This window comes from Salmo trutta, chromosome 20, assembly GCF_901001165.1.
Source record: "Salmo trutta chromosome 20, fSalTru1.1, whole genome shotgun sequence".
NCBI classification, from domain to species: Eukaryota; Metazoa; Chordata; class Actinopteri; order Salmoniformes; family Salmonidae; genus Salmo; species Salmo trutta.
The window spans coordinates 25130597-25252027 of NC_042976.1; the positions used below are offsets into that span (position 1 = coordinate 25130597).

The following is a 121431-nucleotide window of genomic DNA, read 5'->3' on the forward strand; positions in this document are numbered from 1 at the left end:
AGTTTCGTTGCAAACAAGACATACAGATTTGGTGTTGGAGATAAGATGAACACAGGCATATCTATGTTCATTCTTAGCCTGTAATATGTGTGGTATTAAAGTGTAAAATGACTAGAATTGCATGAAATGTTATGCATTTTTCCACCCCTACTCGTTTGTCCATGGTGGTCTGTGAACCAACAACCTTCTGGCCCACAGCGCTATCAAAATTCCTGCGTTGCCATGTAATGCTTACAGGATGAAGAATTCTGGAATTCTGAATTCTAAAACTTCATTAGGCTCTGGTCTGTCCAAGAAGTGAGGATAAATGGTAGGCATGTTCTCTATCCACTTAATTATTGTTTAATATATAGGGGAAGGTCACTTAAGAGTTCAGGGAGGATTAGGTTAAATATATTTTGCTGAAGGGAGGGCCATACGTTTTTATTTCAGGGAGGTTCGATTTTCTCCATGTAACAATTATAAATAACTTTCACTTTAAAGGAGTAGTTCACTATTTTACAACTTGATGTTAGATGGTCCCTCCCCCTGAGAAACTGTAATCCATGGTTCAGTTATCTTTAAACAGTCACTACAAACTAAAACTAACATTAGCCACCACATGCTAACAATCAATGGAAGTATTGTCAAAATCACCGAGAATCTATTCAAACAAACTCCGTATTTGGTTTGATGTTACTTAAGGTGATTTGGCGATTAAAACAAAACATGCTCATATGCCCCCATCACTTCCATTGATTGTTAGCTTGTGTTGTAGTGGCTGTTTAAAGAAAACTGAACAATGGATTATAGTTTCTCCTGGCCCATAGACTACTTTCAGGGTGAGGAACCATCTAACATCGTTTTAAAATAGTGAACTACACATTTAACACATGCAGACGGGCACTGGTACTGATGATTGTCAGTGTGCTTGTAAAACATTTTTGGGATACTACTTATACTTTTCACATTATAACCATATTAGAAATCCCAATGCATTTCAGCGGCCATATACTTTAATGGGGAAAATTCTGGTCGTCACTAGTCTGCAACTGTTGGAAGATGGAAATGCCATTTAAACTATAAAACGTGCAGACTGGTCTGGAATGGTGTGCTTGTATACAGCTTACATTTTTTTGTATAAAGCTCCATAAGTATTTGGATTCACCACTTGTGTTGAACTGTTAAGGTACAAACTCCAAACCAACTTTGACATGTACAAATTAACAACTTACATTGCTTGTCAAAAGATTTGATTATATTATTGAACTATAACTTTCAAAAATTAGCATAGAAACTCCAGACTTCAAAGGCTAAATTTGTATTCACCATTGATTGTTCTTAATGCATTTCAGCTACAAAGACCACCCCAATGTTCACATGTGCAGACTGACTCAACTTAGATGGCTTCACAGGTTTTCTACCATTCCTACTTCAAACTATAAAGCGTGTCGTATCCCCATTCATTTCAATGGCAGAATGCAAGCTTCAACATTCTAAACCTAAATCAACTGCCACAAACAATTCAGAATTTTCAAACTAAAACATTTTGAAAGCTTAAAAACATATCACCACATTTACTTCAGTAAATGTCATTTTCTGAAAATAATTTCTAATTTCAACTATTTTTATTTCAGAGATGTTGAAAGCACTTTGAGTTAAGTTTACAAGAATGATCAAAACTGATGTTGTACTTGTTTGCATATTCTGTATAACAGGACATTGAGAAAAAAACTTTATACAGAAGAGGAAAAACAACTTCATATTTTATATAATAACTTTATGTACACTTTTACATTTCAATACAGTTCAGTCAGGCATTCCAAAATAACCAGGGTAGTGGTCTAAACAGAGGAAGGGCAGTGAGTCCATCTCAAATGCCATGGTTACAACAAGTGGCTCTGTTCCTTTTTTGGTTTGTTATTGCTTCCATTCAGTGTGTTTTGAAATGGAGATAGTGGCTGTGACATAGAAAAATATAACTAGAGAGAAGATCGCTAAACTTCAGGGGCCCAAACTTCCTAAGGCCTCCAATTTTCTGGATATTGGCTGTGGGCAGTCAGGACTGAGACAAAAGGGTGGCATAGAATAACATTACAATCTAGAACAATAAAGAAATCAAAACAAAATCCAAAGTTTTCAAACTTGCCCCCTTTTTCTTCAAGTGATCCATAACCATAAAATTTCAGCTTCTCTGCCATCTTATAAAAACTTTCCAGTCATTGTTTTAAAAAAATGTCCCACTTTTTTTGGAAAACATATATACACCCTTGATGAAGACGAAGTGAATCGTTTTTTTGTCATAGGCCCTCCAATTAACAGGTTCAGCAACCTGAAGGTGGTGGGATCTAGCCTCTTGTGGTCATGGAGATGTGTGTGTGTGTGTTCTTCCACTGTGTTTTTGGTGTGTGTGACAGGCACAGTTGTTGCTGTAAGACACCTCTCAGCTTGGCCACAGACACACTGGAGTCGACACACGACACAAACAAGAAAACCAAGGCACTCTGGGAGGGGAGAGAGGGTATGGGCATGGGGAGAGAGAGAGGGAGGGGCATAGCGTTCTCAGAACAGATTGGCCCCTCCTCCTGTGTTCATCCCAACCCTCCCACTGGTAACCGTAAACAATGATTGGATGATGGGACAGAGGGGTACAGCGGGCAAGTCCATCCCTCTTTGACCCTCCACCACCCAAATCTTCATCCCCGAAGCCACTGTAAGTTCGCGCTGTGGGACTTTGAGGAAAAAGGAGGGGTTAGGGGGAGGAGCGGGTGTGAACCTGCCCAAACCACACCCTGGTCCAGTCCACACCACAAGCTCCCTTCAGTGTCTCAACCTCACCTATTTTTTTCCCCACACAGTCTAATAGTGCAGCTCATCAGCTCAGTCTGTCCGTCTTCTCAATGGTTTGGCATGGTCAGATGTGGTCAAGGTAGGTAGGTAGATCATCTGTGAGCGGGTTGGATATAGAGGGGCTAGGAGGAAGGGGAGCTAATAGTTATTTGACACAAAGTAGCCCCCCTACATTGGACACAAACTCCTCCAGACTCTTGAGGAAGGCCACCTTCTGCTTGCGGTCCATGCTGGGCGGCGTGCTGCTGGCTGTCAGCTTGTTGAAGGCATCGGCCAGTCTCTGGTAGATGACGGCGTCTCGCTGGGTGGCGAGCAGAGACTCCACCAGCTCCTGGTACTCCGCCTGGAGAGAGAATAGGAAATGACATCATCATATGAGGCCGACAGGAGGTACAACGTCCAGATCACCAGAGCCAATAAAAAGAATGAGATACATGTGTGAAGGAAGTTTAAAAACAAAGGATACTCACTTGATGCAGGCACACTAGTGTATAGAGAGCTTCTCCCGCTGCCACTGTGATCTCTGTGTTGTGTTTTTGCAGTACCAGCATGTCAAACACCAACTAGAGAGGGAGAGATTTTCCATTACAAAACATTTCCACTTTCTGAGCATAATGGAATGAAGCAGACCTTGTAGTTAGGAGGAAATCCCAGGAGGGGGTGTCTCACCTTGAGGAAGTGGCGTGTGGCGATGAAGAGGGGCGTGTCTTTCTCCTGGGTCTTGGCACACTGCTCGGCCAGAGGAGACAGAGCCTCCAGACACAGCTGGCTGACCTCTGAACTCATGGATGTCATGCCCAGCTCTAGGGAGTACATGAGACTCTTAAACAGCTCCTCTGGTAACTGGGGGATCTTCTCAGGGAAGATCTCACAGATGAACGTGATAAGCTTGTAATACTGGTTACACAGAGACGGGAACTGAAAACACAGACAAACCAGTTTAACAACAGTTTGTAGTACAGTGACAGAATGTACATCAGTGATTACTTCAAGTAAGGAAGAAGCATTGTTTAAGTATTGGGACTGGGCCCTGGGTCTTACCTTGAGTAGGTCCTGAGACATGAGAGGCAGAATGATGTTGACGCCAAACAGAACTACGTCTGCAGCCGACACCGACCGACCTGCCGCTCCCGAACCCTGCTCCTGACCCCGGAAAACCTCATCTGTTCCACCATCAACACACACACACACATACCAGAGGATTCTGTAAGTTGACTATAGCTCAGCCTTCAACACCATAGTACCCGCCAAGCTCATCATCAAGCTCAGGGCCATGGGTCTGAAATCCACCCTATGCAACTGGGTCCTGGACTTCCTGACGGGCCGCCCCCAGGTGGTGAATGTAGGAAACACCACCTGCACTTCACTGATCCTCAACACAGGGGCCCGACAAGGGTGCGTGCTCAGCCCCCTTCTGTACTCCCTGTTCAATCTTGACTGCGTGGCCACACACGCCTCCGAACTCAAATCATCAAGTTTGCAGACGACACAACAGTAGTACGCCTGATTACCAACAATGACGAGACAGCCTACAGGGAGGCAGAGTGGTGCCAGGAAAACAACCTCTCCCTCAATGTCAAAACAAAGTAGCTGATCGTGGACTTCAGGAAGAAGCAGCGTGAGCACATCCCTATAAACATCGACGGGATCGCAGTGGAGAAGGTGAAAAGCTTCAAGTTTCTCGGTGTATACGTCACTGACAATCTGAAATGGTCCACCCACACAGACAGTGTGATGAAGAAGGTGCAACAGTGCCTACGGCTTAGCCCCCAAGACCCCTAGAAACTTTTGCAGATGCACAATTGAGAGCATCCTGTTAGGCTGTATCACCGCCTGGTATTTGCAACTACGCCACCCGCAACCGCAGGGCTCTCCAGAGGGTGGTGCGGTCTGCCCAACGCATCACCGGAGGCACACTGGCTGCCCTCCGGGACACCTACAGCAACCGATGTCACAGGAAGGCCAAAAAGATCATCAAGGACAACAACCACCTGAGCCACTGCCTGTTCACCCCGCTACCATCCAGAAGGCGAGGTCAGTACAGGTGCATCAAAGCTGGGACTGAGAGACTGTAAAACAGCTTCTATCAAGGCCATCATTCTGTTAAATAGCCATCACAAGCCGGCTACCACCCGGTTGGTTACTCAGCCCTGCACCTTAGAGGCTGCTGCTCTATGTACATATAATCACTGGCCACTTTAATAATGGAACACTAGTCACTTTAATGTTTACATACTGCTTTACTCATCTCATATGTATATACTGTATTTAGTCAATGCCACTCCAACATTGCTAGTCCTAATTTATATATTTCTTAATTCCATTATTTTACTTTTAGATTTGTGTGTATTGTTAGATATTACTGCACTCCCTAGGAGCTAGGAACATAGGCATTTCGCTACACCCGTAATAACATCTGCTAAATATGTGTATGTGATCAATAAAATTTGATAAGTATTGATAACTAACTAGGAACTTAAAGTATCATACATAAATGCAGACTGATGTCATTGGGGATGGTGGAGATGTACACACACCCACCGTCCACACCTGTGTCTGAGAAGTCAATGAACTCCTTAGAGAGCAGGTTGGTGAGCAGCTCCATGATGAGCAGCAGGTCCTGGTACTGGTCCTCCTCAGCAGCCACATCAGCCCTCTTCCTGCCCAGGTTGTTCTTAGAGTAGACCTGCAGCAGCGTCAGGCACACCTCGTAAAGCTTCATAGACTTAGACTGGGGTCAGAGAGGGAGAAGGTGGCTGTTAACTCTTTCCAGTGGAAGCCCCATATCCGATTACATTGCTCTACACATAATACAAGTGTAGGGATTTGTAATTCTAAGTGTGTAGTTATTATTAAAGCGATTAAGTGTTTTTGCTATCCTCACCTCTCCAAGGTAGCAGATCTGTTTGTGGGCGACCTCCACGAACACCTCAATGATGAGGTTGATCGTCTCGGGCGTGTTGCGGTACACCTCCATCAGGCCGATGCAACTGGACAGGAAGTCCATGAGGAAGCTGAAGAGAGACGCCACGTTGTCGATCTGCGTTGCCTCGGCGATGCCACACAGAGCCTCCAGGGTGGCGACGATCTCCCGCTTCACACTCTCCTCCTGACAGATCTGAGGAAAGTTCTCCTGGTTGATCAGGTTGAGGAAGCGCTGCTGGAGGGGGTGCAGCACCTGGAGGAAGAGAAAAGGAGGAAGGGAGAGAGAGGTGATCAATCAACAACATTTGTCACAAAGTGCTTTACAGTAACCTAGCCCCAACCCCCAAAGAAGGAGAGCGGGGAAGAAGAGACAAAGATCAGCTGCAGGCTATTTTCATTCCCACCTCTTCTTGAATGGGCTACTGTACTGTACACACTAGTCACAGCAGCTGGAAGGCAAGACAGCTGCCGTCTCATTCATAGACCTCTACTAATGGCTTTGGAGTCATCTTGCATTACTATAGAATGGCCTTCAAGATCATTATGAGGATCATTATCAAACCATAGACTCTAGGGAGGTCTAATGGTTTTGGCTTCGCCGTTTGTTACTACTGAAGTCTATAGGGAGAGTGGTTAAATAGAATCACCATAGTAGGGAAAAGACATTTGAGCTCACAACTTGTTACCAACTAAAGTCTATGGTAAAGAGAGCCTATATAGAGGAAGGGAAATTACACTTGCGACTTTCAGTTATAGCTCCATTTCTCTGGGTCCTTGGAAAGGCGTGTGTGCGCAAGTTAGTTCCATTCAGGGATTCAGATTGGGGGGGGGGGTTCCATGTAGGGGTATGACGTTTAAACGAATTTGGGATCGGTAACGCTAAGAAGAAAAAAAATGATTTGCCACAGATAGTCGTTAACAGTTGTAAAAATGAAAGAGAGAGACAGGGAAGCGACAGCTGCGAAGTTCTGTATGGCAGTACTTTGAGAAGTTAAATGAGAAGGTGATGAAATGCAAACTTTGTGAGGTAGAATTGAGCTACAGTGGCAATACAGGTGCAATGCTGAAAAAGAGGCACCGTGAGAGCCAAACCATTTCTGTCAGAAGTGCGATTATGGGCGGAGTGAGAAAATCACAGCAATGACTGCAGTTGATATGCAGCCATTGTTAAATGGTAGAGGACGTCGGCTTCAATACCCTAATGCAGGGATCATCAACTAGATTCAGCCGAGGGCCAATTTTTTTCTCGAGCAGATGGTCAGGGGGCCAGAACATACAGTTGAAGTCGGAAGTTCACATGCACTTAGGTTGGAGTCATTAAAACTCGTTTTTCAACCACTCCACAAATTTCTTTTTACAAACTATACTTTTTGCAAGTCAGTTAGGACATCTACTTTGTGCATGACACAAGTAATTTTTCTAACAATTGTTTACAGAGATTATTTCACTTAATCACAATTTCAATGGGTCAGAAGTTTACATACACTAAGTTGACTGTGCCTTTAAACAGCTTGGAAAATTCCAGATAATTATGTCACGGCTTTAGAAGCTTCTGATAGGCTAATTGACATCATTTGAGTCAATTGGAGGTGTACCTGTGGATGTATTTCAAGGCCTACCTTCAAACTCAGTGCCTCTTTGCTTGATATCATGGGAAAATCAAAAGAAATCAGCCAACACCGCCGGAAACAAATTGTAGACCTCCACAAGTCTGGTTCATCCTTGGGAGCAATTTCCAAACGGCTGAAGGTACCACGTTCATCTGTACAAACAATAGTACGCAAGTATATACACCATGGGACCACGCAGCCGTCATACCGCTCAGGAAGGAGACGCGTTCTGTCTCCTAGAGATGAACGTACTTTGGTGCGAAAAGTGCAAATCAATCCCAGAACAGCAAAGGACCTTGTGAAGATGCTGGAGGAAACGGGTACAAAAGTATCTATATCCACAGTAAAACGAGTCCTATATCGACATAACCTGAAAAGGCCACTCAGCAAAGAAGAAGCCACTGCTCCAAAACCGCCATAAACAAGCCAGACTACGGTTTGCAACTGCACATGGGGACAAAGATCGTACTTTTTGGAGAAAAGTCCTCTGGTCTGATGAAACAAAAATAGAACTGTTTGGTCATAATGACCATCGTTATGTTTGGAGGAGAAAGGGGGAGGCTTGCAAGCCGAAGAACACCATCCCAATCGTGAAGCACAGGGATGGCAACATCATGTTGTGGGGGTGCTTTGCTGCAGGAGGGACTGGTGCACTTAACAAAATAGATAGCATCATGAGGTAGGATAATTATGTGGATATATTGAAGCAACATCTCAAGACCTCAGTCAGGAAGTTAAAGCTTGGTCGCAAATAAGTCTTCCAAATGGACAATGACCCCAAGCATACTTCCAAAGTTGTGGCAAAATGGCTTAAGGACAACAAAGTCAAGGTATTGGAGTGGCCATCACAAAGCCCTGACCTCAATCCTATAGAACATTTTTGGGCAGAACTGAAAAAGCGTGTGCGAGCAAGGAGGCCTACAAACCTGACTCAGTTACACCAGCTCTGTCAGGAGTAATGGGCCAAAATTCACCCAACTTATTGTGGGAAGCTTGTGGAAGGCTAGCCGAAACGTTTCGCCCAAGTTAAACAATTTAAAGGCAATGCTACCAAATACTAATTCAGTGTATGTAAACATCTGACCCACTGGGAATGTGATGAAAGAAATAAAAGCTGAAATAAATCACTCTCTACTATTATTCTGACATTTCACATTCTTAAAATAAAGTGGTGATCCTAACTGACCTAAAACAGGGAATTTTTACTAGGATTAAATGTCAGGAATTGTGAAAAACGGAGTTTAAATGTATTTGGCTAAGGTGTATGTAAACTTCCGACTTCAGCTGTAATTACAAATTGACCGCAAGAAGCCCAAACAGAGATGAATTTCAAACCTTGCTTACATTTGTATACAATCACATATCTCTTGTGTGGGAATACTTTGGAACAGATTTCCAACATTTAAAAAAAAAAATCACTTGGAGCTGATTTGCTGGTGTTTTTAGTCTACGTAAAAAATTACAAATTTGGGGGCTCAGAAAACATGGGGGGCCAAATGAGATCACCCGCGGGCCAAATTCATCCCGCGGGCCACCAGTTGGGGAACCTTGCCCTAATGGCATATCTAGAACCAGAATACAAGATGCCATGTTGAAAAACTGTTGGCCCTGATGAAGAAATATTACAATTTTTGCGCTGCAAGTACAAAGCGTGAGCTCTCAAACACGATACATGGCATTAACAACATTACTTCAACAAGCCATCACATTGATGAGATGTGGGACATGAAGTATGTACTGACAACATGGAGGCACACAACAGAACGTAAAACATCATTCATTAATACCATCGTTGCTGAGTGTGTGGGGGACAGCAGTAAGGTGAGCACTGTTTGGTAGGGTTTCCAAGAGTTACCAAGGACACAAAATCCAAATTGGCAGATTGTAAAAATTCATGAAAACAATGTATTTTTGGTCTTAATTTAAATGTAAAGTTAGGCTTAAGGTTATCAGTATGGTTAGGTTTAAAATCAATTGAAATAAGATTCATTTTAGAAAAAGGTAGGCTTTGTGGTCTTTGGGGTTCTATAGGATTCCCTACCTCGGTCCAGTATTGCTGCTTGGTGTCTGAGTCCATGTGTGCGAAGCCCCCCAGAACCAGGGCCTTCATCAGGGTCCTTTGTACTGAGCTGGACAGCAGGTCCAGGGGAGGGCTGCGGCTGGCAAACTGCTTTGCTAAGTTCCACCAGTTCTCACACTGCACCACTATGTTGGCCCTGAGAGAGGAGGGATGGAGAAAGGTTTGTTGGCATGTGATAATCATTGGCGAGATACATTTTCTCATCTACTATCACTCCACCACAAGGGGTAGTTGTTTCAAGCACCAAAGTTTGGGCTTATTTGCTAACTAGATGTTTGTTTGTGCATTGTTCAAGTTGGGATACATAAGTCAGTGTCGAACCTCTCCCTCTTCTCCACCAGACAGACCAGTAGCTCCACCGTGTCGTTAGCCAGTTCAGGTTCAGAGCTCCACACAGACAGGTTGTTGATCACTTTCTCCAGCAGGTATCCCACAATCCACTGGGCCCCCTCCGTGTCAGCCCCGAATGCAGTGCTCAGAGGTATACTGATCTGAAGGAGGGATGAAAAGAGTGAGAAAGATAGGTGTGAAATGGTTTGAGGGACAGATGAAAATCACTGCAACACTTGAACAGATCACATCATAAATAGCCATGGCAGCTGATGTCAGTGAACTGGCTGCACGGTCCAGTCCAGTGGTATACTGCACTGCTCCACACCATGCCACAACCCACAGCGAACCCGGTTTTACAAGACACACTTCCAGAGAGTACACTGGGGTTTAGGTGAAATTACACTGGTGGTGTAAACATAACACAACTCTACAAGGAGGGCTTTAGAGGGCTACTTTAAGAACACTTAAGAGAGCTCTCAGAGCTTAGCTACTGTAGACAGTGATGGAGGACAATCCCTGGCATTTCAAGTCATCTGTCAAATCCATGCCAAGTCCATTACCATGCCAGTGTTATTGTTTTATTTAAACTTTGTTTAACTAGGCAAGTCAGTAAAGAACAAACTCTTATTTACAATAATAGCCTAGGAACAATGGGTTAACTGCCTTGTTCAGGGTCAGAACCACAGATTTTTACCTTGTCAGCTTTGGGATTCGATCGAGCAACCTTCCGGTTACTGGCCCAACGCTCTAACCACTAGGCTACCTGCTGCACCATGTTATAGGGCCTTCACACTCAGAGGGTTGGAGTGAGAAGTGTTATTATGGACGACCACATTAAGACAAAATCAGACAGTGGTGTCTGGTGTATGGGGTGTGAACGTTTCAACAAAATTGTGATCCTTAACGTTAAGGAAAAAAAATCCCTTCCGTTCAAAAGTTTAGGGTCACTTAGAAATATCCTCGTTTTTGAAAGAAAAGCACATTTTTCATCCATTAAAATATCAAATTGATCAGAAACACAGTGTAGACATTGTTAATGTTGTAAATGACTATTGTAGCTGGATACGGCAGATTTTTTATGGAATATCTACATTGACGTACAGAGGCCATTTATCAACAACCACCACTCCTGTGTTCCAATGGCACATTGTGTTAGCTAATCCAAGTTTATCATTTTAAAAAGGCTAATTGATCATTAGAAAACCCTTTTGCAATAATGTTAGCACAGCTGAAAACTGTTGTTCTGATTAAAGAAGCAATAAAACTGGCCTTCTTTAGACTTGTTGAGTATCCGGAGCATCAGCATTTGTGGGTTCGATTACAGGCTCAAAATGGCCAGAAACAAAGAACTTTCTTCTGAAACTCGTCAGACTATTCTTGTTCTGAGAAATGAAGGCTAATCCATGCGAGAAATTGCCAAGAACCTGAAGATCTCGTACAACGCTGTGTACTACTCCCTTCACAGAACAGCGCAAACTGGCTCTAACCAGAATATAAAGAGTGGGAGGCCCCGGTGCACAACTGTCTAGTTTGAGAAACAGACGCTTCACAAGTCCTCAACTGGCAGCTTCATTAAATAGTACCCGCAAAACACCAGTCTCAACGTCAACAGTGAAGAGGCGACTCTGGGATGCTGGCCTTCTAGGCAGAGTTGCAAAGAAAAAGCCATATCTCAGACTGGCCAATAAAAATAAAGGATTAAGATGGGCAAAAGAACAGACGCAAGACTGGAAAAAAGTGTTATGGACAGACCAATCTAAGTTTGAGGTGTTCGGATCACAAAGAAGAACATTCGTGAGACGCAGAACAAATTAAAAGATGCAGGACTGCTTGACGCCATCTGTCAAGCATGGTGGAGGCAATGTGATGGTCTGGAGGTGATTTGATGGTGGTAAAGTGGGAGATTTGTACAGGGTAAAAGGGATCTTGAAGGAGGAAGGCTATCACTCCATTTTGCAACGCCATGCCATACCCTGTGGACGGCGCTTAATTGGAGCCAATTTCCTCCTACAACAGGACAATGACCCAAAGCACAGCTCCAAACTATGCAATAACTATTTAAGGAAGAAGCAGTCAGCTGGTATTCTGTCTATAATGGAGTGGCCAGTACAGTCACCGGATCTCAACCCTATTGAGCTGTTGTGGGAGCAGCTTGACCGTATGGTACGTAGGAAGTGCCCATCTAACAAACTTGTGGGAGGTGCTTCAGGAAGCATGGGGTGAAATCTCTTCAGATTACCTCAACAAATTGACAACTAGAATTCCAAAGGTCTGCAAGGCTGTAATTGCTGCAAATGGAAGATTATTTGACGAAAGCAAAGTTTGAAGGACACAATTATTAAAAATCATTATTTATAACCTTGTCAAGGTCTTGACTATTTCCTATTCATTTTGCAACTCATTTAATGAAAAACAAGGACATTTCTAAGTGACCCCAAACTTTTTAAAGGTAGAGTATATTTTTTTTATTACAAAATGTAATTCACAGTGCAGTTATCACAAAACTACCACTAACAGGTACCGATCATCATCATAAAGTGAAAATAAAAATTGTTACAAATACCTAATGAAACAATCCTGTAACGTTAGGAGGGGAAAAAAACAACTTTTTTTAATTTTATTTAGTTTTTTCTTTAACTTTTATTTAACTAGGCAAGTCAGTTAAGAACAAATTCTTATTTACAATGACTGCCTACACCGGCCAAACCCGGACAACGCTGGGCCAATTGCTCGCCGACCTATGGGACTCCAATCACGGCCGGTTGTGATACTGCTTGGATTCGAACCAGGGTGTCTGTTGTGATGCCTCTAGCACTGAGAATTTACCACAAGTTGTAGAAACAGCTCAAGGATGATCAATGGAAACAGGATGCACTGGAGCTCAATTTTGAGTCTCATAGCAAAGGGTCTGAATACTTATGTAAATAAGGTATCTGTTTTTAACTTTTTCTAAATTTGCAAACATTTCTAACCCTGTTTTCACTGTCATTATTGATTACTGTTTGTAGATTGAGGGGAAAAAACTGTTTAATCCATTTTAGAATAAGGCTGTAACGTAACAAAATGTGGATAAAGTCAACGGGTCTGAATACTTTCCGAATGCACTGTATTTACCATCTCATCTGATTACATAGTATCTCTGTCTTGACTGCCTCAAACTGAGATAAGCAGCTAGCTAATGTCAGCTAGGCTAATTGAGACTACATAACTTTCTCCCCTTCTGAATCCTACAGTAAATAACAACAAATCCATTCAGATTATTACTAACTGCTGGCTCTTGGTGTTGTAGCCGGTCCTTCTCATTTAACTTTTAGTTCTGTAATTTTAATTCCATCTTCCATTGATTAGCCTAGAATATCCTAATAACTTGCCACTTGGAGGCTCTAGCTCTATGACTGTAGCCAAGTGCCGGTTTGATGACTTGTGATTGGATGACAACGAGCTACACGCGCTACTCTCCTGAAAAGCACCAGCAGCATAAATAAGGTATTCTCTGTCAGCGGGAAGCACGATGTAGACCATCTGCATTGTGAATTCACATGGAACTGTGTGAATTTGTCTTATTGTTTTAACGGAAAACCCTTTTAAGAAATGGCAGTTTAAACGTTAAGATTCTTTTCTCCATTTGTCACATCCCTAGTCTGGTAGTTGTACCTGTCCGTAGAGTTTCTCGTCCACCAGTAGGTACGTCTTGGCCCAGCGTCTGAGGAACCACACAATGTCCTTCCCCATCTGAGGGCTGAGCAGCTCTGTCAGACTGGCCCTGGTGGCCCTGGACTCCACCTCCGACGTCCTCAACACCGCTGACAACAACCTGACAGAGGGGACAGGGAGAGTGAAGGAATGATAGAGGTTAAAGAGAAAGAAATGGCAAAAGAGAGAGAGGAGGAAAAAGGAGGTGGATAAATTGTAATAAGAAGCCAATGCCAGGATGAGCAAGAGGGGAGGGGAAGAACAAAAGAAAGAAGTGGGGATTTAGTCTGTTCATTTCAGTAACTCCGACAACAAATGACCACGTTGACACACACAACAAATGACCACACACACGTGACAAAGTCCAGAGAGATTGAGGGCTTAGTGCAGCTTAGTGTTCTGTATGTAAGAGATGGGCCTCAGTACGTGCCCACACAGCATGACAGTGCACTGTTTCACATTGTTTGCAAAAATAAAAGCCCATTGACATTAACAGAGCCGGGGTCGCACAGTGTTATTAGGAAATCCGATGCCCGGCCTCTTGCCTTTCCATTCCTCTGTCCCTGTGCCCCTCGCCCCCACAAAGAACAATCCAGAGCCCACTATCACGACCCCCACCACCTCAAATTCCCTATATGATTGCCCATGTAACCCCCGACCCCAAAAGCACGCGTGCAGACACGCACACACTACCCCAGCCCCCTACTAGTCTTATCAGCACCCGGCCCTGCCTTAAATGAATGTTGGGGAGTGGTGGTCTGGGGCTGGGAGGGCTGGTGCTGGGGCTGCTCTAAGGCTGGCTAGGCCGCTACGCCATCATGTGTGTCCCCAAGATCCTGTTTGTGTGTGTGTGTGTGTGTGTGTGTGTGTGTGTGTGTGAACGGCTGGCATGGCTGGGTCTGTGCCAGGGCATTCCCCCTCTGTGGCGCTGGCACCACACCCAAATGCGTGCACACACATGGGTGGCTCATTGACCCTGCACTGTACGTAATATTTCCCCTACCATTGTATTGTACTGGTGGTGCGAGGAACCAATACCTAGATCTGTTGCCGCCTAAAAAGGCCTTCTGTTGGCTTCAATGGACAGTTTCTGTGCCAGATGGCCTGTGTAGTGCTATGTGGACCTTTGTGCCCCGCCTAGAAAATACTATAAGGAAAAGGCTGCTGCCATGCCACGGGACAGTAGGTTTTTACAAGGCACACTCCGGACAGACAGCGCACTGGTGTGAACGTGACAGAGCACAATGAGGGGAGACTGTCCATGCTGTTCATTAGATCACTGACCGAGACAGTGCGTTTTAGACCCATTAGTTGATGGATTTATAGCGGAGATGAGCAACTCTGGTCCACTGACGGGGGGCCTGAGTGTCTGTAGGTTTTAGTCATTCCTTTCAAACCAGCCATCCAATTTAGATCTGGGAATTTGATACGAAACTAGGTGTTTGCAATTAAGTAGTCCCTCCCTTACCTGATGACGGAGTCTGTCCTGTTGCATCCTGGGATAGAGGAGGCCTTCTCTCCAGGGGAGCCCAATATCTGCAGGGTGGTGTTGATGTCTACCTCAGTAGAGTGGTTGATAGAATACTCCATCACCTCAGCCGGGATCAGAGGAGTCTCACCCTGAGGGTCATCTGCCAGGAGGTAGCCTGGAACACATGCACACACACAAATCATTTGCATTCACAATTACAACTAGGACTCGCACTTGCCAGAAACAATCTGTTATGGAGGCACTTTCAGAAGAAAACGTTCTCAAACAGAGCAAACATCATGCTCACTGCAGTGAAGCGGTCCACTAATAAATTACTACCAATGCCATTCTTTATCAGTTGCTAGGATACCCTAGAAAACTCTGAGCATACTAAGAGAGAACCAACTAGGGGTGCAAATTGAGTTACACACTGAAGGGGAATTCTGTAGCCAATGGGAATGCTAAAATGTACTATACATCAAAGCAGTTGCACAACTGGTGGCCTGGCCCTCCACGAACCAACATTCCTGCCATGCACCAATACACCAGCGCAGCCTGCCTCCCAGACTAAATTTAGTCCCTAAAAACAACTAAGGAGATCTTAGGACATAGTCTATGCCCCCCAGAGTGCAGTTATGTTCCATTAGCATAAAATGAAACCTAAAACGGACTGAATGCTAAAAAGATTTGTTACACGATAAATCCATGCATAAAACAACAAGGGACCACTGATAGAAATGAGCCATGTATCCAACACAAGGTTATATATATATATATATATATATATCACACACTGCTCAAAAAAATAAAGGGAACACTTTAAACAACACAATGTAACTCCAAGTCAATCACACTTCTGTGAAATCAAACTGTCCACTTAGGAAGCAACACTGATTGACAATAAATTTCACATGCTGTTGTGCAAATGGAATAGACAACAGGTGGAAATTATAGGCAATTAGCAAGACCCCCAATAAAGGAGTGGTTCTGCAGGTGGTGACCACAGACCACTTCTCAGTTCCTATGCTTCCTGGCTGATGTTTTGGTCACTTTTGAATGCTGGCGGTGCTTTCACTCTAGTGGTAGCATGAGACGGAGTCTACAACCCACACAAGTGGCTCAGGTAGTGCAGCTCATCCAGGATGGCACATCAATGCGAGCTGTGGCAAGAAGGTTTGCTGTGTCTGTCAGCGTAGTGTCCAGAGCATGGAAGCGCTACCAGGAGACAGGCCAGTACATCAGGAGACGTGGAGGAGGCCGTAGGAGGGCAACAACCCAGCAGCAGGACCGCTACCTCCGCCTTTGTGCAAGGAGGAGCAGGAGGAGCACTGCCAGAGCCCTGCAAAATGACCTCCAGCAGGCCACAAATGTGCATGTGTCTGCTCAAACGGTCAGAAACAGACTCCATGAGGGTGGTATGAGGGCCCGACATCCACAGGTGGGGGTTGTGCTTACAGCCCAACACCGTGCAGGACGTTTGGCATTTGCCAGAGAACACCAAGATTGGCAAATTCGCCACTGGCGCCCTGTGCTCTTTACAGATGAAAGCAGGTTGACACAGCACGTGACAGACGTGAGAGTCTGGAGACACCGTGGAGAACGTTCTGCTGCCTGCAACATCCTCCAGCATGACCGGTTTGGCGGTGGGTCAGTCATGGTGTGGAGTGGCATTTCTTTGGGGGGACGCACAGCCCTCCATGTGCTCGCCAGAGGTAGCCTGACTGCCATTAGGTACTGAGATGAGCTCCTCAGACCCCTTGTGAGACCATTTGCTGGTGTGGTTGGCCCTGGGTTCCTCCTAATGCAAGACAATGCTAGACCTCATGTGGCTGGAGTGTGTCAGCAGTTCCTGCAAGAGGAAGGCATTAATGCTATGGACTGGCCCGCCCATTCCCCAGACCTGAATCCAATTGAGCACATCTGGGACATCATGTCTTGCTCCATCCACCAACGCCACGTTGCACCACAGACTGTCCAGGAGTTGGCAGATGCTTTAGTCCAGGTCTGGGAGGAGATCCCTCAGGAGACCATCCGCCACCTCATCAGGAGCATGCCCAGGCGTTGTAGGGAGGTCATACAGGCACATGGAGGCCACACACACTACTGAGCCTCATTTTTACTTGTTTTAAGGACATTACATCAAAGTTGGATCAGCCTGTAGTGTGGTTTTCCACTTTAATTTTGAGTGTGACTCCAAATCCAGACCTCCATGGGTTGATAAATTGGATTTCCATTGATTATTTTTGTGTGATTTTGTTGTCAGCACATTCAACTATGTAAAGAAAAAAGTATTTAATAAGATTATTTATTTCATTCAGATCTAGGATGTGTTGTTTAAGTGTTCGCTTTATTTTTTTGAGCAGTATGTATATATATATATACACACATACATACACACACACGCACAGGGGGGAAAAGTATTTGATCCCCTGCTGATTTTGTACGTTTGCCCACTTGCAAAGAATTGATCAGTCTATAATTTTAATAGTAGGTTTATTTGAACAGTGAGACAGAACAACAAAAAACAGAAAAATGCATGTCAAAAATGTTATAAAATGTTTTGCATTTTAATGAGGGAAATAAGTATTTGACCCCTCTGCAAAACATGACTTAGTACTTGGTGGCAAAACCCTTGTTGGCAATCACAGAGGTCAGACGTCTCTTGTAGTTGGCCTCCAGGTTTGCACACATCTCAGGAGGGATTTTGTCCCACTCCTCTTTGCAGATCTTCTCCAAGTCATTAAGGTTTCGAGGCTGACGTTTGGCAACTCAAACTTTCAGCTCCCTCCACAGATTTTCTATGGGATTAAGGTCTGGAGACTGGCTAGGCCACTCCAGGACCTTAATGTGCTTCTTCTTGAGCCACTCCTTTGTTGCCTTGGTCGTGTGTTTTGGGTCATTGTCATGCTGGAATACCCATCCACGACCCATTTTCAATGCCCTGGCTGAGGGAAGGAGGTTCTCACCCAAGATTTGACGGTACATGGCCCTGTCCATCGTCCCTTTGATGCAGTGAAGTTGTCCTGTCCCCTTAGCAGAAAAACACCCCCAAAGCATAATGTTTCCACCTCCGTGTTTGACGGTGGAGATTGTGTTCTTGGGGTCATAGGCAGCATTCCTCCTCCTCCAAACACGGCGAGTTGAGTTGATGTCAAAGAGCTCCATTTTTGTCTCATCTGACCACACCACTTTCACCAGTTGTCCTCTGAGTCATTCAGATATTCATTGGCAAACTTCAGACGGGCATGTATATGTATTCTTGAGCAGGGGGACCTTGTGGGCGCTGCAGGATTTCAGTCCTTCACGGCGTAGTGTGTTACCAATTGTTTTCTTGGTGACTATGGTCCCAGCTGCCTTGAGATCATTGACAAGATCCTTCTGTGTAGTTCTGGGCTGATTCCTCACCGTTCTCATGATCATTGCAACTCCACGAGGTGAGATCTTGCATAGAGCCCCAGGCCGAGGGATATTGACAGTTCTTTTGTGTTTCTTCCATTTGCGAATAATCACACCAAAATGTTGTCAACTTCTCACCAAGCTGCTTGGCGATGGTCTTGTAGCCCATTCCAGCCTTGTGTAGGTCTACAATCTTGTCCCTGACATCCTTGGAGAGCTCTTTGGTCTTGGCCATGGTGGAGAGTTTGGAATCTGATTGATTGATTGCTTCTGTGGACAGGTGTCTTTTTTACAGGTAACAAGCTGTGGTTAGGAGCACTCCCTTTAAGTGTGTGCTCCTAATCTCAGCTCGTTACCTGTATAAAAGACACCTGGGAGCCAGAAATCTTCCTGATTGAGAGGGGGTCAAATACTTATTTCCCTCATTAAAATGCAAATCAATTTATAACATTTTTGACATGCGTTTTTCTGGATATTTTTGTTGTTATTCTGTCTCTCACTGTTCAAATAAACCTACCATTAAAATTAGACTGATCCTTTCTTTGTCAGTGGGCAAACGTACAAAATCAGCAGGGGATCAAATACGTTTTTCCCCCACTGTATACATATAAATATATCATCCGGAAACACAATGTCAACTTTCACTATGCGGACGACACACAGCTAGCTGTACATTTCGATGAAACATGGTGAAGCCCCAAAATTCCCTACCCTGGAAGCCTGTGTTTCAGACATAAGGATGGGGCGGGAGAGGTAGCCTAGTGTTTAGAGCGTTGGGCCAGTAACCAAAAGGTTGCTCGATCGAATCCCCGAGCTGACAAGGTAAAAAAATCTGTCGTTCTGCCCATGAACAAGGCAGTTAACCCACTGTTCCTAGGCCATCATTGTAAATAAGAATTTGTTCTTAACTGACTTGCCTAGTTAACTAACCTCCAAACGAGCTTCAATGCCATACAACACTCCTTCCGTGGCCTCCAACTGCTCTTAAACGCTAGTAAAACTAAATGCTTTTCAACCATTCGCTGCTCGCACCTGCCCGCCCGACTAGCATCACTACTCTGGACGGTTCTGACTTAGAATATGTGGACAACTACAAATACCTAGGTGTCTGGCTAGACTGTAAACTCTCCTTCCAGACTCATATTAAACATCTCCAAAATGAAATCCAGAATCAGCTTCCTATTTCGCAACAAAGCCTCCTTCACTCACGAAGCCAAACATACCCTCGTAAAACTGACTATCCTACCTATCCTCGACATCGGTGATGTCATTTACAAAATAGCCTCCAACACTCAACTTAACAAACTGGATGCAGTCTATCACAGTCCCATCCGTTTTGTCACCAAAGCCCCATATACCACTCACCACTGTGACCTGAATGCTCTCGTTGGCTGGCCCTCGCTACATATTCATCGCCAGACGCACTGGCTCCATGTCATCTATAAGTCTTTAATAGGTAAAGCTCCGCCTTATCTCAGCTCACTGGTCACCGTAACAACACCCACCCGTAGCACACGCTCCAGCAGGTATATCTCACTGGTCATCCCCAAAGCCAACACATCATTTGGCCGCCTTTCCTTCCAGTTCTCTGCTGCCAATGACTGGAACGAATTGCAAAAATCGCTGAAGCTGGAGACTTATATTTCCCTCACTAACTTTAAACATCAGCTATCTGAGCGGCTAACCGATCACTGCAGCTGTACATAGCCCATCTGTAAATAGCCCACCCAATCTACCTACTCATCCCCATAGTTGTTATTTACTTTTCTGCTCTTTTGCACATCCTCATCTGCACATCTATCACTCCAGTGTTAATTTGCTAAATTGTAATTACGTCGCTACTATGGCCTATTTATTGCCTTACCTCCTCACACCATTTGCACACTGTATATAGACTTTCTTTTTTTCTATTGTGTTATTGACTGTACGCTTGTTTATTCCATGTGTAACTCTGTGTTGTTGTTTGTTGCCTTGCTTTATCTTGGCCAGGTCGCAGTGTGTGAAATAAATAAGGTGAAATAAAAAAATGTAATTAGAAAATAATCTTGATGGTGTCGTCTCAAATAAAACTGAAGGACCTCGGCGTTACTCAGGACCCTGAGCTCTCTTTTGACAAACATATCAAGAATATTGCAAAAAATCTGAAACGTTTTGTCCCAAAATTATGCAGAAAAGCTAATCCATGCTTTTGTCACTTCTAGATTAGACTAGTGCAATGCTCCTACCTAATCTCTCTGATTTGGTCCTGCTGTACGTACCTATGCTTTCGCTACGGTCACAAGACTCAGGCCTCCTTATTGTCCTTAGAATTTCTAAGCAAGCAGCTGGAGGAAGGGCTTTCTCCTTTAGAGCTCCATTTTTATGTAATGGTCTGCCTATCCATGTGAGAGACGCAGATTCTGTCTCAACCATTAAGTCTTTACTGATGACTCGTCACTTCAATAGGTCCTATGATTGAGTGTAGTCAGGCCCAGGGGTGCGAAGGTGAACGGCAAGGCACTGGAGCGACAAACCACCCTTGCTGTCTCTTCTTTGCTGGCTCCCGTCTCCACTTGGATCTCTGCCTCTGACCCTATTACGGGGAGAGACTCACTAGTGCCATTCCATACTGTCCCTAGGAGGGGTGCGTTACTTGAGTCACATGGGATCTTCCCGTCCGGTTTTGTGGCCCATCGGGCTTGTGTGGTGGAGGAGATCTTCGTGGGCTATACTCAGCTTTGTCTTAGGGTAGTAAGTTGGTGGTCTGTTGATATCCGTCTAGTGGTGTGGGGACTGTGCTTTGGCAAAGTGGGTGGGGTTATGTCCTGCCTGGTTGGCCCTGTCCGGGGGTATCGTCGGACGGGGCCACAGTGTCCTGACCCCACCCGTCTCAGCCTCCAGTATCTATGCTGCAATATCTCTCTCACCCAAAGGACCTGGGCCCTATGACCATGCCTCAGGACTACCTGGCCTGATGACTCCTTGCTGTCCCCAGTCCACCTGGTCGTGCTGCTGCTCTAGTTTCAACTGTTCTGCCTGCGGCTATGGAACCCTGACCTGTTCACCGGATGTGCTACCTTGTCCCGGACCTGCTGTTTTCGACACGCTCTCTTTCTACCGCACCTGCTGTCTCTAACTCTGAATGCTCAGCTATGAAAAGCCAACTGACATTTACTCCTGAGGTGTTGACCTGTTGCACCCTCTACAACCACTGTGGTTTTATTTGACCCTGCTGGTCATCTATGAACGTTTGAACATCTTGAAGAACAATCTGGCCTTAATGCATGTACTCTTATAATCTCCACCCGGCACAGCCAGAAGAGGACTGGCCACCCCTCAGAGCCTGGTTCCACTCTAGGTTTCTTCCTAGGTTCCTGCCTTTCTAAGGAGTTTTTCCTAGCCTCCATGCTTCTACATCTGCATTGCTTGGTGTTTGGGGTTTTAGGCTGGGGTTTTGTATAGCACTGTGACATCTGCTGATGTAAAAAAGGCTTTATAAATACATTTGATTGATTGATTGATTGATTGATAGTGCCTTATGTTGGAAATCGTGCCTTATAATTAAACCCAAAAAATATTTTCTGAGTGGACTATTCTGAGTAAATATGATCCCAGTAATCCACTGACCTGAGACCAGTATGAGCCAGTGGATGTCTTCGTAGAGGTCGTCCAGGACCTTGCGGTCCACTGATCCGGGGTTAGACGAGTTCATGAGGTGCTGCTGGGTCCTCTGGAGCTGGCCGTGGAGCCGCGTCACCCGCTCCTCCAACAGACTGACCACACACCCACAGGTCAGAATCATGTTTACACAGCTAGGGGATAGTCTAATAGCAAGAGGTGTGTGTGGAGTTTTCAACCAATTTGTGGAGTGATTGAAAAACGAGTTTTAATGACTTCAACCTAAGTGTATGTAAATCTCAGACTTCAACTGTACATATACATACATTTATACAGTTGAAGTCAGAAGTTTACATACACTTAGGCTGGAGTCATTAAAACTCATTTTTCAACCACTCCACAAATTTCTTGTTAACCTGTTGGGGCTAGGGGGCAGTATTTGCACGGCCAGATAAAAAAACGTACTAGATTTAAACTGGTTACTACTCTTGCCCAGAAACGAGAATATGCATATAACAGATAGTAGATTTGGATAGAAAACTCTAAAGTTTCTAAAACTGTTTGAATGGTGTCTGTGAGTATAACAGAACTCATATGGCAGGCCAAAACCTGAGAAGATTTCATACAGGAAGTGCCCTGTCTGACAATTTGTTGTCCTTCTGTTGCATCTCTATCAAAAATACAGCATCTCCTCTGTAACGTGACATTTTCTAAGGCTTCTATTGGCTCTCAGAAGGCGCCAGAAAGTGGAATGGGGTGTCTGCTGTCTCTGGGCGAAGAACAGCAGGAGAATTTGTGAGTGGTCAGCCTGGGGACAGTGAGACTGAGAGGCACGTTCACGAGAATTCTCAATTTTTTTCTTTCAGCCTTTGAATGAATACAACGTCGCCCGGTTGGAATATTATCGCTATTTTATGAGAAAAATAGGATAAAAATTGATTTTAAACAGCGTTTGACATGCTTCGAAGTACGGTAATGGAATATTTTGACATTTTTTGTCACGAAATGCGCTCGCGCATCACCCTTCGGATAGTGACCTGAATGCACGAACAAAACGGAGCTATTTGAATAGAACTATGGATTATTTGGAACCAAAACATTTGTTGTTGAAGTAGAAGTCCTGGGAGTGCATTCTGATGAAGAACAGCAAAGGTAATCCAATTTTTCTAATAGTAATTCTGAGTTTGGTGAGCCCCAAACTTGGTGGGTGTCAAAATAGCTAGCCGTGATGGCCGGGCTATGTACTCAGAATATTGCAAAATGTGCTTTCGCCGAAAAGCTATTTTAAAATCTGACACCGCGATTGCATAAAGGAGTTCTGTATCTATAATTCTTAAAATAATTATGTATTTTGTGAACGTTTCTCATGAGTAATTTAGTAAATTCACCGGATGTTTGCGGTGGGTATGCAAGTTCTGAACATCACATGCTAATGTAAAAAGCTGGTTTTTGATATAAATATGAACTTGATTGAACAAAACATGCATGTATAACATAATGTCCTAGGAGTGTCATCTGATGAAGATCATCAAAGGTTAGTGCTGCATTTAGCTGTGGTTTTGGTGACATGTATGCTTGCTTTGAAAATGGCTGTGTGATTATTTTTGGCAGGGTACTCTCCTGACAATCTAATGTTTTGCTTTCGCTGTAAAGCCTTTTTGAAATCGGACAATGTGGTTAGATTAACGAGAGTCTTGTCTTTAAAATGGTGTAAAATAGTCATATGTTTGAGAAATTTAAGTTATAGGATTTTTTAGGTATTTGTATTTCGCACTACGCGATTCCACTGGCTGCGTCCCACCTCGCCCAGACAGGTTAACAAACTATAGTTTTGGCAAGTCGGTTAGGACATCTACTTTGTGCATGACAAGTAATTTTTTCAACAATTGTATGCAGACAGATTATTTCACTTATAATTCACTGTATCACTATTCCAGTGGGTCAGAAGTTTACGTACACTAAGTTGACTGTGCCTTTAAACAGCTTGGAAAATTCCAGAAAATTATGTCATGGCTTTAGAAGCTTCTGATAAGCTAATTGACATCATTTGAGTCAATTGGAGGTATACATGTGGATGTGTTTCAAGGCCTACCTTCAAACTCAGTGCCTCTTTGCTTGACATCAAGGGAAAATCAAAAGAAATAAGTCAAGACCTCAGAAACAAATTGTAGACCTCCACAAGTCTGGTTCATCCTTGGGAGAAATTTCCAAACGCCTGAAGGTACCACGTTCATCTGTACAAACAATAGTACGCAAGTATAAACACCATGTGACCACGCAGCCGTCATACCGCTCAGGAAGGAGACGCGTTCTGTCTCCTAGAGATGAACGCACTTTGGTGCGAAAAGTGCAAATCAATCCCAGAACAACAGCAAAAGACCTTGTGAAGATGCTGGAGGAAACAGGTACAAAAGTATCTATATCCACAGTAAAACGAGTTCTATATCGACATAACCTGAGAGGCCACTCAGCAAGGAAGAAGCCACTGCTGCAAAACTGCCATAAAAAAGCCAGACTACGGTTTGCAACTGCACATGGGGACAAAGATCGTACTTTTTGGAGAAATATCGTCTGGTCTGATGAAACAAAAATAGAATTGTTTGGTCATAATGACCATCGTTATGTTTGGAGGAAAAAGGGGGAGGCTTGCAAGCCGAAGAACAACATCCCAACCGTGAAGCACGGGGGTGGCAGCATCATGTTGTGGTGGTGCTTTGCTGCAGGAGGGACTGGTGCACTTCACAAAATAGATGGCATCATGAGGATGGAAAATTATGTGGATATATTGAAGCAGCATCTCAAGACATCAGTCAGGAAGTTAAAGCTTAGTCGCAAGTAGGTCTTCCAAATGGACAATGACCCCAAGCATACTTCCAAAGTTGTTGCAAAATGGCTTAAGGACAACTAAGTCAAGGTATTGGAGTGGCCATCACAAAGCCCTGACCTCAATCCTATAGAACATTTGTGGGCAGAACTGAAAAAGCGTGTGCGAGCAAGAAGGCCTACAAACCTGACTCAGTTACACCAGCTCTGTCAGGAGTAATGGGCCAAAATTCACCCAACTTATTGTGGGAAGCTTGTGGAAGGCTACCCGAAACGTTTGACCCAAGTTAAACAATTTAAAGGCAATGCTACCAAATACTAATTGAGCGCATGTAAACTTCTGACCCACTGGGAATGTGATGACAGAAATAAAAGCTGAAATAACTCATTCTCTCTCCTATTATTATGACATTTCACATTCTTAAAATAAAGTGGTAATTCAAACTGACCTAAGACAGGGTATTTTTATTAGGATTCGATGTCAGGAATTGTGAAAAACTGAGTTTAAATGCATTTGGCTAAGGTGTATGTAAACTTCCGACTTCAACTGTACATATACACATTCATACACACACATATATACATGTCCGTATGTATACCTGGTCAGTAGGGGGATACAGTGGTTGGCTGCTATGCGTCCTAACATGCCGATGCTGGCCAGCTGATCTGAGAACAGCTCTCTGTCATCCTCCTGTAACTCGTTAATCTCATCCTCCTCATGAGATGCCACGCCGTTCACCGTCTGGAGGGAGGGAGGGACCATGACATTAAAGAGGAACCGAGACCAAGCAAGGAGAAGAGTCAGATGAAGAGAGAGCGAGGAAGAAAGAAAACAGAAAGAGAGTGATGGAATGTATGACAAAGGAGTTAGAAGATGTGGATCATGGTGGATTGACTGTTGAAAGCGCTGACATATCATTTACCCATAAAAACAATTGACTGACTGCTTATTTGAAACTAGATTGATGTGTGTGTGTGTGTGTGTCTCACCAGGTTGCGGGTGCCGTCAGGAGCAGCCAGGTGACACTGGATGTAGGAGTTGAAGACCTGAACAGCGGGCTGGACGAAGCAGCCGCGGGGGAAATGTTCATCATCCTGAACCAGGGTCAGCCATGACTCTAAGAGCTTGTCATACGCCTCCATGTATACCATGTCATCCTTATCCAGCTAGAAGGGAGAGAGAAAAAGAGAGTGAGAGAAGGGAGGAGAGTAGAGAGACTCATTGAATGTGCGTTTTCAACGCAACAGAATGAAAAATAAAAGAATGGAGCAACTATGGAATGTTCCTGCAGTAAGGTTTGAGTGTAATGCTGACCACTTCCTCCAGGGCGGCGCTGCGTCCAAAAGAGCAGGTGAGGAGGGTGAGACAGTTGATGAAGGAGGTGAAGAGCTCGCTGGGCAGGGCAGTCAGGATGACACGGGGAAATGTGCTGATCAGGTTGGAGATGATGTTAGAGATACCTACTGCCTCAGAGTCCTCGATTTCTATCCTGGGGGAGGAACACAAACAAAACACAACCATAGAGGAATGTTGGCCAATTTCATTCAAAATCAGACAAATATGAGTAAAAAAACAAATAAAATGTATTTCAGAAAGATATGTTTGAAACAGGTATGGTATGAAAGCAGACGCAGTGCTGCCCAGTGAGTGAGCACTGAGCAGTACCTATTGCCTGGGTAGGGCCATGTTTCCACAGCCCCAGTTAGAGTACTGTCTTGAGGCCTGCTTGCCGTAGCTAGCCTACTGCCTAGAACAGTGCGGCTCGCTAAACCTTATCTGATAGATTTCAATAGCAAGCAGAGCTGTTCAACCACTGCAGATTGGCCATCCTGCCCGCATGGTTTTCCGATGATGCAACTGGAAAAAAGCTCCAGGAATAGGTGATTACGGAGAGAGTGAGCAGGCAAGCGAGCCCCTAACTCACTGCGCCTACTGAGTCACGAGTTCCGAGCACAAGTGTGGGTGTGTGTGTGTGTTTTATTTATACATTCGAGCAGAGCCCTGTTGATTCAGATAAGTACTACTTCAACTGAGAGGACACACAAGTCGATTACATACAAATCACATTTTTCATGCTACCAGCCTCCAGTCCAAATAATCCCACTAACACACATACACATACAGCCCATCATAATCATCATGCAGTACTGATAAACAGGCCCAAGTATCAAATTCATTTAAAGCTTCTTGCATGCACAGAGGGCAGCAGTGTTTCTAGCCCTGGATTGGGTCCATTGAAACCAACCAGAATTAGTCTAAGGCTCTGACAGACTCACCCATTGATCATGCTGAGAAGCCCCTCCACCAGGTGGGCCAGGTAGGAGACCTGGGCACTCTCATCAGGGAAGATTGGGCCATGCATGGAAGCCAGCTGGGCCAGGCACTGCAGGGAGTCCTGGGCCATGTCTGAGTCCTCACGGATCTTTATGTGGACCTGAGTGGAGGGGAGCATGGAAGGTTATAATTAAATAGTTGTTCTTTTGAGCAAGGGAGACATAACATACAAGCTCTTGCCCATGTTAGTTTTAAAGGACAGAGAATATCATTTTTCTGATGACGATTATGATGATTGTGTGAGACCATGAATGTAAAATGAGCAGAGCCGTGAAAGCAGCTGGATGAAAACCTATCCAGGTTATTTTATCTACAAAGACTGGGCTGTAATGGAATAGACAACAAATATGATTTGTACCTCCCGTACAACATTGTGCATCTCAGACAAAGTGACACGGCTCCTACACACACCTGACCAGGGCCGGTTATGCCACGGGTACAACTGACAGAGCCACAACTCTCAATGCAGTTTCAGTAGTTTCTGTTTACAACCAGAAAAAGACAGCATTATAAGACAAACTGAAGAGACAGACTCACCGTCTTCTGAAGCAAAGTGAACAGAGAATGAATGCTCAAAATGCCAGCCACTGGACCCAGACACAGTAACTCTGGAAGTCAACACAGACAATACCACTCGATCACAGAGCCAGTCTGAAACTTTCCGAGGCCGTCTCAGTCAAACCCAGAGTCAGTCAGTAGTGAGAGAGAACCTGTAATTCTCTGTCAGAGAAGTTGCATGGTGAATCGGATGCGTAGTGACCGGGCAGTGAGGCGGCTTCAGCTCCACTGTGGAGCAACGTGTGCTATCACTGACAGGCAGTTCAATGTGGACGCCTGGCTCTGAACTCTGTCTATTCTCTCGGTCTTTCTTTTTCTGTTATAGACCCTGAAAAAGCCCAGGTGCTAGCCACACAATCCCAACGCAACCCCAAACAGCTCCAGAACACTCTCCCCACCTCAAGTCTCCTTTCTTCCTCTGAGAAACTCCTTCTCTCAACCTCCCTGTCTCACTCCCTTTCTGGCTTTCCCTCCCTCCCTCCCCCAGCTGTAGTGGTTGGTTGTCGGCCACTGTGTTCCAAGGACTCTGATGCTAATGTAGTGTAGCAAAGAGATCTCTGCTGCTGGTGAGTGCTGCTGCTGCCCTCTCCAGAGTCTGAAGTCATTCTCTGGAGGAGTGGAGGGAAGGAAAGAGGGAGAGAGAGAAAAAGAACGCAAGGCCAAAGGTCGCACACCGCACGCGCTCTAAAAACAGCTGCACCAACGAACATCCGCGCAACGCTAGCTATGCCAATCGCCTCGAGTACGACTATAGTTAGAGACAGGCAGGGGGGAATCAAAACAAGACTGGGTACTCCTCTGCGGAGAGAATGAATCTCCTATTTATAGCAGGAGACAAAGCCTGGTGTCTGTTTCCTCAGGGGGATTGAAGGCTCCCCTTTCTGTTTTTTTTTTATTAACTGAGCGCTTCCGTATGATTGTCTCCCTCTCTCTCCTTTTCTCACTCCTTCGTTTGTCAGATTCAATTACTGTCGCCCAGGGTAGAATCAGCCATCGTCACATCCTTATAGGCTCAGCTCTACAGGCGCAGCCCTGATTGGGTTTACTGGGCAAACAGAGCTGGAGTGTACGTGTGAGAATGACAAATTAAAGCCACTCTCACAAGCCAAAACCAACTCAAACCACAAACAAAAACAGTCGTAGACCCAAATTACAGCTGGTGGGGAAAATGTTAACTTAGAGCTCATTCCGCTAGGTGTTAAAAAAACAGAGGGGATGGATACAATGTATTTTGAGGGTGGCGTCGTTCCCATGGCCGATATATCCTCCCCGGCCTAGACCAATTTCTCAGAGTGGAACTGAGAACGCAATTCATTCAAATTACCTTGAACATTTGTTATTTCTTTCAGATCTGTTAGTCACTGAACTGAAGCTTCAACTTTGCAATGTAAAGGACCTAGGTGATTCTCTGTACCTGGAGGGAGACCTCTTTCGCCAAATTCTGCCCCTCTTCAACCCTCCTAGACCACTTTGCTTCCAGAGTAGGGTCATTTAAAGGGAGATTGACACCTACACAGGGGGGAGATGGACCCCCTCAGGGTCCTTAAGGTATGCGAGGCGGGGGGTGTTAACGGGGCCCCCTAATCTAGGGCCCTATAAAATCTGTCTTATTTTCCCCCAAAATTCTGTTTTCTCCTGGGTTTCCATTTCTACCTGTTTTTACCTCAAAATCATACGTTTCAAATAGAAAAACAACAGAATTGGATGTTCTAAATCCCCAACAACGCTTAAACCACATAAGGAGAACACTTTTTAGGTCTGGTGAAAAACAGAAGACATTAGATTTTTTGGGTGTAGTTACCCTTTAATGCAAGTGGGCACCAGCCAGATACCGTTGTTTGGTTAGCTATGTTTCTGTAGCGCTCATGTGATTACAGAATCATGATACAATTTTGCCAGGTAGGCATAGGCTACTGTGTAGTTAACATTTAATTGAGAAGGTTTTTGGGAAAGCCTTTCCATCTACCAGAAGGTTATCATTAGCATCACAGACACGCACGCGCACACATTCTTGTGTCGTTCCAGAAAGTTGCAGGAAAATACAAATCATTGATGCATTTTGTTCATGTCTTATGATTAAAAAAATAAAAATGGTTGAAATCCATTTGTCTGGATTCTGTGATCCCGTCCGCAACGGCAATTTTATAGGGCCTTAATAACCCCAGGGTTAGCGTGTAATCCTGCCATCACTCTGTTTGAACTCTGACCCTGGCGGCACGTGTCTGGACGGCCCCCTCCATGGGCCTTCACCCTCACAGCTGAGGATTGAGGAGCAGCAGCTGAGCACCCACCAAAACACACACACACACACACACACACACACACACACACACGACAAACAGTTGCACTACAGCAGTCTTACAATAACAAACACCCCATCTACCACAGAGGGAGGTAAGAGACACTAGCCCTGTTAGACCAATATGCTGGTCAGTGGTCAGACAATACAATAGATCTTCTGGTCTCAAACCACTCCATGAAACGAGAGGGGGTTACACATTTAGAACTTTGCAGAGAAGCTGGACAAAAAAAGGCCATAATACAAAAGATATCTTTCTCTATGGGCCTCTCAACCTCAGTCATCCAACAACATATCTCATGTCAATTGTAGAAATTGAGAGATGCAGAATAGAGAGAAGCATCCAGTTGGGGATATTGCCTGGAGGAGAAGGGAGCAGTATTTGGCAGAGAGAGCCTGGATGCTGAGGGAGAGTTGACTGATTTGTTCCACACTCAGACACAAACACTTTATAAAAACAAGTTTCACTACCATATCTACACGTCACCTCGGAAAAATACTACTACACTGCAATAAAGATCATTTTTAATACATGCCTCACTATAAAATATGTCATATGTTTCACATGCCTCATAAAATACACAGTTCAAACCCTCCCTCTCCTAATCTGTGGTAAGAACTACAAGAGAAGACAAATGGTCAAAGAACAGTCAGCAGGACACAAGGATATTCTAGCTACAGAGAGACGAAAAGGAGAGAAAGATAAGACTCACGGTGAAGAAGAGGTCCATGACGCGGGTGTCAAGCAGGGCTTCTCTCCAGGTCTCTGTGGGCTTCAGCATCACGTTCTGGGTGGACTCAAACATGGCGATGTAGTGGCGCCCCAGTGACCCCCAGGTTAAGGCCAACAACATAAGGAACGCTGACTCTCTCACACGGAGTCTCTGTCACTAGAGCCCTCTCTGTCAGTCACAATAGAATCTGGTCCCTCACCCTCTCTTTATCCTCTCTGAGGTCTGAGTGCAGTGGAAACTTGTGGTTACTAACTCACTAGTTCTCGTTCATCAAGTCTGCCACGCTCTCCCTCCCCGACCCTCTTGCCCTCTCTCTCACACTCAAGGCTGTCTCTATCTTTCCTTCACTCTGTCTTTTTCTCTCCCGTCTGTGCTGAGGCCCAGTGAGGAAACTCCCACAGGAAAGCCAGTCACTGGCACAGACCAAGCATTCCACTGGGCAGGACCAACAGTCACTCCCAAACACACCCTACACAATCGTGCTACCGAGACAGGTGCGTTTCTGTGCCCCTCACCCCATAGCAGCCTTGCCTTTTTGGCCATTTAAACAGCCCTGGTCCACCAGAATGCTAAGTGAACACACCGAGAGAGAACGTGTGAGAAGCCTCTTGGGAAGAGTGTTGGAAACAGGGGTATTAACTCTAGAGCCCAACCACCAGTGTTCATATGTGTGAGAGATTTACCTTACTGACAACCATGTACGTATCAATCAAATAAAAATATGATTTTGGGGTATATACTCAAGCAATTTGGAATGGATCTTAGATAGAATAATGGATACTCTTCACTTTACGTAGTGTAAAGTAAAGAAGGTCATGTGTCTGTATGAGCATGAATGTACATGCTTGTGGATGGATGGATGTGCTCAGTCAGGTGACTTTTTCCACATATCACCCGTCTCTATCATCACTGTCCAACCTTCCAGCACCCTCCAGAATAAGCAACAGTACTCTGTTACCTCGCCTACAGAGACAAAGGAAGAGGAGACGTAGAGACAGAGACCTCCTGCTGGGCTCTAAACCCTGCTGCACTAAAACGGGTCTGGATGACAGGTCAAACATCCAGCAACACTTTTAGAGCGTTGTTTTAGTATCAAACATTTACAGTTGTCCATCAACTGTCTCTCAATTTACAGTTCTGTCAACAGCGTTGCAACTCATAAGACAACTGTGCCATCTGTAGAAATTAGATGACTGTTTAAGTATCTTAACACTATTGGTGTAAACACACTGTGTTGAGTAGTACTTGAAGTCTATATAGAAGTGTGTTTACTTATAGTGAAAGCCTATATTAAACTCATCTAGGTATTTTCTGTCCAGATGACTTGAGGCCATTGTATTTAGATACTGTACATCGACAGTGAACGTGTTAAGAGTGCAAAACTATGTTAAGGAGTGGTAGGGTTTAAGTGATACATCCTCCACTAAGTCTTGCTTGCAGCCTTGCCATATGAAATAACACTGGAGGAACGCCCATCACCCCCACCCTCTTCTGCCCTAATGCTCTCCCCAATAGGGTTGGCCCGATAAATGACTAAATCGAATATCGTGATATTTGACATTGACGATATACATCGTGAAGAGCAAGATGATTTATTGTGATGTGCAAGACTATACTCTATTTGACTTTACAAATCAAAAATGGGCAGTTTTATAATTTAAGACTATATCAATATGTTGAAAATAAAGCCTAAATCAAGAGTTCTCAAACGTTTTCGGGCCGGGGACGCCTTTTGTGATAGCAAATTCATCAGGTACCCTCTCATAAATCGGGAGGGAGATCAAAATAGCATACAAGGAATTTACTAGGACTTCGGCAGTACATGACGGGACGAACCAAGTCTAGAGGATCTGGGAAGGAACATTTTAATTCCACATATTGAATGCGTTTTGATGTTGCAGTTTTAAAGCTAATATCCTACAATTCTACAAATATTTCCACAAGGCAGAGAAAACGTTGCAGTTTTATAGATTCAATTAGTGCATTTATGTAAAACAAATAAAAATAAGTATTCCATGTGGCTGCGGTCCGGATTTTCTGGAACCCGAATTTCCGCAGCTATTGATAGATATTTCTGCGCATGTACAGGAATAAAAAATAAAAAGTGGAGCTGTTGCCCCCTCCGTAGTTTATACTCAGTGTTCCCACCGCTTCGCTGCCTCTTCATTGACATGGGAGGGGGAAACTTCATGTTGTACACTAAAAACACGATCGACATGTTCGAACTATGCATTCATGCCTCAAGCGCGACTTCATGTTATTTTTTCATGTTGTACACTACACAAAAGACATGATCGACATGTTCATACAAACTGTTGTAAGAGTATATTTAGGCAAGCAAAACAAAAGCAACAGATAGAGGGAGTCAACAAAGCAATTACTTTCTCATCATTACAAACATTGGCTAGATCTTTTTTCATCAACTATCGCTACGATATGGCAGCATGAGGAATAATCGGGTGCCGGGCGATGCAAAACAAAGTTGCCCATTGTCAGACTGATTACCGGTCCGGATACACAGCTAGGTAGCCTACTCGTGTGTTACTTGCATGATCTTAAGGTGGTTAAAACGCAGATAGTTTTTTGCCCCAATGCAAAACTCAAGGAGTTGCATTCCTTTCAGTAACCCTGGCTAGTGGCTACGACATGGCAGCAACTATAAAGATTAGCCTACATTATCACACAAAACATTGATTGTTTTTACTCCAATGCAATGTGTGCACCCAGCTTGTAGTTTTGATGTCTTCACTATTATTCCACAATGTAAAAAATAGTACAAATAAAGAAATCTTTGAATGAGTAGGTGTGTCCAAACTTTTGACTGGTACTGTGTGTGTGTTACATTTAAAGAAAACTGGCCACGGACTGCTTGCAGTACCTCTGCGGATCCCTAGCCGGTCCGTGGATCCCACTTTGAGAACCCCTGGTCTCTAAATGAATAGAAATGTGAAAAACAAAGATGTTTTATTGTCACATACACCGGATAGGTGCAGTGAAATGTGTTGTTTTACAGAGTCAGCCATAAACTAAGCTCTATTTTTTTCACTACACAATTTATGAGAATGTGACTATAATATTGGAAATAAGCACACAAACGTCCCAAAATGATTATATCGGATATCGCAATATTTGGAGTAGCATACGGAGAAGCGGTCTCCCCAAATATTTCCCGATTCCCCCTCACCTGTGCATGAGTTGGGACAGCCGTCCCCAAGACAGCCTTTGGTGTGTGTGTTTATGTCAAGGTCCCCAGTGGGTCAAGGCAAGGAGCAGGACATAGGGGTTGTGTCATCCACAGTAGCCATTCAGAGCACCTGACCAGCCTTGAGCTTGACACGTCTCCATCCCGACTCTGGGGTTAACATCAGCGTGGAGAGACATGCTGTCTTACTAACGCAGGGGCCACATGCTGGGCCCAGAGGGGGGAGTGTGGCGCAGACAGATGACACACATGCCACACGGTTGGTTTGTGAAGGATTGAGCCGCTGTGGTGTTTTAAAAAGAGTCTTTAAAAAGGAGAGGGGGGGGGGCTAACAGGCTACAGCTGCCAGGCATGCAATTAAGGAGTGGCCCCTTGATACACACACGGTCACGGACACACACACTCAAATTCAGACAGAGACATGTCTGATACACATGGACAGAAGGCCACACCGCTTTACCTTCCCAGAAGTCTCCATAAATCTGTTCTCCATTCAAACAAGCATCCAGACAGCACACACACCAGGGTTTCCGTTAGGAAAATGTGGCGCCGGACAAGTGACCTGGAAGATTTTAATTTATCGGACATTTGAGAAATGTATCGGTCATCCATATGCATTGCATGTCCACCCACGCAGCCAGAGCCATCAATAAACAAGAGATGTTGGCCAAATGAGCCACAATTACAAAAACACAATTCCTTGAATTTCCTTTAGCAGACAATCTTAGGCAAAGAGACTTACAGGAGCAATTAGGGTTAAATGCCTTGATCAAGGGAACAGAGATTTTTCACCTAGTCAACTCAGGGTTTCGAACCAGCAACCTTCCGTTTACTGGCCCAACGCTCTTACCGCAAGGCTACCTATGTAAAACTTCATAGCCTACTGTTGTATAGGTTTTACTTTCTTAAAACAATAATTGTCCACCTCACAGTTCAGTTGTCAGAGATTTGAGCACTAAATGCATCGGCATTGCATGCATCGTACGATTTTAAATATATAAAAAGGAAGAGAAGCTTAGGCCTAGCCCCAGAGAAAGAGATATGCCGGTGGCATGCTACAACACAGACATGCATTTCTTTACCCTTGTCAGATAGCCTCTTCCTGTACGTCTATACGTCTATATCTGTGTTGCAGACGCAGTAGCCTAATTCATTCATTTTCTATCCCAACATTTTTCTAAAGATAAGCATCATATTGTTAGATTATAGGAGTAACTCTGGTAGGCCAAAAAAATTATTCCTCACCTCAAGTTCAACTGTTGGAGTCAGTAGGAGCGCCGTTGCCTGCAGTATAATAGGCTAATAGCCGAATCAACAGCCAAATAATTGTCTGCTCTGTATTTAGTTTAAGATGGGTTATAAGCAGGCCTGTCTTAAAATAAATATCATTAGCCTATTGCTATCATTTGTTGGGTATGTTAGGTGGTAATTTGTTGGTAATTGCTGCAATATAGACTATTCAAAACTTTTGGGAAGGTTTAAACCCGTTAGCCAGTGTTTTGTTTCATTCTGTTGAGCCATTTTCTTTGGCCAAATTAAGTTTCAACTGTAACGTTGTGTTTGCCACAATATACACTGAAGAAAAAGAAAACGCAACATATAACAATTTCAAAGATTTTACTGAGTTAATGTTCATATAAGGAAATCAGTCAATTGAAATGAATTCATTAGGCCCTAATCTATGGATTTCACATGACCGGGAATACAGATATGCATCTGTTAGTTAAAGATACCTTAAAAAAAAGGTATGACCACCATTTGCCTTCACAGGAGATTGTGGTCTGTGGAAATTCGTCCCACTCCTCTTCAATAGCTGAGCGAAGTTGCTGGATAGTGGCAGGAACTGGAATACGCTGTTGTACACATCGATCCATAGCATCCCAAACATGCTCAATGGGTGACATGACTGGTGAGTATGCAGGCCATGGAAGAACTGGGACATTTTCAGCTTCCAGGAATTGTGTACAGATCCTTGCAACATGAACAGGGGAGGAATGGCACGACAATGGGTCTCAGGATCTCGTCACGTTATCTCTGTGCATTCAAATTGCCATTGAAAAATGCAATTGTGTTCGTTGTCCGTAGCTTATGCCTGCACATACCATAAACCCCACCACCACGGGGCACTCTGTTCACAATCTTGACATAGGCAAACTGCTCGCCCACACAACGCCATCTGCCAGGTACCGTTGAAACCAAGACTCATCTGCCAAGAGCACACTTTTACAGCGTGCCAGTGGCCATCAAAGGTGAGCATTTGCCCACTGAAGTTGGTTACGACGCCGAACTGCAGTCAGGTCATGACCCTGGTGAGGACGACGAGCACGCAGATGTGCTTCCCTGAGACGGCTTCTGACCGTTTGTCCAGAAATTCTTTGGTTGTGCAAACCCAGTTTCATTAGCTGTCCAGGGGGCTAGTCTCAGACGATCCCACAGGTGAAAAAGCCAGATGTGGAGGTCCTGGGCTGGCGTGGTTACACATGGTCTGCGGTTGTGAGGCTGGTTGGACGTACTGCCAAATTCTCTAAGATGACATTAGGTGGCTTATTGTAGAGAAATGACATTCAATTCTCTGGCAACAGCTCTGGTGGACATACCTGCAGTCCGCATGACAATTGCACACTCCCTCAAAACTTGACACCTCTGTGGCATTGTGTTGTCTGACAAAACTGCACATTTTAGAGTAGCCTTCTATTGTCCCCAGCACAAGGTGCACCTGTGTAGTGATCATGCCATTTAATCAGCTTCTTGATATGCCACAACTGTCAGGTGGATGAATTATCTTGGAAAATGAGAAAATGCTCACCAACAGGGTTGTACACAAAGTAGTGAACAAAATGTGAGAGAAATAAGCTTTTTGTGCATATGGATCATTTCTGGGATCTTCTATTTCAGCTCATGATACATGGGACCAACACTTTACGTTTATATTTTTGTTCAGTGTAATAGCCTGCTCGTATTTTCCCTATAAAACACAGGCTTGACTTACTTTTGATATTACCCTAACAAAGTTTAGAAACCTTTGTGAAGGTTTGGTGTGGTGTAGCTATTATTAAGCTTTAGCTACTGACAATTGAACTTGAGGTGGACAATTATTGTTTTAGGAAAGTAAAAAAACTATTGGTTATAAAGTTTTGCATATGCTACTGGCTGGCAGGTAGCCTAGCGGTGGGCCAGTAACTGAAAGGTTGTTGGTTTGAATCCCTGAAACGACTAGGTGAAAAATCTGTCAATGTGCCCTTGAGCAAATGCTACATATCAAAACACAAGGAATAGTGTTTATGTAATTTGTATTTGGCTGTTTTTAGGACACATACATTTAGCTCATTTGGCCAATATCCCTCGTTTATTGATTGTGCTAGCTGCGCCAGGTCGGAGGTTTCTTTCTCACTCTCTTTCTACTCACGGATATGAATGCATATGGGCTCCCGAGTGGCGCAGCGGTCTAAGGCACTGCATCTAATTGCAAGAGGCATCACTACAGTCCATGGTTCGAATCCAGGCTGTATCACATCCGGCATTGGGAGTCCCATAGGTCGGCGCACAATTGGCCATCATTGTAGAATAGAATTTGTTCTTTACTGACTTGCCCAGTTAAAAAAATAATATATATAGATAGATGTCTGGTAAATTTCTCAAATGTCTGGTAAATTAAAATCTTCCCGGTCACGTTGTACAAAGACATATTTTCCTAACAGAAACCCTGACACACACAAACAAACACACACAGGACCATGTCTGGCATTCCAGACAGACACTCAACAAGCTGTGGGGTTTAAAGAGGCTGGCGGCAATCCACCCCCTCGCCTGTCCCCCATTAAAGAGGCCTGGTTATCAGGCTGCTATCTGGTATGGGCACAGACACACAGGGCCTCTTTGAAAGTGATACATAACCCTGGTTTGCAGCGACGCCACCTCAGATCCCTTTAAACACAGAGGCGGAAGAGAGAGGCTGCAAGTCTGAGTAGGATTAACGCTCCAATGAGCTCAACAGGCCAATGACACACAAGTGCACGCACCCACTCACACACACAGTCTTAGAACACACAAACACAGCCCAATGAAAGCAACAAATGAAAACATAAGTGGTACGACCATATGCCACACCCCAAACCTTTTACACTGTACCCAAGACAATCACATTTTCCTATGACTCACCTAACATACAATACCAATGTTTCTGATCAAACCAGTCTACAGTGTTTCCTCTAGGATTTTTCAGCAGTGGTGGCAAAGTTAGGGTGGCCAATGGCGCGGTTTTAAAGGCCCCCCTTTCGGCCGCAGAGACAATATTTTACAGTTTTGAAGCTAGTTTCTGCAATTCTACACATTTTGCCATGGGGCTCCATTATCTTTTCTAAATACTTTATATCTGCTTTTAGTCATTTAAGTCTACACGGAAAACGTTTTACCATCCCTAAAATTACAGTGCATTCGGAAAGAATTCAGACCCCTTGACTTATTCAATATTTTGTTACGTTAAAGCCGTATTATAAAATGTATTAAATAATAAATAAAAAACATTCCCTTAATCTACACACAATACCCCATAAAGCGAAAACAGGTTTAGACAAGGCACACACCAGTCTATATAAGGAACCACAGTTTACAGTGCATGTCAGGGCAAAAACCAAGCCATGAGGTTCAAGGAATTGGCCGTAGAGCTCAGAGATAGGATTGTGTCAAGGCACAGATCTGGGGTAGGGTACCAAAACATTTCTGCAGCATTGAAGGTTCCCAAGAACATAGTGGCCTCCATCATTCTTAAATGGAAGTTTGGAAACTCCAAGACTCTTCCTAGAGCTGGCCACCCCGGCCAAACTGAGCAATTATGTTCACTCTGACAGAGCTCCAGTGTTCTACTGTGGAGAAGGGAGAACCTTCCAGAAGGACAACCATCACTGCAGCACTCCACCAATCAGGCCTTTATGGTAGAGTGGCCAGACGGAAGCAACTACTCAGTAAAGGAACATGACAGCCCGCTTGGAGTTTGCCAAAAGGCACGTAATGGACTCAGACCATGAGAAACATGATTCTCTGGTCTGATGAAACCAAGATTAAACTCTTTGGCCTGAATGCCAAGTGTCACATCTGGAGGAAACCTGGCACCATCCCTATGGTGAAGCATGGTGGTGGCAGCATCATGCTGTGGTGAAGTTTTTCAGAGGCAGGGACTGAGAGACTAGTCACGATCAAGGGAAAGAAGAACAGAGCAAAGTACAGAAAGAACCTTGATGAAAACCTGCCCCAGAGCGCTCAGGATCTCCGACTGGGGTGAAAGTTCACCTTCCAACAGGACAATGACCCTAAGCACACAGCCAAGACAATGCAGGAGTGACTTCGGAACAAGTCTCTGAATGTCCTTGAGTGGCCCAGCCAGAGCCCGGACTTGAACCTGATCGAACATCCCTGCAGACCTAAAAATATCTGTGCAACCTGACAGAGCTTGAGAGGATCTGCAGAGATGAATGGGAGAAACTACCCAAATACAGGTGTGCCAAGCTTGTAGCGTCATACCCAAGAAGACTTGAGGCTGTAATCGCTGCCAAAGGTGCTTCAATAAGGTAATGAGTAAAGGGTCTAAATACTTAAGTAAATGTGATTTCATTTTTTATATACATTTGCAAAAATGTCAAACAATCTGTTTTTGCTTTGTCATTATGGGGTATTGTGTGTAGATTGATGTGGGAAAAAAACAATTGAATCCATTTTAGAATAAGGCTGTAACGTAAGAAAATATGGAAATAGTCAAGGGGTCTGAATACTTTCTGAATGCACTGTATTTTCAAAAACAATATTTAATACAATTCTTCCATGACCCAAAGGGAATAAACTGCTACCCACCAGTGGGTCCTAACCCACCAATGGGGAAACACTACGGACGCAAGAAAGGATATGATTGGGCGGCAGGAAGTTCCAGCTAAGAACCTGATTGGCCAGGGCCAGGTATCTCTGGAACACAGAGGACATCTGAGCGTTGAGGTTCTCTCTGCGACTGAACTCCTGCAGCACCTCCATGGTCAATACGAAGATCTGACGCAGGTTGTCCTCCTGAACATGAACACACATCAGAACAAAAACACACGCACAAAAGGTGTCAACACAAACACACACTTCTACCAAGCCAGAGAGAGCATAGCATTCAGTTAGAGAGGGACAGAGGAGAAAGGAGGAAAAAAGAGCAGGAGGAAAAAGGAGCAAGAGGAACAGAAGTCTGACCTGAAAGATGCGTTTGCAGCTGCCGTGGAACTCCATGTTGAGGCCGATATTACTGGTCTTACTGGAGCTGGAGAACTCACTGATGAGGGCCGTCAGGATGGAGCAGGCCAATGTCTGCTACAGGGGCACACACACAGGTCTGAGGTCACACACACACAGTCTGATGTCATATGTCACATTGAGGGTAGCTGACAGAGGACAGCAGCCGGCTTACTAAAGAGGACAGATCTAAATAGACCCAAGCCATGAAGCCCTCCCTGGCCTCCTGAAGAATGACTGCCATCTAGTGGAGACAGTTATACTACTGGGAGAGCTCATATCAGGTTGGTGAGACCAGAAATCTCAAAGGAACAGTGGGTACCGCATGGGCATTTAACTCCCGTTTTGGGGACCTGCGTGGTTCTGGTATCGGCTCCGACCAACATTTTAGCTTATAAATCAACCTGTGTGAAGCAGAATGTGAAATCTGACATCACTTTAAGCTGGGATGTCCCTCCGACCATTTCATTCGCTCTTCCGACTGGCCAACTCCTGGCTGAACCCTACGTAACAGCCCCTAACAACATATGCCTGGAATCCTTACATCATAATGCAGCAGAACGGAGTGGTTTCATCGCTGTGGCACATTCAGAGATATTTTAGATTACTATAAATCATTCATAGATTTTAAAACAAAAACACTGTCATAGATGGACAAGATTAATATAAGATGAAAGGCGAGTTCCTAACAAGTTCAGGAAGACACGCTAGAGGTCTGTGAGACACTCATAGAAATGGGGGCAGACGTTTTGATCAAGAAAGACCTTAAAAAATGTGTATATTTTCTTAACACTAAACATATAACTGTAAAATACATATTTGTAAGGAAGGTGAAATCCTATAGTTAGTTGTTTTATAATTTGATTATAGTATTTTTTAGAAAGCATATAATTAATTTCAAGCCTTATTCATACAGCTGTGTTGAATAGTAAATACAGTTCGGAAAGTACTCAGACCCCTTGACTTTCCAAAATTTTGTTAAGTAACAGCCTAATTCTAAAATGGATCAAACAAAATCCTCAATCTACACACAATAACCCATAATGACAAAGTGAAAAAAGGTTAAGACGTTCAAAATAAAACAACAAATACCTTATTTTAATAAGTATTCAGACCCTTTGCTATGAGATTCGAAATGGAGCTCAGGTGCGTCCTGTTTTCACTGATCATCCTGTTTCTACAACTTGGAGTCCACCTGTGGTCAATTCAAATGATTGGACATGATTTGAAAATGCACATGCCTGTCTATATAAGGTCCCACAGTTGACAGTGCCTGTCAGAGCAAAAACCAAGCCATGAGGTTGAAGGAATTGTCTGTAGAGACCTGAGACAGGATTGTGTCGAGGCACAGATCTGTGGAAAAGTACCAAAAAACATCTGCAGCATTAAAGGTCCCCAAGAACACAATGGCCTCCATCATTCTTAAATGGAAGAAGTTTGGAAACACCAAGACTCTTCCTAGAGCTGGCCACCTTGCCAAGCAATTGTGGGAGAAGGGCCATGGTCAGGGAGGTAAACAATAAACTGATGGTCACTCTGACAGAGCTCCAGAATTCCTCTGTGGAGATGGGAGAACCTTCCAGAAGGACAACCATCTCTGCAGCACTCCACCAATCAGGCTTTTATGGTAGAGCGGCCAGGAGGAAGCCACTCCTCAGTAAAAGGAACATGACAGGCCGTTTGGAGTTTGCCAAAAGGCACCTAAAGACTCTCTCTCAGACCATGAGAAACAAGATTCTCTGGTCTGATGAAACCAAGACTGAAGTATTTTGCCTGAATACCAAGCGTCACGTCTGGAGGAAACCTGGCACCATCCCTACGGTGAAGCATGGTGGTGGCAGCATCATGCTGTGGGGAAGTTTTTCAGTGGCAGGGACTGAGAGACTAGTCACGATCAAGGGAAAGAAGAACAGAGCAAAGTACAGAAAGAACCTTGATGAAAACCTGCCCCAGAGCACTCAGGATCTCCGACTGGGGTGAAAGTTCACCTTCCAACAGGACAATGACCCTAAGCACACAGCCAAGACAATGCAGGAGTGACTTCAGAACAAGTCTCTGAATGTCCTTGAGTGGCCCAGCCAGAGCACGGACTTGAACCTGATCGAAAATCCCTGGAGACCTGAAAATAGCTGTGCAGCAACGCTCCCCATCCAACCTGACGGCTTGAGAGGCTCTGTAGAGAAGAATGAAAGAAACTCCCCAAATACAGGTGTGCCAAGCTTGCAGCGTCATACCCAAGAAAACTCATTGCTGTAATCGCTGCCAAAGGTGCTTCAACATAGTACTGAGTAAAGAGTTTTATTTTTAATACATTTGCAAAAAAAATCTAAAAACCTGTTTTTGCTTTGTCATTATGGGGCATTGTGTAGATTGATGAGCAAAAAAAAACTGAATCAACTGTAGAATAAGGCTGTAATGTAGAAAAATGTGGAAAAAGTTGAAGTGTAAATACTTTCCGAAGGCACTGTACATCATAAAATATTTGTACTGTGTACTTGAGCTTGTGTCCTCAAAAGTGACTACTCCTCAGCAATGTATAGCTATTTTTACCAGAAAGGTGAGATTTGAACCTTTTTTTGGAGTATGCAGCATTACTAGTTATTGTTTATGGCCCTCTCGTGATAAATAATTACTTTTGGCGATAATGTTGATTACATACATTTTCAATTACATTTAGATACCTTTAACTGGTTTTAAAGCCAGAAGCAGAGTGAACATCTAATCACTATGGGATTTGTGGGAGTGGACTTGTGGAGCTCTTTTCCCATATCACTAACGAGTGTACTCCTTTCACGTCTTTGATAATTATGACATTCTGATGTTGTTTCCATTAATTGATCTTTTTCCCCAATCACATCGGATCTTTTCACATCAGATCTTTTTCAGAGTGGACTTGTTGATCTGAAAAAAGATCAGAATTGGGCTTCGGAGTCAAGTAGGCTGCGTTTACCTAGGAAGCACAAATCTTTTGACCAATAAGATCAGCTCTGAAAAATATATTACATGAAAAGATAGGATTGGTTAAAATAACATTTAGTGAGAAAAATATGAGAATTGGGCTGCCTGTGTAAACACTGCCTTATACATGTGTCTCGTGTCTGTGATAAATATAAGAATTAGACCGGTGTTTCTTACCACTGTGGGGTTGCCGCTGCTGATGAGCTGGCTGACTTCGTGGAAGATACCTTTACAGTTAATGGACTTGTCCAGAGAGCCTCTCTTCACTATGACCGCTACAGCCAGCAGGATCTGCTCCCGGACATACTTCTGTAGACTGGGGGGGAGAGAGGAGAGACATATTTTTAAACCTCATTACAGGCCTGCATGAAGTGAGATTGACAGATCCTTGAGAATCTAATTCATGCTGCCGCTACACACACGCCTACTTGGGTCTCTGTAAAACGTAGGTGAGGAGGAATGTCCGGAGTGACTCGATGCTGGCCTTCTCCAGTAGGATCCACTCCCGTACCACTGCCTCCATGACGGCCGTGGCTGCCTGGAACAGCACATAGTCCACCTTACTGGTCTCTGTGGAGGGTGACAGATGCACATGAATCACAGAGTAGCGTTAAGATTTCCCTTCACTGGAACTAAGGGGCCTAGCCCAAACCCAGAACATTATTCCTCATCCACCAAACTTTACAGTTGGCACTATGCTTTGGGGCAGGTAGCGTTCTCCTGGCATCCACCACACTCAGATTTGTCTGTCGGACTTGCCAGATGGTGAAACATGATTCATCACTCCAGAGAAAGCATTTCCCCTGCTCCAGAGTCCATTGGCGGAGAGCTTTACACCACTCCAGTCCAGTCGATGCTCGGCATTGCACCTGGCGATCTTAGGCTTGTGTGCGGCTGTCCGATTACGGAAACCCATTTCAGGAAGCTCCCGACGAACAGTTATTGTGCTGACGTTGCTTCCAGAGGCAGTTTGAAACTCGGTAGTGAGTGTTACGAGGACAGGCAATTTTTACTCGCTACGCTCTTCAGCACTTGGCGTCCCGTTTTGTGAGCTTGTGTGGCCTACCACTTTGCGGCTGAGACGTTGTTACTCCTAGATATTTCCACCTCACAATAACAGCACTTACAGGGCATACATTTTACGAACTGACTTGTTGGAAAGGTGACATCCTATGACAAGGCCACATTGAAAGTCACCGGGCTCTTCAGTAAGGCCATTCTACTGCCAATGTTTGTCTATGGAAATTGCATGGCTGTGTGCTCGATTGTATACACCTGTCAGCAATGGGTGTGGCTGAAATAGCTGAATCCACATATTTTTGTGTATATATAGTGTATTTCCATCAATTAATAGGCTAAAAAGCATTATTTCGCAATGGGATTTTTTTCTTCTCCCAGACAATTGGTCGGCACCAATTTCAATTAAATTGGCTTCTCTCTCAGTTATTTTAAATCTGCCAAACGCTGTCTAAAGGAAAAACTGTTATGGGCACACCTGCACACACACGGTATCATACATCACCCTCACAAACGTTTACAGATGCACAATTGAGAGTAGAGGTCGACCAATTATTACTTTTCAACGCCAATACCGATTATTGGAGGACCAAAAAAAGCTGATACCGATTAATTGGTCGAGAGAGATATATATATATATATAATGACAATTACAACAATACTGAATGAACAATGAACACTTATTTTAACTTAATATAATTCATCAATAAAATCATTTTAGTCTCAAATAAATAATGAAACATGTTCAACTTGGTTTAAATAATGCAAAAACAAAGTGTTGGAGAAGAAAGTAAAAGTGCAATATGTGCCATGTAAAAAAGCTAACGTTTAAGTTCCTTGCTCAGAACATATGAAAGCTGGTGGTTCCTTTTAACGTGAGTCTTCAATATTCCCAGGTAAGAAGTTTTAGGTTATAGAGAGAAATTGTCCTATAATAACTACACCATTTGTATTTCATATACCTTTGACTATTGGATGTTCTAATAGGTACTTTAGTATTGCCAGCCTAATCTCAGGAGTTGACAGGCTTGAAGTCAAACAGCAGAAGAGCTGCTGGCAAACGCAGTAAAGTGCTGTTTGAATGAATGCTTACGAGCCTGCTGCTGCCTACCACCGCTCAGTCAGACTGCTCTATCAAATCATAGACTTAATAATAATAACACAGAAATATGAGCCTTAGGTCATTAATATGGTAAAATCCGGAAACTATCATTTAGAAAACAAAATGTTTATTCTTTCAGTGAAATACAGAACCGTTCCATATTTTTTCTAACGGGTGGCATCCCTAAGTCTAAATATTCCTGTTACATTGTACAACCTTCAATGTTATGTCATAATTATGTAAAATTCGGGCAAATTAGTTGAGCTAGGTGGCCCAAACTGTTGCATATACCCTGACTCTGCGTGCAATGAACGCAAGAGAAGTTACACAATTTCCCTAGTTTAATATTGCCTGCTAAAATGAATTTCTTTTAACTAAATATGCAGGTTTAAAAAAAAATATATACTTCTGCGTATTGATTTTAAGAAACGCATTGATGTTTATGGTTAGGTACATTCGTGCAACGATTGTGCTTTTTCGCAAATGCGCTTTTGTTAAATCGTCCCCCGTTTGGCGAAGTTGGCTGTCTTTGTTAGGAAGAAATAGTCTTCACACAGTTCGCAACGAGCCAGGCGGCCCAAACTGCTGCATATACCCTGACTCTGTTGCACAGAACGCAAGAGAAGTGACACAATTTCCCTAGTTAAAAGAAATTCATGTTAGCAGGCAATATTAACTAAATATGCAGGTTTAAAAATATATACTTGTGTATTGATTTTAAGAAAGGTGTTGTTTATGGTTAGGTACACATTGGTGCAACGACAGTGCTTTTATCGCGAATGCGCTTGTTAAATAACCCATTTGGCGAAGTAGGCTGTGATTCAATGATAAATTAACAAGGACCGCGTCGATTATATGCAACGCAGGACAAGCTAGATAAACTAGTAATATCATCAACCATGTGTAGTTAACTAGTGATTATGTTAAGATTGATTGTTTTTTTAAGATAAGTTTAATGCTAGCTAGCACTTTACCTTGGCTCCTTGCTGCACTCGCATAACAGGTAGTCAGCCTGCCATGCAGTCTCCTCGTGGAGTGCAATGTAATCAGCCATAATCGGTGTCCAAAAATGCTGATTACCGATTGTTATGAAAACTTGAAATCGGCCCTAATTAACCGGCCATTCCGATTAATCGGTCAACCTCTGAGAGCATTCTGTCGGGCTGTATCACCGCCTGGTATGGCAACTGCACCGCCCTCAACTGGAAGGCTCTCCAGAGGGTGGTGCGGTCTGCACAACGCATCACCAGGGGCAAACTACCTGCCCTCCAGGAGACCTACAGCACCCGATGTCACAGGAAGGCCAAAAAGATCATCGAGGACAACAACCTCCGAGAGACTGAAAAACAGCTTCTATCTCAAGGCCTTCAGACTGTTAAACAGCCATCACTAACACAGAGAGGCTGCTTCCTACATACAGATAAAATCATAAGCCACTTTAATAAATGGATCACTAGTCACTTAAAAAAATGCCACTTTAATAATGTTTACATATCTTGCATTACTCATCTCATATGTATATACTGTATTTTATACCATCTATTGCATCTTGCCTACGCCGCTCAGCCATCGCTCATCCATATATGTACATATTCTTATTCCATCCCTTTACATTTGTGTGTATTAGGTAGTTGTTGTGAATTTGTTAGATTACTTGTTAGATATTACTGCACTGTCGGAACTAGAAGCACAAGCATTTTGCTACACTCGCATTAACATCTGCTAACCATGTGTATGTGACCAATAACATTTGATTTAGGCCTAACACACACAAACAAACATTATTGAGGAGCGTTTGAAGCTTTTTTGTTAGAGGGACACTTACCTAATATGTGCTTGCAGACAGCGAAGGGTGATTTGGACTTCCGGAAGGAGAGGAATACGTGTTCTGCGTGCTGCCTCTGTTCTGTATTGACCATGGACGGCGGTGCCTAAACACACACACACACACACACACACACACACACCATTTGTGTACAGTCAATTACACCATATCTCAACTAAGTCACACACACACACCTTAAAAGACCCCCAAAATATACACAACTAAACACACACATACGCGGTAAGCCAAGGAGTGTGGCTAGAATGGCGCTCGGCAGGAAAATCACAATCCAGGTCTAATTGCAGTAAAATAAGCTATCTGACTCACGTCACGGTGGCCAGGAATGAGGCGAGAAAGACCATTTTATCTCTCCTGACCACAGGCACGACAGGGGCTTCCTTCCCATGCCCACCCCTTCCCCTGAACATACACACGTCACACACATTTAGAAACTATTGGACCAGAATCTGTTAACTAGCGAACCTCTTATTCAACACAGTTACATAATTATGTGGCTAAAACAATAGCAAGGATAGAATAAACTCAAAGATGAAGAATGTTATTCGAAGTAACTGGCACGAGCTCCCCAGAGTACTTCAATCACCAAGCATGGTGCTTAATCAAGTGTGTGATCGATAACCTTTAGCCAACTACTGTACTAGCAAGCCAACCCTTCCTGGTGGTTAAGCTAATTGTTTCCAATATATGACTTTTCCTTTACTAAAAGCTGTGCTTTGTGATATATTCAGGGAATTGAGACAGTGCCCTCCTTGACTGTTGCATAACGTTGGTGACAAATAGACGGTAAAGTCAGTAGCTAGCTAGCTAACGTTAGGTGGAACATGGTGAATCAACAGCGTGTCTAACGACGCGGGCTGCAATGGGGATGTTCACCGAACTGTCTAGTGTGGAAGAAATACAACTTGAGTATTGAATCAAACTAACTAGCTAAACAAGTGTGTGGTTCCCTGTAAACATGAGTGTTCTACTAGTGAAGTTTTTAGGAAACATCGTCACAACAGACACTGTCACACATAGCTAGCGGCTTCTGGGGATGATGGCTATGCTAGATTTTTGCAGGATGGAGACAGCACTGCGCCACGCATCAGTATCCTTCTCCGATAAATAACTGTGCCCGCTAAATCGCTCGCCGTCACATAACTCTCAATAAAACCAAGAACTAAACACATACCAAAAAACTTTAAAAAATAGATTATATTTCTCACCATTAAAACTTTGGCAGCGCTTTCCAGCTGTGAAATCACTTCTGGTGCACCAACCGCCGCCATCATTGTCTCTCTTCAATGACGCGCCGTGCGCTGAATTGTGGGATTAGAGGTACTCTGGGCCAATTTGATAGTGGAGACTTCTACAGGGAGTTTCAGTACAGCGCGTGGCTCTATGGAGGATATGTAATAAAAAAACCAGCAATAAAATATTGAACATAAGGTCTTAATTTTTACAAGCCAAGACGCTTGCAAACGTCATATGTTGTGATACCTTAATGTTTATAAATGATTCCTACCACCAGGAGAGCGCACCAAAAAAGTCACAAAATCATTTGAATCCTTTTGTCAAAATGGCTTATTGAAAGATTTGCACTCAAGTGGGCCTTTCTTGAAAGTTTTTTTTACAATATTGATAAAGGTGGTCATTATTACTACTAAAATAAACCCCCATTATGCCTATTTATTAAGAATGTCTAAATGACATATTACCAGAGATCTATGTTATTACCTTTACCTTATCATAACCCCCAGAGAACCTATTCTGTTCATAATGTTATGGTTGTCATAGCATAGGACACAAATTATACCTATTAAAAAAAGTGATGTTGCTCTCATGAAATGTAATTCCTTGCCCCACTAGCCTTTCATAGAAAATATATTGTTTTACATGTGATTTTACAGCTTCAAATGATGATGTAAATGACTTTAAAGAGATATGTCATTTATGAAAAAATATGCAGCCACATTTCTTAGAACTAGGTGACAGCTAAAGACCTACCAGTTATGTCTAAATGGTGTGTGTGTCATTCAAATCTGAGCCAACAACATCATCTGTTGTCATTTGATTTCATATGTTGTATGTTGTACTTCTGATTGTTCTATCTCATTGTTTCCTTCAGTAAGATAAATATTTGACACTTCATGGTAGGGTTAACATATTTATTTTTGAAAATGTCATCAATTCGTACATAATTATTGGTGACGTGATAACTTCCTGAATACATACAATGCCTGTGCTGTGTAGGATAGATTGTGTGCTGGACTTCCTCCACTGGTAAAACGTTGATCAGAATCTACATGTTCATCCATCTACCACACATAAACCTCTTTCAATCAAGATGAATAACCTGCAGAGATTTAAGTTGTAATCAACCCCCATTTCAATATTTGACTATATTGCTCATCTTACCATTGATTAAATGGAACCCATGTTTCAGTTCACGTGTGCATCAAAAAATATACTTCAACCTTTTTAACACCTTCAGAGAGGTAGCCCACACAGTGAAATGACAGACTTGAGAAAAATTACAATTTATGTCAAAACACCTTGTAAGTGTTCTCTGTGTGTCTTGCTGCATTTCAATAGAATACTGAATAAAAAGATGTTCAGGTCTATATTTGAACACCCTCGTCCTTATACTGCTTTCTAAATAAATATTATGGTAAGATAAAAATGCATGTCACATTCTATGTCTCCATCTGATGGAAATGAACAGTTTAAATGGCATCTGAATTCATTCATGTTATGAAAATTATCTTGTATCAGTACCGTTGAAAATAGAGCAAAATAATATTGGGTACGGCCAGAATGCTGATTTTGGTATAGCTCACTGTATACAATTTCAAACTCTCAGGGGACAATCTTCTAATTATCCAAAGCAAAGCAACCCACAACTATCCACAATGGCCAAAACAACCACCCAAAACAACACTAGCTACCCAAAACAACACAACTACCCCCAAAATACCCCAAACTACCCCACAATGAACAATTACCCAAAACAGCTACCTCAAACAACCCTTAACTACCCACAATACCAAAAACAACCCCACAATTACCACCCAAAACATCACGACTACCCCCAAAATACCCAAAACTACCCCACAATGGCCAACTACCCAAAACAGCTACCGAAAACAACCCACAATGCCCAAAACAACCCTACAAACTAGTCTGGCTGACACCAAACTCGAAGTCTTGATGTTGTAGGCACAAAGTGTGGATAATGAAGGGGGATTTTTAACAGATTGGTTCTCCTATGTGTCTTTCTCACTAAAACACCCACATGGACAGCCACACACAGCCCCGAGCACCACCCCCTACCAACACAACTGTTGGATTTTTAAATCCAAAGGAGAGGTCAAACCCCCTGGGAAAAAAGAGAGAACCAAACAAAGCTCAAGCAACTTTTGTGTGAATATTGCTCCCTAGCTGTGTACCATGCGAGTCGTGTCAGCCAGGCTACTACAAAACCCCAAACTCTTCACTTTCACCTCTCTGGGATATGTGGCTAGCGTTGCCACCTCGACAACAGCCAGTGAAATTGCAGGGCGCCAAATTCAAAACAACAGAAATCTCATAATTAAAATTCTTCAAACATACAAGTATTATACACCATTTTAAAGATACACTTCTTGTTAATCCAGCCACAGTGTCTGATTTCAAAAAGTATTTACGGTGAAAGCACACCATACGATTATGTTAGGTTAGCGCCTAGTCACAAAAAAACATACAGCCATTTTCCAGCCAAAGAGAGGAGTCACAAAAAGCAGAAATAGAGATAAAATGAATCACTAACCTTTGATGATCTTCATCAGATGGCACTCATAGGACTTCATGTTCCACAATACATGTATGTTTTGTTCGATAGAGTTCATATTTATATCCAAAAATCTCAGTTTACATTGGCGCGTTATGTTCAATAATGTTTTGCCTCCAAAACATCCAGTGGTTTTGCAGGGAGCCACATCAATTTACAGAAATACTCATCATAAACGTTGATATAAGTTACAAGTGTTTTACATAGAATTAAAGATAAACTTCTCCTTAATGCAACCGCTGTGTCAGATTTCAAAAAAGCTTTACGGCAAAAGCACACCATGCGATAATCTGAGTACAGCGCTCAGCCACCAAAACAAGCCATACAGATACCCACCATGTTGTGGAGTCAACAAAAGTCAGAAATAGCATTATAAATATTCACTTACCTTTGATGATCTTCATCGGAATGCACTCCCAGGTATCCCAGTTCCACAATAAATGTTTGTTTTGTTTCGATAAAGTCCATATTTATGTCCAAATACCTCCTTTTTGTTTGTGCGTTCAATTCACTATTCCAAATGCACAAGGAGCAGGCACTAAGTCCAGATGAAAAGTAAAAAAAGTTGCATTACAGTTTCTAGAAACATGTCAAACGATGTATAGAATCAATCTTTAGGATGTTTTTATCATAAATCTTCAATAATATTCCAACCGGACAATTCCTTTGTCTTTAGAAATGAAAGGGAATGCAGCTCGCTCTCACAGCTGTGCGCGTGACTTAGCTCATTGCATTCTGCCAGACCCCTGATTCCAACAGCTCTTATTCTCTCCCCCTTCACAGTAGAAGCCTGAAACAACATTCTAAAGACTGTTGACATCTAGTGGAAGCCTTAGGAAGTGCAATATGACCCCACAGACCCTGTATATGGGATAGGAAATCACTTGAAAAACTACAAACCTCAGATTTCCCACTTCCTGGTTGGATTTTTTCTCAGGTTTTTGCCTGCCATATGAGTTCTGTTATACTCACAGATATCATTCAAACAGTTTTAGAAACTTCAGTGTTTTCTATCCAAATCTATTAATTATATGCATATTCTAGCTTTTGGGCCTGAGTAGCAGGCAGTTTACTCTGGGCACCTAATTCAACCAAGCTACTCAATACTGCCCCCAGATCCCAAAGAAGTGTTAAAGGTATGGGGTTAAGGTCTGACTACAATCTACTCTGAATATTGTCCTCTTTTCTTTTGCACATTTGGTCTGTTGATCTTGCTGTGTGTGGACCTGTCAGATTCTGCAGGAACTGCAGAACTAGTCCTAGTTTCCCTATGTCCACAGCTAGTACAAACAGCACTCTGAACTATTTTGTTCATAGAAGCATTAAAATGCTTAACAAGCACTCAGCAGTTTAAAGAAGCCTGTGATTAAAAGAAGAGTCCTGTGGACATTGTGACGTTGCACTGTATTAATCATGATCATGTATTTTGCAATAACTATTCTTTGCACTGTATTTATCATGTGCTATAACATATAAACCCATAGCTTCTGTTACAGTTGAAGTCGGAAGTTACATACACCTTAGCCAAATACATTTAAACTCAGTTTTTCACAATTCATGACATTTAATCCTAGTAAAAAAATTCCCTGTCTTAGGTCATTTAGGATCACCACTTTATTTTAAGAATGTGAAATGTCAGAATAATAGAAGAGAGAATGATTTATTTCAGCTTTTATATCTTTCATCACATTCCCAGTGGGTCAGAAGTGTACATACAGTCAATTAGTATTTGGTAGCATTGCCTTTAAATTGTTTAACTTGGGTCAAAAGTTTCGGCTAGCCTTCCACAAGCTTCCCACAATAAGTTGGCTGAATTTTGGCCCATTCCTCCTGACAGAGCTGGTGTAACTGAGTCAGGTTTGTAGACCTCCTTGCTCGCACATGCTTTTTCAGTTCTGCCCACACATTTTCGATAGAATTGAGGTCAGGGCTTAGTGATGGCCACTCCAATACCTTGACTTTGTTGTCCTTAAGCCATTTTGCCACAATTTTGTAAGTATGCTTGGGGTCATTGTCCATTTGGAAGACCTACTTGCGACTAAGCTTTAACTTCCTGACTGATGTCTTGAGATGCTGCTTCAATATATCCACATAATCTTCCATCCTCATGATGCCATCTACTTTGTGAAGTGCACCAGTCCCTCCTGCAGCAAAGCACCCCCACAACACGATGCTGCCACCCCCGTGCTTCACGGTTGGGATGGTATTCTTCGGCTTGCAAGCGTCCCCGTTTCCTCCAAACAAATCAATGGTCATTATGGCCAAACAGTTCTATTTTTGTTTCATCAGACCAGAGGATATTTCTCCAAAAAGTACAATCTTTGTCCCCATGTGCAGTTGCAAACCGTAGTCTGGCTTGTTTATGGCGGTTTTGGAGCAGTGGCTTCTTCCTTGCTGAGAGGCCTTTCAGGTTATGTCGATATTGGACTCGTTTTACTGTGGATATAGATACTTTTGTGCTCGTTTCCTCCAGCATCTTCACAAGGTCATTTGCTGTTGTTCTGGGACTGATTTGCACCTTTCGCACCAAAGTACGTTCATCTCTAGGAAACAGAACGCGGCTCCTTCATGAGCGGTATGATGGCCGCGTGAAGCCATGGTGTATATACTTGCGTACTATTGTTTGTACAGATGAACGTGGTACCTCCAGGCATTTGGAAATTGCTCCCAATGATTAACCGCACTTGTGGAGGTCTACAATTTATTTTCTGAGGTCTTGGCTGATTTCTTTAGATTTTCCCATGATGTCAAGCAAAGAGGCACTGAGTGTGACGGTAGGCCTTGAAATACATCCACAGGTACACCTCCAATTGACTCAAATGATGTCAATTAGCCTATCAGAAGCTTCTAAAGCCATGACATAATTTTCTGGAATTTTCCAAGCTGTTTAAAGGCACAGTCAACTTAGTGTATGTAAACTTCTGACCCACTGGAATTGTGATACAGTGAATTATAAGTGAAATAATCTGTCTGAAAACAATTGTTGGAAAAATTACTTGTGTCATGCATAAAGTCGATGTCCTAACTGACTTGCCAAAATTATAGTTTGTTAACAAGAAATTTGTGGAGTGGTTGAAAAACGAGTTTTAATGACTCCAACCTAAGTGTATGTAAACTTCCGACTACAACTGTATATACAGTGCATTCAGAAAGTATGCAGACCCCTTCACTTTCTCCACATTGTTGTATTACAGCCTTATTGTAAAATGGATTAAATAGTCCAACCCCCTCAATCTACACACAATACCCCATAATGACAACGAAAAACAGGTTTATTAAAAATAAACTGAAATATCACATTTACATAAGTATTCAGACCCTTACTCAGTACTTTGTTGAAGCACTTAAGGTAGCGATTACAGCCTCGAGTCTTCTTGGGTATGAAGCTACAAGCTTGGCACACCTGTATTTGGGGAGTTTCTCCCATTCTTCTCTGAAGATGCTCTCAAGCTCTGTCAGATTCGATGGGGAGCGTTGCTGCACAACTATTTTCATGACTCTCCAGAGATGTTAGATCGGATTCAAGTCCGGGCTCTGGCTGGGCTACTCAAGGACATTCAGAGACTTGTCCCGAAGTCACTCGTGCATTGTCTTGGCTGTGTGCTTAGGGTCATTGCCCTGTTGGAAGGTAAAGCTTCGCCCCAGTCCGAGGTCATGAGCGCTCTGGAGCAGGTTTTCATCAAGGATCTCTCTGTACTTTGCTCTGTTCATCTTTCCCTCCATCCTGACTAGTCCCCCAGCCCCTGCAGCTGAAAAACATCCCCACAGCATGATGCTGCCACCACCATGCTTCACCGTAGGGATGGTGCCAGGTTTCCTCCAGATGTGACGCTTGGCATTCAGGCCAAATACTTCAACTTGGTTTCATCAGACCAGAGAATCTTGTTTCTTATGATTTGAGAGTCTTTAGGTGCCTTTTGGTAAACTCCAAGCGGGCTGTCGTATGCCTTTTACTGAGTAGTGGCTTCTGAACTCTGTCAGTTACCATTGGATTATTGGTCACCTCCCTGACCAAGGCCCTTCTCCCCCGATTGCTCAGTTTGGCTGGGCATCCAGCTCTAGGAAGAGTCTTGGTGGTTCCAAACTTCTTCCATTTAAGAATGGAGGCCACTGTTTTCTTGGGGACCTTCAATGCTGCAGAATTTTTTTTGGTACCCTTCCCAAGATCTGTGCCTCGACACAATCCTGTCTCGGAGCTCTACGGACAATTCCATCGAGCTCATGGCTTGGTTTTTGCTCTGACATGGTGTCAACTGTGGGACCTTATATAGACATGTGTACCTTTCCAAATCATGTCCAATCAATAGAATTTACCACAGGTGGACTCCAATCAAGTTGTAGAAACATCTCCAGTACGATCAATGGAAACAGGATGCATCTGAGCTCAATTTCGAGTCTCATAGCAAAAGGTCTCAATACTTCTGTTAAAGGTATAAAGGTATAATTTTTTAATATTTTGAATACATTTGCAAACATTTCTACAACCTGCTTTCGCTTTGTCATCACGGGGTATTGTGTGACATTTTTAATGAATCCATTTTAGAATAAGGCTAAAAAAAAATTGAAAAAGTGAAAGGGTCTGAATATTTTCCAAATGCACTGTAGCTCTCTGGTTGTCATCTGTCATGTCTGTAAATTACTATGATTTAATGTTGTCTAAACTCAGTGCTCTTGAATGCCAGACAAGTTCCTGTAGAAGTCCAAATAAATTAACTGAATTGATCACCATCTTTCACATCAACAGACAAGACTTCTCAATTTTCTGCTAAAATTGGTTAAGTCAAATATTCAAAGCCAACAAGAATCAATCATATTATTCATCCAGACATAACATTGTTTCAGGCTTTGGAATTACAACACAAGTCAAAGCTGGTTAATTTAAATTTATACATATATTTTACACGTGAGGACAGTGAAAGCAGTTTTTCAAATTCTCAATTCATACATATGTAAAAAAGGTGATATGCTGTCCAAATTATATTGTCTATAATACTGTAGACAAAGAGGTTCGAACATTAGCTCAGAGGAAATGAAAAAGAATATAGATACAAAAAAATATGTATATCTGTATAAATATATATTCAAGAGTAACAAAATTGTATTATACATTAAGGAGGATCAAAGACATGAGAAACTCCCGAGAGTAAAAATACAAAAAGGTACATAGATAAAAAAAAGTCCCATCATGAGTCATTACATAAGATCTCAAATCATTCAAAGATTGTCAGTCATCACTTTCAAAACTCAGATACAGGGAAACCACACATCATCCACAGCACACCTAATACAAAACACTCATACACACTAGAAAACTGACTCAGTGAGCAGTTTCTTTTTAAAGCTATTTTTCACTGAGTAGTCCATCCTGGTGGATTGGCAATCCCACTTGCGCTGACAACGATGACCAAATTAAGTGAATTTGCTGCCCAATCCTGAAGACATGAGGCATATTATAAAAAACATGTCCATTTCAATTAATTTTGTCATGCAAGTGAACAAAAACATTATTGGCACGTTTAAACAATTGTCATTGTTTAAAATATTCCCCTCATATTTTGTCACAAATCTGATCTTTGAGATACATATTGGTGCACTTAGAATGTTTGGGAATTGACATACGGCAGAACTTGCAACTTTTTGACCCTTCCGTCAGTATGCAATCACATATGGAATACTGTTATTCAGTTGGACATACAAGACTGCGTCAATGGTTGATTGTCAATAAGCATATGGAGATATTGGAGAAAATAAAGCATTTCCTGCTTTGAGCAGTGCTCCACTGCATAACAACAATTCTGTAACACAAGCATAATATTAATGGTCAAATTAACCTGTGGTCATTAGGATGCATTAAAATGTACCAATAATAGTCTGTCATTTACCATACTTGGTCTTGTAATAAAAAGGAGGCTATTTATTCATATATTTTACACTTTATAACCAATCTTGCCCTGCTTTCCTTTTGTCTCTGAAACTCATCTTTCTCTATCACTGTCTGTCTCTCTCCCTCTTCCGCCCTACTCTCTTACACACAGGGCCAGCCCAGTTGCAGAGAGCAGGAACGCTGCTGTCGTTATTCTGCATAAACACTGATCATCATCTTGTGGTAGATAGATACGCACCAACATTCATCTAAAAAAGCACACCGTTCGTCACTTTCAAATTCAAACACACTGGCAATCAAACCCACACTTTTCTTTTTACACAAAAAGGAAAGAAGTACGTATACATGAAATAATGATAAAAATGTAAATAATAATATTAATCACAATAATAAGCAGCATTGGGTCATGTAACTATACGGAAAATATATAAACCAATATAATATATATTTTTACATAGCGTGTTTCAGTATTAAAAGATCAAAATAATAATTGTAAGTGTTTACAAAACAATATATTGTATTTTCTGTATTGCACATAGTCATACTATCACATGTTTCTGCCATGTCTCCATATGGACCGAGGAGACTGTGTGGACACTTGGATGTGTTAACTGTATAATACTGCGTGTGTGTAAGTGCTGCACTAGCAGGTTGGACTTTGAAATGTCAATGTGGCTAAAAAGCACGGCATCAGTAATGTCACAGTACATGACAGTCTTAGAGCAGGTGTACTGTATGTGTTGTGTTGAGACATGGATAGGCGTGACTGCTTACCAAACATGTATGTAATCACGAGATCCATATCCACAACAAAGCAATGATTCACACTTGTAGTTCACCTTCCTCAGAACTAGCTCAATAAAACATAGTCATCATAATAATAATACCGAGAGAGGAATTGATTGACTCGAATAACAATGTCATCCACGTATCTGGCAGCTGGCACTTCAACCAAAGGAATTTGTTGTTGTTCCTACGAGTATTTCCCCATCACAACCATTCCCCTGGGTGTGACACTCGAAACAGAATCATTTAGGGGTGGTAAGGGAACAACATAGTGGCTCTCTAACCACAAGATGGCGGCATCCCACATCACCTATTTGGAGAAAGAAAATGTGTATGTGAAGCTGAAGGTAGGAGACACACAGCTAGTTAACCTTGGGGGAATCTCTAGACTGCCATGTCAGACCCTCTACCTTTGAAAAACATCCAAACAACATTGATAGAAATGCGTAAGATAACCCTGTGGTTTTAGAGGACTTAGGGTGGTTTAGCTGCAGAGGACAACCCCATTGCTTCCTCCTAGATTGTGTAGTTCAACCATCCTGCAAAGTGTGCATGTGTATTTTGGTAGCTTATTTTGTCACAGCTGTGTGAGAAGTGTTGCGTTTTGATTCTTCCCGCTAGTTAATTCAGTCTAGTCCAACCTAAAGTCCAGCTCAGCGTCCAAAGCACACATTGGTTCTAGTCCCTACGTCTCAGAAAGCAAGAGACAAGCAACCCGTGAAACAGCAAGTGTTTGTGTTTACTTCATGGGGTAAGGTCAATCTGGAAGAAGTGATCTCTGTAAGACCCAGGGCGGAAGGAATGGGATAGAGCACTATGACCACTAGAAACACGCATGGTCACGGTCCCAGCGTATAACTCTTATCTGAACACTTTTGTAAACCTCCACAGTGCAGTGGAGCCTTTTAAAAGAACTACCTGTTCTGATGAGTCTTTTTTCATAACAGTCCTCTGGCATCATTATCCCATCCCCAGCCCTTGTACAGGTAATTATTTATTGGTCCCAGATCAGGGGTTCTTATTGTAGTCTCTGCTCACGTTGTAGATTCCACACAGTAGCGCTTGAATTGCTGAACAGATGTCTGGCCGTCCTGTTCTCAATATCTCACTCGCTCTCAGTCTCTCAAAACCACATATACAGAGACATGCACACACACACATGAACATACATTCACAGTGGTAGATGGGAGGTTGGCAGACATGGTCCCAGGTGCTGAGTGTTGATTTGCTGGAGAGAGAGAGCGAGAGAGAAAGAGAGAGGGGGGCATGGTTTAGAACGCCAACAGTCTGGGCTCTTCTACACATACACAGGCTCACAGCCCTCCCCCTGCTCTTCCTCCTCCTCCTCCTCCTCTTCCTCCTCAGGGCCCATGCTGCTGGCTCCGCTGTTGCTGGGAGGCCCCTGGCTGTGGCTGGTCTCTGGGGGCTTGGGGTAGCGGAAGGGGCAGCCGTTGTCGTCAAAGAACCTGCGGAAGGTGAACTCGTAGAAGGCGTGCTCCGGGTGTTTCCCGTGTGGGGTGCAGAGGGTCTCCCAGGCCCGGGTGCTGTCTCCGCTATCACTCCATGCCCCGGGACCCCCTTCCTCCTCCACTGGGTCGAAGTTGGAAGTGTCCATGGGGTGGGCAATCTTGGGCCGGTAGGGGGCGGGCTGGGTGCGCAGGTTGCTGGAGAAGTCCATCTGGTCGAAGAAGGGATGAGTTTTGATCTCGCCGGCGCCGTTGCTCCCAAGACGTTCCTCTGGGGAGCAGCAGAGACGGCCGATGATGTCGACAGCCTCGGGGCTGAGCTTGATCTGCGGGGGCACCTGTAGCGTGCTCTCCCAGTTTATCACCTGAAGAGGAAAGGGAAGGGGGAGACCGTGAGGATACAGTATGTTTCAGAGGTGCAATTGAGGAGTGATATGGTATTTCCACATTCAGTAGTTTTACTGAGCTGTGAATCGACTGATTACTAACCTTTATCTGTGTCTCGGTGGGTGTCGGGGCCAGGAAGGGGGGCTGTCCCACCAGCATCTCAAACAGGATCACTCCCACACTCCACCAGTCACACAGCTGGGTGTACCCTGCAGGGACAACACCACAACCGCTCACTAACAAGATCACAATGTGCTTCTTTATTTCATATATATAACATACAACTACTCCACCATGCCTGGTCTTGCCCTCACCTTTGCGCAACAGCACCTCAGGGGCGATGTAGTTGGGCGTGCCCACCAGGGAGTGTGCCAGGCAGCGCTGGTGTTGCCGTGTCGCCCGCTGCTCTAGGGTCTGCAGCCGGTCGCCACAACGACAGTTGGACACGTCGTCCCAGAAGTCACTGGGCTCCATGCTGTCCTGTCTGATGTGGCTCCCTGGAGAGAGGAGAGGACATTACATGTCGATCATATCAAGGGGAAGCCGTCTATACAAAAGCATCTACGCAATGAAAGAATTTGTCCTTTGTCTTGTCCCCTGCTCACCTTTCTGATAGTACTTGGAGTTGTGCGTCCAGCGGAAGCCAGTGCAGAGGCCAAAGTCGGTCAACTTTATGTGTCCGTCCAGGTCGATGAGGATGTTGTCCGGCTTGATGTCGCGGTGGATGAAGCCCATCTTGTGGACACTCTCGATGGCCAGGGTCAGCTCAGCCACGTAGAAGCATGCCAGCGGCTCAGGGAAGATGCCCATGCGGATCAGCAGGCTCATCATGTCTCCTCCGGGGATGTAGTCCATGACGAAGTAGAGGCTGTCACGGTCCTGGAACGAGTAGTACAGACGCACCACCCACTCGTTGTCTGCCTCCGCCAGGATGTCACGCTCAGCCTTAGGGTTAGAAAGAATAAGAAAAAACTTTATTGTCCATTCCACACCAAACGCTGAAATGTGCTTTTGGCATCCCAATAACATGGAAACATCATCAGGAGCATCTCTTCAGCATGATGATCTGGATTCATCTTTACCTTGACGTGGGCCACCTGGTTGCGGTTGAGCACGTCCTTCTTGCGCAGCGTCTTCATGGCGTACAGGGCTCCCGTGTCCACCTTGCGGGTCAGGCACACCTCACCGAAGGCCCCGATCCCCAACGTCTTGATCTTGATAAACATGGCCTTGTCCATCTTGGCGCGGCGCAGTCGGTTGTAGTTGGACTCCTTCTGGTTAAGCATCTTCCTCATCTGCTCCTGCTCCGCCTCTGATAGGCCAGCCTGGAGGAAGGGAAGAATAAAAAAGGTTAAGTTGCCTTGGTAAAATACTGTATACATGCTTTACTACGATTATATTCTATTTTATATTTATGTTTCGAATGTCTCAATCAACTGTGAATGTAAGAGAAAAAATTAACTCATGTATTACATCACTAGTAAACCCCATTTTGTTTTTGTATGATATCATAACATGCTATCAAAAGGACTGAACCCTAAGTAATTGTTTTTTAAAAATATTCTGGACAAGCTGTTACAAATAAAGCCCTGAACTCATTGACTCCTATTCTAGGCATGTAGGGTCTTCGAGGTGTTGTCTAGAACACAGGTCCTCAAAACCTTTAGGTCTCCCTCTGTCTCACCTTGGACATCTCCTGCTCTAGCTGCAGCCTGCGGTTCAGTTTCTGCTGGTGGGTCTTCATCACATTCTCCACATGCTGCTCCATGTAGAACTTGAAGGCGAAGGGCGAGTAGCTTTTAATGCGCGACTCCCTCTTCTCCTGATCACGTCCGTTCTTCCTCACCGGCACCGGCGATGTCTGGATCTGCTTCTTGTTTTTCACTGCCTTCTCTCCTTTCCCAGACTTGGTCTTCTCTTTCACCTGGGTCTCCTCTGCCTTTCCTCCTCCTCCTCCTCCACTACCACCATGTGGCCTAGAAGGGGTGTTGAGGTCTGGGGCTCCACACATAGCACCTCCTGGTCCCTCCAGGGGCCCTGCCTCTGAAGCAGCCCCAGACATGAGCAGGGTTTTGGGGTAGGGAGGTGGTGGACAGCGGGTCTCCTGGGCATGCTCCAGAGAGTAGGCCTCTTCAGGCATGTAGGCGAGGGGCTCAGATGCTTCCTGAGCAGCCAACCAGCCAGGGTGACATGGCCCCACAGCAGTCTTCGGCTCGGGCCTCATTACTCGGATGCTCTTCACCGGCTGCTGGATGGGGGGCGAAGTCACCGCTGTGATGGTGTTGGGTTGTCCCAGGGACGGGTCCTGCTTTCCGGGAGCTGGGGTGACCAGGGTGGGTCGGACATTGTTTGGGGGCACTGACCGGTTGTTGAAGGAGTTGGTCCTGCTGGGGACCCGCACCTCTCCCCGGAAGGGCCCCTGAGGCTGGGGCTGCCTGGCTGGAGGGGCCCCCTCAGGCCCCTGGGGACCGGCCCAGTGGTGCTGGTGCTGCTCGTACAGGTCCAGGTTAAGGCTGGCTCTAGAGGGTGTGAGCAGGTCAGAGAAGTCTGGCCCCATGGCAGCGGCGGCTCCACCGGGTGAGCGGGACATCATGTGGACCTGGTGTGAGGTTGGGCTGGACTGCTGGGGGTGGGGCGGTATGTACATGTTAGGAGGGTACCCTCCCCCGTTCTGGCCCATGGCCCCTTTCCCCTGCATGTTGACGTAGTTGTCGGGTGCCAGCGGCGGCATCTTGTTCTGGAAGGAGGCACTCCTCTGCACGCCGTAGCTTGAGGGCTCCATCATGTGAGGCCGGACGTGGCCATAGTCGTAGTGGGGTCCGGGGGCAGGGCCTCCTGGTGCCTGGGGCTGGAGCTGCAGGGGCTGGCTGGGGACGCTGTAGCCCATCATGGCCTGCTCCATACTGCCTGGGTAGGCATTCTGCGTGGTGCCTGGGGTGTACATGGGGTTCCCTGGATTGGCTGGAGGGTAGGCTGCCATGGCTGGAGTGTAGGCTCCCATGCTGAGGGGGCGTCCCATGGGGTTACCTATGGTAGGGCCCTGTACCGCGACCGAAGGGGGCATCATGTAGTTCATGACAGGAGGGGCGCCCATGTAGGCACCCTCTGGCCCATAACCAGCACCCATCGGCGCCCCCATCTGGTGGTAGGGAGGCATGGCGCCCTCACTTGTTCCCTCCAATGGTGGTCTGTGGTCCATTGAGTTTGGAATGCCCCCTTTGCCTGTGGACAGAAATCATAGTGGGGAGTGAGTTCATATCCTTACTGCATTTCAAACTTTATGTGCATATATTTAGAATGTACAGTGCATTCGGAAAGTATTCAGACCCCTTCATTTTTCCCATGTTACAGCCTTATTCTAAAATGGATTAAATAAAACATTTCCTCATGAATCTACACACAATAACCCATAATGACAAAGTGAAATCAGGTTTTTAGACATTTTTGCAAATGTATTACAAATAAAAACTGGAAATATCTTATTTACATAAGTATTCAGACCCTTTGCTATGAGATTCGAAATTGAGCTCAGGTGCATCCTGTTTCCATTGATCATCCTTGAGATGTTTCTACAACTTGATTGCAGTCCACTTGTGGTAAATTAAATTGATTTGACACAATTTGGAAAGGCACACACCTGTCTATATAAGGTCCCACAGTTGACAGTGCATGGCAGGGCAAAAACCAAGCCATGAGATAGAAGGAATTGTCCGTAGAGCTCCGAGACAGGATTGTGTCGAGGCACAGATTTTTATTTTTTATTTAACCTTTATTTAAGATCTGGGGTAGGGTACCAAAAAATGTCTGCAGCATTGAAGGTCCCCAAGAACACAGTGGCCTCCATCATTCTTAAATGGAAGAAGTTTGGAACCACCAAGACTGGACGCCCCACCAAACTGAGCAATCAGGTAGAAGGGCCTTGGTCAGGGAGATGACCAAAAACCCCATGGTCACTCTGACAGAGCTCCAGAGTTCCTCTGTGGAGATGAGAAAACCTTACAAAAGGACCAACATCACTGCAGCACACCACCAATCAGGCCTTTATGGTAGAGTGGCCAGACAAAAGCCACTTCTCAGTAAAAGGCACATGACAGCCCGCTTGGAGATTCCAAAAGGCACCTAAAGGACTCTCAGACCATGAGAAACAAGATTCTCTGGTCTGATGAAACCAAGATTGAACTCTTTGGCCTGAATGCCAAGTGTCACATCTTGAGAAAACCTGGCACCATCCCTACGGTGAAGCATGGTGGCGGCAGCATCATGCTGTGGGGATATTTTTAAGCTGCAGGGACTGGGAGACTCGTCAGGATCGAGGGAAAGATGAACGGAGCAATGTACAGAGTGATCCTTGATGATAACCTTCTCCAGAGCACTCAGGACCTCCCACTGGGGTGAAGGTTCACCTTCCAACAGGACAACGACCCTAAGCACACAGCCAAGACAACACAGGAGTGGCTTCGGAACAAGTCTCTGAATGTCCTTGAGTAGCCCTGCCAGAGCCCGGACTTGAACCCGATCGAACATCTCTGAAGACAGATCTTGAGAATATCTGCAGAGATGAATGGGAGAAACTCACCAAATACAGGTGTGCCAAGCTTGTAGAGTCAAGAAAGCTTGTGGCTGCCAAGAAGGCTCGTGGCTGTAATCGCTGCCAAAGGTGTTTTAACAAAGTACTGAGTAAAGGGTCTGAATACTTAAGTAAATGTCATATTTCAATTTTTTACTTTTAATACATTTGCAAACATTTCTAACAACCTGTTTTTGCTTTGTCACCAATTTAATCCTTTTTAGAATAAGACTACATTTATGAAATGTGGAACAAGTAAAGGGGTCTGAATACTTCCCGAACGCACTGTATGTGCATGAGTTGTGTTACCTGGTGAGGTCTGTTTGATGACCTGGACGATGAGTTCATTGCGGGGGTCCAGGTATCCCATCTTACTGATGTACTCCAGAGCAGCCTCAATGTTTCTGCTGCCCGTCTGCTTCAGAGCCCGCACCGCCATTTCCTGGTGGCAAAACAACAATGTTGAAAAGACACTGATAAATCATTGAGAGACTGTGACTGATGACACTCATCCATCTCATTTTGTGGAACAGATTGCATTATTTTAGTGCCAGAAAGTGTATAGCCTCTTCTATTGTCATTGTCTCTTCTATTGTCAACCATGCACACATAAGGACATGATGATTTAAACAGCCCCCCAGCAGGCCTTGCACCTGCATCCTCTTCTCCTGGGGTCATGCACCAGCCATTTCCTGAGCCAGCCTCACACACACACACAACAACATAAAATACAGAGAACACAGAACCTGCCCTTTTACATTCTTTCAACATTTCAATAGCACGCTATTTTTCTGACAAGGACCTCTACGGTGACAGTTCTATACCATACTGTAGTACATATTTTAGGATTTATATAAAGATCATGCAGGTTATCCTACTATTTTCATACTGGCAGAGTACAAACAACAACAGCCATTAAACATCAGTGAGTGAGACGTGAAAATAAACACGACACAAGCTGTGACCGTTCTTTAACTAGGCGACCCACACCTACATGAGGAAATACCCCTTAATGTCATATGACCTCACTCTAAAGACATTCAACCCATACCTCAGTGTGGCCCTCAGTCAACACAGGCATTCAGCCCCACACCGCCTCTGCTGGTCAGTTACAGAACTTCAACCAAATACTACTGCTCATCTGAAATAACCACTGGAGGTTGTTGTTTAAAACATAGAATCAAGACTAATCTTGATGATGTTGTGTTTGAATATTACATTTTACAGGAAATAATCTAGGGCTAGGGTTGTGGCGGTCATGAATTTTTGTCTGCCGGTTACTGTAATGCATAAGACTGCCGGTCTCAAGGTAATTGACCGTTAATTAACATAAACATGTTTAGCATCTCCAGACCTCCACGCATACAAGCTGCTGATGTGCACCTTTGGAACACCTGCATGGAAAAGTTATAAATCAATTGAATATATACCATCACCAATTAATGTATTTTCAGCAGGTCTAAAGAAACATTATTATATGAAGAAAATGTATTTCAGAAGAACAAAATTGTATCTGGCTATGTGCCATGCCATAGGCTTGTTAATTTAGCAGACAAGATATGCTTATGAGTCATGTTCCATTATTTTATAGTAATAAGAATATAATTGAACAGCTGAATAAAATAGAAAGTATATTTTTCGCATCCCTGGAGTGAGAGTGCACATATGAAGTGGCTATGTTGAGTGTAAAAGTAATCATTTGAAACAGGTCCTATTCACTAGATTTAGACTTATATGTCAACTTTAGTTGAGAATGATACACACCTTTAAATGTCTTAGAAATCAAAAGATATATGGGCTGCATGATGAAACTAAAGGATATTGATGACTTGAGAAAGTCGCAAAAAATATTTTCAAATTTTAACCCATCAGACTATTCTAAATTTAATCTTGTCTTTACTAATATGTAAAATGAGTTTTGATTTACAATGTCCCATTATAAAATGGGCAGAAATTGAGGCCACTTTCCCGCTGGTTTGTTTAGGCTACTCCGGTTATTTCAACACAGGCAACTGGTGATATTCCCCCCAAACTCTGTATGCCATGGGCTCTGTTCCCACCCTGTTCCTACAGCTACTCAGTGCTTCAGTTGGGAAACCAAGGGAAATTTGTTCGGGAACATCGATAGTAACATGTTTTCACACCTAAACATTTCATTAAACTGTTGCCACCCCCTCTCTCTGTGCGCTGGAGAAAGGAATGAAGAAGAACAGGGAGATGGAAATGCACGGTGGTGAGATATTCTCTAGCTACAAGGTCATGTGTCAGCCTATTAACTATGAAAATAAATAAAATGCCCCATTACTATTCAAAATCAAATACAAATTCACTACAAAACTGTAGGCTAACTCAATTTAGGATAGGCCAATTATATACCAAAGATATCTTAAATCAGTATTTTTGGGTAATATGCAGTAGGCTATGAATTGTATAACAGCACAATCATTTTAATTCAGTTTATTTTTTTCGGGCTTCGGCTCATTCGGGCTTGGGCCTATAAATATGCATAAGCTCTAATATGCATATGGGTGTTTTGAATTAATCATTACCTTAGAAAGTGCTGTCTATTTCTTTGTATTAGGCTTTGAAACAACGTCCACAACGACCATGTTTTCCACTTTTTCAACCTGTTGTTGAATTTCTTTCTTCAAATTGATCATCACAGTGAGGTGAGTTTTAAAAGCAGATATTGTTTTGATTTTAGATTGCGTTTATGTCAGAGTGGTTAGAGGGTCAATAGAGCCCTGACTACCAGGCCATTAGCGACCAGATGATCGTTAGTGAGTTGGGTACTACTAACGCATGTACAGAGTGCATAAGAGGAGATTACAGATGACTCAACGTTCACTTAGAATTTTACTGCAGTCATGGCAGTCACCGCAACAACCCTAACTAGGGCTAAACACATTCTAAGGACTGAAGTGTGTGTCCACAGGTTCTGACAGACAGGGTGCTTCCATTTTCAGGGAGGAAACTTAGGGGTTTAAAAACAGGGCTGCATAGCGACAGAGCACAATCAGTTCTCAGAACCAGGAAACAACGGAGCCACAGATATTCTACACAATGTACATCAGAGTGGGCCTGCCCATATCACTGAACCAAAACACCTCCCTCTCCCTCAAACATAACACAAACACACACTAGCGTACACGCACAGGAAACCGAAAATAAACACTCACTTCCACAGGCCAGGAAGTAAAGAATTCCAGCTATTTGGAAATCTGTATTTTTGGGTGTCTTTCCCTCCCATTGCTCTCCCTCCCTCTTGCATACTCTCTCCTTCTCCCTCTGTTTGTCTACTAGACTCATGTGACTTTCAGCTTAAAATATCCTATACCACATTTGCACCCTTGTTATAATGGTTAGAGCCACAAGCCAGGGAGTTATCCCAAACACACACGTTATAATGGTTAGAGCCACAAGCCAGGGAGTTATCTCAAACACACACACACACACTCTCCTTAGAAGGCTGGGAGTTCGTAAATATCATCACACACACCCACCTCTCACTCAAGTGAACTACAAAATACACACTCCTGGACGTAGTGACAGTTTCTGTGCCACTGTTCTAGGTTCTGAGAGGAAGGCAGTTTTTTTTATATATTAGCTTTCACTTTGACTTAATTCTGCAACACTCCACCACGGGACCCTGGAAATGAAAGCCATATGGAAGACCTTTATGGAGCCGAGTCTGGATGGACAGGCTGAGAGGGAGGGACATCAATAGGTCTGTGGAACAAAAGATAGTGCGCCACCATATTCTCCTTCTCTTAAATCACTCACACACACACACACACACACACACACACACACACACACACACACACACACGGCCTCTGTCACATCCTGTTAACCTCATCATTACACAAAGGCGGCGACCACATCATTTCATGTCAGAGGTTTAATATGCTTAGTGTGCATAAGATTCCTGTCTCCCCTCCACTCCGCTTGGCCTGCCCCTCGTACAGTAATAGTGCAGCCGCTGTACACATGAAGGAAGGTGGAGGAGAGGAAAAGAGCTCCTCCACACTCCACCCCTCCCAGCGGCCCCTCCTCGCTCCCCAACAAAACATTTCCTCTTTTACTGTGATTATGTAACTTGCCGCAGCACTGTGTAATTTGTGGCTGGAGGAGGAGAGGCTGCTGATAAGAATAAGACCAGAGGGCCCTTGGGGATGGAGGGGGGTTGAGACTAGAGAGGCCACTCACTACAGTGGCCATTATGGCTGTGGAATGCGTAGGAAAATACGGGCCCGGGCCCACACTCAATGGTCTGTTCAGTGGCCCCTAGATCACAGTCACCTAAAAATACCAGGACCGTCCATCATACGACACGCCTGGTGGCTGGTCCAGAAAGCATTTATGTAAAGGGCTGAGGACTGATTAAGTTGCTAAATGGTCGTAATGTTGTTGTTAATGTCTTTACTGGACGCCTACCTCGGTCCGGCTGGGTTAACTTAGGACAAACACAGTGACAGGTGACTGCAGCTTTGCTCATTTAGACACCATATCTACAATCCATCACTATGATGGTAAAAGCAAGATGACAGACAGTCAAAGTCAGTAGGCAGGAAAAGAGTTGCATCTATCTGGCTTGTGTCTTTCTTCTCTCCCCACTATCTCTAATTCTACTGTGCTGAGGTCTGAGGAGCGTTTTTTCCCTAGCACAGACTTGAGTTAAGCATTCTTTAAAACGAGGAGTGCCGCCATTACAGGGCCTGTCCTCAGGCCTGTCCCGAAGACTTCAACCACAGTACTGAGTCTGATTATAGTAACTGGTCTCTGGCCAGTCCAAGTGCTTCGAACACACAGAGCCCTTTAAAATGGCCTGATCTTAGGCCAGTTATGGGTGTTTAAAGAGACTGAACTCTGCTGAACAGCCTGACCCTTATTACTCAGAAATACTCAGATAAATTGCATCCCTGTAATAAGGCTATCCATATCTGAAATGTAGTCGGCTTTATTTCTTTAGGCGAAAGGTGAGCATGTGTGAGCTGACAGTTTCCTGCAGAAACGTTCGCTCTCCTCTTCCATCTCACTCTGGAGTGGACAAGATGTTCACTCATTCCGAAAGAGGATGAAGAAACAAACTGATATCTGAACATTTCTGCGTTCCACATTATGTAACCATTGTACTGTACTCTGGATATTATGACATTGAATGGCGCTTTCAACATCCACATTTGTGAGTTGTTAGGCACTTACAGGACATGATTATAGAACCAGCATTTAAGCTGAGGCATTGATACAGACGAGAGCAGATTCTCCCACTTGAAAGCACACAGACATCACTCTCCAGTCCTCACCTGGTCACAGCCAACATTGACCAACTCCTGCAGCATCTGTCGGTTGACAGAGGAGGGGCCAGACTCGTAGGGCTTGAGGGACTTGCGGATCTCTCTCAAAGCGTTCTGGTAGTTGTTGAACTTCTGAGGGGGCCGGAGCTGCTGCTGGCGACTCCCGGGGTCTTTGCCCTTGCTTTCGGTCCCGCGGCCCCCCTCACCCCAGGAGCTGCCCCCATGGAGGGCCTGACTCACCAGCTTGGCTGGCTGCTTCAGCCCCTCCTTGATCTCCTGGAGGCGCTGGCGCGTGTTGCCCACGTACGGAGCAGAGGGGAACGTCTTGGGCCTCATGACACTCCCCTGTTTTAGTATCTAGCCTAGGGAACTCACACCCAAACAGACACCCACAACTGACACACTGACACAAACACTCGTAAGCTTGCTCTGGAACTCTGTGACCTAAATAGATAAGGCCCTCCAGTAGGAGAGATTTGTGGAGAGATTATGTTTCCTCCTCTCTTTCTCTTGGTCTAGGTTTTTCTGTGTCTCTGTGTTGCTGGCTCCTACTGGCGTTCCATGTTGTGTGTTTTAGGGGTCACACTCGTTCCTATTCCACGTCATGTGAGGGGTCACAAGGATGCCCTTGGCCCAAACCACTCTGGCTCCCTTCTGTACCTGTGGAGCAAGACCAGAGCAGAAAACGTTACTAAAAATGTCACTGTATGGGTAAGGTCAAGATGTGTGTGTGGATCGAGTTGTGGTCATGGTGGCGTAGGGTTACATTAGTTACACACGTCTCATCAACTGTGTGTGAACTTCTCCTGTGTGATCCAATATTAACACCCCTTTGCAGTTTTATCTCCAAGAACATTGTCTACATTCTATTGTGGCAGTGCTACTCTCTGGGGCATAATAGGTGTGAAGGAAGCATATTTATCTGTGCACACGTGGAATAGTCACATAGCAACAACAATGTATTATTGCAGTGTAATTGTGTAACGTAGCTTTTGTGGTGTAAAACCCTATTATTGATGTATGATTGTGTATAACATTTTATTAATGTATTGGACCTGTGTAACTTACGCATGTTCAATTATGACAATTATTAAAATATAATTAGAAAATTATTTCAATTCAGTGGTTATAGAACAGGGCTGAGAGACCATCGGACCAGTACTTGGTCGGTGTTCCTTTAGGCCTGGGATAGCCTGGGATCAACAGCATCCACTGGGGCCATTTAAAACAGGACACTACCATCAATACCACCCTCTGTCACCATCTCTTTCTCTCCCTCTCTGTGTGTTATGTCCCATCATGGGTTGAAAAGGGCATTTTTGGGGTTTGGGTGTTTGAGGCGTTGTCTGACACAAACACAGCACTCACTGTGAGTGTAGTTTTTCTAAACAAACACATGTTTAGGATGGTAGTGCCAAGCGCCATAGCAATCTCCAGAATATTTAGCCTCAGCTCCCATTGTTGTAATGCTTTGCGTGCCACATCTGACCCATAGCATTCCATTCCACAAGTGATGACAAGAAAACTCATACCATTGCATCACGGGGCAGAGCGGACCAAAATAAACAACAGAGAAATAGATTTCCACTGAAAAATAACAGAGAGGAGAGTAGAGACAGGGTCTCCTACTTACAAGGCTCATACATGTTTTAAACCCACTAGTAGGAACAGTGGGCTGGCCTGCAGTTGACAGAGTGTACTGATGTGTATAGTGTACAGATGAATCAGTGATCGCTTTTCTACCTGTATAATGTCATTTTCTATGCTTGATTGTGTGTTTTTATGTACCGTAATTTCCGGACTATTGAGCGCACCTGAATATAAGCCGCACCCACTGAATTAAAAAAATATATATTATTTTGAACATAAATAAGCCGCACATGTCTATAAGCCGCAGGTGCCTACCGGTACATTGAAACAAATTAACTTTACACAGGCTTTAACGAAACACGGCTTGTAACAAAAATAAATAGGCTTTAACGAAACACGGCTTGTAACAAAAAATAAATAGGCTTTAACGAAACACGGCTTGTCATCGACTCATTAAGACCAAGCTCCCGTGCAGCAGCTCTATTTCCTTTTCCAACAGCCAGATCAATCGCCTTCAACTTGAAAGCTGCATCATATGCATTTCTCCGTGTCTTTGCCATGATGAGGGTGACAAAATGACTACCGTAATCAGAATGATGGGAAGTTTGAGAGCGCTCGATTTAATCTAAACAGTAAACCAAAAAGTTGTTTGACCTTAACCCGTTCGGCAATTTCATTGGTCTAATGAAAGCATCATGCCGGCAAAAAACGGAGCACGTCACAGAATGTGATTTTTTGGGAGAAAAAAAATTGAAAGCGGGAAAAATCCATATATTAGCCGCATCATTGTTTAAGCCGCGAGGTTCAAAGCCTGGGAAAAAAAGTTGTGGCTTATAGTCCGGAAATTACGGTATACACTGAGCCACAACCAACATTTTCCCACGGGATAATAAAGTAATTATCTTATCAGCCTATCTGACTGATTGGAGACTACTGTACTGTTAATAACACAAGATCTATGGTGCCTATTGGCCTGTATTTTCTAATGAGGGCCTCAGTCTGCAATGCATAATAAGGCTGCATGATCTTGGCAAAAGATCTAATTGTGATTTTATTTCTCTCCAAATATCGAGATTTGACTTGCAAAATATATAAAGAACTGGAATGATTTTTATTAAGATGCAAAGTGGAACACGGCATCATTCTTGTTTGGAACAATCTGTTGACTGCATTTGACCCAACAGAACATCATGCACACTTATAATGAATCTAACAGCAAGGAGGAAGTGAGCCTGGCCATTTTAGCAAAAAAAAAAAAAAAAAAATTCATTTTTTTGGCTTGTTATTTTGGCATTAATTCATGTCACATCTCAATTTGAAAACAATGCCCCCCCCCCAAAAAATGACTTGAGTTCATAAAGCTACATACAAACATGGTCTCTTTCTTGAGTAAAGCAGCTCCAAAATGCAGGTGTTTCAGCCTAGCTTCAGTGCTTTCTGTGGTGGAGGGACAGCCAGCGAAAATACAGAGTGTAGGCGTTGGTAATCTTCTCCAGTTGCGCCGTGATTGGCTCAGTGTTGTGTCACTCATGGGGACACTACGTCACCACCAAATCTACAGGGACAGCTAGGCAGTTCGGGACCCCTTGGGTGCTGCCATAGATTTACATGAGAAGTGCCTGTCCAAGAACACTCAAGGTCATTGGCCACAGATAAAATGGCTTCAAATCACGTTATATCTACCATAGCTTTGATTGGACTGATCATGTCAACATCATACTTTCACAATCTTAGCTAGCAAGCAGTCATCCGCATGAATTATGACAATCTACTGGCAACTCCATTTCAATCCTTGTCATACGAAGAGAAATTATAGATAAAACCTATCGGTGCTCATCGGGCCATTGGACAAAACATTGCTCAACATGTCTGAAATCGCATATTCAACAATGAGTGGTTTGGAAGGAACCGATGGCTAACTGCAAGAGTTGAGAAGGAATCACTATTTTGCTTCCCCTGCCTGCTATTAGGTGGAGAGGGTGTGTGGTCCAAGTCTGGGTTTATGGATTTAAAACATTGGTGTGGAAGGGTCTCTTTTCCAAGTTTAAAAGGATGAACATTCCCATGCAACACCATGGGCCAAAAAAGGTTGAATTACATTGGTGTGTTCAAGACAACTGGGAACTTGGAACTCTGGCCTCTTTCTAGAGCTCCGACCTTAAGATCACTGACATCATGACTCAGCCTTGTTTCCCCCCCCCCCCCGAGTTACCAGTTGTCTTGAAAGCACCGTAAATCCAGAGATTGACAGACCTTGCCCACAAGAAGGACCGCCGCACCACGTTTAAGTGATCACAGCAATGGTGAGTCCAAAAATATGTCTTGTATATTGCTGCATAAATGTAATATGCCAGGGAGATCCACTACATAACCAAAAGTACGTGGACACCTCGTCAAACATCTCATTCCAAAATCAAGCGCATTCAAATGTAGTTGGTCCCCCCTTTGCTGCTATAACAGCCTCTACTCTTCTGAGAAGGCTTTCCACTAGATGATGATGGAACATTGCTGCGGGGACTTGCTTCTATTCAGCCACAAGAGCATTAGTGAGGTCGGGCATGGACGTTGGGCGATTAGGCCTGGCTCGCATTCGGACTTCCAATTCATCCTTAAGGTGTTCGATTGGCTTGAGGTCTTGGCTCTGAGCAGGCAAGTCACGTTCTTCCACACCGATCTCGACAAACCATTTCTGTATGGACATTGCTTTGTGCACAGGGGCATTGCCATGCTGAAACAGGAAAGGGCCTTCCCTAAACTGTTGCCACAAAGTTAGAGGCACAGAATCCTGTAGTATTTCATTGTATGCTATAGAGTTAAGATTTCCCTACCCTGAAACTAAGGGGCCTAGCCTGAACCATGAAAAAACAGCCACAGACCATTATTTCTCCTCCACCAAACTTTACAGTTAGCACTATGCAGTCGGGAAGGTAGCTTTCTCCTGGCATCCACCAAACCCAGATTCGTCCGTAGGACTGCCAGATGGCGAAGCGTGATTCATCACTCAAGCGCGTTTCTACTGTTCATAAGTCCAATTGCGGCGAGCTTTACACCACTCCAGCCGACACTTGGCATTGCGCATTGTGATCTTAGGCTTGTGTGCGGCTGCTCGGCCATGGAAACCCATTTCATGAAGCTCCCGACAAACAGTTATTGTACTGCTGTTGCCTCCAGAAGCAGCTTGGAACTCAGTAGTGAGTGTTTCAACAGAGGACAGACAATTTTTACTCGCTAAGCACTTCAGTGGTCCCATTTTGTGAGCTTGTGTGGACTACCAATTCGCGGCTGTTGCTCCTAGACGTTTCCACTTCACAATAACAGCCCTTACAGTTGATCGGGCCAGCTCTAGACTTGTTGGAAAGGTGGCATGTTGAAAGTCACAGAGCTCTTCAATAAGGCCACTCTACTTGCCAATGTTTGTCTATGGAGATTGCATGGCTGTGTGCTCGATTTTATACACCTGTCTGCAACGGGTGTGACTGAAATAACCAAATCCAGTCATTTGAAGGGGTATTGTTGCCTCTACCTTCTTGACCTTTGTGCTGTTATCTGTGCCCAATAATGTCTATACCATGTTTTATGCTGCTACCATCTTATTGTCATGTTGTGTTGCTACCATGCTGTGTCATCAAGTGTTTCTGCCTTTCTCTGTTGTTGTCTTAGGTCTCTCTTTATGTAGTGTTGTCTCTCTTGTCGTGATGTGTGTTTTGTCCTATATTTATATTCATTTTTAATACCATCCCCTGTCCCCGCAGGAGGCCTTTTGCCTTTTGGTAGGCCGTCATTGTAAATAAGAATTTGTTCTTAACTGACTTGCTTAGTTAAATAAAGATAAAATAAAAAAAGATTAAAATCCACATACTTTTGTTGTATATATAGTGTATGTCAGTAGCTAATAACGTTATCTTAAGTGTATGATGTGTAGTAAGCTGCTAGTAGCCAATGTGTCTCACCCTAAGAATTTGGTCCTTCTCCCCCTCAGAATTTAGCCTAATGTTCTGACTTGGTGGTGCACATGTAGCCTATTGCCTGTTGTAGAGAAATGTCATCATTGAATATTGTAAGAGCTTTCATTATCTGCTTATTTATCCTACGGTTCTGACTTGGTGTACTGGGAGCATATTGTAATAATGGCCCATGTTCTGAATTCTGTCGCTGTACATTTCAAAAGTGCTGAACAAATAGCTATCTTGACTACCTGCTCATTGTCTTAATCGAAATTATGGCTTGCCTCATATGCTCATCCTTCCTTTATGCGATAGTTTGTACATCTCAATTGTTTTATTGCTTATATAGGTCTCATTAGTATCTTATTCATCATCTTTGGCAATGTCGGAATGATTTCATTGTTTTGTTTTGCTTACTTTGTGTATTATAATAAGCTGATGTGCTTTTCTTCACGATGACGGGATAGTATATAATGTTGTTGGGTCTGTAACCATGTTTGCCAATGACAGTCTCTTCCCATTCAAATATATATTTTTAACAAAAAGTTCCGTAATAGACCCATGTAATTCCAGCTGATATTGCGAGGGTTGTTTTGTTTGCGCAATGCGTTGTCTGTGCGTCGGTATTGTCTATAAAAGTGGATCCTCGTGGCTGTATTTCCCTTACTTTTTAGACCACATAGACATTATAAAATGTTGTATAGTGGCTTTGCTGGCATACACCAAAAAAAAAAAAAAAAAGAATTGGTCGAGTTTGTCCCAAGATTTACATGCTAAAATCGCCACTGTATGAACCCCGTCCATCACAGGCTTTAGTGAAAACTAAACTCAACCATTAAAAAGAGTTGTTTCAATATTCTTACCATATTGATCACTTCGTGGGTTTTCTTGTCGAGGTTGTGATTAGTTTAACATTTCGAGAGTAAAAGAACGTGGGGCCTTCTCAATTTAGCGCTGGAAGCAACGCAACTCCACAGCCTGGAGCAGCCCGACATTCCAATGAAGGGAGAATTTCAGTCCCAGCAGTCTTTCTCTGGCCGAAAGCTGGTCGCGTTGGAAGAAATCCGAGGCTTTATCTCCAATTTAAATAAAATGCAGTACTAATAATAACTTTTATTTCTGTGTCTTCATCAAAATAGTTAGGCTTTCCCAAAATATGAAGTTTTTAACTTACCATGAGATAGATGTATCATTCAGATGTAATCCGATAAAGAATCCAACCAATACACTTTTCGGAAACTTTAAATCCAATAATTTGTTGCACAACACATACGATAATTTATCGAACTTTCTCTTAACGGTAGGCCCGAGTAAATATCATGAAGAGACTCCATTTTCTCCCAACTCCAGGCAGAATTAGAATTCAGTACAAAATTGGACGACACTTACTGCATTGTTAACATTCCAGGAGTCACGTGAGGGACAAATGCACGTCAGCGCCACACATATTATAGGCGGTGCTTCCTACATGCATTTAGCTACATAATAATACAACTTGGCATGGATTCTTGCATTTAGCAAAACCAACAAAATGTGTTCTGTACATAAATAATATGAACCACACTCAAGATATTAATATTTGTTTTATATTCATAGGCAAATAATGAACACAACCAATAACCCTTGACATCAAAAGGAAGCTGACAACCATTTGCATCATGGAATAGGGCAAGCTATGGGTCTTAAATGCTTTTCATACACATGAACATTGCACAGGGAAATAACACAATCAAGAGTAGTGCAACAAATTCATCTTTTGAAATGAATTGTAAAGCATGAAATACCGAGAATCTCACTGCTGATCGGTACTCATAACAGTAGGATGTAGTTTCTGTTGACAGAAGAAAAGCTGTACCTGCTGCATGTCGACCAGGTCTAATGATTGTACTTGTAGAATGGATATGCTTGTCAGTGGCCAACAACTTCACTTTGAGCCAACTAGAGAGCATGAACCCCCATGTGTGTGGGGGTGAAATAGGGCATTTTCTCCTTACATCCATGGATGAGCCAGTCACACTTCATATGCAATGTAAGCTATGGGAATGTAGCGTTGCTAGCTAGCTAACTAAATGCACACAACACTAAATACTTCCTCCAAGATAGCTAACCACTAACTAGTATTGACATAGCAAATCCTATTGTGATTAACTGCAGAGTTAGTTAGTCCAGTGTCTTTAGCTAGCTAGCTCGTTGTGCTAGTTTGTGAATATGCCAAGGTTAGCTAGCAAAACAAATTGTCTATGCGATTATGGAGAGGGAATTAAATTGTGTTTTCGTCATCTAGCTAGTATCAACAAAGGGTTTCTACAAAATAGCAACATTAGTGCAGATAGCTAGACCATAAGCAATATGCACGGATACGCATCGCCACCTTCTGGTTTGGAGTATTTTAATATGGTTGAGTGGCTGACAACTTTCAAGGTCTTTGCTGTGTGAACACAAAAGAGATTGACTGCTGACACCATTCAGAGGTGCTAAATACTGTCGGCAGGCAAACGTTTGACAATCCTACCAGTGTGTCAGAGCTTTAATGCATGAATAGCAAATTAATTAAATGCATTCCTATGCTGTGCATTTAAGCAATGAGAAGAAGGCTGAGAAGAAGATATGTTGTGCTATAGCATGTCTCTGACACCTAGGTAGGGAGTCTACTCCCATTTTTGGCTGTCAAGCTTCGGAATCGACTCAAGATTCAGTATTTTTGCAACGGGGGAAACTATTTTCCGTGGTCTATTTCGAGAACAAACTCTCGCATCTTTCACAGAAAAGAAAGAAAGAGCGAGCTAGCATGAGAGCGAATGATGGAGATGCACAGACAGACATCCCGGCCACTAGGCAAACCGTCATATCCGTACATCGGTAATCAAACTATTTAGGCTATCGCAATGCTGTATTTCGCAATTTCTTGGCTTGCGCAAGTTCATTAAAGTAGGGGATATCAATTAGTAGGTAAACTATTCTACATGCAACAGACAGAAGACCAAACACTGGCGTTGTTCATAGTGAAGAGAAAGAGGCGCAGGCGAGGGAGAGGATCGGGGCAGACAGTAACGGTCAGAAAGGTGCGCACAGGCTATATTTAGCAATGCCTTGTAAATTCAAAAGTAGAATAAAGTTTATATTAGGCTCCGAGTATGGAACTATGAAGAATAGTTTAGCCAGTGAATTGAAGTTGAACATCGCCAAATGCATCAGTTTAATTAGGCCTAAATGTGCAATACAAAGTATTGCCTATCGCTCATTTAATACAACTCTGCCTGGCTGTTGATGTCCATGGACAGGGCTCTCCAACCCTGTTCCTGAAGAGCTACCGTCCTGTAGGTTCTCTCCAACCCCAGTTGTAACAAACCTGATTCAGTTTATCAACCAGCTAAGTATTGAATCGGATGCGCTAGATTAGGGTTGGAGTGAAAACCTACAGAATGGTAGCTCTCCACGAACAGGGTTGGAGAGCCCTGTCCTAGGCAATAGATCGCAAAGCAGCATCCCCATTAAACTTTTTGGGAAATGGCAACTTCACTCTCTCATCCATAAATAGTCAAGTGCAAATACGGTCCAGCATCTCAAATCAACTTGTAGATGTGGGGCATTGTTATTAGTAAGGACGTCTACCATGGATGGATCGCTAAAATAATGATTTTGATCACACTTCATCCATATAAATTTATGGGGAGACCGATACATTTGGCAGCCAAGCACGTGTTCAGTGTAGCCTATTATCGCCTATCGATCATGTTGACATATTCTCGCCTTCAATAAAAACCTACTGGCTTTGGAAAAAATTAAGAATTACAGGAGACAATTTGGAAAAACTAATCCTGTGTGATTCGTTCTCTGGAATAACGCACATTCTTGGATAATTACAAAACTAACGTCTCTAGTAATACCCGTCCGAATAGGGCTGTAACATGGCAGGGCTGTAACATGGCAAAGAATAGGCTTATCAGTGTAGAGTGCGCCGCATCATCCCAAGGCTGCACACAGCAGAAAGATCACTCAAATATTAAAGTTCCTACACATCACCTATATTCAAACAAAATAGGTACTTTATAGGCAAATGGGCAGCATCATGCTCCTCTAGAACGCAAATGTAGTCTTCCTAGTAGGACTCTGCAATGAGGTGGTGTGTATGTGTGCGCATCCGTCGGAGAGGTGGTGGTAGGGTATCCACAGTAGTGTTGTTTACGCGACTTTTTGTATTATTTTCTCTCTTGACGCATTGCATGTGATGCACAATATGTAAACTATAGCCGACTGTAACCAAATGTAGGAGTCCGAAGCACGTTTCTTCGCAATCTGCTGGAAGTGTTTGTCACCATATTGTGCAAGTGTTTGTCACATGCGAATTGCATCGGTATTAAAAATACAACCGATATACAGACCAGCGTACTGAAGGTCGGGTTTATAACACTTCCCTCTGGATTTTGTATCAGATTACCTCAGACACACGTAAAGTAAATTTAAATGAAGTTTGTTCAACATTCTGATTTGTAATGGGACTGTTCGGGAATGCTGAGCCTACATGGTAGAGACAAGTGGAAAAGTATTTCACTCAGATTCTACAAAGAGGCACTGCGTCATTAAATTCCCAGCACCTCTCAATCAACAGAACCAAAGACCATACACAGACAGTCCTTACAGTCCAGTCATCACTATTAACATGAACAAACTGGATGTTAAAAAATAAGAAATACACTTAACTCATGCTCAGAGAATACATAAACCACAACATAAGTGACAAAAAGTGTTAGACTACATTACAGTGCTTTTTGAGGACAGTCATTGACATTATCTATGTTTCTATCCAATTGGCGACAGATTTTCATACGAATACTCTAGAATCTGCATAACGAAAATATACACATTTTCCCAGTGGCGCATTTCCACCAAATGTACTTTATTACGTTTTTTTTTCATCTGTGCGTGATGATGTACACACAAAATGTACTTTTTCGCTTACGTTTTCATGTACTGAATACAAATCTAAAGTTCAATATGTTTCCATCGCATTTTCAACTCTGCCAATAGTTATGTCACAAAAACTGTGGCGTTAAATAGCAAATGTGCCTATTCTGGCCTTGGCACGTGCGCTCTAGACAACAGCTCGCAGATAAAGTGTGGGTAGGCTGTGATGAGATTAGTGAGGATAAGAGCGAGAAAAATATATTTGTCAAACGGCAATCAAGCATCGATTATCATGTCACCAGAATAAGACTCGATATTTATTGGAAAGGAGCATCAAGATCACAGTGCACTTTCACTACCCTGTGAAGTTCATCGTCATTTATTTAATCTGTCGCCAAATAAACCGCATGGTTTCCCGACTCGTAGTGGGAGGACCACACACACCATATCATCGCGACTCCAAATTTACTTCAACTTGATGTTTATTATATCAATATTTGAACATAAAGGCGTTTCCGCCGCCATTTCTCACATAATTAATTTTACCGACACTAAAATATCCCACCATGTCGAACTAACAAATTATCTGTCAGCATTTATAAAATTGTACCGAAACTTCCAGTTTCCATCAAAGCTGTCATGATTTGTTTTTATACAGTATGACTTTACTCGCATTGTGTCATGTAAAAATACATCTCTGTTTTGTTACAGCAATACCAGCATTTCAAACTAAAGCACTAACACCTGAGGAAAACGGTAGGCTAATGTTCGGTCCATTGTAAGTAACGCAAATGTCTCTGAGAACCAAGTAATGGTCGAAAACCACAATGTACATTCAATCATAGAATACTTGGAACTGTTGGAATGTCCTTCTGAAATATAGCCACATTTCAAAAATGCTGATGAGCTCAGTAATTCAAATTCTCACTCAGTTACATCCAGAGGGGCAAAAATAATAGTAATACAGTGAAAATATTGTGACAAATTGATCCATCAAATATCCCTCTGAAAGTTCTCTGTTGGAAAAAAAAAAAAGTTCCCCTCTCCAGCATCTAAGAGTGAAATTGTAGAATGGAGCTAGGATGTTTGAAGGAAAAGTTCACTTTTTTAAACTAAATCTATATTTTGGATGCATATGGCTAAATGCCCAGACACTTTTTTTTGCAATTTCACTTGTTTTTGAGGAACTTACCCCAACCAGTGATAACCTTCCTCATATTCGTTCTGCAGTGCCAGTGTGTGGATAAAGGCAACAACAAAAAAACAAATGCATTCAGATGCAAGTCTTTAGATGTTGTACACATGCAATTGTGTCATTTGAAACTTTATCCACAATGTTGTATTCCATATGATGCGGTAAACCTATCCATCTGACTGCTCCATGGTAGCCATCACATGCACACACAGAAGTATCTCTGGAGCCGTACAAAACGGAATTAAACGTTGCGGATAAAGTTCTGAATTACACAAATTACAAAACACCTAAAAAGGTTGTATTTGGGTGATGTTGGGGCTTTTGTTCATGTTTTCTTTTCACGCCCTGGCACTGCAGAATGAGCATGATAACGTCTATCGCTGGTTGGGGTAAGTTTTGCAAGAAAAGTGTCTGGGCACTTCTACAACATGACATTTACATCCAAAATATAGATTCTAAGTGTTCAAGAATTAAAGGGGCCATCAATGCTCGTATGGAGCAGCACTAGTGTGAGTCACTCTAGGGGAGCAGCAGATATACACAGGTTGTTTAAGGCACAGGCAACCTGCACAATCTTATCAAAAGTGAAAATGTTGGATGACCGCTCAGCGGCCGTGAAGGGGACCTCCACTGGGCCAGTCAGCATGGAGTACCTTAGCTTCACCATGGAGACGACCCTCTCCACATGCCTCCGCACACTCAGCCTCTCTGGGGAAATGTCTGTCAGCGAGACACCTTCGCTCCCTTCAGACCCCTCTCCGCCATCGCTGCCAGTGATTTTCAGCAGGGCACCATGGGCCGCCACCGACTCACCAATGTCCAAATCCTTATCGGCCAGGACCACGTCTCCTGGGAGTAGCTTGCCCAGGAAGCCACACCCCTCTGCCAGGCTCTTGTCGCTGACACTCCCCGGCGACCCCCTGGAGACAAAAGTGACCACGCCCTGCGGAGCCATGCCTATCATGTATTTCAGAGTGTTGCTCCCTGCTGACGCCCCCTGCTGGTTCAAGTAAATTCAAGGAGCAATTTTTTCTGGGTTTAAATAATGACAGGGAGTACCAGTCAAAGGTTTGGACACACCTATTCATTCAAGGGTTTTTCTTTATTTGTACTATTTTCTACATTGTAGAATAATAGTGAAGACATGTGAAATAACACATGTGGAATCATATAGTCACCAAAAAAGTGTTTAACAAATCAAAATATATTTTATATTTACATTTCTTCAAAGTAGCCACCCTTTGCCGTGATGACAGCTTTTGCACACTCTTCAGCTTCACCTCGAATGCTTTTACAACAGTCTTGAAGGACTTCCCACATATGCTGAGCACTTGTTGGCTGCTTTTCCTTCACTCTGTGGTCCAACTCACCCCAAACCATCTCAATTGGGTTGAGGTCAGGTGATTGTGGACGCAAGGTCATCTGATGCAGCACTCCACCTTGGTCAAATAGCCTTTACACAGCCTGGATGTGTGTTTTGGGTCATTGTCCTATTGAAAAACAAATTATAGTCCCACTAAGCAGAAACTAGATGGGATGGCGTATCGCTGCAGAATGCTGTGGTAGCCATGCTGGTTAAGGTTGCCTTGAATTCTAAATAAAATCACAGACAATGTCACCAGCAAAGCACCCCCACCTCCATGCTTCACGGTGGGAACCACACATGCGGAGATCATCCGTTCACCTACTCTGTATTTCACAAAGACACTGCGGTTGGAAGCAAAAATCTCAAATTTGGACTCTAACGTCCATTGCTCTTGGTTTCTTTGCAGCAATTCGACCACGAAGGCCTGATTCACGCAGTCTCATCTGAACAGTTGATGTTGAGATGTGTCCGTTACTTGAACTCTGAAGCATTTTTTTGGCTGCAATTTCTGAGGCGGGTAACTAATGAACTTATCCTCTGCAGCAGAGGTAACTCTGGGTCTTCCTTTCCTGTGGCAGTCCTCATGAGAGACAGTTTCATCATAGCACTTGCAACTTTGAAAGTTCTTGAAAATTTCCAGATTGACTGACCTTCATGACTTAAAGTAATGATGGACTGTCTCTTTGCTTATTTGAGCTGTTCTTGCCATAATATGTACTTGGTCTTTTACCAATTAGGGCTATCTTCTGTATACCACCCCTACCTTGTTACTACACAACTGATTGGCTCAAACACATTAAGAAGGAAAGAATTTCCACACCTGTTAATTGAAATGCATTCCAGGTGACTACCTCATGAAGCTGGTTGAGAGAATGCCAAGGGTGTGCAACGCTATCAAGGCAAAGGGTGGCTACTTTGAAGAATCTCAAGTATAAAATGGTTACTACATGATTCCATATGTGTCATTTCATAGTTTTGATGTCTTCACTATTATTCTACAATTTGTAAAATAGTAAAAAAAAAAAAAAAAAAAAAAAAAAAAAAAAACTTGAATGAGTAGGTGTGTCCAAACTTGACTGGTACTGTATAACAGGATATATTTACCACAGCATATATCATATATACCAAATTAGACAGGACAGATACTCACACACAACAAGTTCACTTCTGACCCGGGTTTCTCCAGGGTCACCCTGAAGCAGTCTATGATCACGGCACAGTCAGGGTAGGTCGAGTGGAGAGCTGCTGGGAGGTTCTTGCGGAGCTCAGCCCTGGAGGGCCAGAAGACAGCCGTGGGTACCAGCGTGGTGGACATGACGTTAACCATTCTGAGCACCGTCCTGGTCACCGTGCCAACCTTCACGCCGAATCGGTAGGCCAAGTCCTGGTTCTTGAGGTCAAGCCGGAGACGCATTAGTGTCAGCAGCAGCTGCTGAAACTTGGAGAGCTTGACCATGTTCTTGGTCCCGTTCATGTGTGGCGCGAGGAGCCACATGACTGTCTCAAATACAAAGTAGTTGGGCAAGCCAGTGTAAAACCTGACCTTTTCTGGGTCGTTCCGGAATGAGGTCTCTGAGAGTGACATTTTATCCACAGACTCCTGGAGAGCCCGGTTCTCCTTCTTCAAGATCTTGAGCACGTCCTCATAGTTGTCGGGCTCTGCGGCTGACCTTTTGCCGGGCTTCCCTCCCCTGTCTTTGCTGTCGCTTGACACTGGTTCAGATTCCTCACCATTGTCACTGGTAGAGGATGAGGATGCACTCTGGGCCACGTCATGGTCCTCCTGGCTCGGCCTCTGGTCGACCACAGACCTGCCCTGGCCCTGCAGGAAGAGCAAGGCGTTGGCCGCCTCCACCTGGGCTTCCTGCTTGTCTGAGATTTCAAAGGCAGCAGTCTCTTCCTTAATTTCTGACTCCGGGGATAGGGGAGCTGATGTAAATACAGAGGGAACATAGTCTGGCGAGCGTGGATTCTTCACCTGTTTACCTGGAGTTGAAGAAAAAGAGAGAAACTTTAGTGAGGCATCATGCACAATCACATTAGAACATACAGCTGCAGTAATTTCTAGTAAAAAAAAATGGAAAGAATAGCAGCAACATTTTATATGGTGATCAGGTGCTGGTTGGGAAAACTTCAAAAGTGAATTGAATGGCATATTGCTCATTTATGGACTGTTTTATTGACAACGTTGGCTGCGTACCTGAGATGAAATGAGTACTACACAGCCTGCTCCCGTCGTTTGGCAGCCAGCCTTCTCGGTTCACAGCAGCTATCCAACGCTGCTTTCTGTCGGGATCGCGTGGGAAACGATAAAAAGACAATGATGTGCCTGGTATTCTTCTATTCCGACAGCCAGCCACCACGCACGTGTGTACCATAATAAGGCCCAAAGGGTGGTGATTTTCCAATACAATTCTGACTCCCAAAATGGTGGCTGTTGGCAAATTAGTAAAGTGACTTTTTGTGGCCTCGTACATTTCCAGTGGTGTGATTCGTCAAGGAGGATCTGTTTTATACCGTTTATCCGACGTCATCAGCACGCGACTAGTATTTATTTTCTGCTGCTACTCGTTGAAAGTTCCATTTACAATTTAGCTAAATTATCAAACGCTGTCAAGCATGGCTGTGGAATCAAGAGTCACACAATAACAAATTAAGAAAGAACCTGAAAAACCTGTTGACAGAGAGAAGGTAGCTACTAGCTAACCAACTGCGTTTGGATAATGTTAGTTCGGAACGCTAGCTACAGCTAGCTGGCTGGTTAGCTAGGTTTTGAGCAGTGGTTTATATACACTAGATTACCGATAGGGGCCGCTAAATTGAAGCCACGGTGCCACCGTCTTGGTGCTCCCCCACAATTGTAAAACATATTTTGGAACCTATAGAAATTGATTTATTCACGTGTACATTTGTTTTTGCCACATTTATTATATTAGACACCATAATGCATCATTTAAAAGGGTGAGCTAAACAAAAAAATCGAAATATATAAAATGTTCCTTAAAGTATACGTTTTAAGACTTACTGTCCCCACTATAACAAAAATACATGTAATTGTACTTAAAACATTAATTGAAATACTGTAGAATTCCATTAATTCCTATGGAGGACTGCTTGGGGAAAAGGCCAAAAACTATACATACAATGCCTTCATCACTGTTTCACAATGCCTCAGTGACATGGCTGGAGATGTTTTGAAACAATTACTGCTTTGCATACAAGCCAGTGAATTCTATGCGTTACAGCTGGATGAGTCAACAGACGTCGCGGGCCTGGCACAGCTCCTGGTATATGTCCGTTACGTTTATGGGGGGTCAATTAAGGAAGACATCCTCTTCTGCAAACCACTGGAAACCAAGACAACAGGAGAGGATATTTTTAAAGTACTGGACAGCTTTGTGACATCAAATGGACTTTGGTGGTCAAGATGTGTTGGTATCTATATTGATGGCGCAAAAGTCATGACGGAGACATAGTGGAGTGGTAACGTGGGTGCAAGCAGTTGCTCCCGACGCCACTTGGATACACTGCAACATCCACCGAGAGGCTCTTGCTGCCAAGGGAATGCCTGACAGCTTGAAAGACGTTTTGGACACTACAGTGAAAATGGTTAACTTTGTTAAAGCAAGGCCCCTGAACTCTCGTGTATTTTATGCACTATGCAATGATATGGGCTGCGACCATGTAACGCTTTTACAACATACAGAAGTGCACTGGTTATCAAGGGGCAAAGTATTGACACATTTCTTTAAATTGAGAGACAAGCTTAAAGTTTTCTTTGCTGACCAATTTTCACTTGTCTGACTGCTTGCATGATGACGAGTTTCTCACACGACTGGCCTATCTGGATGATGTTTTACATAGCCAAATCCATTAATTTGAAGGGGTGTCCACAATTTTTTTTATATAAACTCAGCAAAAAAACAAACGTCCTCGCACTGTCAATTGCGTTTATTTTCAGCAAACTTTACAAAGTTATTGAGGATCCTGTGGTAGGAGAGAATTAAAATAACAGTACAATTATGGATTGGTAGACCAGAGTGCAATAATATCTTATTGATTATGATACAGTAGCAAACCAAAACATCTGAGAGATGTGTGACGTTCTACTTATGTTTGGTAAAACCATATAGGAGAAACATTGTTTCAAACAAGGAGTGTTATGCTAGGAACAATATCTATAGTAATAAATCAGTATGACCAGAGATTAATGACTGATAACCAGTGGTGTAAAGTACTTCGGATTTTTTTTTTTTAAGTACTACTTAAGTAGTTTGTATGGGTATCTGTACTTTACTATTTACTTCACTACATTCCTAAAGAAAATAATGTACTTTTTACTCCATACATTTTCCCTGACACTCAAAAGTACTCGTTACATTTTGAATGCTTAGCAGGACAGGAAATTGGTAAAATTCACGCATGTACGAAAAGAATATCACTGGTCATCCCTACTGCCTCTGATCTGGCGGACTCACTAAACACACATACTTAGTTTGTAAATGATGTCTGAGTGTTTGAGTGTGCCCCTGGCTATCTGTAAAAAATAACAACAATAAAATAGTGCCGTCTGGTTTACTTAATATAAGGAATTTGAAATTATTTATACTTTAACTTTTGATACTTAAGTATATTTTAGAAATTACTTTTCCATTTGATACTTAAGTATAAACTCAGCAAAAAAAGAAACATCCTCTCACTGTCAACTGCGTTTATTTTCAGCAAACTTAACATGTGCAAATATTTGTATGAACATAAGATTCAACAACAGACATAAACTGAACAAGTTCCATAGACATGTGACTAACAGAAATTGAATAATGTGTCCCTGAACAAAGGGGGGGGGGGGTCAAAACCAAAAGTAACAGTCAGTATCTGGTGTGGCCACAATGCTGCATTAAGTACTGCAGTGCATCTCCTCCTCATGGACTGCACCAGATTTGCCAGTTCTTGCTGTGAGATGTTACCCCACTCTTCTACCAAGGCACCTGCAAGTTCCCAGACATTTCTGGGGAGAATGGCCCTAGCCCTCCGATCCAACGTGTCCCAGACGTACTCAATAGGATTGAGATATGGGCTCTTCGCTGGCCATGGCAGAACAGACATTCCTGTCTTGCAGGAAATCACGCACAGAACGAGCAGTATGGCTGGTGGCATTGTCATGCTGGAGGGTCATGTCAGGATGAGCCTGCAGGAAGGTTATCACATGAGGGAGGAGGATGTCTTCCCTGTAACACACAGCGTTGAGATTGCCTGCAATGACAACAAGCTCAGTCCGATGATGCTGTGACACACCGCCCCAGACCATGATGGATCCTCCACATCCAAATCGATCCCGCTCCAGAGTGCAGGCCTCGGTGTAACGCTCATTCCTTCAACGATAAACGCGAATCCGACCATCACCCCTGGTGAGACAAAACCACGACTCGTCAGTGAAGAGCACTTTTTGCCAGTCCTATCTGGTCCCACGACGGTGGGTTTGTGCCTATAGGCGACGCTGTTGCCGGTGATGTCTGGTGAGGACCTGCCTTACAACAGGCCTACAAGCCCTCAGTCCAGCCTCTCTCAGCCTATTGCAGACAGTCTGAGCACTGATGGAGGGATTGTGTGTTCCTGGTGTAACTCGAGCAGTTGTTGCCATCCTGTAGCTGTCCCACAGGTGTGACGTTCTGATGTACCGATCCTGTGCTGGGATGGGAAAACCTTCCAGAAGGACCAACATCGCTACAGCACTCCACCAATCAGGCCTTTATGGTAGTGGCCAGACGGAAGACACTCCTCAGTAAAAGGCACATGATGGCCAGCTTGGACTTTTGCCACCTGAAGGACTCAGACTATGAGAAACAAGATTTTCTGGTCTGATGAAACCAAGATTGAACTCTTTGGCCTGAATGCCAAGTGTCACGTCTGGAGGAAACCTGGCACCATCCCTACGGTGAAGCATGGTGGTGGCAGCATCATGCTATGGGGGTGTTTTTCAGCAGCAGGGACCAGGAGACTAGTCAGGATTGAGGGAAAGATGAATGGAGCAGAGATCCTTGTTGAAGTCCTGAGCACTCTGGGGCAGGTTCTCAGACTGGGGTGAAGGTTCACCTTCCAACAGGACAACGACCCTGAGCACACAGCCAAGACAATGCACAAGTGGCTTCAGGACAAGCCTCTGAATGTCCTTCAGTGGCCCAGCCAGAGCCCTGACATCTCTGGAGACCTGAAAATAGCTGTGCAGCGATGCTCCATATCCAACCGGACAGAGCTTGAGAGGATCTACAGAGAAGAATAAAAGAAACTCACCAAATACATGCGTGCCATGCTTGAAGCGTCATAACCAAGAAGACTCAAGGCTGTAATCGCTGCCAAAAGTGCTTCAACAAAGTACTGAGTAAAGGGTCTGAATATTCATGTAAAGAAGGTATTTCAGTTTATTTTAACCTGTTTTCACTTTGTCATTGTGGGGTATTGTGTGTTGATGAGGAAAACAAATAATTGTATCAATTTTATAATAAGGCTGTAATGTAACAACAAAAAGTCAAGGCCTACTCAAAGGATGGTCAGTAAATGGGACCTCGCTCAGTAGTGTCGAGTCATTTGGGAGGTTTAAGGTAGGGAATGTCATTGTAATTCCGATCAGGTATGCGTCTGTGACAGGATTTTATACATGGCGCTGGTACCTACTCCCTGCACATGCTCCAGCCTCTTCAGCTCAGTCAGACACAGGAAGTACATGGGGGCTTTGGTGCCCACCCCCGTGATCCTCTTCAGCTCCTCCATCAGAAACCCTGCAGGGCCTGCATTATCACCTGAGGCAACAGAGTCCCAAAATACATTTCTGTGGCACTGTTGATCTTCTGAATGGCCTGGTTGAGGCTGGACAGAGGAATCTGTCTCATGTAGCTTGGAATACTTTCTGACACCATAGCCAGACACCGCCCTGGAGGAATGACAAAAAGAGAGCAGAGGTTTGACTAGTAAGTAAATCTATTGGAATTGGTAATGGTGTAACTCTTTTTAGGATATGTTATTAATAAACTTATTGTACTTTCTTGTTGGCATTATCAGAGTTGACCTGTTCTTCCCTGTTGCTGTGTGGAGGATTGAAGGTATGTAATGTGGCTGAACTACTGCTGTGGGGAGTTTCTTGCTCTGGGAAATGAAAGACAAAACCCATCAGAACCAGTCAGCACAGAAGGTAAAATCACATCTCTCTAAAAGCCCACTTGGTAGTACAGACACTGAAGCCTTTTCACCCCTATCTGTGCACAGGAAAGGCAGTTCCCACATCTTCTATTCCACACTGACTTCCACAAGTCTCCAGTGCACTCACCTTAAAGAGGTCCTGTGTGACAGAGCTTAGGTCCGGCATTTTAGGAGTAAATGGCTCGGGGTAATCCCCTCACCCACAGGGTACCCAGGTTGAATGCCTGGGTGGAACCGTCTGGCTCCAGGACTGAGAGGGGGCTTTTCTGCCCCATGCTCTGCTCCCCACGGGCTCCACCACCACCCCTCTACAGTCAGGGAGAGATGAGACAGCGAGGCAAAATAGATACTCAAACTTAACTATTACTATAAGTAAGCACTCAAGTGACTTTATAGCAGTTTCAGCTTACAAAGGGCAAAGAGTTGCCCAGAAAGGACTCTAGGCTTGGCATCTCTGGTGTAGAATTTTCCACTGTACAGCCAATGATTGAGATCTCTGGCACATTATATAACCTGGCTTGATTGGCACCTCTATTGGAGGTTGGAAGTTCCAAGTGATCTTGTTCTTCATCTGCCTGTGTGTGTCTCACCCTGCAACATGACAGTTACTCACTATATTTGAGTGCAATTTGTAGTTATGTCTATGGTCCATGCCTCCATAAATAAACAGACATGTTGACAGACTGACAGTAATACACATCTTTCTGGTGCTAAGGAGCCTGTTGATGTACAGGATCTCAAATACTGGGACCTCAGTGCGGCTTGGGTCACTCTCTCCCTGCAGAAAAAGGGATGTGGATGGGCTTTGATCTTCAGACCTGAGGTGAAATAAAATGTATTCACATGCTTATCACAAACGGACAAAAATATCACATAAAAATAGTCCCAGGCAGTGTCAACATCGGGAATCAGACTTACTCTATCAATACTATGGTGCAGATCATGTAAGAATGCTTGCTCATCAAACTGTCTAAAATGTATTTTAAAAAATATAACAGGGTTTGGCTTTGGTATTTTTTGTATTTCTAACACAAGCTTTTGCACAGCGATCACTCACATCATTACAGAATATCCCAGTCGATGTGTATTTGTGAGGGGTATTCGTTAGAATGGCCAATAGTGTTGATTTTGTAGGTGCTCTGGGATTCGGTCTTGTAGGAGCATTAATTAATTGTGCGAGTCACACAGTTCTTCAAAAGAGTCCGATACAGATGTAAGCATGTCTCAGTTCAAATCTCATAAAACAATGAATTCAGAGTAATTTAGCTTCTGTAGGACGATAGAGAGTGAAGTGCGTCTCCCGAAGCCAAGGGTGGTCTGTAGCAGCCGACTACAGTGATGTGGGAGTCCTTATATACAGTTGAAGTCGGAAGTTTACATACACTTAGGTTGGAATTATTAAAACTCGTTTTTCAACCACTTTACAAATTTCTTGTTAACAAACTATAATTTTGGCAAGTCGGTTAGGACATCTACTTTGCGCATGACAAATAATTTTTCCAACAATTGTTTATAGATTATTTCACTTATCATTCACTGTATCACAATTCCAGTGGGTCAGAAGTTTACATACACTAAGTTGACTGTGCCTTTAAACAGCTTGCCAAATTCCTGAAAATGATGTCAAAGCTTTAGAAGCTTCTGATAGGCTAATTGACATAATTTGACATAATTTGAATCAATTGGAAGTGTACTTGTGTATGTATTTCAAAGCCTACCTTCAAACTCAGTTCCTCTTTGCTTGACATCATTGGAAAATCAAACGAAATCAACCAAGAACTCAGAAAAAAATTGTAGACCTCCACAAGTGTGGTTCATCCTTGGGAGCAATTTCCAAACGCCTGAAGGTACCACGCTCATCTGTACAAACAAAAGTACGCAAGTATAAACACCATGGGACCACGCAGCCGTCATACCGCTCAGGAAGGAGACTCGTTCTGTCTCCTAGAGATGAACGTAATTTGGTGCTAAAAGTGCAAATCAGTCCCAGAACAACAGCAAAGGACCTTGTGAAGATGCTGGAGGAAACAGGTACAAAAGTATCTATATTCACAGTAAAACGAGTCCTATATCGACATCACCTGAAAGGCCGCTCAGCAAGGAAGAAGCCACTGCTCCAAAACCGCCATAAAAAAGCCAGACTATGATTTGCAACTGCACATGGGGACAAAGATCGTACTTTTTGGAGAAATGTCCTCTGGTCTGATGAAAAAAAACTGTTTGGCTATAGTGACCATCGTTATGTTTGGAGGAAAAGGGGGGATGCTTGCAAGCCGAAGAACACCATCCCAACCGTGAAGCACGGAGGTGGCAGCATCATGTTGTAGGGGTGCTTTGCTGCAGGAGGGACTGGTGCACGTCACAAAATAGATGGGGAAGGAAAATTATGTGGATATATTGAAGCAACATCTCAAGACATCAGTCAGGAAGTTAAAGCTTGAACGCAAATGGGTCTACCAAATGGACAATGACCCCAAGCATACTTCCAAAATTGTGGCAAAATGGCTTAAGGACAACAAAGTCAAGGTATTGGAGTGGCCATCACAAAGCCCTGACCTCAATCCTATAGAACATTTGTGGGCAGAACTGAAAAAGCGTGTGCGAGCGAGGAGGCCTACAAACCTGACTCAGTTACACCAGCTCTGTCAGGAGGAATGGGCCAAAATTCACCCAACTTATTGTGGGAAGCTTGTGGAAGGCTACCTGAAACGTTTGACCCAAGTTAAAACAATTTAAAGGCAATGCTACCCAATACTAATTGAGTATGTAAACTTCTGACCCACTGGGAATGTGATGAAAGAAATAAAAGCTGAAATAAATCCTTATCTCTACTATTATTCTGACATTTCACATTCTTAAAATAAAGTGGTGATCTAACTGACCTAAGACAGGGAATTTTTACTAGGATTAAATGTCAGGAATTGTGAAAAACTGAGTTTAAATGTATTTGGTTAAGGTGTATGTAAACTTCCGACTAACTGTAAGTTCACTTTAACCGCAAGCAATTCAAAATGTTTGGCTTTGGTCATCGAGAGAATTTCAGGTGTTAAACTTGGATTTGACAAATTGCGACCCCTCCTCCTCAACTCATCCGATCCATTCTAAAAATGTTGTACCCATCAATAGAAATCGGGTTATGACACAGATTTCCATAGCCACGTTTCTGATAAAACCATTGTCTGCATTTGTCATATTGGCCCATATTCTAAATCATGTCTATTTTTGGAAATAGACTTCTGACATTAACATGCAAGAGGCCAAAACCTGCTCTGTTTTTAAAATCCTAGGGAGCCGGTAGAGATTGCATGGTATCTACCGGCCCAGGGTTTGGTCCCACATTACAAGAGATCAATAATAAAAGCATAACATATATCTCAGTTGTCCAATGCGTGAGGACTTGGCGGAACCAGCACCATTGTCAATTTTTTTAGATTTTGGAAGTATAAAAGTGTAAGTCCACTTGTGTTTGAGAGTGGTGCAATTGCAGAGAGAGACCAAGTTCCTGGTGGTATTGACATGATGGTCTCGTCGGAGTGTTAGCAAATTGTAGGGCATAAGGCAAAGATAATTCACTCACCCATTGATCATTCAGTCTAATTAATCCAGGATGGCATTGAGTAAAGAGCAGGCACAGTAACAGATACATAATGCTGGTTTTTAGAGGTCTTTCAGCACAGGTGTGCAACGATCAGTAGACGTTGTGTAGAATGACAGATTGGAAAACCTGATGGGCCGTGGGACAATCTGGCAACCACTTCTCCGTAGCAGGCCTTGCGAGCAGACAGACGCTCCTGACTCGGCCCACTCCAACTCCAAAAAAGTGTAGTCTACAGTTTACGAGAGGACCGAGGCTTTCTCAATGCAGCCTTCTCAATCAGAAATCTTTGTACAAGAACATTTTGTAAAATAAAGACAGATCTAAAAATAAGTTATATACAGCATCCACATTCACATCAAAAGTTTGCTTCTGTAAATAGGTTCAGGGTCATTAAAACATAACTCTTAACTCTGATCTCAAGGATCAGACAAACTGATTGGCTGCCATCTTGGTGTTTTGGGCATTGCCAGGACCAGAGAGGGCGGAGGAAGGGTCATCATGGGCGTGGGGGCCTCAGCGCTGGAAAACACTGCCACAAATCAGTGTCAGGTTCTAATTGTACCCTCTTCAGGTGGATCTCCGACAGGTTGAAGTTAGAGAGCTGGGGGATGCGCATGGGGTCAATGGATTGCGGAGGAGGTATCTTCAAAGGGGTCACTGAGGGGAGGTGTTCCTCCTTTCCTGCCTCCTGGTCCTCCTCTACTCACTCGGTGTCATCCTCTTTCACTGAAGCTTCTGCCTCCTGTTGGTTCGGCTCTGAGTGAGAGACAAAGTCTCCAGATAAACCAGCGTCGTTCAGGAGGGGAACATTTTACATATAAAGTTAACCAAATACTGAATAGTTTGTACTATGTGAAGTGTTAAATAGATTCTTTATTACGTGTCTGTTTCTGTGTGTTCTTAGGTGCTTTGTAGACATATTTTTCATAGTGTCTCTGTATGTCCTCTGCTTCAGCACCATACACATCTTTATGAAGCTCATCACCTCATTCTCCACCTTTAACTAGGCAAGTCAGTTAATAACAAATTCTTATTTTCAATGACGGCCTAGGAACAGTAGGTTAGTAGGGTCAGAACGACAGATGTTTACCTTGTCAGTTCGGGGATTTGATCTTGCAACCTTCCGGTTACAAGTCCAACGTTCTAACCACTAGGCTACTTGCCACTGCCTGTTGGCGCATCAGCTGCTCCTTCACCTGGCCCTGGGCATGCACAACAAGCCAGTTATGTAAATCATTCTCTAAATATGTATACTAATGAATCACATAGCTATTATTAACTACAAGCAGCTCATCAGGTGCCACATTGAGGGTTACATTGAGGCCGCTGACCTCTGAGTGCATTTCATGCAAAACTCGCGCTGCACCCTCAGTGCTATGATCTGAAACAGTTTTACAGAACGTTACACAACAAAGTGATAATACGGTAGATGTGGACTGACCCTTCTTCTGCCATACACCTATCAAAATGGTTCTGATCCTACATTTGACCTCACCTCTACCCAGTGGAACATTCATATAAATTACATCTAGTTTCAAAGGTTTTTTGGCAAACCGCCTGCTTATCGGAGACCAATCTCGTCATTATTACTGTATCTCTGGTGGAAGTCTGTTTCATACCTTCTTCGTCGTAGTTCTGGTGTGCCTGCTAAATACCGGCAGTTTCAATCTTCACGGCTAGGTTTCGCAGCGAAAAAAGTGCCTACGAGTCAATTTGTTTGCAGATGTGTTTCTAAAAGTAGTATCGTTATCTTGAACTGCAATTTAAACAACTTTCGCTGGCTGTTTACATTCATACAAATTGGCACAGGAATTTGGCGCCACTTCCGGAAATAGTTTCAGTATTTACTATTCAGGACTTTCACCACCGAAGAAGAGAATGCATCTCGAGCTAAATGCAAAACTGCCACCTACCGGCTTCACGATTAAATACATTCAGTTACAGAATCAAATCAAAGTTTATTTGTCACGTGCGCCGAATACAACAGGTGTAGACCTTACAGTGAAATGCTTACTGACAGTCTCTAACCAACAGTGCAAAAAAGGTGAACAGTAAGTAAAGAAATAAAAACAACATTAAAAATACAGTGAAAATGAGAAATGAGCAAGATCATTTTTAAAGAATTCTGTGGTGGACTGACAATATCATCATGAAGAGAAACTTCAAAGGCAAGAGTTCATAACACACTTCAATATGAACATTTGTAACATTCATGACAAAAAAATGTCTATCCATCTATTAATTTGCAATAAACTCACTTCCTTTACTTATAACCCTCTTTAGCATGAGGACGATTAATAGAGCTAGGAGGTGGAGGAACCTTATCAGATCGCTGATTATGCTGGAGAGTGTATAAATACTGAGGAAACAGTGAAGGTCACCACAGACCTGACGAAGAAACATTCTGACTGGTGAGTAATGGAGTATAGCAAGTTTACATGTTAATCTGAATAGCATAAGTATTTACAGAATATTATGGTTGGTAGATATTGGCCTTCTGTATCGACTACACTGGCATATTGGCCTATAATTAGATCTATTTCTCTTAATTCCTCAGCACCAGAATCAGCCGGCTATTTCACAATTAACAGATATTTAGTAAATAAAACCATTTAGTTGTAGCGATGGCAATGTTCGGCAAGGTGCTGGAGCCGGTGGGCTACATGCAGACCATGAGGACCCTGGTGGAGGGCATCTGTACCTACCTGGGTGGCAGTGCCTCAGCTGAAGAGACAGACCTGGCAAGGAAGAACCTGGACTACATAGACCAGGAGCTGGCTGCTGCAGGGCCGGGCCTGCTGACCGACCAGGAGGTCCATCGGCTGGAGGATGACCTGGCTGTGGTCTATTACCAGCTGGGTGCGGTCGTCAGGGCCCAGTCTGAGTTCACCAAACGGGAGACAGAGGTGTTTCTCCAGTATGTTCAGGAGCACCGGCTGGAGAGGCAGCTGACGGCACTCCACAGCCGGCTGATGGGGGTGTCGGTCCTGACAGACCAGCCGACCCTGCTGGAAGAGCTGGTCCAGAGCCGCAAGCCCAAACGCTGGGAGATGAGGGAGTTCTGTGTCAAGGTCAGTGGGGGTCAGGGAGTGGTCAGCCATCAACACACAATGCCCAACAGGCAACAGAGGTCATCATGTTACATTCTAAATTTCTCTAAACAATTAATGTGTAAATCACATTCTTTGGTTTACCAAAATTATCCATGAAGTTCAAAGAACAAAATTGCTTGCCTGGGCACCATGCCTTATCTGACTGTCAGACTAAAAAAGTTTGTAAATAGACATGAAGCTAATGCTTTTCTACACTCTTAGAAAAAAGGGTTCTAAAAGGGTTCTTCGGCTGTCCCCATAGGATAACCCTTTTTGGTTCCAGGTAGGACTATTTTGGGTTCCATGTAGAACCCTCTGTGTAAAGGGTTCAAAATGGAACTGAAGAGTTCTACCTAGAACCAAAAAGTGTTATTTAAAGAGTTATCCTATGGGGACAGCCAAAGAACCCTTTTAGGTTCTAGATGGCACCTTTTTTTCTAAGAGTGTAGCCTACTTCCAGATCTGGCACTCAGCCAAATTATTTTACCCCTAAACATTTTACACTAAAATAGTCAAGGTTACATGTTTATTCAAAATAGATAGTGATAATTGTAATGCAGTTGCATATACAAAGTTCACCCCTATCTTTTCCAACACTTGGTACGTCACACTGAAAAATGTATTCCTCTGCTAGTGAGCAGAAAATGTATGTGGAGAGACAACCTTATTTCACCTTGAGAGAAATACAAACACATCTGTTATGTTAACCTTGGATAACTTATCAGTCACAAACATTGCAGCAGAATGTATGATGTATGAGACTGATTAAATAAAAGCTATTTTGGGCACTGTGTGATCTTGAAGGATCGTCCCAGCCCCTGCTGTTGAAGCAGATTTTTTCAATCATATACATTACCGTGAATATTGATGAGTGAGAAAGTTAGACGCAAAAATATAGTATCCCCCCTGCTCCCCAGTGTAACCTCCCCTTTTATTGTAATGGTGAAAGGTCTTGGAGGAATGATGTGTGCGTCTAACTTTCTCATTCAACATTATTCACAAATTCATTCAGAATGATCTGTAATCATGGTAGCATCCACATTAATGTATAAGTGTTTAGAAACATTGTAATCTTCTTTACAATAAAAGTGACACAAAACATTATTTACCGTTAATTTCTATTGGGCACAAAATAATCTGAAACAAAATAATCAAACTGCAAATGCATCCAACAAATTGAGAGTCACAAGCTTGAAGTGGTCATTGCGGTCTCTGAATATGGGATCAAACACTTAAAGTAGTGAAAAGTTAATACACAAGTGAATATGTCCCAATATCTTTGGTCCCCTAAAATGGAGTGACTATGTATAAAAAGTGCTGTAATTTCTAAACAGTTCACCCGATATGGATAAAATACCCTCAAATTAAAGCTGACAGCCTGCACTTTAACCTCAGTCAGTGTATGATGTCAAATCCAAAGTGCTAGAGTAGAGAGAAACACAAATGTGTCTCTGTCCCAATACTTTTGGAGCTCACTGTGTATAGCTCTATGCTATGCCTCTCCAAATGCTGATTCTTCAAGATGCAGTCTGTTCAGTAAAGTAGACCACCAGTTATCTAAGGGGGCCAACACTACTATTATTTAATCTCCTGAACATGAGTCATATAGTCATAGCATAGAACTTGGGTTTTGTTATATCAGCCGCTCTTCCTTCCTCTTGCAGGTGAATTTTGTCCTAGGCACGGGTCTGCTGTGCCTCTTCACCCAGGCCTTCCTTACGGGCCGAGATCAGGCCCTGCTGATGAAGACCTGGTCTGAGCGCATGGGTTCCCTCTACAGGAAGATGAAGACAACTGGGGGTCGCTGTTCGGGCTACTTCCTACAGCAGGCAGAGGAGGACGTGCGTCAGCAGCTGCAGGAGGCCATGCAAAGCCGTTCAGCTCCCGAGGAGGCGGCAGCCGGCATCCTAAAGACCCTGGAGAAGAACTACGACTGGCTGCGCTGGGCCGTCATGGTGCACCCTGCCATGGGGCCCTTGGAGGAGGATGTGGGGGAGGGCCGGGAGAACACACTACAGCCCAACCACTTCTTGTCCGTGTCATCTGAGGCACCATGCCCTCATGTGGTGGCCTGCTACCGTGACACGCCCACCTCGCTGGACAAGAGCCACATCCACCAGCTGATCGTGGACCTGGAGTGGAAGATCCCCAACCCCCCTCCAGAGGTGTACGCCGCCATCGAGGAGGACCCAGGGAAGGCCCGACGCTACCTGGCCTCTCGCATGCTGAAGAAGCTGCAGGAGGGGCTGGGCTCAGCGGTGGCCGTCCATGTGGTGCCGGGCAAGATGGAGATGAAGTGTAACTTCCCCCAAGCCTCCTACTACCTGTACGAGTACAAACATAGGCTGGCCTCGGGCACCTTGTGTGTGTTTGGATAAGAGAGTGGGGGGGCTGGCTAGTCATGCAGGCTTAGGTTCAGCTGCTGCATCTGCTGGGGCTGGGCACACATGAATGAATACACTACTTAAAAAAACCTCCAGATGTTCAGTCAACTGAAACTATGTTTCCCTTTTTATTTCAGCTGTTTCATAACCAAATAGACCTTGTTTTATGTAACTGACATTTCTTCACAATAAACGATTAGAAAAACAAAACAACTATTTTAATCATTGCCTGTCCTGAAATACACTCTCAGTTAAAGCAACAATATAGTGTGGCATTTTGGATCCACCCAGATCTAGAGTATAACTATTAGTAATCCAGACTATGGGTTGTATGATGCACAGCTAAACATGTATATGTGGATTTGCTAAATTTGAACAAATAAATATTCATAAAATCTTTATACATAAAGTATAATACAATTTTAGACCAGTCTACACAGTACCAAGTCTGAGCTACACTATACATAAGTGGTCACATAAATGGGCGCACTGCACTAGAGATGTATCACATCTTCCTTGTCCTGTTGTGCAAACTTTTCCATGTCCCTCCTTATGTCAGGGAAGCTCTGTAGAACCCTCTGGAAGCGGTCTGAGGACAGAGAGAAGAGCTGGCATGTGGTCAGAGCTCGCACCGTGGCCAAGCGCTTTCCTTTGGTCATAAGGCAGGTCTCTGTAAACCAGTAAGGCACAGAACACAATATACATTTATTAAAATGCATATCAGATATGCCCACGGTTCCTTGTCATATCCTGCATAGTCCCAGGGATGTAATCAGCACAACCATGTAGAACAGGAGAATAAGAATAACTTGTGTTGGGGGTTGGGTCTTTTTCAATTATGTAAGAAATGGATGAAGGATGAGGTATGACTATCAGAATTTCGAGATTACCCAATCTCTTGTGTGATGGCCTGAATAGAATGATGGTCTGAACAAATGAATGAATGATGCTGAAATGAGCAACTCGAATGTGAGCCTGACCTCCAAAGTAGTCGCCATCAGCCAGCTCCTGCGGGAAGGAGTCTGCTTCCACCAGGACCTGGCCGTGCTCGATGAAGAACATGCGGTCGCCGGGCGCGTTCTGGTGGAAGATGACATCATCCTCCTGGAAGACCTCGTGCTGAAACTGGAGGAGGACGGTGTTCAGGAAGTTGACATCTCGTTTCTGGAACATGGGTACGTTGTTCAGCAGGCTCGAACACATCACCGTCAGAATCTCCTGTATAACACACACACAAAGCTTTTCTTCAGATTGTCTAGTTGTGCAACTTTATTATGAAACAGACAGATTCCACTATTAAACACAGCTGTCATAACCTAAGGAAATCCCAGGTAAGTAGAATGTAGTTATGTACTTCATGTAGTTACGTACTTATACTTTCACCGAACAAAAATATAAACACAACATGCATCAAGATTTTACGAAGTTACAGTTCATATAAGGTAATCAGTCAATTTAAATAAATAAATAAGGCCCTAATCAATGGATTTCACATGACTGGGAATACAGACATGCATCAGTTGATCACAGATAACTTAAAGAAAAGGTAGGGGCGTGGTTCAGAAAACCAGTCCGTATCTGGTGTGACCACCATTTGCCTCATGCAGCACGACATCTCCTTCTCATAGAGTTGATCAGGCTGTTGATTGTGGCCTGTGGAATGTTGTCCTACTCCTCTTCAATGGCTGTGTGAAGTTGCTGGATATTGGTGGGAACTGGAACACACTGTGGTACGCGGCGATCCAGAGCATCTCAAACATGCTCAATGGTTGACGTCTGGTGCGTATGCAGGCCATGGAAGAACTGGGAAATGTTTTAGCTTCCAGGAATTGTGTACAGATCCTTGCGATATGGGGCTGTGCATTATCATGCTGAAACATGAAGTGATGGTGGCGGATGAATGGCATGACAATGGGCCTCAGGATGCATTCAAATTGCCATTGTTAAAAGGAAATTGTGTTCGTTGTCCGTAGCTTATGCCTGCCCATACCATAACCCCACCACCACGGGGCACTCTATTCACAACGTTGACATCAGCAAACCGCTCGCCCACACGACGCCATACACGTTGTCTGACATCTTCCCAGGTACAGTTGAAACTGGGATTAATCCATGAAGAGCACACTTCTCCAGCGTGTCAGTAGCCATCGAAGGGGAGAATTTGCCCACTGAAGTCCTTTACAACGCCGATCTGCAGTCAGGTCAAGACCCTGATGAGGACGATGAGCACGCCGATGTGCTTCCCTGAGACGGTTTCTGACAGTTTGTGCAGAAATTCTTTGGTTGTGCAAATCCACAGTTTCATCAGCTGTCTGGGTGGCTGGTCTCAGACGATCCCGCAGGTGAAGAAGCCGGATGTGGAGATCAAGGGCTGGCGTGGTTACAAGTGGTCTGTGGTTTTGAGGCCGTTGGAAGTACTGCCAAATTATCTAAAACAACGTTGGAGGCGACTTATGGTAGAGAAATTAATATTACATTATCTGGAAACAGCTCTGGTGGACATTCCTGGAATCAGCATGTCAATTGCACACTCCCTCAACTTGAGACATCTGTGGCATTGTGTTGTGCGACAAAACTGCACATTTTACAGTGGCCTGTTATTGTCCCCAGCACAACGTACACATGTGTAATGATCATGCTGTTTAATCATTTTGTACAAATCTGTGTACAAAATTTGAGAGAAATACGTTTTTTGTGCATATGGAACATTTCCGAGACTTTTATTTCAGCTCATGAAACCAACACTTTACGTGTTGCGTTTATATTTTTGTTCAGTGTATATTTTTTACATTTGTACATTATTATATAAGGTCTGCATAATGTAAAGTGGGACCTAAAGACACAGTGAATACAGAGAAGTTGTATAAAATAGAATAGAATATGACCGACTGAAGTACCTCTCTCAAAGCTGAGGAGACTGAAATTAGAAAGTTCTTCTCGTCAAACCATCTCCCCCCATAGCGGGCTCCGTAGTACTTGTTGATGCGAAGCCGAAGGTCATTAGGAAGCTTCAAGAAGGTCATGTAGTCGTCTAGATGATTCATCTGTGAATTATCAGGCATTATGGCCTTTGAATGACATGCCATTACAGTCAAAGTGACATCTATAGAGATCCTTGCTTATGTGATCAAATTTGAACCTGAGTCATCTGTGTTAGCTTTATGAGCTAAAGCCTAGGCATTAAATCTCCATTACACTTAGAATACCTTGTTCTTGTAGGCCTTTGCTGCTTGGTCTACGTTGGTTATTATGGCAGCAGCATTGGCCACCAGTACAGTGTACATTAGAGCCCCAGACAGCATACTGGTCATGACCACCCACAGCTCCACCTCATCTAGGGAGCAGAAAACCCAGTACACACAAATACAGTGTAATACTTGGCTATTAAACTCCACGCACTCCAGTCTTGGAGTAGCATTAGTCTAATATATGAGTACGTATGAAAAACAATCTATTGTGAGAACAGAATATCACCAGATTAGGAACAGTCCTTACTTGTTGGTGACTCCGTGGAGCCATAGGATATTTGGATCATATGAGAGAGAGCACGAAACACTCCAAAGGAATACTTCTCACCAACCGTGGCATTCTGGAAAATACCACATTGTTTATATAGGGTGAATTAACCCTTTAAATGCAGCTGAGACCTACATTTCAGTAGATGTGGGGCTTACCATCAGTTTCTCTCGTCTGACCCAGCAGTCTGATGGGAACTCCTCCAGCATCGGGACAAAGTACTGGATACAGCCGTTCCAGTGGCACAGCAGGAACATCATCATAAACAAAGACAGTATGCGGAAGAACAGCTGAACATACTCCAAGTTGGCATTTGAAACCTAACGAGAAAAAAACAAAGCCAAATTATTAAACATGATGCCACCAAAAATATTGATTGGACTGCAAAGATAATCTAGATGTGTATGTGTATGCCAATCAAAAGCACTACCCCTGTACATGTTTGTATTGCTTCTTGGTCAAATGTATTTGTAGTACAAGGTTTGACTTTGTGGGGATGTGCAGCATACATATCAGAACTTACCTTCTCAACTTCATTGAAGAAGCGGACAAGCCTGGAGACTCTGAGGAGCCTGACGAGGCTGATGATTCGGACAAACATGAGAATCCGGACCATTCTACTGGCTTTGGAACCTGAGGTGGAGGTGTCACTGTGGGATTGTAACTCCTGTCACAATAAAAATACAAATACACATACATATTTTAATTCCATGACCTTATATTAGACTGGAACTACTGTATAACAGCGTGATGCTGGAACAGTTGGAGTAATTTATCATTACCGCAATTAATAATATGTAGCCAATTGGGAATGCTGCAATCACATCTGGTATGAACCAACTCTTTAGGTAAATCACACTGATCTTTTTGATATCCAGGATAGCCACCTGTGGAATTGAATAACAGACAGTAGATGTTCAGGTGATTGATATTAATGATTGGCAGCATGCTTCAGACAAATGAATCATTCAACCAGTCAATGGAAGCTAAATGTTTTGGGATTCTGGCCAAAATGATACGAGACAGTGATGCCATCCAGAATGTACGTCATAAGCTATTAATAGAGAAGTGCATTAATATAAACTTGACAGGGTAGTCAATTGGCCAAACTTTCACATTAATATTTTACACCAACTTGGCCTGAAACTGAAACAGCATAAAGCACTAACTGGTTCTTGATCAGCCCCCTTATTTGCCCATCTCCTTTTTATCAAATAACAATGATCAACAGCCATGTTTCATTATGTTTCATCATCTGTGCACTTCAGGACATATTTACTAAGCATCTTGGTCCTAGGTAAAGTTTGTGCCCGTTATTTTCATGAGAGAATTTAAGATAAAAGGAAACCTAATCTATAAATAGTTATCTGTAAATTAATCTACTTCTCAGAATCTTTATCTTCCAAATTTGGAAAATTCCCTCTTGCAAGTAACAGCTGCAGGTTTAGCACATGCGACAGTGGTTCAGTTAATCTGGCCCCTTCTGTGTATTGAAACTAATACAGCTAGGACAAATTGGGATTGCATGCTCGTGGAAGGGGATTATAAAACTATCACAGATTGGGACTGGTCTGAAAATACAGTAAAGTCAGAGCCACGTTACCTCACTGTCCTCAGAGATGATACCCATTCGAAAATTCAGAGCCACATCCATCAGAAACAAAGTGTCTGAGAAGACATTGAAACCTTCCCAGCCCACTCCACTGTACCCGTCTAAGAAAGCTATCTCCATGGGGATCCCAATCAAATTCAGGAATGTGATGGCAACCATACACATGATGTAGTAACTCCTACAAGACACAATAACAAAGGGTTTGCATATTAAAGACATGCAGACACGCAGTTCTTAGAAACACTGTTAGAAACACCCTTTAGTGTTCTCTTTGGCATATACCTATGCTCTTTGCTGTCTTTGCAAACTTTGCTGTGTTGTGCTTTGACAGGCAAACAAAATGCCAAGACATCCAAGGTCTAACTTGTTGTTCTAGGACAGACAAAATGCCAAGGCAGCACAAACAGTAGTTAGAGAAGAATACCTTATGGGGCTGAATGGGTGGATGACCCAGACTCCACTCTGCAGCTGGCGTATACATTCCTTCTCCACAGCTATCTCGCTACCGTACACAGATAGAGATTGCCTGTTCAGCTGAGGCAGAAAGACACCTCTCCAACCACAGTTGCTGGCTGTGCGTCTGCCGACAGGGGCTTGGGAGTTCTCCATCCCAGAAGGAGCACACAGTTCCTCTGTTCAGCCGACCGCGCTGGCCATCCTTCCCTGGGCTGCTGAAGAGTCACGTCTAACTCTGTCTTTTTGGTCACAGGGTAATTTTCCATCACAGCTCCTGTGGCCGGAGCTTATTGAGGTGGGAGGAGAGTGGATGCCAGACCTCTCTCCCCTTCCCTCCCTCCATGGGAAACATATGTTTATATTGCCAAAGCAAGTGAAATAGATAAACAAAAGTGAAATATTTTTTTAAGTAAACATTACACTTACAAAAGAATACAATTATTTAAAATGTCATATTGTCTATATGCAGTGTTGTAATGAAGTACAAATAGTTAAAGTATAAAAAGGGAATATAAATAAATATTGGTTGTATTTACAATGGTGTTTGTTCTTCAGTGGTTGCCCTTTTCTTGTGGTAACAGGTCACACATCTTGCTGCTGTGATTGCACACTGTGGTGTTTCACTCAATAGCTATGGGAGTCAAAAACATTGGATTTGTTTTCGAATTCTTTGTGGGTCTGTGTAATCTGAGGGAAATATGTCTCTCTCTCTCCCTCCCGGCTGATAAACTATTGAGTATCTCCACCATGCAAGCATGAATCAAGCCCAATCAAAAGACGAGTCTGGATCACATTAATACTAAATACAATAGCTGGTTTTGAATATCACAATTATTGTCATCTGAACTAGACAACTAGGAGGGCACAGGATGAGAAGTTTAGTAATTGTAACAGTTGACCATTGAATATGAAAAATAACGACTCTCCTTTTGGTCTGATCTGTTACCCACCAGCACCTCCTCCAGTAAGATGGGAATGAGGGAATCGAGTTACACACAAGGGAACTTTATTGCCATACACAGTGCCGGCTCCAGGCATAAGTGACATAAGGAATCATGTAGTAAGCAAAAAAGTATTAAACAAATCAAAGTACATTTTATATTTGAGATTCTTCAAAGTAGCCATCCTTTGCCTTGATGACAGCTTTGCACACTCTTGGCATTCTGTCAACCAGCTTCGTGAGGTAGTCACCTGGAATGCATTTTTTAACAGGTGTGCATCAACATTGGCATTAGACACCTATAAATAAAAATGTATATAGCATACAGTGATGGGGTAAAGAACTACATGCAGTTCAACTAGTAATTTAATTACATTTTGCTGTAGCTTGGTGGTAGTTGAACAAAATGTAATTATTGGTAGTGTTTTCAGTAGTTAATTACTTTTTTACCATGTAGTGGTGTATTGGAACTTTACATTACTACTTTTTTTAAAAGAACATAAAATATGGGTAAAGTAGGCAAGATTTCCTTTCTTTTTTGGCATCAGACCTGCCTAATTCTTACTTGAAACATAGTTTTTGTTTTTAATAAGCTAAATTACACATCTGACTCCAGAGTGATCTGTTCTTGCAATTTGTAGTCTATGACATTTCAGATATAATTTTTCACAAAGAAGTGAACTACTTTTTCAAAGCAACTTTAGTTAAGTCAACTATACTGTATGTTTCTTAATAGGGTAGCTCTGGCTTAACTTCTTCCAGTGTGAAGTAATTGGTAGCTTGGTAAACTATATACCTTCTCTAGGGTAGGGGGCAGTATTTTGACGTCCGGATGAAAGGCGTGCCCGTAATAAACTGCCTGCTACTCAGGCTCAGAAGGTAGATTTGGATAGAAAACACTCTGAAGTTTCTAAAACTGTTTGAATGATGTCTGTGAGTATAACAGAACTCATATGGCAGGCAAAAACCTGAGAAAAATCCAACCAGGAAGTGTGGAAATCTGAGGTTTGTAGTTTTTCAAGTGATTGCCTATACAGTATACAGTGACTTAGGGTTCCTTTTGCACTTCCTAAGGCTTCCACTAGATGTCAACAGTCTTTAGAACCTTGTTTCATGCTTCTACTGTTACTGGGGAGAGAATAAGAGCTGACTCAACAAGTGGACTGCCTGAGGCCAATGAGTTGTTTACTGTGCATTCACGCAGGCGCGCCATTCCTAATGAATACGCTATTGTCCCGTTGGAATATTATCAAATATTTATGATAAAAAGACCCTAAGGATTGATTGTAAACATCGTTTGACATGTTTCTACGAACTGTAATGGAACTTTTTAACTTTTCGTCTAGGGTTTTGCGCTCGCGCATTGTGCCTTTGGAATAGTGATCTGAAAGCGCGAACAAAACGGAGGTATTTGGACATAAATATGGAGTTTATCGAACAAAACAAACATTTCTTGTGGGAGTCCTGGGAGTGCATTCCGACGAAGATCAGCAAAGGTAAGTGAAGATTTAAAATACTATTTCTAAGTTTTGTTGACTCCAGAACTTGGCGGGTAACTGTATAGCTTGCTTTGATGGCTGAGCTCTTTACTCAGAATATTGAACAATGTGCTTTCGCCGTAAAGCTATTTTGAAATCTGACACAGTGGTTGCATTAAGGAGAAGTGTATCTATAATTCTTTCAATAACTGTTATAAATTTTAATCAACGTTTATGATGAGTATTTTTGTAAATTGATGTGCTCATTCACCGGAAGTTTTGAAGGCAAAACATTTTCTGAACATCACGCGCCAATGTAAAATGGGGTTTTTGGATATAAATATCAACTTTATCGAACAAAACATACTTGTATTGTGTAACATTGAGTCCTGGGAGTGTCATCTGATGAAGATCGTCAAAGGTTAGTGATTAATTTTAGCTGTATTTCTGGTTTTTGTGACGCCTCTCCTTGCTTGGAAAATGGCTGTGTGGTTTTTCTTGTCTCAGCGCTGTCCTAACATAATCTAATGTTATGCTTTCACCGTAAAGCCTTTTTGAAATCGGACAATGTGGTTGGATTAACGAGAAGTGTATCTTTAAAATGGGATATAATAGTTGTATATTTGAGAAATTTGAATTATGAGATTTTTGTTTGTTTTGTCCCACATACCCCAGAGAGGTTAAATCACTGAAATGCTTTCTAAGTAGTAACAATCAAATTAGTAAAAATCTAATTTTAAACAGCTTACTATAAGATTTCACCTTTCTTATAACTGTAAAATATATATTATTATATTTAGTGACAGTACAAATTTGGCCCCATTTCATATAACTGACGACAGAGCATTTTCTGCCCACCATTCTAATGTCTGCAGACATCAACTAAGAACAAGGTGTCTGATAATACATTGAACTTTTAAGCACACCCGGAGGAGCAAGGGCTATCAGGTTCTTCGGAAAAGGCCATTTCTATTGGAATGGAAATGAGGTTCAGGAATGTGATAAACACCATGAATATGACATAATAATGCCTGTAAAGATAAACACAAATGGTTTAGCCAACATTTTGAAGACAAATCACAACCAACCACCTGTCTTTCTTGCCAAACCATACAAAAAAAGATTGCAGTTAGAGTGCAGTATAACTGCAGTATAACTGCAGTTATTCTGCAATTACTGAGTCCAAAATACCACAGTCAACTGCAGTTACAAAACTGCAATCTTTTTTGTATGAGCATTCAAACTTACAATGAACATGTGGACATTTTTTATGGAACTGTTAACAGTTGCCTTCCCTGTAGCTCAGTTGGTAGCGCATGGTGTTTGCAACGCATGGTGTTTGCAACGCCAGGGTTGTGGGTTCGATTCCCACAGGGGGCCACTACTGTAAGTCGCTCTGGATAAGAGCGTCTGCTAAATTATGTAAAATGTAAAACATGCCCAGTGGTTGAAAAGTATCTTCAAACAAAATAAGCGTGTAGCTAACTTATCATTATGTGATTTATTATATGTTTATTTCAGAGGGGTCCTTGATCTCAACCTGTAAAGACCAACCAGAAACAAGGTCTTAGTACCCCAATATAGGGCAAGCACTGTAGGTAATGTTAGCTACAGTGCTTGCCCCATATTGGTGTACTAAGACATTGTTGCTAGCTAAGGTAGCTAATTTACCAGCTGTGCCCATTGACTTAGATAGACATCACATCAGTATCTGTCCCATTTTGGCGTCTGTGAGAGCAAGGGCAGCGCCAGATGTTTCACTGGATGTATAAATCTGAAGCATCCGGTTGGCATTTCTATTCAGCACCAAATATGGTGATTAGAGGAAGGCCAGTGGCCGGCAGTGGGAGAAGATGGAGCGAGACATTCTGCAAATTTTCTCATCTATGAAATATTTGATCTCAATACAGTTCCCAAAACTAGTAGACTTTGCCCTTTGCCAAAGTTTTAAAAAATTACATTGTTTAGAAGGAGTGCAAGGGAAAATGTTGTTATTGCACTCGCACACTTCACAGAGAAGACATTCCCTGATGGAAATATGCAAATAACTGCTAAAACATGCCAATAGGATCTTGCTAGCTAGTGCTTGGCTCATCCTACCTCCTTGCTTGTTCTATACACTATCTTTAATTTGCTCCCATTGGAAAAGACAGGCTGTGGTCTATCTTGGGTTAGTTATACAAATGTTTGGCAGCGCAATTGAGGCCATCACCATTTTGAAGTAGTCAATTTTATTATTTTGCTTCTTCTTTGAGTTGGCAAACAAACTGAAAGGGTGCACACTGCCACCTAGAGTGTGTTGTTTGAACAGGTATAAAACCAAGGTCGGCGATTTACTGCCACCTGCAGTTATGGAATGTTTCATAATGTGTTTGGAGTTGCCTTTATATCTAATAGACGATGATAGAGTTTACACGTCCTTTTCTAATTATAATGTGGGAAGGTCAAGATAATGAAAAACTAGCTACCAAATCTACTCATACATTTTTTGGGGGGGATTAGGCCTACTTCTCCTTGCCGTTATCATTCACATTAAAAACGTATGATGGGGTCCCTGGGTTGCCAGTTTGCCTGGGAGTGGGTCCCTGGGCAAGAAAAGGTTAAAGACCGTTGAAGTATGGGCAGAGAGGAAGAGGTGAGGCAAGAGGGTTTACTCCGGCCATAATCTGTTCACGAAAATAAGACCAACAAGCGAGGAATTTTTGTATGGAGGTCAATTTGGTCAATGAAAAATATAATTGATCATTTGCTACGTGAGGCTTATTTGATCTAATAGAAGTTTCGTAATGGTTAGGTTGTTACGAATGCACTGATATCGGAGTTGTGCCTGTTGTTCTCAAGCGTATTTGCCCTCTCATTTGCTATAATGGTCCCACCTGATCTTGCCTTCTCCCACCTGAGTTCCATCTTTGAGGACATGTATTTCCATTGTTAGAGCGGTCACTCTACTATCTGGTCAATAAATAATCTTTGGTATGGGTAACTGCATACTTGGATTGTGTCTGAAAGTGGGCGTTGCAAAAGAAGTGGGTGGATCAACAGCAATGGGTGTAACATCAGAGTGGTATAATACAAAGAAAGCTAGATCTACTCAGGCTTTTATAAAGCTAGCCAGCTTCAGTTAGCTTTACATTCCAGCTCAGGCTTCATCCGTACTACAACGGTGGATATTACTTGTCTTCCCCCACTAACTCTAACAGGCTTGTAACTGCGAGTGCAAGTGACTAGTCAAACGCCAAACTCTTCATTGAGACAATGCTGAAACATCAATACATGGAGGCGAACTAGTGATGGCTCGAGTTTGGAGTGGAGGGAGTACAGGGCTTAGCATGTCTCTCGATGGGGCTAAAAGAAGATTTTGGCTTGGAAAAGTTTAATATTTTCAGAAGGAGTCGGGTAATTGGTTAAGGGATGAGGATTGAAGGGAAAGAGAGAGGAGGTTGAAAAGACTGAGGAAGGCAGAGGATGGTTTGAATCTGTTGAAGCTAGCAATAACAAGGGAGAGGGTATGTTGAGCAAGATTGGTGTCAAGTTCAAACAGAGAGAGCCGGACGCCAGTTCGAGTTCTGGAGGTGAAATGGAAGGGCTAGAAGGTGTTGTGAGGAGCTTTGAGCCTTGCATTGATGGGCATCGTTATGATAAAGATACGTTTAGTCCAGAGATTTATGAAGAGGGTGGAACCATGTCTTCTGGCTCATTCATGGGTGGTTTCAGGTTGGATGGAAAAGATAGTGGGTGATGTTGTGTCGGTGAAGGTAACCCGAAGTGGACCTGTGATGTTTGTTTGTGTTTCTTCAGATCAGAGGGCGCAGCAACTTGGGGAAAGACCTGTATCTTTCTTTGCGCTTAGATACAGGGCACTGTTAAAGGGAGTGATTTCTAGAGCAGCATATTGATGTCACCTTGTCCGAGAGAGATTGACACAGTTATCAAAATGTCACACCAGGGAAAGCCTACATGAAACACAGACCTTGTTTGAAGTGGTTTTAAAATCCCCTAGGGAAAAATGAATAGTGAATTATTATTATTATTTTTACATTTGTAATTTAGCAGACTCTCTTATCCAGAGCGAGTTACGGTAGTGAGTGCTTACATTTTCATATTTTTTCATACTGGAACCAATTGGAACCATTTCTGAGTTTGACCGCTAGGTTTTATGGGTATTATGACACGCTCTATTGTTAGTTGTTGGTTAGCTAACTAGTGAATTGTTGCCATATTAGCATTGACATGAAATCAGTCAAAACACCTCAAAACAAGACATGTTATCAAGAACAAGATAAAACTAGCTGAAATGAGCCACTTACGATTCTCCATATGTCAGCTTCTTGTCATTGATACTAGCTATCTGACTGTTCCGAGTCATTTACAAAGCACAGCTTCTGGCCCCATCGATGCGCGTCAATCATTTTCATGACGTTATCAGCCAACCCGTCTATGGTGTGAAATAGGCTGTTAGAAGTACCGTCTTTATCTTATTACGTATCGTTAATGACGTCTTTGGTGTGCTTATCAATGCACAAGCACATTTTGTTCCCACTCATATAAAAACGAATTGTATTAAGTCATACAAGTTTTACAGTGCATGAAGTTTCAAATGTATTCTGTCATTACTAAATGTGTAACGTGATTGGTATTTTAACATGACAATTTATTTTACACAAAAATCCTTTCATAAATAAAATATTTACAAAGTTGTCTTCCTCAAATGAAGGGGATGATGACGCAGGGAGGAAATTTGATTTAATTGGTCCTCAACCTGCAGCTCATGCCGTGTTCACACACTAGTCGGAACTAGTAAACTCTGACACGTCCCGAGTTGCTAACTGGTTGTAGTTATACACGTGCTACGTTCAACCAGTTAGCAAGTCGAACATTTGAGTTTCCTATTTCCGACTAGCTTTGTGAACATGGCATTAGACACCATTCAGGATAAATTGAGTTACCCGTGAGTTAAACTGCCCCGGTGCAGGTTAGTCCTGAAGGATTCAATGCCATAGAAATGTACCTGGCTTGAAGTTGAACTCACAGTTGACCAAAGTTACCTCACTAACTCCACAAACCTTATTCGTAGTATAGGGCTTCTGCTCTCTGTTATTGGTTAAACCGGCCATAGCCTGGAGCACCGTGGTTTAATGTTTACATAGCAGGTTAAGATAACTAACGTAGCAGGTTAGGATAATTAACACGGCAGATTTGGAGAATGAGGTTAAGTTTAGGAAAAGGGTTAGGCTTAGCTAAAAATGCTACAGTTGTCAACAATCGACTCGTTGTGCAGCCCAATCAGCCACGCAAAACGGTCTTGAGCGGCAACACATTTGTCCGATTAGCTGATTTGCTTTCCATACACAGTCTATTGTGTGTATTGGACATTCATATTGCACTCTACAGCGTTACCTATGGATTGTGCAGCCATGAAATGGGGTATCAGGACATATATTGTCATTGTTATGCCCTGATATCAGGAGCTTGAGGCAAAAAGTTTAATTAAACAATTTGTGTAAACTCTTGAATTGTGTTCTTTTTGTGTTGGGAAACATGTTGGTATTACAGACTCAATCAGGGACATGTTGAAAATGTCAGTATAGACACTTGCCAGTTGGTCAGCACATGCCCGGAGCACACGTCCTGGTAATCCGTCTGGCCCCGCAGCCTTGTGAATGTTGACCTGATTAAAAGGTCTTACTCAATGCACTTATTGATAAAGCCAGTGACTAATGTGGTGAACTCCTCAACGCCATCGGAAGAATCCCAGAACATGTTCCAGTCTGTGATAGCAAAACAGTCCTGTAGTTTAGCATCTGCTTCATCTGACCACTTTTTTATAGACCGAGTCACTTGTGGTTCCTGCTTTAATTTGGCTTGTAAGCAGGAATCAGGAGGATAGAGTTGTGGTCGGATTTACCAAATGGAGGGCGAGGGAGAGCTTTGTACACGTTCTGTGTGGAGTACAGGTGATCTAGAATTTTTTTCCCCTCTGGTTGCACATTTAACATGTTGCTAGAAATTAGGAAGAACTGATTTAAGTTTCCCTGCATTAATTCTCCGGCCACTAGGAGCGCCGCCTCTGGGTGAGTGGTTTCCTGTTTGCCTATTTCCTTATACAGCTGACTGAGTGCGGTCTTAGTGCCAGCATCTGTCTGTGGTGGTAAATAAACAGCCACGGAAAGTATAGCTGAAAACTCTCTAGGCATATCACAATATACTCTACTTCAGGCAAGCAAAATCTAGAGACTTCTTAGATTGTGCACCAGCTGTTGTTTGCAAATATGCACAGACCGCTCCCCCTTGTCTTACTGGAGTGTGCTGTTCTATCTCGCAGGTGCAGCATATTTCCCTCTAGCTGAATATACATGTCATCATTCAGCCACAATTCCGTGAAACATAGGATATTACAGTTTTTGATGTCCCGTTAGTAGGATATTCATGATCGTACCTCGTCTAATTTATTGTCCAATGATTGCACGTTGGCGAGTAATATTGACGTAACGGCAGCTTTCCCACTCACCTTCTGCGGATCCTCACGAGGCATCCCGCTCTGTGTCCTCTGTACCTGCTTCTCTTCCTCTTGCAAATAACTGGGATGTTGGCCTTGTCGATTGTTAGGAGAATGTCCTGTGCGTCCTGCTTGTTGAAGAAAAAATCTTTGTCTAATCCGAGGAGAGTGATCGCTGTCCTGATATCCAGCAGCTCTTTTTTGCCGTAAGATACGGTGGCAGAAACATTATGTACAAAATAAGTTACAAATAACGCGACAAAAAACACATAATAGCACAATTGGTTGGGCGCCCGTAAAACTGCTGCCATTTCTTCCGGCGCCATTTTAACATTTTGTGTTACAGCCTGAATTTAAATTTTGATTAAATTGAGATTTTGTGTCATTGGCCTACACAAAATACGCCAGTGCCCAAGTGAAATTATGTTTTTATAAATGTTTGCAAATGATTTAAAAATGTAAAGCTGAAATGTCTTGAGTCAATAAGTATTCAACCCCTTTGTTATGGCAAGACTAAATAAGTTGAGGAGTACGATTTTTTTTAACAAGTCACATAATACTGTAAGTTGCATGGTCTCACTCTGTGTCCAATAACTGTTTAGCATGCTTTTTGAATGACTACCTCATGTGTATCCCACACATACAATTATCTGTCAGGTCCCTCAGTCGAGCAGTGCATTTCAAACACAGATATAACCACAAAGACCAAGGAGGTTTATCCAAGAAGGGCACCTATTGGTAGATGGGTCAAAATAAATAAAAAATCAGACATTGAATATCCCTTTGAGCATGGTGAAGTTATTAATTACACTTTGGATGGTGTATCAATATACCCAGTCACTACAAAGATACAGGCATCCTTCCTAACTCAGTTGCTGGAAAGGAAGAAAACCACTCGGGGATTTCACCATGATGACCAATGGTGACCTTAAACAGTTAGAGTTTGATGGCTGTGATAGGAGAAAACTGAGGATGGATCAACAACATTGTAGTTACTCCACAATACTAACCTACAGTTGAAGTCGGAAGTTTACATACACCGAAGCCAAATACATTTAAACTCCATTTTTCACAATCCCTGACATTTAATCCTAGTAAAAAATTCTGTCTTAGGTCAGTTAGGATCACCACTTTTTATTTTAAGAATGTGAAATGTCAGAATAATAGTAGAGAGAATAATTTATTTCAGCTTTTATTTCTTTCATCACATTCCCAGTGGGTCAGAAGTTTACATACACACAATTAGTATTTGGTAGCATTGCCTTTAAAGTGTTTAGCTTGGGTCAAATGTTTCGGGTAGCCTTCCACAAGCTTCCCACAATAAGTTGGGTGAATTTTGGCCCATTCCTTCTGACAGAGCTGGTGTAACTGAGTCAGGTTTGTAGGCCTCCTTGCTCGCAGATGCTTTTTCAGATCTGCCCAAAAATGTTCTATAGGATTGATGTCAGGGCTTTGTAATGGCCACTCCAATACCTTGACTTTGTTGTCCTTAAACCATTTTGCCACAACTTTGGAAGTATGCTTGGGGTCATTGTCCATTTCAAAGACCTATTTGCGACCAAGCTTTAACTTCCTGACTGATGTCTTGAGATGTTGCTTCAATATATCCACATAATTTTCCATCCTCATGATGCCATCTACTTTGAAGTGCACCAGTCCCTCCTGCAGCAAAGCACCCCCACAACATGATGCTGCCACCCCCGTGCTTCACGGTTGGGATGGTGTTCTTCGGCTTGCAAGCGTCCCCCTTTTTCCTCCAAACATAACGATGGTCATTATGGCCAAACAGTTCTATAGGTTTTGGAGCAGTGGATTCTTCCTTGCTGAGCGGCCTTTCAGGTTATATCGATATAGGACTCGTTTTACTGTGGATATAGATACTTTTTGTACCGGTTTCCTCCAGCATCTTCACAAGGTCCTTTGCTGCTGTTCTGGGATTGATTTGCACTTTTCATCTCTAGGAGACAACGCATCTCCTTCCCAAGCGGTATGACAGCTGTGTGGTCCCATGGTGTTTATACTTGCGTACTATTGTTTGTACAGATGAACGTGGTACCTTCAGGCGTTTGGAAATTGCTCCCAAGGATGAACCAGACTTGTGGAGGTCTACAATTTGTTTTCTGACGTCTTGGCTGATTTCTTTAGATTTTTCCATGATGTCAAGCAAAGAGGCACTGAGTTTGAAGGTAGGCCTTGAAATACATCCAATGGTACATCTCCAATTGACTCAAATGATGTCAATTAGCCTATCAGCAGCTTCTAAAGCCATGACATAATTTTCTGGTATTTTTCAAGCTGTTTAAAGGCAAAGTCAACTTAGTGTATGTAAACTTCTAACCCACTGGAATTGTGATTAAGTGAAATAACCTGTCTGTGAACAATTACTTGTGTCATTCACAAAGTAGATTTCCTAACCGACTTGCCAAAACTATAGTTTGTTAACAAGAAATGTGTGGAGTGTTTGAAAAACAAATTTTAATTACTCCAACCTAAGTGTATGTAAACTTCCGACTTCAACTGTACCTCATCCCCATATTTGTTTTTGTTTTTCTGCTCTTTTGCACACCAGTATTTCTACTTGCACATCCTCATCTGCACATCTATCACTCCAGTGTTAATTGCTAAATTGTAATTACTTTGCCGCTATGGCCTATTTATTGCCTTCATTTGCACACACTGTATACAGATTTTTCTATTTTGTTATTGACTGTACGTTTGTTTATCCCATGTGTAACTCTGTTGTTTTTGTCGCACTTCTTTATCTTGCCCAGGTCGCAGTTGTAAATGAGAACTTGTTCTCAACTGGCCTACCTGGTTAAGTAAAGGTGAAATAAAATAAATAAAAAAACTTGTATGAGGTGACTACCTCAAGCTCTAAACCCTCAGAGCTTGTAATAACATCTGTGGGAAGAGGGGCATTCTTCTTACCAAACCACATGACCTACGTTTTGGAGGTGTTCAGAACAAGGTTAAGGGTAGAAAAAGCTTGTTGGACACTAACAAAACTTTGTTGTAGAGTGTTACGCTCCCCAGTTTCTGTGTTGTGGTTTTGTGTGTGTGTGTATTTCAGGAAATGGAATCCTGGATTCTTCAAGCAGCTGATTGGTCGGCCCCATCGACGATTGGAGCTCTGAACCCTCCCTCTCGTCAGGGGAAACTGCTGTCTTGAATTACCAACTCCTTTTTACAGCTGGATAAAAGCCAGTGTTCCTTTGTCAGGAGGGGAGAGCTTCTTTGATGTCCACTAAAGTTTTTGTTGGAAGTATTTTGTAGCTGCTATGCATGAGGTATGGGTATGCCAATAGGATTTAGTGTTTTTGATTATTGAAATTGTTCACTTCAAGTTAGTAATTCTATTTTATTTGTTCCTCGGGGGGAGGGGGGGAGAATACACCTTGGGAGTGTTTAGGCAAGAGGCCTGCGGGCATACATAACCTGTAGTATTTATTGTCTATGCACACTAGGTAAGACCTGGGCGGACCACCCCCTGTATTTTGGTTGGCGCGCCAGGAGGTGCTAAAAGATTAGGGAAGTAGTGGGTAGGCAGGTAAGGTAGGAGAGGGGACTCTTTCTCTTACTTTCTTTGCTTTGGTTCCATCCAGCCCCCTTTCCCCACAATTCCGTGTTAGGAATAATAAATTACCTGTAACGGTAATTTTCTCTGCCTCTGTCGTCCTTCCCCCGCACCTACGATCACACACCTTTTTCACTCCATGGGGAGTTGAGTTGTAGCAGGGTGTTGCGTTACCTCTGCCAAGAGGTGTATGTAACAGAGCATTTAACACAAAATCTGGGGAGGGGCCAGCTGAGTATGACTATCATCTGCATATAAATGGATGCGAGAGCTGCCTACTGCCTGAGCTATGTTGTTGATGTAAATTGAGAAGAGCGTGGGGCCTAGGATTGAGCCTTGGGGTACTCCCTTGGTGACAGGCAGTGGCTGAGACAGCAGATTTTCTGACTTTATACACTGCGCTCTTTGAGAGAGACACCAATGGTCTACTGTATCAAAAGCTTTGGCCAAGTCAAAAACAGCAGCACAATATTGCTTAGACTCGAGCAATGGTGACATCATTGAGGACCTTTAAGGTTGCAGTTACACATCAATAACCTGAGCAGAAACCAGATTGCATACCTGAGAGAATACTATAGACATCAAGAAAGCTAGTCAGCAGATTATTGACAAGTTTTTCTGACACTTTTGATAAACAGGGCAAAATAGAAATAGGCCTATAACAGTTAGGATTAGCTTGATCTCCCCCTTTAAATAAAGGACTAACTGTGGCTGCCTTCCATGCAATGGGAACCTCCCCAGAAAGCAGACAGGCTTGGCGAAGATGGGTGCAGCAATCTGCAGGGAGAAACTTTGCAGCGGTGCAGTGGAAATAGAGGGAGAAGCATAGGGGATAGTCGCATTAGAAGGGGAGGGAGATGAGGAAATGTTGGACAGGCAGGGAGGCATGGCTGAGTCAAATCGGAATCTTGACTTAATGAAGTGGTGATTAAAGAGCTCAGCCATGTGCTTCTTGTCAGTAACAACCACATCAACATTAAGGGCCATGGGCAGCTGTGAGGAGGGTTTATTCTCCAGGTCTTTAACCATTTTCCAGAACTTCTTGGGGTTAGACCCACAGAGCGAGAACTGCTCCTTAAACTAACTAACTTTGGCCTGCCGGATAGCTTGAGTGCACTTATTTCTAATTTGCCTGAACGATAGCCAGTCAGCCTGAGTATGCTTGTGCCAAGCCTTTTGCCAAATTCAGTTACATTTACATTTTACATTTACATTTTAGTAATTTAGCAGACGCTCTTATCCAGAGCAACTTACAGTAGTGAATGCATACATTTCATTTCATTACATGCATTTAATTTTTTTTAAATTATTATTATTATTATTATTTTGTACTGTACAGTTCTTGAGGTGGAGTAACTCTGCAAGATCACGGTCGAGCCAGGGGCTGAACCTGTCTTTAATACTCGTTTTCTTTATGGGGGTGTGTTTGTTAACAATACCATTGACAATATCAAAAAACAAGGTCCAAGTGTCTTCAACAGAGGGGATCAAGCTGATTCTATACCATTTTAGAGGCCAGTTCATTAAGGAAGGCTTGCTCATGAAAGTTTTTTAGCAAGCGTCTATGACAAATCAGGACAGGTTGTTTCACTGAGCAGCCATTACGAATACAGTGATCACTAAGGTGTCAGTCTGGTGTTTTCTGTAATGACCTATCAGGATTATGTGTGAGGATAACATCTAGGAGAGTAGCCTTTTCTAGGTGTTTGGAGTCATACCTTGTGGGATTGGTGATAATCTGAGAGATTTAGGGAGTCACATTTCTTTAGGACCTGGTCAGGTGGTTTAAGCATGTCCCAGTTTAGGTCACCTAGCAGGACAAATTCAGACTTAGTGTAAGGGGCCAGGAGAGAGCTTAGGGCAGGTAGGGTACAGGCCGGTGCTGATGGAGGACGATAGCACCCAGCAACATTCAACAAACGAATTATTTGAAAGTTCAATGCTTAAAACCAGCAAATCAAATTGTTTTGTGACAGACCTGGTGGAGATAACCGAGCACTGAAGGTGATCCTTGGTAAAGATTGCCACTCCCCCACCTTTGGAAGATCTGTCTTGCCGAAAAAGGTTATAACCAGAAAGGTAAACATCAGTATTCAAAACACTCTTCCTTAACCACATCTCAGTAATGACCAACACATCTGGATTGGAGCTGTGAACCCACACTTTCAATTGATCCATTTTAGGTAATAAGCTTCTAGTGTTAATGTGCAGAAAACCCAGGCTTTTACGAGAGCAGAAATCAGTGAAGCAGATATCAGAGTCAGAATTGGGGCTAATAACAGTAGATGGGCCAGGGTATACATGCACATTTCCAGATATCACCAACATTCATACAATCGAGGCACGGCATAGTACAAGGAGAGATCTGCAATGCTGATTTATGACATCTGAATGTGCATCAGATGGCAACAAGATCATATTGTATAGCCATTTCATCAGGTAACATAAATACAAAGCTGGTGAGAGGTGGTTAGAATAGGATGGGAGGCCAAAAGTCACTGTAACCAATGGAGTCAGAGTCCCGAGTTTGGGAACAAACATAGTCCGTCCCATGGTTGGGTAAAGAAAGTTTGTAGTCAACAAAGTATGCAAGAGTCATGAGGCAAATAGCAAAATAGCTATTTTGCCAGGATCCCGGAGTCGCCTCTTCACTGTTGACGTTGAGGCTGGTGTTTTGCAGGTACTATTTAATGAAGCTGTGGGTACTATTTAATGAAGCTGCCAGTTGAGGACTTGAGGCGTCTGTTTGTCAAACTAGACACTCTAATTTACTTGTCCTCTTGCTCAGTTGTGCACCGGGGCCTCCCACTCCTCTTTTTATATTCTGGTTAGATCCAGTTTGCGCTGTTCTATGAAGGGAGCAGTTTTTTATTTAACCTTTATTTAACCAGGTAAGCTAGTTGAGAACAAGTTCTCATTTACAACTGCGACCTGGCCAAGATAAAGCAAAGCAGTGGGACACAAACAACAGCACAGAGCTACACATGGAATAAAGAAGCGTACAGTCAATAACACAATAGAAAAAAAGAAAGTCTATATACAGTGTGTGCAAATGGCGTGAGGAGGTATAACAATAAATAGGCCATAGTAGCAAAGTAATTACAATTTAGCAGAATTAACACTGGAGTGATAGATGAGCAGATGATGATGTGCAAGTAGTGAAACCGGTGTGCAAAAGAGCAGAAAAGTAAATAAAAACAATACTGACTAAAAAAATGACTAAAAATGTAGTATGTCACTTTTTAATATTTTTTTTTTTTTTACTATTGTAAGTCAAAGTGGGATAGGTTCATTCCACTGACACTCCAAAATTCTGCTCTAATACAGTTGAACGGCAGAGGCCTTCTGTACAGCTTCTTAAAGCCAAATGCTGGCTGAGCTACATTTTTTTTCTACCCAGAGACCACAGAAAATGATTCTGATTGGAAAATGTTTTATCTTCAGTATTAACCTTTCTCTTTCCAACACAAACTGAAGAGATGAAATCAGAAGATCATGACAATTATTGTAAAGATAAGTGTGTGTGTGTGTGTATATATATATATATATATATACACATACACTGCTCAAAAAAATAAAGGGAACACTTAAACAACACAATGTAATATATATATATGCCTCTGCAATTATCATATATATATGATAATTACAGAGGCATAAATATACCACCCCAAATATGTGAAATTACCCTGTTATTGTAATGGTGAGAGGTTTGCATGTCTTGGGGGTATATTTGTTTGTCTAACTTTCTCACTCATCAATATTCACAATTCATTGAGGACTATCCGTAATCATGGTAGCATTCACATTAATGTAGAAGTGTTTAGAAACATATATTCTTATTTAGAAAAAAAGTGACTACAAAATGACACATTACATTATTTACCATTCATTTCTATAGGGTACAACATAATCTGGAACACACAAAAACAAATAGCAAATACATCCAACAAGTTGTAGAATCACACACGCCAGGTAAAAACATGGACATTAGATTAAATTATCTATAATCATTAAAAAATCAACATGGGAGGGGACAACAGTGCGGCAGACACCCAGGGCCAGGAATGAGCAGCACAGCAGCTAGGGAATGCCTAACAGTCTCCAGTATCAACATTTCCAAGCAAACAAAAACAGGGAGAAGGGAGAATCTTAGGACATGCTGAGATAAAAGAACATACTCTTTGACAGAATTCAGCCAGCGTCCACAAGACCATAAAATATGCAAATAATATTACGTCCCCTTTGTGTTTTACACCTCCAACAGAAGAATAACATTTCTGAGCGCATGATATTCAGTTTCACTGGCTTATAGTACCTTCTATGGATGGTTTTAAACTGCAGTAATTTATGTCTGAGATTATATGAACATGACTGAGCATTCTATCATATCTGTATGGTGAAAAGCTTCAAGTTCATCAGCGTACACCACTGACAATCTGACTCTTCAACATCAGGAGTCTGAAAAAATTTGGCTTGACCCATAAGACCCACAGAAACTTTTACAGATGCACAATTGAGAGCATCCTGTCGGGCTGTATCACCGCCTGGTATGGCAACTGCACTGCCCGCAACTGCAGAGCTCTCCAGAGGGTGGTGCGGTCTGCCCAATGCACACTGCCTGCCCTCCAGGACACCTACAGCACCCGATGTCACAGGAAGGCCAACAAGATCATCAAGGATATCAACCGCCCGAGCCACGGCCTGTTCACCCCACTACCTTCCAGAAGGCGAGGTCAGTACAGGTGCATCAAAGCTGGGACCGAGAGACTCAAAAACAGCTTCTATGTCAAGGCCATCAGACTGTTAAATAGCCATCATTAGCCGGCT

General features: G+C 43.1%; 5 protein-coding genes across 10 annotated transcripts; 1 reads left to right on the forward strand and 4 right to left on the reverse strand.

The window, feature by feature from the left end:
• Nucleotides 1–1288: 1288 nt before the first annotated feature.
• On the reverse strand, nt 1289–48356 carry LOC115155757 (exportin-4). 3 transcript variants are annotated; one of them, XM_029702680.1, is made up of 22 exons: nt 48272–48356; nt 47046–47151; nt 43530–43671; nt 43279–43417; nt 40105–40221; nt 39783–39936; nt 30663–30775; nt 27035–27192; nt 26073–26247; nt 25748–25924; nt 25357–25499; nt 21944–22089; nt 14939–15116; nt 13432–13591; nt 9766–9935; nt 9406–9580; nt 5714–6007; nt 5380–5560; nt 3871–4004; nt 3499–3747; nt 3300–3392; nt 1289–3172 (listed from the first exon to the last, which is right to left on the reverse strand). In XM_029702680.1, the coding sequence occupies exons 1-22, from the start codon at nt 48335–48337 to the stop codon at nt 2975–2977; spliced, it is 3468 nt and encodes a 1155-aa protein (XP_029558540.1). In that variant the 5' UTR covers nt 48338–48356; the 3' UTR covers nt 1289–2974. The 3 variants fall into 3 exon arrangements, with proteins under 3 accessions (XP_029558540.1, XP_029558541.1, XP_029558542.1); XM_029702681.1 differs by having other exon boundaries at nt 3871–3992; nt 5371–5560; XM_029702682.1 differs by having other exon boundaries at nt 2975–3172; nt 3871–3992; nt 48272–48337.
• A 7386-nt stretch (nt 48357–55742) lies between these two features.
• LOC115155759 (serine/threonine-protein kinase LATS2) lies at nt 55743–76201 on the reverse strand. 2 transcript variants are annotated; one of them, XM_029702683.1, is made up of 9 exons: nt 75970–76201; nt 69271–69921; nt 64274–64406; nt 61082–62619; nt 60480–60722; nt 60003–60342; nt 59712–59894; nt 59500–59606; nt 55743–59375 (listed from the first exon to the last, which is right to left on the reverse strand). In XM_029702683.1, the coding sequence occupies exons 2-9, from the start codon at nt 69595–69597 to the stop codon at nt 58842–58844; spliced, it is 3405 nt and encodes a 1134-aa protein (XP_029558543.1). In that variant the 5' UTR covers nt 69598–69921; nt 75970–76201; the 3' UTR covers nt 55743–58841. The 2 variants fall into 2 exon arrangements, with proteins under 2 accessions (XP_029558543.1, XP_029558544.1); XM_029702684.1 differs by lacking the exon at nt 75970–76201 and adding an exon at nt 75659–75923.
• A 3963-nt stretch (nt 76202–80164) lies between these two features.
• Nucleotides 80165–85307, reverse strand: LOC115155760 (uncharacterized). 2 transcript variants are annotated; one of them, XM_029702687.1, is made up of 3 exons: nt 84462–85307; nt 83412–84247; nt 80165–81892 (listed from the first exon to the last, which is right to left on the reverse strand). In XM_029702687.1, exons 1-3 carry the CDS (start codon nt 84736–84738, stop codon nt 81410–81412), a joined length of 1596 nt encoding a protein of 531 aa, XP_029558547.1. In that variant the 5' UTR covers nt 84739–85307; the 3' UTR covers nt 80165–81409. The 2 variants fall into 2 exon arrangements, with proteins under 2 accessions (XP_029558547.1, XP_029558546.1); XM_029702686.1 differs by having other exon boundaries at nt 80165–81895.
• A 9962-nt stretch (nt 85308–95269) lies between these two features.
• LOC115155762 (uncharacterized) lies at nt 95270–98739 on the forward strand. Its single transcript, XM_029702690.1, has 3 exons — nt 95270–95464; nt 95611–96124; nt 97810–98739. Exons 2-3 carry the CDS (start codon nt 95678–95680, stop codon nt 98521–98523), a joined length of 1161 nt encoding a protein of 386 aa, XP_029558550.1. The 5' UTR covers nt 95270–95464; nt 95611–95677; the 3' UTR covers nt 98524–98739.
• LOC115155761 (potassium/sodium hyperpolarization-activated cyclic nucleotide-gated channel 1) lies at nt 98629–104424 on the reverse strand. 2 transcript variants are annotated; one of them, XM_029702689.1, is made up of 10 exons: nt 104082–104424; nt 103649–103835; nt 102828–102932; nt 102569–102712; nt 102204–102365; nt 102025–102118; nt 101736–101863; nt 101427–101573; nt 99510–99747; nt 98629–99199 (listed from the first exon to the last, which is right to left on the reverse strand). In XM_029702689.1, exons 1-10 carry the CDS (start codon nt 104264–104266, stop codon nt 99024–99026), a joined length of 1566 nt encoding a protein of 521 aa, XP_029558549.1. In that variant the 5' UTR covers nt 104267–104424; the 3' UTR covers nt 98629–99023. The 2 variants fall into 2 exon arrangements, with proteins under 2 accessions (XP_029558549.1, XP_029558548.1); XM_029702688.1 differs by having other exon boundaries at nt 99510–99768.
• Between the last annotated feature and the right edge of the window lie 17007 nt (nt 104425–121431).

Bases quoted from the DNA above. Each gene is read 5' to 3' on its own strand.
- LOC115155757 (XM_029702680.1), bottom strand. From the start codon at position 48,337: ATGATGGCGGCGGTTGGTGCACCAGAAGTGATTTCACAGCTGGAAAGC. The intron at 9,581-9,765 runs GTTCGACACTGA...CTCCTCTCTCAG, and splicing joins CTGGTGGAGAAGAGGGAGAG to GGCCAACATAGTGGTGCAGT. The intron at 5,561-5,713 runs GTGAGGATAGCA...CTCTGACCCCAG, and splicing joins AGATCTGCTACCTTGGAGAG to TCTAAGTCTATGAAGCTTTA.
- LOC115155759 (XM_029702683.1), bottom strand. From the start codon at position 69,597: ATGAGGCCCAAGACGTTCCCCTCTGCTCCGTACGTGGGCAACACGCGC. The intron at 62,620-64,273 runs GTAACACAACTC...TTCTGTCCACAG, and splicing joins CATCAAACAGACCTCACCAG to GCAAAGGGGGCATTCCAAAC. The intron at 59,607-59,711 runs GTGAGGGCAAGA...TTGTCCCTGCAG, and splicing joins TGAGGTGCTGTTGCGCAAAG to GGTACACCCAGCTGTGTGAC.
- LOC115155760 (XM_029702686.1), bottom strand. From the start codon at position 84,738: ATGTACGAGGCCACAAAAAGTCACTTTACTAATTTGCCAACAGCCACC. The intron at 84,248-84,461 runs GTACGCAGCCAA...CTTCAACTCCAG, and splicing joins TAGTACTCATTTCATCTCAG to GTAAACAGGTGAAGAATCCA. The intron at 81,896-83,411 runs GTGAGTATCTGT...TACTTGAACCAG, and splicing joins CAGAAGTGAACTTGTTGTGT to CAGGGGGCGTCAGCAGGGAG.
- LOC115155761 (XM_029702688.1), bottom strand. From the start codon at position 104,266: ATGGAGAACTCCCAAGCCCCTGTCGGCAGACGCACAGCCAGCAACTGT. The intron at 103,836-104,081 runs GTATTCTTCTCT...TGTGTCTTGTAG, and splicing joins CACCCATTCAGCCCCATAAG to GAGTTACTACATCATGTGTA. The intron at 102,713-102,827 runs GTAATGATAAAT...TTATTGTGACAG, and splicing joins GCTACATATTATTAATTGCG to GAGTTACAATCCCACAGTGA.
- LOC115155762 (XM_029702690.1), top strand. From the start codon at position 95,678: ATGGCAATGTTCGGCAAGGTGCTGGAGCCGGTGGGCTACATGCAGACC. The intron at 96,125-97,809 runs GTCAGTGGGGGT...TTCCTCTTGCAG, and splicing joins TGAGGGAGTTCTGTGTCAAG to GTGAATTTTGTCCTAGGCAC.